At 43.0% G+C, this 144,179-nt stretch overlaps 2 protein-coding genes across 9 annotated transcripts in view; both read left to right on the forward strand.

Annotated features, from left to right (window-relative positions):
- The first annotated feature begins 15,052 nt into the window (after nucleotides 1–15,052).
- On the forward strand, nucleotides 15,053–90,488 carry nr1h3 (nuclear receptor subfamily 1, group H, member 3). 2 transcript variants are annotated; one of them, XM_060911133.1, is made up of 11 exons: nucleotides 15,053–15,132; nucleotides 54,003–54,259; nucleotides 61,824–61,897; nucleotides 64,896–65,075; nucleotides 70,822–71,088; nucleotides 72,133–72,338; nucleotides 74,749–74,928; nucleotides 75,145–75,247; nucleotides 77,838–77,951; nucleotides 79,381–79,475; nucleotides 88,837–90,488. In XM_060911133.1, the coding sequence occupies exons 3-11, from the start codon at nucleotides 61,852–61,854 to the stop codon at nucleotides 88,981–88,983; spliced, it is 1,338 nt and encodes a 445-aa protein (XP_060767116.1). In that variant the 5' UTR covers nucleotides 15,053–15,132; nucleotides 54,003–54,259; nucleotides 61,824–61,851; the 3' UTR covers nucleotides 88,984–90,488. The 2 variants fall into 2 exon arrangements, with proteins under 2 accessions (XP_060767116.1, XP_060767117.1); XM_060911134.1 differs by lacking the exon at nucleotides 77,838–77,951.
- Nucleotides 90,489–95,601: 5,113 nt separating this feature from the next.
- madd (MAP-kinase activating death domain) overlaps nucleotides 95,602–144,179 on the forward strand; it is a 178,246-nt gene continuing 129,668 nt past the window's right edge. For 5 of the 7 annotated variants that reach the window (XM_060911682.1, XM_060911686.1, XM_060911689.1 and 2 more), the window contains exon 1: nucleotides 95,602–95,834. The gene's annotated coding sequence lies outside the window, so the exon portion shown is untranslated. Of the gene's footprint in view, nucleotides 95,835–99,502; nucleotides 99,596–119,988; nucleotides 120,182–144,179 lie in introns of those variants that run through there. The other 2 variants (XM_060911684.1, XM_060911685.1) reach the window with 2 other exon arrangements.

The raw sequence follows: 144,179 nt of genomic DNA on the forward strand, positions 1-144,179 counted from the left end.
TCTGTTAGCCCTGTAACAGTTTGGCAACCTGCCCAAGGTGAACCTCACCTCTCACCTGAAGTCAGCTGGGACTGGCTCCAGCTTCCGCTGTGATGGATAAGCAGAATAGGTAATGGAGGGATGAATCGACTTCCACATTATAGAGTCTGTACAAAAACATTTTAGATTCCAAACATTACTTTTCCAGAACAAAATTAAATATTACAGAAAATTTTTGCATGTCAGTAAAGAAAGTTGCATATTGTATAAGAGACACTTTTCAGCCAAAAAAACATAATGAAGGCTGCTCGGGTTTTGCGAAAAAAAAAAAAAGAAGCAAGTGTGACAGTCAAAGTGTCCAGAAGAACTGTCTGGTTCTGTAAGATGTTAAGTAAAACTTACAGCTCATGTCCTTATAAAACTGCACTCATGGTACCTGAATACTATTTTAAATAAATAAATAAATAAATAAATAGGTCATCACACCAAATATTAACTTCCATCCATCCATCATCTGTAGCCGCTTTATCCTGTTCTACAGGGTCGCAGGCAAGCTGGAGCCTATCCCAGCTGACTACGGGCAAAAGGCGGGGTTCACCCTGGACAAGTCGCCAGGTCATCACAGGGCTGACACATAGACACAGACAACCATTCACACTCACATTCACACCTACGGTCAATTTAGAGTCACCAGTTAACCTAACCTGCATGTCTTTGGACTGTTGGGGAAACCGGAGCACCCGGAGGAAACCCATGCAGATAACATGCAAACTCAGAAACACAGAAAGGCCCTTGTCAGCCGCTGGGCTCAAACCCAGAACCTTCTTGCTGTGAGGCGACAGTGCTAACCACTACACCACCTTGCCGCCCCCAAATATTAACTTGGTTTAATGTATTACTGTTTACAGCTCTTTATAGGTTTTTTTTTAGTACAACCCCGATTCCAAAAAAGTTGGGACAAAGTGCAAATTGTAAATAAAAACGGAATGCAATAATTTACAAATCTCAAAAACTGATATTGTATTCACAATAGAACATAGACAACATATCAAATGTCGAAAGTGAGACATTTTGAAATTTCATACCAAATATTGGCTCAGCAACACATCTCAAAAAAGTTGGGACAGGGGCAATAAAAGGCTGGAAAAGTTAAAGGTCCAAAAAAGGAACAGCTGGAGGACCAAATTGCAACTCATTAGGTCAATTGGCAATAGGTCATTAACATGACTGGGTATAAAAAGAGCATCTTGGAGTGCCAGCAGCTCTCAGAAGTAAAGATGGGAAGAGGATCACCAATCCCCCTAATTCTGCGCCGACAAATAGTGGAGCAATATCAGAAAGGAGTTCGACAGTGTAAAATTGCAAAGAGTTTGAACATATCATCATCTACAGTGCATAATATCAAAAGATTCAGAGAATCTGGAAGAATCTCTGTGTGTAAGGGTCAAGGCCGGAAAACCATACTGGGTGCCCATGATCTTCGGGCCCTTAGACAGCACTGTATCACATACAGGCATGCTTCTGTATTGAAAATCACAAAATGGGCTCAGGAATATTTCCAGAGAACATTATCTGTGAACACAATTCACCGTGCCATCCGCCGTTGCCAGCTAAAACTCTATAGTTCAAAGAAGAAGCCGTATCTAAACATGATCCAGAAGTGCAGACGTCTTCTCTGGGCCAAGGCTCATTTAAAATGGACTGTGGCAAAGTGGAAAACTGTTCTGTGGTCAGACGAATCAAAATTTGAAGTTTTTTATGGAAATCAGGGACACCGTGTCATTCGGACTAAAGAGGAGAAGGACGACCCAAGTTGTTATCAGCGCTCAGTTCAGAAGCCTGCATCTCTGATGGTATGGGGTTGCATTAGTGCGTGTGGCATGGGCAGCTTACACATCTGGAAAGACACCATCAATGCTGAAAGGTATATCCAGGTTCTAGAGCAACATATGCTCCCATCCAGACGACGTCTCTTTCAGGGAAGACCTTGCATTTTCCAACATGACAATGCCAAACCACATACTGCATCAATTACAGCATCATGGCTGCGTAGAAGAAGGGTCCGGGTACTGAACTGGCCAGCCTGCAGTCCAGATCTTTCACCCATAGAAAACATTTGGCGCATCATAAAACGGAAGATACGACAAAAAAGACCTAAGACAGTTGAGCAACTAGAATCCTACATTAGACAAGAATGGGTTAACATTCCTATCCCTAAACTTGAGCAACTTGTCTCCTCAGTCCCCAGACGTTTACAGACTGTTGTAAAGAGAAAAGGGGATGTCTCACAGTGGTAAACATGGCCTTGTCCCAACTTTTTTGAGATGTGTTGTTGTCATGAAATTTAAAATCACCTAATTTTTCTCTTTAAATGATACATTTTCTCAGTTTAAACATTTGATATGTCATCTATGTTCTATTCTGAATAAAATATGGAATTTTGAAACTTCCACATCATTGCATTCCGTTTTTATTTACAATTTGTACTTTGTCCAACTTTTTTGGAATCAGGGTTGTAGTTTTGATGGCATCTTTGCTCTACAGCATTTCTTTACATGTGCCTTTTGCATAATACTATATGTTAATTTCTCTTAACATTTCTATTCAATGTAAGCTACAAATATGACCTCCTTTCACATGATGCATCTTCTGTGGTCAGAAAGTGGGGTTTCTTGATAGACTCCAATAGTACCTGACATGTTAAAGTCTGTCACTTACAACTTTCAGTTATATGTCCCTGTGCATGTCGCTCATATTGCACACATGCCTCCTATTCCAAGTCCTTGCAGTTGCATTTTACACCCTGCTACCCCAAATTCTTCATGATCAAATATCTACATGTTGCTAAATAATAATACATTTCAAGTGTTATGTCTAATCTATGCATCCTACCAGGTTATACTATTAAACTGCTTAAAATTACACAAAAACAAGCAGTACGGTGCAGTTTGTTCAATGAGTTTTCTGTTTCAGTTGTTTTCAACCAATTTCATTCAACACATCACTTAATTCCCAAGCTTAGTAAGTTAAAGTGTTGGAAATCAACAAACTGTACTGGATTCTGCCTCTCTAGGACAGGAAATGAGGACCTCTGCTGGAGCTATCTGTATCAAGTTTAAGTTCTTGATCTTTTCCTTCATCCCATAAAGATTTTCTTTAATTAATGTGATGATATGTATTATATCTTCTTCTTTTGGTTGTGTTTGTCCCAGTAAGTCTTTTTACTACAAACAGGTATTACATTTTGCAGACACTCTTATCTAGAGTGGACGTACAACATACAGTTTCAGTATGAGCCATTCCTGCTGGTCCAAGGAATCAAACCAGCAACCTTTTGGTGCCAAAGTTGCTTCTCTAACCATTTGGCCATGGCTTCCCCATGGGTTTCCCCATGGACCTGTATTAAAGTGAATGAACTAAAACACATCTAGCTTAAACTATTTGACCTTTTATAACTCACTGGCCAGGATAAAGTGATTGAGGGCAACAAGTCAACTTGTTTCTACACAACTGAAAGTCTTTAGCAACACCCTACTGCACCCAATAATAAAAATTCTTCATTCATTTTATTTAGAAAAAAATCCATGTTAACAAACATTAAGGTCAGTTATTCAATACTACTACTACTACTACTAATAATAATAATAATAATAATAATAATAATAATAATGTTGTTGATGATGATTTTTGTTATAATACTTGTTATAACATAGTTAACTGTTCCTGGGTCTTGTTTTGTTGTTTGTTTGGGGGGATTTGTTTGTTTGTTTGTTTGTTTGTTTGTTTGTTTGTTTGTTTGTTTGTTTGTTTGTTTGTTAGAACATGCATAAATAAACATCATGAAGATCAAGGAGCTATCAAGCTGTCAAAACAAGTCCAGGACAAAGTTCTGGAAAAGTTTCAGTAAGGGTTTGGTTAAAGAAAAATGTTTTTTGAACATCCCAGAGAAGGCCTCCACTAATAACCAGTGGGTGGCGAAGAATCAGATTAGACAAAGGCACAACCAAGAGGTCAAGTAACTCTGAATGAGCTCGGGAAATCCACAGCTCAGGTGAGAAAAGCTGTTCACAATACAAGGCATGTATACCCAAACACTTCACAAGCTGGACTTTACAGAACAGTGGCAAAAAAAAGAAAGTATTGTTGAAAAAACATATATGAAATGAAATGCCATTTTGGTTTTGCCAAAAGACATGTTACAGTCACTGCAAACCAGGTTTTGTGGTCAGTTGAGACCAAAACTGAACTTTTTGGCCTGGCTCAAAGTTTGGCAAAAACACAAAACTGTTCATCACGCTGTGAAGCACGCTGGTGGGAGCATTGTGTTATGGGGATCATTTTCATCAGCAGGGACTAGGAAACTGGTCAGTGTTGAGGGGAGCCAAATACAGGAGCCAAATTCATTTTGCGAATTCACATTTCTGTCTTTGGTAATGGCGTTAGGTTTTGTAAGTGTTGTGGCAATAATACAACAACGCATTGACAGAAAATGTACTTTTAATACTGAAGTATTTTTAAAAGCAAGTACTTTAACTTCAGTAAAAATTTGACTGTACAGCTTTCACTTGTACTGGAGTAACATTTGACCAGTGCGATCTGTACTTTGACTTAAGTCATGAAGTTGAGTATTTTGTCCACCTCTGAAGGAAACCCATACAGGCGCAAAGAGAACATACAAACACAGAAAGAGCCCAAACAAGCGGCAAGTTCAAACCAGAACCTCAAAGGTGTTAAACAAAAGGTATTAATTTTATTTAAAATGCAGAAAAGGACATGATGAGAATCACACACAAACAGTCACCAAAGTATATGAGAGTAAGTCAAAAAGTTCTAAGACAGATGTTATAATTTCAAAAGGAATTCAAAGAAGGAATTATCTGATGGAAACACCATTTGCAGAATAGTGATGCGGTATTTGTTTATATTTGGAGGCTACTTTGCAAAATTTGCCAAATCTTGTTTTTGGTAATATTACACAACCCCAATTCCAAAAAAGTTGGGACAAAGTACAAATTGTAAATAAAAACGGAATGCAATGATGTGGAAGTTTCAAAATTCCATATTTTATTCAGAATAGAACATAGATGACATATCAAATGTTTAAACTGAGAAAATGTATCATTTAAAGAGAAAAATTAGGTGATTTTAAATTTCATGACAACAACACATCTCAAAAAAGTTGGGACAAGGCCATGTTTACCACTGTGAGGCATCCCCTTTTCTCTTTACAACAGTCTGTAAACGTCTGGGGACTGAGGAGACAAGTTGCTCAAGTTTAGGGATAGGAATGTTAACCCATTCTTGTCTAATGTAGGATTCTAGTTGCTCAACTGTCTTAGGTCTTTTTTGTCGTATCTTCCATTTTATGATGCACCAAATGTTTTCTATGGGTGAAAGATCTGGACTGCAGGCTGGCCAGTTCAGTACCCGGACCCTTCTTCTACGCAGCCATGATGCTGTAATTGATGCAGTATGTGGTTTGGCATTGTCATGTTGGAAAATGCAAGGTCTTCCCTGAAAGAGACGTCGTCTGGATGGGAGCATATGTTGCTCTAGAACCTGGATATACCTTTCAGCATTGATGATGTCTTTCCAGATGTGTAAGCTGCCCATGCCACACGCACTAATGCAACCCCATACCATCAGAGATGCAGGCTTCTGAACTGAGCGCTGATAACAACTTGGGTCGTCCTTCTCCTCTTTAGTCTGAATGACACAGCGTCCCTGATTTCCATAAAGAACTTTAAATTTTGATTCGTCTGACCACAGAACAGTTTTCCACTTTGCCACAGTCCATTTTAAATGAGCCTTGGCCCAGAGAAGACATCTGCGCTTCTGGATCATGTTTAGATGCGGCTTCTTCTTTGAACTATAGAGTTTTAGCTGGCAACGGCAGATGGCATGGTGAATTGTGTTCACAGATAATGTTCTCTGGAAATATTCCTGAGCCCATTTTGTGATTTCCAATACAGAAGCATGCCTGTATGTGATGCAGTGCCGTCTAAGGGCCCGAAGATCACGGGCACCCAGTATGGTTTTTTGGCCTTGACCCTTACACACAGAGATTCTTCCAGATTCTCTGAATCTTTTGATGATATTATGCACTGTAGGTGATGATATGTTCAAACTCTTTGCACGTTTACACTGTCGAACTCCTTTCTGATATTGCTCCACCGTTTGTCGGCTCAGAATTAGGGGGATTGGTGATCCTCTTCCCATCTTTACTTCTGAGAGCCGCTGCCACTCCAAGATGCTCTTTTTATACCCAGTCATGTTAATGACCTATTGCCAATTGACCTAATGAGTTGCAATTTGGTCCTCCAGCTGTTCCTTTTTTGGACCTTTAACTTTTCCAGCCTCTTCTTGCCCCTGTCCCAACTTTTTTGAGATGTGTTGCTGTCATGAAATTTCAAATGAGCCAATATTTGGCATGAAATTTCAAAATGTCTCACTTTCGACATTTGATATGTTGTCTATGTTCTATTGTGAATACAATATCAGTTTTTGAGATTTGTAAATTATTGCATTCCGTTTTTATTTACAATTTGTACTTTGTCCCAACTTTTTTGGAATCGGGGTTGTACAAGTTCAGATATAAATTCATAAATCTGGACTTGTTGTAATGTTTGTAGGCTGCTGTTTCATAGTTAATTATGCAGGGGAACTTTGCACATAAAAAGAGCCCTGAAACCACGTATAGGAAATTGGGAGAAAAGTATTACATCATTAATATGCAATTATTATATCCATAATAGGTGTTATTTGTAGCACACAACCTTTTTACTCAGGTCAAAAGCATGGTTCATACGTTAGATACCCATTTAACCCTAAAAGGACCTAAACTACTGAGTGGGATCAGTTCGAACCTCAGAGGTGGTGTGGTGTGCTGCTCAGTCTATTCAACTGACATAACTTTTTGCTTTTAGGAGTTTGTTACTCTCTAGATTATTTCTCTAAAAGTATGTTTGTTTCAAGATTGATGAAAAAAAGTGTTTAACAAGGTGACTGATTTTCTGTTGGGGTCCCATAACTGTGAGATTTGTTGCAAAAATATTTCACCAAGTTAGTCGCTTCATTGTGTGTCTATCTTTGCCTATCTGTATGTTTGCATGCTTGTCTCAGATGTCTGCCATAATTAAGAATAGAACTCTTTCTTACAAACTGTAGATAACTAGTGAACCTGTTAGTTATAGAGTTACTGAAATGTCTGATGCTTATCTGTCCATGCACTCTCCATACACAACCACCCACTACAACAGATTCCTCATCCTTGCACCTCATCTCATTATCTCTAGCCGCTTTATCCTGTTCTACAGGGTCGCAGGCAAGCTGGAGCCTATCCCAGCTGACTACGGGCGAAAGGCGGGGTACACCCTGGACAAGTCGCCAGGTCATCACAGGGCTGACACATAGACACAGACAACCATTCACACTCACATTCACACCTACGGTCAATTTAGAGTCACCAGTTAACCTAACCTGCATGTCTTTGGACTGTGGGGGAAACCGGAGCACCCGGAGGAAACCCACGCGGACACGGGGAGAACATGCAAACTCCGCACAGAAAGACCCTCGTTGGCCACGGGGCTCAAACCCGGACCTTCTTGCTGTGAGGCGACAGCGCTAACCACTACACCACCGTGCCGCCCATCCTTGCACCTATCCTGTAAATATGCTTTGTGCTAATATGCTAATGCTTAAAAACAATGTGTCCACATACCAACTCTTCAATAAAAAGCTGGAACAAGTGATTCCTTATTTGAATAAAAGATTTTATAAGACAAAGTTTGAAACCTGCACATGTCAAATATAATATTTTGAATTAGAAGTATCATTCATTTTTTACTTGGTCATTAACATGAAATATCAAATGATGCAGAATTCATTGCATCATAAACATGTGGACCAGAGATGGACAGTAATGAAGTACATTTACTTGAGTACTGTACTTAAGTACACTTTTTGAGTATCTGTACTTTACTTGAGTATTACTTTTTTTGGAAACTTATGACTTTAACTTCACTACATTTGAAAGACAAATATCGTATTTTTCACTCCACTACATTTCTATCAAGGTCCTCGTTACTATGAAGCAGCTTTGAAAATGGATGTTTTTTTCTTTTCTTTTCTAAAATGTGATTGGTTTTTTCGCAAGTGACACTGAGAGTCTATCAGTAATCACTAGGGTCACGTCACATCCATAGACTGTATACAATCAAGTTCAATGATTTCTCAGCAGCGTTATTTAACACGATCAGTTGACGGCAGAATGGATGGAGGAGGTTCTTCTTGGGAACGCACACACCCAGGGCCATACCTAGAACCCATGTTTCAGTTTTCTGAAAGGATTAAAGATTAGTTTCATTTTAAATGTTTGCTTCGTTTGCCAAAAACGAACCAGAGCACGGCCTACAAAAACTTGCCATGCAACCTGCAGAAGCATATTGAGGTATATGAACATTTTATTCCAAGAGAAAGCTTGCAGTGAAGTTGTCTGTGCTTTTAGAGCTAGCGATAACGTTGCAATAGCTATGCAGTCTGGTTAGTCAAATGACTTTCTATGAATTTGCTCACCAAGTTGCCATCGCCTTGTCTACAGCTAACGTTTACACATAGCAAGTTAACTTGGACACTGTTAGTTAGCATGTAAAAATGGAGTTACGCTAACATGAATAACGTTAACTTATCTGAAGTCCTTTCAGAAATATGTTTTAGCATAATCTTGCCAAATAAACAGAATGTAGAAATCTTTCTTTTCTAGTAACCTTAGCTACCCAATATGATTTTGAGTTTGAAAAGCGTTTGCTAGCATGTCAGGTGGAGCTTCACTGACTAACTAGCTGAACATTAAACCACCATGATGGCACAGCATGCGTTCATTTTGTGAATTCACATTTCTGTCTTTGGTAGCAGAATTAGGTTTTGTAAGCGTTGTGGCAATAATACAACGATGCGTTGACAGAAAATGTACTTTTAATACTTAAGTATTTTTAAAAGCAAATCCTTCAGTACTTTAACTTAAGTAAAATTTTGACTGGACAACTTTCACTTGTATCGGAGTAACATTTGACCAGCGGGATCTGTACTTTCACTTAAGTAATGAAGTTGGGTACTTTGTCCACCTCTGATGTGGACACATCTGAAGGTAGTTTAATATGCATGCTCTTAGAAAATGCTCATTCTGCTTTACTTCTGGTCATAATATGTGCTTTTATCTTCATGTTTTGTGTTTGAATCCTTAAGCCCAGCGCACACCTTCCCGATTTCATCAGGGCTTCGTGTGTTGGGCGATCGGTTACAAGGAGATGGGCCTGATTTGATCGGTTCAAAATTGGGAATTTTGAACCGATCAAATCAGGCCCATCTCCTCGCACACATTTGCGAGCCCGAATAGATGGTCACGTGTTCAAGAGATCACGTCATATGGGTCTGTCTCAGAAACTGGGTACTGTGGGAGTACCCCACTAAATATACTCACAGTCAATAAACTATACGGTTTTGAATGGTGATGTTGGTTTTAATTTGAAATAAAATGATGAAAGAAATAATACAGATAAAACAAAATCTTTGATGTGAATACTCTATTCAGAATTTGGTAAAAATTCTGCAAATTTGTGGAAAAATGGCGGCTTGATCTGGGACATGATAAATGGTTGACTACATCGCATTCCCTTAAAAAGGTTGTAGTCCACTGAAAAGTCTACAGTTATCACTAATTGTATTTTAAGTTGTAACTTTATCCACCTAAGGATTGGTGCGCTCACAGAATAATCATAACCGTAATAAAACATCATGCAGAATATTTGATCACCGTTGTAACTCCATTTTCCGCAAAACCAATATGATCGTGTGTTTTGATCTAAATGGAAAGCCTCAAGGTCAAGGTCACTACCTCACCAAAAGTAGTAATTTAAAATCACTACACCATATAAAAATGTAGTTATAAATCTGTGATTTTGTTTTTGAAAATGAAAGCTGAAAAAGTTAGGTATAGAATATGTTTCTTACAGAATATGTTACGATGGTAGCTGGTCTTGTATGAATTTCTGAGCTATAAAATGAGTTGTGGTCTATTTTTTACCGTAGTGTGTTATCTGTGTGCGGGGAAGGACACACGTTAACAATTTGCATGTGTAGAATGGAATTTTCCACTCCAACAGTTAGAAGTCGATCATGCTTCCATTTGTGGTCTTTCTGTTACGCGAGTGATCTGTTCGGACGTTATCACTGAAAAGGTGAGTTTTGACAGTTTTGTTTTAGTCTTGCAGTATAAGGCAATAGAATGTTTCTTTTTCATCTAACTTTCATATTTTGTAGTGTTTGTGTATTTTTGGCCAATATTTTGCAGCCATGGTCAATTTAGATCGAACTTTTGATAGTATCTACGGCCAGTCATTTTGCCCCGCCTCCATCTCGCGCTCCGTCCGGTGCGGTAGCGATGTCCTGTTGCTCATGCGCCGCAGCAGAGACCCACGCGACCTTCAGCCGGTACAGTCGCTGTTCTTTTACCAGTGCCGTTATTCTCATCTTTCCAGTGTGTTCTTGATTTTTCAACTGTGTTCTATTTCGCCATATCAAATACCCAAAATGTATCATATTCTTCATATTTAAGTGAATAATCAATTCAGTCATCATAACTTTGTATTTTTAACCCAAGCAATCAAAAAGAGGAAATTTATTCAATATTTTCACTCCTCTGTGAAGGAGGGGCTTTAATTCTTCATGATGTAGTTATTTTATATGTAAATATAAAATATTTACATAAAGCTGCCCGACATGATTGAAACGGTGGGCAGAGCTGTCAGCACTCAGACTGTGGCTATTCAGAACTTGAACTGCAACATGGATGACCTCATGGAGAAGCTTTCGGCTTTGCAAAGGAAATGGATTGATTCGGAGACCAGAATGGACAGACAGAGTGGTCGTGTAAAAGAATGTGTCTACTCGCCTCAAGACCAAACAATCTTAATCTTACCTGCTTTTGGCTCCCTTAGACAGCATTGGCCTTGGTCAAGGCCATTGCTGGGACAACATCTCCCCCTGAAGGTCACTGCTGTGAGATGCTCTCGTATTCCTTCCCCCACATCCCGCGGTCGCCGCTTTTACCCCCAGTGTGACAAGCGGGTCCGTGACCAGCGCCATCATGGCTGCAGGAGTGGAAGGCTGCTTGCTTGCGCTGGGTTACCTCTACCTCCTTCCCTTCCATCCCCTTACCCCCCACCCCTGATCGCCCCCCTCCCCCCCAAGTCCCGAGTTTTCATGTTGTAAAGTGTACTTGTGTTATTTTGTGCTTATGTGCTGAGGTGTTTTTTTATGTTCCCACACTATACTCCTCATTGGAGCATAGTGTGGGGGTTGCTTTTTTTCTTCTCCCCTCTCCTCATGTTACTCTGTATTTTTTCTTTTCATCCCTGTCTTCCTGTCCTGTCTACTCCCCCTCTGTCAGCTGTGTGTATGTGTGTATGTAAGGACAGGTTGATGGTCAATTTCACTGGTACTTGTGACTAGTGATAATAAAGGGTTCATTCATTCATTCAAATCAATTTTACAAAAGCATTTGAATTGTAATCAAAAAAAATTTCCACAGTGGAGGCCAGATAAAGCAAGATACTATCTTTATTCTTATTAAACATGATAAAAAAACATTGAGTGTTAGGCAAATGCAAAAAAATAGGAAAATTAGAAAATTTATTTTTTGACCATAATGCCCCAAATGAGAGACCAGTTTCTGAGACGGACCCAAATATGTTTTTTTTTTTGGTGAAAGTGATGATTCCTGACAGTAAAAATAATTTGTTTGGGATGTAAATAAAGGGTTAATACTGAGAAACCAGACTTGCCAAACTTTGCAAAGTAGGCTGTGGGTGGTAAAAGAGAGCAACTGGACTTGCTTGAAGATTCTTGAAGACGTTTCACCTCTCATCCGAAAGGCTTCTTCAATTCTGTCTGACTAATGCTGTGTTCACACTTATACCAGTACAATAGTGGTATAACTGTATCGATACAAAGTATGCCGGTACAGTTTAGTGCATCTGTCCACACTAGCGAGAAATGTTTGCGGTTTTCTTTCACGGAAGTTGAAACGCGCGTGCGCGAAATGGTTCCGTGGTTACCGAGTAACTTCCTTCCGAGAATATGGCGGATGAAACAACGTGTGTGTGCTTTTTGTTGTCAATGTACAGTCTGTATTTCTGGTGGTCATTTATTCAGTCGAATCGTATAAAACACGCGAGGCAGTTGAGAAAGAAACAAAGAAAACGAATCTCCCTTTCTCCCCCCTCACTTTCTCCCTCTTCCCCTCCCTTTCTCCCTCTTTCCTTCTCTTCCCCTCCCTTTCTCTCCCTTTTCCCCTCTTCCTCCTTTCTTCCTCCCTCTTTCCCCCTCCCTCTCTCCCTCCCCCTTTCTCCCCCCCTTTCTTTGCTCCATGTAGCTCCACGGTCGTTTTGAGCCATTTTGACGTTTTATTTACAGCTGGAAAGCACGGGCGTATTGTATTGTATGAATAACCCGGAAGACGTAGGAATGGTTCATTGCGCTTGCGCATTATATTTGTATCGATACAGAGCCGCTTCATCTGTCCACACTACAGCGAAGTGCTACAGTACTGATACGAAACCCATACATTTGTGGGTTTCGTACCGATACAGTTATACCGCTACAGTACCGGTATAGTTGCTAGTGTGGACAGGTGTTGTGGTATGAAAGTAGTTTCGTATCGGTACAAAATCCCTAGTGTGGACAGGGTATAATAGGGAGTATCAGGTATTTATCCTCTCATGGATGAAAAGTAATCCTAAAGTGTCGTTAAGTCATCTTGTTGGTGTGGGTCACTGGGGGTTGGGTGTGCATGGTCAAGAGAGTTGTTGGGGTGATCAAAGGATCGTTGGTTCTCTCTGTCCTCCTGTGAGTCACTGAAAACAGCTGGGTTTTGGTGTGCATTCATTTGTCTGGGAAGTGTGCCAAGGACTGCATTGTAGGTGGCTGATAAATGATGTCTTATGCCGCTTTTCCACTACCAACGCGGCTGAGTTGGGCTGAGCCGTGCCATGCTGAGTTGGGCTGAGTCGAGCTGAGTGGGGCTGTTGGAGTTGCATTTCGATTACAACCGCGCTGGCTGGAAGTGGGTGGACACATTGGGTGGAGTTAGCGAAAGTGGGTGGACGTCACGTGATGTCGTTGGGCGGCGCAAACAGTGACATCAGTGATCTTTTAAGCGGTAGTCTCACGATCCGGATAGTAAACAATAAACATGGAGTCGTTAGTGTTGCTGGTCTTGGTGCTGTGGCTTGTTGTCACCGACAATGCCAACAGATACTGGCAAGAGCGTATAGATGAGGCGAGGCGCATAAGGCTTCAGAAATTCTCGTAATTTGTAATTCTTCTTCTTCCGGGTTTATGGTGTTTACAGATCCCAGCGTGCTCGCGGGGCGTGTTTGGACATGTAAGGACACTCCTCCTCACCAATCAGTGCACAGGGGAGTGTCTGCTCATGCCCCCAGCCCCACTCGGCTCGGTTTGGCTCGCTTCAGCCCCACTCCAAAACCGTGCGAGTTTTAGGGGCTAAGCAGGGCTGAAGCGAGCTGAGTCGTGCTGCTCTAAGGTAGTCGAAACGTGAGCCGTGTCGGGCTGAAGTGAGCTGAAGCGAGCTGAAGTGAGCTGAAAAAGGGTAGTGGAAAAGGGCCATTAGACCACCACCTCTGTTCAGTGATGGCCGTTCCAGGTTGACAAAAATGGCTTCTTTAACTCCTCGCTCATACCAACGATCCTCTCTGGCTAGAATGCGTACGTTGCAATCCTGAAAAGAGTGTCCTTTGTTGTTAAGATGACGATGGACAGCAGAGTCCTGGCCTGAGGAACTGGCTCTCCTGTGTTGAGCCATGCGCCTGTGAAGCGGTTGTTTTGTTTCCCCAATTTACGAGGCTGTGCATTCCTCACTGCACTGAATTGCATACACTACGTTGTCCTGTTTGTGTCTGGCTATTCTGTCCTTAGGGTGGACCAGTTTCTGCTTCAGGGTGTTACTGGGTCTGAAATGTGCCGGAATGTTGTGTTTGTGGTGGCACGGTGGTGTAGTGGTTAGCGCTGTCGCCTCACAGCAAGAAGGTCCGGGTTTGAGCCCCATGGCCGGCGAGGGCCTTTATGTGCGGAGTTTGCATGTTCTCCCCGTGTCCGCGTGGGTTTCCTCCGGGTGCTCCGGTTTCCCCCACAGTCCAAAGACATGCAGGTTAGGTTAACTGGTGACTCTAAATTGACCGTAGGTGTGAATGTGAGTGTGAATGGTTGTCTGTGTCTATGTGTCAGCCCTGTGATGATCTGGCAACTTGTCCAGGGTGTACCCCGCCTTTCGCCCGTAGTCAGCTGGGATAGGCTCCAGCTTGCCTGCGACCCTGTAGAACAGGATAAAGCGGCTAGAGATAATAAGATGAGATGTTGTGTTTGGAGAAGATCCTCCTGAGTTTCTCAGATAGACCAGAAATGTACGGAATGACAATGTTCTTGCATTTGTTCCTGTTATCCTCCTTGTCCGTTACGTTCCTTTTTCTGCTCTTGAAGAAGGCCCAGTTGGGATACCCGCAGTTCTGAAGTGCTTTCTTGATCACTTTCTTTGCAAAGTAGGTTACATATGCTCACTGACTAGATGAAGGATCTCATCTCATCTCATCTCATCTCTACACCCTGGACAAGTCGCCAGGTCATCACAGGCCTGACACACAGACACACAACCATTCACACTCACATTCACACCTATGGTCAATTTAGAGTCACCAGTTAACCTAACCTGCATGTCTTTAGACTGTAGGGGAAACCGGAGCACCCGGAGGAAACCCACGCGGACACGGGGAGAACATGCAAACTCCGCACAGAAAGGCTCGAACCCGGACCTTCTTGCTGTGAGGTGACAGCGCTAACCACTATACCACCGTGCCGCCCCGAAATGAAGGATATGGACAGAAATAGCTTTGTTATTTTCATTTGTCTTAGAACTTTTTGACTTTCCACTGTATGGTCTTATTCCATGTAGCTGTAAAACGAATAGAGACAGGAGACTTTTATTTTGGAAAGAGGAAAAAATAAAGGAAACACTCGTGAGATGAGCTGCTTCACCCGGGTGTTGGGAAAGTTCGCAGTGGATTTGTGCCTCCTAAAGTCCAGGTAAATATCCAGTATTTATGTCAGATAGTCACTCGTACTAGATAGTTTGTTCATGAAGACTGGACATGTCCTGATGATGTGATGAACAGTGAAGTTGTGAAAGCTGTTTTCATGCTAACAGCTTCACACATCCGTTTATACCGATTGAGCGTCGGTGGATTGATTAGCTTAGCTTAGCTTTAGCTTAGCTTAGCTATCCTTCAAGGTTTGACAGTTCCGGTAGACAAACTTGATTCCTCAGCAGGTTTTTATATCCAGTTTATTAGTTCAGTACTGAGTCGGAGACTATATTAATAACTTTAGTGCGGTTGTATACAAGGACGCAGCTCTCCTACTGGCTCTTGCATACTTGTACTAGCGCACTACGTAGTACGTCACCTCTGCAGATTGCGCATGCTCAAATGACGTATTGCTGAGTGTGGAAGTGCGCGTGGTTACATGCTGATGTTTTGAATATGCGTTTTTATTATTATTATTATTATTATTATTTTAAAGTTCATATACCATGCACAAACACTACACTTTTCAAACAGTGATTATTTTCTGATTCCTTGTCTGTCTTACAAAAAAAAAATCTAAATGAATATAATTGCATAGAATTATTAGATTTCCAGCTTTATTTTATGGATGCTGAGGCTGTTTTGTTTGTTTGTTTGTTTTTTGAATCAATGAGAATGGGGATGAGAGAAGAAGAAGAAACCTTTATTTGTTACATGCACACTTTAAGCACAGTTAAATTCATCGTCTGCATTTAACCCATCTGAAGCAGTGGGCAGCTAGCCTGGGCCTGCCCATCCTAAGTGTGACGCAACATGGGGGGCTGTTGTGAACTTAAGGCCAATTTATGCTGACAACGCAGTCCTCGCAGACGGTGTCGCAGATAGCGTCTGCGTAGCCCCCCCCCACCTTCGCAGACGCTCTGCGCGCACCTCCCAAAAATTGTGACCACCGCAGAAGCCTCGCAGACAAGAGGGCTCTGATTGGTCCACTCTACATCCGCTGTACACGCACTTCCGCTTCCCTGCTTTCCCGGTTTGTTTTGTTTTCACGACCGCCATTTTTAAAAACACGAGCGAAGATGGAGCAGCACGAAGAGCGGTTGATCGAGGAAGTACGTACATCTATACGACTCCAGTTCTAGTCATTATAAGTAACCGGAGGATAAACACTCCATTAACCACACCCACCAACTACTCCTAGCGATTTTGCGACTTCGCGCCCCCTTGCGTTGTGGCGGTGAATAACATCGCGCACGCCTATTACTCCCTGCTCAACGATAAATTACAACTGTCTGCGAAAAGCTGTCTGCGAAAGCCTTGTCGCAAGAGCATGCAGAGGCCTTTTGTCTGGCAAGGCAAGCTATCTCCAGCTCTTCCAAGCTCCCGAAAAATTGGGAGCCAATCAACTTTTGAGCATCTCCAACGGCCCTGGGTAGAGGCGTGTTCAAGGCAGTGACGTAGTAGAACTGCGACCGGAAGCCATAGATTGTTTACAGAATCTATGCCGGAAGTGCTTCATTCACTAGAAACATTACGAACATGGAGCAGCGGCAAGCCTTTGACACAGCGGTAGATGCTGTATTGAAAGCATTCAACGGGAAGTTCTCATTGAAAACGGAGCAAAGAGCAGCCCTGGAGGTATTTATTGAAAGGAAGGACGTTTTCGCCTTGCTCCCGACCGGCTTCGGTAAGAGTTTAATCTACCAGTTAGCCCCGCTGGTAGCCAAATCAATGGGGCTCAGCGAGAATCCTATCGTTGTGGTCATCTTGCCTTTGATCGCGCTATTATCATCCTCTTCCTCTTCAGCTCCTTCTTCCTGTTACTCAAGCAGTTTCCGTCGTGTCACATACATCAGAGGAAAGAGTGATGTGATTGGTTTAAGCTTCGTCATAGCCTTTTCTGGCTTCAACCAGTAGCAAACTGAGGCATTTCAGGGAGGCGGGTCAACCACGCACTTTGGGAAACGGTTAGGCTTAATATCTTTGCCAGACCAATGCTCGCAGAGCTTTGAAGTTGCGTTAGCCGGACTACCATACTACAGCACCCGGGGAGCAGTCAGGGGTTCGATACGTTGCTCAAGGGCACTTCAGCCCAAGGCCGCCCCACGTCAACCTAACTGCATGTCTTTGGTCTGTGGGGGAAACCAGAGCATCCGGAGGAAACACATGCAAACTCCACACAGAAAGGCCTCCGCCGGCCGCTGGGTTCGAATCCGGAACCTTCTTGCTGTGAGGCGACCGTGCTAGCCAGTACACCACTGTAGTGAAGATGCAAGGAGTAGATGTAAAGAAAGTTGGTGAATTCAAGTACCTGGGGTCAACTGTGCAGGAAATTGGGGGCTGCAATAGTGAGGTGAGAAAGCGAGTGCAGACAATGTGGAGCAGTTGGAGTAGGGTTTCGGGAGTCGTTTGTGATCAGAAAGTCCCAGCAAAAGTGAAAGGTAAGATGTATAAGACAGTAGTGAGACCAGCTGTGATGTACGGATTGGAGACCGTACCCTTAACGAAGTGGGAGGTGGCGGAGTTGGGGATGTTAAGGTTTACGATGGGAGGTTGGACAGGATAAGGAACAAACACATCAGAGGGACAGCGCATGGTGAGAGCTTGGGAATTAAGCGAAGAGAGATGAGACTGAGATGGTATGGGCACATCCTGAGAAGAGATGCAGAGCATGTTGTAAGGAGAATGTTGAGGATGGAGCTGCCAGGCTCACGAAAACGAGGAAGGCCAAAGAGGAGATACATGGATGTGGTGAGAGAGGACATGAAAGTGGTAGAGAAGGAGGCTGAAGACCGGGAGCAATGGAGATGAAAGATCTGCTGTGGCAACCCCTAATCGGGAGCAGCCAAAAGAAGAAAACCTATTATTAACCTTTTACCACTTCTGATATCACAAAACATATCAAAGATATTATTTTTACAATATGGCAAGACAGATGGGATAGTTGTCAAACTGGTAGATTCTTCTACCATCCATCCATCCATCCATCATCTGTAGCCGCTTATCCTGTTCTACAGGATCGCAGGCAAGCTGGAGCCTATCCCAGCTGACTATGGGTGAGAGGCGGGGTACACCCTGGACAAGTTGCCAGGTCTGACACATCGCAGGGCTGACACACTCACATTCACACCTACGGTCAATTTAGAGTCACCAATTAACCTAACCTGCATGACTGTGGGGGAAACCCACGCAGACATGGGGAGAACATGCAAACTCCACATAGAAAGGCCCTCACCGGCCGCTGGGCTCGAACCCAGGACCTTCTTGCTGTGAGGCGACAGCGCTAACCACTACACCACCGTGCTGCCCGATTCTTCTACCAACTTGAACCAAATATTACAACACACAGCACATATTCTGACAAAGTGTGTTTATTTGGCCATAAACGTACAATAAAAACGGTACAGGTGTGGCAGGGATGACACAAAAAAGCATAAAAACTTGTTTCCATTGTGGTCCCTTATCACAGACAAAAAATAGCTACACAAAATAAAAATGACAAAAAATAATAATAACAATTTGACAATACTGTATAACTGAATATCATGGGGAAGCATAGCAAAAATGTGAAAACTAATACCATAACAAATAATACTGAACAATATTGATAATGTTAATAATAGTAGAAAAACAAGAAAAGCAAGAGAAAAAAACCCACACAATATAATAATTATAATAATAATCTCATCTCATTATCTCTAGCCGCTTTATCCTTCTACAGGGTCGCAGGCAAGCTGGAGCCTATCCCAGCTGACTACGGGCAAAAGGCGGGGTACACCCTGGACAAGTCGCCAGGTCATCACAGGGCCGACACATAGACACAGACAACCATTCACACTCACATTCACACCTACGGTCAATTTAGAGTCACCAGTTAACCTAACCTGCATGTCTTTGGACTGTGGGGGAAACCGGAGCACCCGGAGGAAACCCACGCGGACACGGGGAGAACATGCAAACTCCACACAGAAAGGCCCTCGCCGGCCACGGGGCTCGAACCCAGGACCTTCTTGCTGTGAGGCGACAGCGCTAACCACTACACCACCGTGCCGCCTATAATAATAATATTAATAATAATAATAAAAATAATAAATAAAGAATAAAATTAAAGAATATAGAAACTAAAAATACACAATCTGCTGCTTCCTCATCAAATAGAATATTGAAAAAGTGCTGTTTTACCTTCTTCTTGAACAGGGGAAAATTTTCTACTGATTTTATTTCTGAAGGTAGTTCATTCCAAATTTTGGTTGCAGTGTACAGAAAAGAAGTTTTTCCAAAAGGACCACACCGGGGGAGCTGAAGAGAAGAGTGACTGGATCTTGTACTGTAGTTATGGGTAACATTTTGAATTGCAGAAGACAAGTATTGAGGCGCTGAGGAATTTTGAACATCATATGAGCTTTGAGTTGTTTGGATCTAAAATCAACTGGCAACATACCGACCCGTCTAAATTCATCAGCTCCTATGTGTGTTCTGAACGGTGCATTCAAAATAAACCTGATGATTTTATTCCGTGCACACTGGAGCCGTGACTTGCTCCTTTTAGTTGTGCCAGAATACCATGCTGTGCTGGCGTAGTCGTAGTGACTTTGTAGTAGGCCTGAAGTAAGAAGTTTCGTACAAAAACAAATGGCCCTTTTCCACTACCCTTTTTCAGCTCGCTTCAGCTCGCTTCAGCCCGACACGGCTCGCGTTTCGACTACCAAAAACCAGCACGACTCAGCTCGCTTCAGCCCTGCTTAGCACCCAAAACTCGCACCGTTTTGGGGTAGGGCTGAAGTGAGCCGAAGCGAGCCGAGTGAGGCTGGGGGCGTGAGCAGACACTCCCCTGTGCACTGATTGGTGAGGAGGAGTGTCCTCACATGCCCACACACGCCCCGCGAGCGCGCTGGGATCTGTAAACACCGCAAACCCGGAAGGAGAAGAATTACGAATTACGAGAATTTCTGAAGCCTTATGTGCCTCGCCTCATCTATACGCTCTTGCCAGTATCTGTCCGCGTTGTCGGTGACAACAAGCCACAGCACCAAGACCAGCAACACTAGCGACTCCATGTCCTCCATGTTTATTGTTTACTATCCGGGTCGTGAGACTACCGCTTAAAAGCTCACTGATGTCACTGTTTGCGCTGCTTAACGACATCACCTGACGTTCACCCACTTTCGCTAACTCCACCCAATGTGTCCACCCACTTCCAGCCAGCACGGTTCAGCGCGGTTGTAGTCGAAATGCAACTCCAACAGCCCCACTCAGCTCGACTCAGCACAGCACGGCTCAGCCCGACTCAGCCGCGTTGGTAGTGGAAAAGTGGCAAAAGAAAGGATAATTACAAGACTCAGATTTGGAAAATGTCTACTTGATACACGTTTTGTTTTGTTTTTTTTAAATAAATAACCTCCAATCAATGTACAAATTGTGGTGTGAAAGAAAGTGTCAAACACCTGCTTCTAGATTGTATCAAATATCCAAACTTTCATGGTAAAATTATTTAAAAAAAGAGAAATCAACAATTGTAAAATTTTACTATTAATTTTTACATCAAGAATTTTATGATGACAAGTTTATTATTGAAAAAGAAATAACATTTTAATTATTTAAAAAAAATAAACTCGTATTTAATGTGTGTATGCTTGGTTGCAATATGTGAACTTGGAGTTCCGATCCTTAGGCTATAGACCCCTTCGCATGTTTGTAAACAAACCGACCGTTGCCAGGATGCGCGCGCAGCCTGGACTCCGAAACAATGGCGCTGCCCATAGACCGGCATTATGAGCCGTCAGATTATGCCAAACAATTGTCGTTACAAGATCGAGAATGCTACATAAATAAGTTAACTCTAACAAGTGGACATCGCCTACCGGATCCGCATTTAATTAAAGAGTGGACGGACGATGTTAGTAAGTTCCCTGGTATACAATGGCCAGATATATACTCGTACCTTATTGACAAGACTTCAGCGTACACCCACGAAAAACTTCATGCCTACAAGTCTTTAGACGCATATGATTATGTGCGGGCATGTACAACTTGATTAACAATGGGACATTCATATTCATTTTGTTTTAATCAAATTATGCCAGTGATGTGATGGCAATGTGGCTTTAACTACAACAGCAAATACCAACACTGAACAGCAATTTGCAGGAGGTAATGGCATGAAAGGAATGATAGTGTAAAGAGTGCAGCTAAGAGAAATCAGAGCTGCGTAAAAAGCGAGAGGCAGAGAGCAGAAATGAAACTGAACGGGGCGGGAGCTAGGTTAGAGCAGTCAACGTAAGTTGGCATTTAGAGTGAGGGCACACAATTTTACCTTTCCATCCTTGCTTTAAAATTGTGATTTTCGGCATACACAAATAATGATGGCACAAAATCTGGACTGCTTGAGTCAAGCGAGACCTCTCCTACAAACAAAATTGCATGCAAAGCTAAGTTAACATGCTAACAATATTCATTACATTGTGTAACTATGACCCAGCTAATCAGACAAACGCTACCAAAGTATTTTGCTACATCAATAAACGAAGACTAGAAAGAATAAAAAAGAAAGATTTAATAAATAGCCTGATCTTACCTGTGATGAAGTGGGTGCTGCAAACCCGTGCATTTTTGATAGTGCTTTCATCCCAGTCTACACGTTTGATGGCTTGTAGCCATAGACGTTGGCGATTTTTTTGGAATGGGTGAGATCCTGCTGGAATTCTGTACATTTTAACCCCATCACTGCTACAATTCTGACACCCGACAACACAATAACTAGGCATTTCTGAGTCTTTTTTGGGTCCAGGCTGCACGCGCAATTTCCGCTTACGTATGAATGACGTTTACCGCGAAGGGGTCTATTGGACGCCAAATCACTGAGTGGGAGCGTCTCCAAAAGAAGCTCAAGCAACACCACGCTCAAATATCAACATAAACCTGATGGGTAGAGGGATAGAGAGCGAGAGATTAGAAACTAGGGCTGTCAATTGATTAAAATATTTAATCACGCTTAATCACATTATCGTTCATAGTTTGCTCACGATTAATGGCACACTTCGACGTGTTCTAAATGTACCTTAAAGGGATATTTGTTTAAGATTTTAGGGCGTGGGAGCGGACAAATATGCTTGCTTTATGCTAATGTATGTGGCCAGGAAAGATGGGGCTATTTTTGTGGGTATTTCATTCCCCCATTGCCTTTTTTTTTTTTTTTTTAAAGCAGCATTAACTTTATAATTTTGAGAGTTTGACACAATTCAGTGTGAACAAAATGATGTAATATTTTCCCCTAGTTCTGTCCTGAACTTTCAGCCTCAACTAAACAAACTCTGTGATGTTGACTCTGGACAACAGTAGTGGCGATGTTGAAATAAATAAAAATACAAAACCCAGATGCATGCGTTTGTTAAGCCACACAGCTCATAAAGATGTTTTCCAGTAAAATGCAATAACACACGTTCATGAGCAAAAACTGCATTTATAAACACTTGCATAGCTCGCAAATTTCTCAGAATAAAACAAACTCTCTCACTCCAATGTGCAGCCTGCACGCTTAGACACACACACACCCACACACCTTGACCTTAACACGTCGTCTTTTCTCCCCTCTGGACCGTATAAAAATACACACGTTTTATGTCAACAGTCAGAATGCAAGAATATAAGTTGATTTTGTACATAAGCACACTTTACCACGGTTTACGCCAACCGGCTACTCGCTACGTCACGTCCCAATTTCCCAAACTACAGGGGAGGGGCACAGAATGTGCATACGTTAATTGCACGTCAAAAAATTTGTTGCGATAAAAGGAATTTGCGTTAACATTATTATTGGTCCCTTTGGTGTAGTGGTTGGCGCTGTCACCTCACAGCAAGAAGGTTCTGGGTTTGAACCCAGTGGCCAATAGATTTTCTCATTGAGGGCGGCACAGTGGTGTGGTGGTTAGTACTGTCGCCCCACAGCAAGAAGGTCCGGGTTCGAGCCCAGAGGCCGGCGAGGGCCTTTCTGTGCGGAGTTTGCATGTTCTCCCCGTGTCCGCGTGGGTTTCCTCCGGGTGCTCCGGTTTCCCCCACAGTCCAAAGACATGCAGGTTAGGTTAACTGGTGACTCTAAATTGACCGTAGGTGTGAATGTGAGTGTGAATGGTTGTCTGTGTCTATGTGTCAGCCCTGTGATGACCTGGTGACTTGTCCAGGGTGTACCCCGCCTTTCGCCCATAGTCAGCTGGGATAGGCTCCAGCTTGCCTGCGACCCTGTAGGACAGGATAAGCGGCTACAGATGATGGATGGATGTTATTATTGCGTTAACTTCAACAGCCCGATTAGAAACTTAAGTTGGCTTGCGAGATGTTCCTTATGTTTGTCATTCTATTTAATTTAATGAATCACGCCGAAGCTTGACTTGTGCGTAAACCGAAATGGTTCACTGACCAGCCGGACAGATGTGAAGCTAAAAAGTCGTGAGCTAAAGCTGGATGTAGACAGGTGTGTTGTATAGTTTACTGGGGTAAGACGATATTCTTTGGAAATAATTTTTGTGGCTAAATGTCACTTCTATTAGCGTTTTTGTTTACTTTCACAAATATTCATGTAGCTGTTGTACAATCTGAGGCATGCTATTGTTCAATACAAACTTTTTTGTGATAGATTTTTATTTGATGACTTCTACATTAGCATCAGAATAAAAACATATATTTTACATTTCCAAGCGTTAGTTTTCTAGCGGGCGGCACGGTGGTGTAGTGGTTAGTGCTGTCGCCTCACAGCAAGAAGGTTCTGGGTTTGAGCCCAGCGGCCGACGAGGGCCTTTCTGTGCGGAGTTTACATGTTCTCACCGTATCTGCATGGGTTTCCTCCGGGTGCTCCAGTTTCCCCCACAGTCCAAAGACATGCAGGTTAGGTTAACTGGTGACTCTAAATCAGGGGTCACCAAACTTTTTTCTCTGGGGGCCACATTGTCGTTCCTGACTGTGATGGGGGGCCGGGGTCGGGCCAGCTATATAACATAGAATTGTATGACCCGGACAAATATGACCACCAGCAGGCCTCATTGTGTAGTAGAGATTACTAGCCTGGCACAGCCATCCACACTACTATATCCCCCCACTACTATATCCACCACTACTATATCAACACTTGATTCCTGGCACATATTTGTTTATCTTTACTAGTGGTTTGCAAAAGTAGTAATCGAGTCTTCACACTTTGTTTTAATTTGAAATACCACAGATATTCCATTTAGTTATTTTCTAATAAAAATAACATCAAAGCTGTCAAGGTAAGAAACATCTGCCTAGTTGAGGTGATTGACACTGGCAAAGGGGAGTGGAAAATTATAAATTGTAGGTAGGCCTGTTGATATTAATAATATTAATAATTGTGTGCAGCACTTAATAAAGGTCAAATAAATAGGCCTAGAAAATAAATACATTTTAAAAAACAGTGAAATTATAATAATATGAGCAATAGATCAACTAGCCAGCTCTTATGCCTATCCATTTGAGCATGTTCAGTAAACATTTTTTAGGTCAAGGTGAAAATGAAATGAGCAGTAGGCCATTTACAGGTCAAAACTAAAGCATAATACAGAATAATGGGAATCAAAATCAGTAGTATATGTAGGTGAGCCGGATTTGTACTTGTTGATTTGTACTTCTTGTCGGGACACACCTCCTCGGCCACAGCAAGCATGCATACTTTAACAAAGTCCCCATCAGTAAACGGCTTTCCATGGGTAGCTAGTAGGTGAGCTACCTTATAGCTAGCTCAGACAGCAGCCTGGTTGATCTGGGTTTGGCGAAGGAATGCATTCTGTTGTGCAGCCAGTCCGCATTTCATCCTCCGAATCCTGTCTTCTCTTGTTTGCCCTCGCAAACTAGCATACTCTTTGTGGCGGGTTTCGTAGTGACGACGCAGATTATATTCTTTGAAAACCGGCACACTTTCTTTACATACAAGACAAACTGCACGGTCCTTACACTGAACGAAAAAATAATCGGTGGTCCACTGTTCTTTAAAAACTCTGCACTCTGTCAGCTTTTCGCTGATCGCTAGCCATTTTGCTGTCCTGAACACTGACAGTTCTCTGCGCGTGCGCTGCCTGTCACTGCTTGATCGCGAGCATATGACGAAAATTCGGAAAATATGAATAGTTCGTTTTATAACTAAATATCAATTTTAATTGATAAAATCAACAAAATACAAGATGCAGACATGTTATTATTTGCCAAAAAGCAATTTAAAAAAATAGGCCATGACCACTTTTGGGGATTGCCTCATAGGGCCGGTTCAAGTGGTGGGGGGCAGAGGGGCTGGGGGGCCGGTCAAAGGGGGGTGGCGGGCCGGAGTCGGCCCGCGGGCCGTAGTTTGATGACCCCTGCTCTAAATTGACCGTCGGTGCGAATGAGAGTGTGAATGGTTGTTTGTCTCTATGTCAGCCCTGCTTTGATTTGGCGACTTGTCCAGGGTGTACCCCGTAGCCCATAGTCAGCTGGGATAGGCTCCAGTTTGCCTGCGACTCTGCACAGGATAAGCAGTTATGGACAATGGATGTATAGTTTTCTCGCACAAAATTAAATGCTACGGAAAATGAAAGCAGCTTGTATTACTTTACATAAAAGAGACTCTTTTCAGATAGAAACATATCGAAGGCTGCTGGGTTTTGTGAAAAAATAAGGAGCAAGGGTGACCAAGTGTCCAGAAAAACTGTATCTGGTTCTGTAAGATGCTCGGAAAAACTTACCAGATAAATTAATTTCCTTATAAAACTGCACACATTGTACCGGAGACTACTATTTTTATCAGCAAAGAATCATCACACCAAATATTGACTTTGTTTCGGTTGTTACTGTTTACTTTAGAATGGAGGAACGTTTTAATTTCCTGACTTTTGAGGACGTCTTTGTTCCACCGCATTGTTTTTGCATGTGCTGAAGACTTTTGCACAGTTTTCTCTCTCTCTCATATACACACACACACACACAGTGGCATGCAAAAGTTTGGGCACCCTTGCTGAAAATGTCTGTTACTGTGAATAGTTAAGTGAGCAGAAGATGAACTGATCACCAAAAGGCATAAAGGTAAAGACGAGACATTTCTCTAATATTTTCTGCAAGATTGCATTTTTATTTCCATCATTTACAGGTGTAAAATACCAAAAAATGAAAAGGACCTGAAGCAAAAGTTTGGGCACCCTGCATGGTCAGTACCTAGTAACACTGCCTTTGGCAAGTACCACAGCTTGTAAACACTTTTTGTAGCCAGCTAATAATCTTTCAGTTCTTGCCTGGGGGATTTTCACACATTCGTGCTTGCAAAAGGGTGCCAGTTCTACAAGTTTCTTGGGCTGTCTTGCACGCACTGCTCTTTTGAGATCTATCCACAGGCTTTCAATGATGTTTAGGTCAGGGGACTGTGAGGGCCAGGGCAAAACCTTCAGCTTGTGCCTCTTGAGGTATTCCATTGTAGATTTTGAGGTGTGTTTTGGATCATCGTCTTATTGTAGGACCCGTCCTCTTTTTAACTTCAACTTTTTTACAGATGGTGTGATGTTTGCTTCCAGAATTTGCTGGTATTTATTCGAATCCATGCTTCCCTCGACCAATGAAATGTGCCCTGTGCCACTGGCTGCAACACAACCCCAAAGCATGATCGATCCACACCCATGCTTCAGAGTTGGAGAGGTGTTCTTTTCCTGGAATTTGGCACCCTTTTTTCTCCAAACATACCTTTGCACATCGTGGCCAAAAAGCTCTATTTTGATTTCATTAGTCCACAGGACTTGTTTCCAAAATGCATCAGGATTATTTAGATGTTCATTTGCAAACTTCAGACACTGAATTTTGTGGCTAGGACGCAGGAACGGTTTTCTTCTGATGACTCTCTCATGAAAGTCATATTTGTTCAGGTGTTGCTGCATAGTAGAACAGTGCACCACCACTCCAGGGTCTGCTAAATCTTTCTGAAGGTCTTTTGCAGTCAAACAGGGGTTTTTATTTGCCTTTCTAGCAATCCAACGAGCAGTTCTTTCAGAAAGTTTTCTTCATCTTCCAGACCTCACCTTGATCTCCACTGTTTCTGTTAACTGCCGTTTCTTAATAACATTATGATCTGAGGAAACGGCTACCTGAAAACACTTTGCTACATTCTTGTAGCCTTCTCCTGCTTTGCGAGCATCAATTATTTTATTATTCAGAATGCGAGCGAGTTGCTTAGAGGAGCCCATGGCTGTTGATTTTAGGGACAAGTTTGAGGAGTCAGAGAATTTGAAATCTGCATCATCTGACCTTTCCTAACGAAGAATTTGAACAAGCCACAGCTCAATAAGCTAATTAAGATCTGGAACCTTGGTAAAAGTTACCTGAGAACTCAAATGTATTTGGGTGCCCAAACTTTTGCATGGTGTTCCTTTTCTTTTTTCACTCTCCAATTGTACAAAACAAAAATAATACACAAATCTTGCAGAAAACGCTGAAAAGAAATGTCTCGTCTTTACCTTTATGCCTTTTGGTGATCAGTTCATCTTCTGCTCACTTAACTATTCACAGTAACAGACATTTTCAGCAAGGGTGCCCAAACTTTTGCATGCCACTGTATATACGCACACGAGGGTAAGTAAAAAAGTTCGAAGACAAATTGAAAAAAATCTTTATTTATGAAAATAACAAAGCTATTTCTCTACTAGGGCTGTAACGATATGCGTATCAAAATCGCGATACGCAGAGCCACGATCCGTATCGCGATACAAGAAGGCAGAATCGCGGTACACCCTTTCAAACTTCTCCTCAGCCCAAAAACAGAGGCGCTTCCAAACTTCAATTTATGAATACTTTACTTTTTATTTAAATTACATTTTAAACTTACTTAAATTACTTTTATTTTTTATATCTATTAGTAAGTCGTTTTTTCGCCGACCTGCGACAATCTTCTGCGAGTCACGCAACGTCCACACTCGCCACTGGCAGAGCATTCATTTCTTTTAAGCGGTCGCCATTCTGGTTGCGACGCGGGGAGCGAATCTGTAAACAAGCAGCTCATTGGCTGGCTAGGTGTGCCACAAGCCAATCACAATCACTTGACCGGAAAGGCATGCAGTGTTGCCAGATTGGGCAGGTTTAGGTGCTTTTTCGCTGGTTTTGAACATATTTTGGGGTGGAAAACGTTAGCAATATCTGGCAACACTGAAGGCATGTCTGCTTGGGCGGAAGCCTTCTGCGGTAGTTACATTTTGACACGCGAGCAATGTTTCACCATAAAAATTCCGTAATTTCCATCAGTTTTCCGCGATCACAGAAAATCATTGGCCCTATGAGAGTGAGACAGTGAGAGAGCCGCCACCCCCCCCCCCCCCCCCCCCCCCAAAAAAAAATCTTAACGGATTTACACGATTTGGAAAAATGACTTTTTCAGAACCGAAAAAAACAGAGCTTCCGGCTCAACAGTATTATTTTGAGAAATAAAACAATCTTTGGATATACATTTGTTCATTTTTGCATACATATTACTCATTCTCTGCAGTGGTCTGAATTATTTGTTATTAAATAGTTAATGTAAGTAAGTAAATGTTAATAAGTCAAATTTACTACTTTAAAAAAACATTTTAAAAAAAATCGTGGGCGTATCGAATCATGGGTCAAAAATCGCGATATGAATCGAATCGTGAGTTGGGTGTATCGTTACAGCCCTAGTGTGTGCGAAATGTTTCCGTGGTTACCGAGTAACTTCCTTCCGAGAATATGGCGGACGAAACAACGTGTGTGCTTTTTGTTGTCAATGTACAGTCTGTATTTTTGGTGGTCATTTATTCAGTCGAATTGTATAAAACGCGCGAGGCAGTTGAGAAAGAAACATGAATCTCCGTTCTTCACTATTTTATTCAGCGAAGACATCGATTGACGTGTGACTTTGCGCATGCGCATTATATTTGTATCGATACAGAGCCACTTCATTTGTCCACACTACAGCGAAGCGCTACAGTACCGATACTGTACCGGTACGAAATCCATACATTTGTGAGTTTCGTATCGATATATATACTCAGCAAAAATAAAAACTTGACACTCATTATTTTTCAAATAGTGTTTAGAAACTTTTCTTGAAAGAGTTCTTGTTGTGATTATGGTTAAATGCATTGTCAAGGGCATTACGTCACACATTCATTCTACTGGTCGGGCCTACGTAGCACGTGCGAGAGCACTGCACGCTAAAATCACGTTTCCACGTGACACAAGTGACGTGACGTATTGATACACGTGCAATTGATCTCACGGTAGCAGAGTAGAGTGTCATCTCAGAAAAACAAGGTTTTATGGTTAATTTTTCGTTAATTTGCAATGCCACGACTGTCAAACATTCAGCGTGAACGTGCCATTGGCATGCTGAATACGGGAACATCCGTCACTGACGTTGCGAGGGTTATGGGATGCAGTCGACAGACCATCCATAATCTCCAGACACGTCTCCATCAAACTGGCACCATAGCCGACCGTAAGGAACCTTCCACAGAACTTGCAGGAGCTTGGTGCCATGTTGGTACAAATATGGCGGCGCATTCCCCAAGCTGTGTTCAGACGCATCATCCAATCCATGAGGAGACGTTGTATCGCAGTTGTGAACGCCCATGGAGGACACACCCGATATTGACATGATTTCATTAAGTTGTGACTCACAGTTTTTGATCATGGACATTGTCGTCGCATTTCCGGTGGAACCGATTCCATGACAAACATGATCTGTATGCTATAGCATCTTTAATGACAAGATAATTGAATACAATCGTTATTTCAAACCTATTTTCCAAAGTGTTCAAATTATTGACATTGAAACGAGTGTAAAGTTTTTATTTTTGTTGAGTTTAGTTATACTGCTACAGTACCGGTATAGTTGCTAGTGTGGACAGGTGTTGGGGTACAAAAGTAGTTTCGTATCGGTACAAAATCCCTAGTGTGGACAGGGTATAAAGTCAACCATGAACTCCTCTGTATACCAAAGTATTCTAGAGGCAAATGTGAGGCCATCTGTCCAACAGCTAAAGCTTGGCTGCAATTGGGTCATGCAACAGGTCAATGATCCCAAGCACACCAGCAAATCTACAGCAGAATGGCTGAAAAAGAAAAGAATCAAGGTATTGGAATGGCCAAGTCCAGACCTCAACCCAATTGAAATGCTGTGGCGAAACCTTAAAGCATATACAGGCCGCAGAGCCAGGGCCTCACTTTCGTTTATAAATGCCTTGAGACCTCAAGAATGGCACAAGAATAGTTTTAAGCGTTAACAATAAATCTAATATAGTAATTTTTACGATTAAAGTGATTTTATATAGGTCACGGTCTGAGTGAATGACCTTGACATCTGTAACGTCACAGCAGGAAGTCTATCGGTCTCATCGCCGTTTCCGTTATACTAAAACACAGACTTGATTGCAACTCCAATTCTCCATTTTGAGCTGATTTATCGCCATGCCACGTAGATCTGTTTTTGGCCGGTGTAGCAACACAACAGAAGGTGGATTTACGTTGCATTCACGGCCCAAGAATGTTCAAACTGCAAAGATTTAGATGCATTTTGCGAGAAGTTCACGGGCACATTGGGCGCCTATGAAGTGGTCTCTCCTCTGCACATTTTACTGAAGACTCGTACGAAACCTCTGATCTGTTGAGGAGCGTTGGCTGTAAACCCGTATTGAAAGAGGGTGCAGTACCAATAATTAAAGAAAACCACAAGAAAAGGAAAGTATTTATTTTATTTATTTAAAAAAAAATACTGGTGCAGTTAAAGTTAAAATTTTTAAGACTATGGTCATGAGCTTTGGGTAATGACAGAAAGAACAAGATCGCGGATACAAGCGGCTGAAATGAGTTTCCTTCGCAGGGTGGCTGGGCGCTCCCTTAGGGATAGGGTGAGAAGCACAGTCACTCGGGAGGAGCTCGGAGTAGAGCCGCTGCTCCTCCACATCGAGAGGAACCAGCTGAGGTGGCTCGGGCATCTTTTTCGGATGCCTCCTGGACGCCTCCCTGGGGAGGTGTTCCAGGCATGTCCCCCCGGGGGGAGGCCCCGGGGAAGACCCAGGACACGCTGGAGGGACTATGTCTCTCGGCTGGCCTGGGAACGCCTCGGTGTTCTTCCCGAGGAGCTGGCCAAGGTGTCTGGGGAAAGGGAAGTTTGGGCTTCCATGCTTAGACTGCTGCCTCCGCGACCCGGTCCCGGATAAGCGGAAGAAGACGAGACGAGATTTTTAAAAAAAGGAAAGCAAGTTTAGTTGCACCAGTCCTCCTGGAGTGAGCTGAGGGTTGTTGCTAAAACACGGAACGGAACGGGATGGGACATGTCGCTCGGGCAGTGACCTCCCCGCAGTTGTTGCTAAAACCGGTGACGTCCCGTTTCGTCCCGGGTTTTAGTAATTGCCTGAGCCGAGCAGTAATGGTGGATTACACAGTATTAAGAAACAGGGCTTTGAACCGGTTCAAGGAACGAAAACGAAAACCGGGAACTTTTTCTATTTCACATGGAACAGAAACGAAACCAGAAACTTTATTATTTTTTATGTTCCGGAACAGAAACGCTTATTAAAAATAATGGTAACCGGTTAATACCGGTTTTTATTTCGTTCCTCAAAGTTTCTGTAGCCTACAAATAAAAAAGTCATTCTTCTCCTGCGCAAGTTTCTATGACCCGCTGGGGTTCACTTCCTGTGTGACGTTCACTAGACGTTCGCTGACTGAATGGAGAGAGCAGGAGGGTGGACTACTATCACGTCTCCACATCTTAAATAAGAGGTGAATATTGCAGTCTATCGTTATTCAAAAACGTCAATTTCAAACACGATATCAATATATTTGTCCATGTTAATGAGAGGCTCGCGAACATTAAATGACGTTAACCTCTGTTAGCCTATCAATGCATAGGGCCTGACTAGCCTTTGGTAACACACTAAATGAATTATCTTTCATTTTTGGCACTTTTTCTGTTTGTGTAGATGGGAAGACATACTGAGAATCCAAATCGCCAACATTTGAAATAATTGTTTTGAATTATTTCTTGTCTTATTTAATGAAGGTTGTAATAGAATTAGCCTACATTTGGCTTAAGCTGGATGAGACAGAGACATAATTTTATAGCCATTTGTTAAACAGCTGACAGGGAACGTAATTAACCGTTCCGGGAACGAAATTTTTTTTTTTCTAACCGGTTCGGGAACGTCTATTTAATGGTGGAACCCAAAACCGGAAACGTTAAAATTCCGTTTCTGTTCGGAACGAACCAATAGGAAAAAAATTGGTTCAAAGCCCTGTTAAGAAAAGTGAATGAGTGGAGCAGTCCTCTGATTTCTAAACTGGATATTGCTGCTGTGAGAAAGATGCCTTCTCCACCCCCACCTCACGCCAGGATTGGTCACGAGAGGAAGAAAACTAAGGCTACTTAAAGTATAACGTAAAACGGGTGCGAGTTTATTTACAGTACAAACAGTGAATACAAAAATAGGAAAACAAAAACTGAGAAGAAACGCAAAACCAAAACCGGCCTCAATCAGGCAACACAAATATAATTACAACAAAAGACTTTTTAAAATGGGGCGGCACGGTGGTGTAGTGGTTAGCGCTGTCGCCTCACAGCAAGAAGGTCCGGGTTCGAGCCCCGTGACCGACGAGGGCCTTTCTGTGCGGAGTTTGCATGTTCTCCCCGTGTCCGCGTGGGTTTCCTCCGGGTGCTCCGGTTTCCCCCACAGTCCAAAGACATGCAGGTTAGGTTAACTGGTGACTCTAAATTGAGCGTAGGTGTGAATGTGAGTGTGAATGGTTGTCTGTGTCTATGTGTCAGCCCTGTGATGACCTGGCGACTTGTCCAGGGTGTACCCCGCCTTTCGCCCGTAGTCAGCTGGGATAGGCTCCAGCTCGCCTGCGACCCTGTAGAACAGGATAAAGCAGCTAGAGATAATGAGATGAGATGAGACTTTTTAAAATACAAAACTCAGTATGCACTTCTCTGCACCTACTTCCGTTACACAGCCTCACAGCAAGCGTGTCCTCCTGCGCCTCTCTCTCTACAATGAACACTCCTGCCCCTTTTAAAGGGTTCACAATCAAGAGTAACATGCTGATTGGACAATCAGCAACCAATAGAAGCATCCCATTACATTAACACTCAAACAGTTAAAAACACACATTTAGTTAAACCTACACAATACCACCATGACATATTAGAAAACATACACCACATTAAATTCAATACATATATAAAATAAAGCTACACAACAATAATTACAAAACATTACGTCACCATTTCAACCAAGTTCCCGCCACTGCGCCGGAACAGTGGTTAAAACATTGGTTCCGGAAGGGCTCCGGTTTCCCACCCCAGGTGCAATGGTGAATAAAAATGTTTGTTGTGTGGTAAAACTATTGTGTGGCGAGTGGAATATGACGCGAGACAACGGGTACCTACGCTATTCGCGATTATGGTAAATAACTATTAAACTGAGGAATGTGTCCATTGCGTGTGTGTGTAGCGTATGTGTGATCTCACGCTAGCCGCGCTAAAAATCAAATTCCAATACATGGAAGAAACGCCAACAGGTGCGCATCGGCCGTGCGTGTGTGTGCGCGTGCGTGTTAGATGTCTATGAGTGTCGGGAAGACACGTCTCTGGCGTTTCTATGAAAAATGCAACTACCACCCCTCATCATTTTTCACAGCTGCCATCTCGCCTTTACGTGGAAGAAGCGAATGAACGGAGAACTGAACAAACAACTGAAAGTCAGATTGTTTCAAAAACAGTCGGCCTTCAAGAAGCCATTTACCTGCATTTAGATTAATACATGTAACTTGTATTGTGTGTTTAAAGGTCCCATGGCATGAAATTTTCACTTTCTGAGGTTTTTTAACGTTAAAATGAGTTCCTCTGACCTTTTTAAGTCACCCCAGTGGCTAGAAATTTCATAATGTGTAAACCAAACTATGCCCAACATTTGAGAATGGCGCGTCAAAACGGCGCGTTGATGAGCTCTTCCCTTTACTACGTCAGCAAGGGAGATGATCCCCACGCCCCCCCCCCTGGATTCCCACCCACTGTATGAATTGCCCGCCCAGTTGTAGTGAGGAGACCATAGAGGACACAACAACATGGCATCACCTAAGCGACCGAAACATGGAAGTTGCGCTGTACATGGATGTGACAACACAGAAAAGAGTCTGTTTTTACTGCCGACGGGAGAGCCCCTGAAGACGCAGTGGCTTAATTTTATTTACTTCAGTAATACGCCGTCGAGTCTACCTAAGACGGTGTATGTTTGCCGGAAGCATTTTCCTGATGAATGTTTCCACAACTTGGGACAGTACAGGGCAGGTTTTGCACATCAACTGTCACTGAAGCCTGGGTCCGTACCAAGCATCCCTGCCGCATCAGCAACAAACACCAAACAAGTAAGTGTATAACTGTTAAGTCGTTTTGCCGTGTTTTAAAATCGGTGCCACGTTAGCCTTGCAATGGCTACATTAGCTGTGCAGCTAACCGCTTCCTGCAGTTAGCCAGGTACTCTGCGCTACAAAACCAAAAAGCATGCAGCATGCTCTGTTATAATAGCCAATCAAAACAGTTTTTACAAAGACACCCACATTCTTTTTTTTTTTTAAGTCACTCGTTCATTTTATTTGTTTGTTTGTTCAGTAAAAACCGAAACATTTGTTGAATTTATTTTATTTCCTCGCGTCGCACCTTAATGACGTCAGCGCGCGGTATTTTTCCCTTCGCGGTTTGTTCCTTCTCTCTCGCCATAGTAAGACACCCACATCCGCTTGTTCTGACCCACTGGAGGTAGCGTCACAGTGCTGTTAGCCAATCAGAGGTAACACGTTTACATGTCATGAATATTAATGATAAGACCCGCCCCCACCCTCTACCCTTCCCCGCCTCCTGCTTCTCATTAGCAAAACGACGCACTGGGAAAAGCACTGAAATGGGGCTTTCTCCCAGGAGGCTATATCTACGTGCCGAGGGTTCATTTCGAGAAAGGCTGCGGATATAACATCCGGAAACCTCCACGAGCCCGTTTAAAGCATCAACAAACCACCCTGCCATGGGACCTTTAAGTTACCAGTATAAGATTGATTTAATTTGCTTCAGAATGTGATCGTCTCAGTTCATCTGATTATTTAATTAGCATTTTACGTTTTATCAGTGAAAATGCATGCATGTACATGTATGTTGCATAAGTTATAACACCCATCCTGTTTTAATGAGAGTCAACCCACAATCAGTGAAGTCAAATCAGTTTTAGTTGAGCAAGTCGGTAATGGTATTCCTTACTTTCACCATAATTTTTTATTTATACGACTTTGTTCTATAGCTGTCAAAGACCTCGGCCTTAAAACCGGTTACCGCTGTGACGTCACGCACTCCGGGCTGGCTGGCTCAGCGGGGCGGCTCCAATGCCAACTTTGAGGTCGATTTTAACTCTCAAAAATATATTTTTTATTCCCATTTATACAGCATACAAGAGTCAAGGATGGAGATACTATCCACTCAGAAATGTATTCAAAAATAAAGGCTCTGCGTATCTCCTTTAAGAGAGCTGTGCATAATGAAAACGTGGACACTGTATACAAAAAGGGCCAGAGCCGTCTCTATTTCCTGAGACGGCTGAGGTCCTTCAACATCTGCCGAACGATGCTGCGGATGTTCTACGAGTCTGGTGGTCAGCGCCATCCTGTACGCTGTCGTCTGCTGGGGCAGCGGCTTGAAGGTGAAGGACACTAACAGACTCAATAAGATCATCAGGAAGGCCAGCCATGTTGTAGGCGTGGACTCTCTGACAGTGGTGTTGGAGAAGAGGACACTGTCCAAAATAAAAACAATCTTAGACTGTCCTTTCCACCCTCTACATGAGGAGCTGATCAGCCACAGGAGCACGGTCAGTAAACGGCTGATTCTTCCATGCTGCACAACTGAGAGACTCAGGAAATCATTCCTACCTGCTGCAGTCAAGCCGTACAATGCCACTGTATAACTGTGGTACACTGTCTTATAAGCATGCACCGATACCGATACTGGCATCGGCATCGGCCCCGATACTCCACTAATATACTCATACTCGTACTTGTCAAACAGTTGCCGATACCATGAACCGATACCAGTGCCGATCCCATGCGCCGATACCAATGTTCCCCGCAGCGCTTTTTGTTCCATTCGAGAGAGAAAAAAAAAACTGAAGCATTGTTGAGCTCAGGCTTGAGCATAATATGATAGGCTATACCATGCGCCGATAGTGTTCCATGAAGCGCCTTTTGCCAGCGTCCGTTCGAGGAAAAAAAGCCTCTCCCAGGAAAAAAAATTGTAAATCTCAAGCATTGAGCGTAGGCTAATTTCGTCAGAAGACAAAAAAAAATTGTTCGACAACAACCCATTTTTCCATGACGAAGATGTGTTTGCGTAGTCATGAAACAGTGCCGTCACAACATCTTTCCCCAACACTGTCATTTTAAACATCTCTCCACACTCCACTCCCTTTCGCTGCCATACGCAGATAGGCCTACGCTAAGATCCCCAACGTTGTCCTTTTTTAATGTTGGCTATTCGCCTAGGTAAGGGTTTTGTAGGACAGGCTACTCACTAACAAACAAATGAAAATCGGATTTTTGTATAGGTGAATCCAACCGGCAGAGTTTTTAAGTACGAGTCCAACCGGGAGAGTTTAAGAGTGAAGAGTGACAGAGAGAGCTTTAAGAAATGGCTGATTGAGTTTTCCAACTTGTTTCAGTTGAGGGCAACGCTAAGACCAAGGAAATTGACGTCCCATCTACAGGTATGGAGCTCCACGAGCACGGGACGCGATGTTGCGAATGGACAGCAACAGCGTCTGCCTAACAAGTTCTGCGACTGAACAAGAGCGTGCTCGAGGCATTCAACTCTCCTGCAGCACACAGCAGGATGTGCGCACATGCACATGAGAGGAGGGAGGGGGGGCATATTTTAGTCTGCATTACTGGCGATGGAAATTAAATAATACATCGTCGCCGGCCGCCACTGTTATCTTGTGCGCTCTCTGTGATGTTGCGATGGTCACTGCTCCTCCCTTTCACGCCCTTGTCTTGTTGCTAAATGTAATTGGAGTAGTTTAAGCGCACCACCAGAACAACCCTTAAGTCAACCAAGACCGCAATGTTGCGGAAGGCCGATGATAGAGGGGGTAAGTGACCAGCGGAGTGAAATGATCACGCTGCATGTGGTAACTCACTGCTCTCTCCTCCCTTCATCAACAATCGGTCTTACATGTTGCAAGAGTGCAAGTCTTTCTTGACTTCGAAAGTTGGACATTGTAATCTAATCCAAATAAATAGCAGCCTTTTTCAGAAATTGCAGCAGCTAAATATTTAATTCTTTGTGTAGGCTATTTGCAATGAGTGTAGTTTTCTGGGAGTGAATGTTGCGCGACAATCGAGAGAGGTTGCACACGGAAGCGCAGATAGCCTTGTAGTCCACGTTACACTGCCAGCAGACAGCGCCTCTTCATTTCACGGTAGCGCTTCTTTTGCAACATTATGTAGGCCTAGTAGGCCTAACGCAGCAGCGCTTAGGTTTTGCAACATTATTGTAACAATGTTGCAAAAGATAAGCGCTACCGTGAAGAGGCGCTGTGTGACGTGGACTCAAGGCTACTCTGCGCTTCTGGAGCAGCGGAGATTGTCAATGTGAACCCGTGTGCATGATCACTCCAGTTAGAAAACATCAACAGTATCGGTATCGGTAGTACTCGGTATCGGCAAGTACTGAAATGATAGTACTCATACTCGTATCGGTTTTCACAAATGTGGTATCGGTGCATCTCTACTGTCTTACCATGTATCCTTAGCTCAGGTGCAATATATGTACATAGGAATCATTGTATATAAAATCACTTCATTTTGCTTTTACTTAAGTTATTGAACTTATTGTTATTTATTCTTCTTTCAGACGATTTTATCTTCTATTTTTAGACACGTTTACTACTACTTCTTTGATTCAGGAGCTTGGTAGCAAATTTGAATTTCCCTACGGGGATTAATAAAGTAATTCTGATAAACAAATGCCCTTAAACACGAATGAACTGAAGCAATGTTGTAAAGAAGAGTGGGCCAAAATTCCTCCACAACAACGTGAGAGACTGATGAAAATCATACCGAAAACGATTGCTTCAAGTTATTGCTGCAAAAGGTGGTTCTACAAGCTATTGAATCATGAGGTGTACTTCCTTTTTCACACACAGATTCTTCATTTTCACTTAATTTTTGTTAAATAAATAATGACACGGGGCGGCATGGTGGTGTAGTGGTTAGCACTGTCGCCTCACAGCAAGAAAGTCCGGGTTCGAGCCCCGTGGCCGGCGAGGGCCTTTCTGTGCGGAGTTTGCATGTTCTCCCCGTGTCCGCGTGGGTTTCCTCCGGGTGCTCCGGTTTCCCCCACAGTCCAAAGACATGCAGGTTAGGTTAACTGGTGACTCTAAGGCCAAGTTTACATTAGACCGTATCTGTCTCGTTTTCTTCGCGGATGCACTGTCCGTTTACATTAAAACGCCTGGAAACGCGGGGAAACGGGAATCCGCCAGGGTCCACGTATTCAATCCAGATCGTGTCTGGTCCGGTGCTGTGTAAACATTGAGAATACGCGGATACGCTGTGCTGAGCTCTAGCTGGCGTCGTCATTGGACAACGTCACTGTGACATCCACCTTCCTGATTCGCTGGCGTTGGTCATGTGACGCGACTGCTGAAAAACGGCGCGGACTTCCGCCTTGTATCACCTTTCATTAAAGAGTATAAAAGTATGAAAATACTGCAAATACTGATGCAAATACTGCCCATTGTGTAGTTATGATGGTCTTTAGGCTTGCCATCCTTCCACTTGCAAGTGGTAAGTGACTTGCGCGCAGCGGCTCAGTCCCGAATCACTGCTCGTGCACTACACTCGCGCGCTCTGTGAGCTGCGCAGGGCCGGAGTGCGCACCCTCCAGAGGGCATTCGCTGTTCAGGGCGGAGTGATTTGGAGCGCAGCCGCTGAGGAGGAAGCGATGAGCCGCACTGACACATTTCAACTTGCGTGCCGAATTAGTCATGTGATTAGCGTATCCGTGTATTGGCGTTGCTGTGTGCACGCGAATCGTGTATTGGCGTTGCTGTGTGCACGCTAATTGTTTTTAAAAACGTTAATCTGATGATCCGCTGATGCGGTCTAATGTAAACCCCACCTAAATTGACCGTAGGTGTGAATGTGAGTGTGAATGGTTGTCTGTGTCTATGTGTCAGCCCTGTGATGACCTGGCGACTTGTCCAGGGTGTACCCCGCCTTTCGCCCGTAGTCAGCTGGGATAGGCTCCAGCTTGCCTGCGACCCTGTAGAACAGGATAAAGCGGCTACAGATAATGAGATGAGATGAGAAATAATGACACGGTGGAATCTGTTGTGTGTTGCTTTACACCTGGGGTTAGATTTGCATAATTTTAGGACCTCGTAAGGATCAGATGAATTTATTTATTTATTTATTTATTTATTTATTTATTTTTAATGTCTTGATTGGTAAAACCATGTAACTGGAAGAGGGTGTACTTTTTCACATGACTGTATATATGGTTTCTTCTTTGCATGGTAGAATTCTAACTTGCATTTGAGGATGCAGTGACTAAGTGTGTTCACAGAAGATGGATTTCAGGAGTGTTTCAGGACTCGTGTCTGTTTTTAATGCAGCATCACCTGCGGGCCTGAAGATCTCAGGCATCCAGCGTTTATTTTCAGCCTTCTTTCCTTTGCGTACAAAGATTCTCTGAATCTTTCAACAATATTATGTACCGTAGATGATGATGATCCCCAAATTCTTTGCAATTTTGCATTGAGTTTGCCCAGCGGTGAGCCTCTTTACGTCTGAGAGATTCCGCCTCTCCGGGATGCCCTTTTTTTTTTTTTTTTTAACACCCAGTCATGGTACTGACCTGTTACCAATTAGTTGTGAGGTGTTCAACCTTTTTTTTTTTTTTTAAAGCATTACACAACTTTTCCAGTCTTTTGTTGCCCCGTCCCAACTTTTTTTTTTTTTTTAATCGTGTTGCTGGCGTTAAATTCAAAAGGAGCATAGTATATTTGTCAGACAACAATAGAATTTCTCAGTTTCAACATTTGATATGCTGTGTTTGTACTATTTTCAATGAAATATAGTTTTTCCATGATTTGCAGATTTTCACATGCTGTTTTTTTTTTTTTTTTTATTTGTTTTACACAGTGTCCCAACTTTTTTGGAATTGGGGTTATATATAAAAGATAAGTCTTTATTGTCATTGTCACTTTTCCAAAGGTACAACGAAATTGAAGGTGCTGTTGACTCATTATGAGTTATAGAAAGAAAGAGAGAGGAAAAAAGGGGGTGGAGAACAAATAAAGTATAAAATTTAAATAGTAAACTATACAGAGTTGCACTGGTAAAATGGTATAAACAGAAAACCATTGTATGGTTCTATATGTACACGGATTGCACTTAAAATCGTATGAACGGAATTGTTTTGGTTCTGTATGTGCACAGGTTGCACTGATAAGAAGAAATATACACCCATGTATTGCACATTGGCCAAGAATAGTTCTATTGCACATTTGAGTTTAAAGCCATGATTGCTTTGGGATAAAAGCTGTTTTTTATGCGGTGTGTCCTGGTTTTCATTGCTCTGTATCTCGCCTGATAAGCTGGAAGAGACAGTGACCGGGGTGTGAAGAGTCTTTTGAAATATCCATTGCTTTCCTGTGGCATCTGGAGGTGTAAATCTGTTCCAGGGTGGGGAGGGGGCAGCCTATTGTTTTCTCTGCTGCCCTAACGACCCTGTGGAGCGCCTTCTTCTCTGAGGATGTGCAGCTGCCGTACCAGGCACACAGTCCGTGCGTGAGCACACACTCTACGGAGCAGTGATAGAAGGCCCGGAGCAGATTTTGGGGGAGACAGTTCTACAGTCTCTGCTGCGCCTTCTTCAGTAGCTCCTTGGTGTTGGCACTCCAGGTTAGGTCGTTCTCCAATATGACCAATGGAGAGTGCATGTTCATCGTTTACATTCTGTGACTTAATACATTACAGGTTGTACCAGCTACCTTAGGGGACACTAATGCCGCTTTTCCACTACCAACGCGGCTGAGCGGGGCTGTTGGAGTTGCATTTTGACTACAACCGTGCTGAACCGTGCTGGCTGGAAGTGGGTGGACACATTGGGTGGAGTTAGCGAAAGTGGGTGGACGTCACGTGATGTCGTTAGGCGGCGTAAACCGTGACATCAGTGACCTTTTAAGCGGTAGTCTCATGACCCGGATAGTAAACAATAAACATGGAGGACATGGAGTCGTTAGTGTTGCTGGTCTTGGTGCTGTGGCTTGTGGTCACCGACAACGCCAACAGATACTGGCAAGAGCGTATAGATGAGGCGAGGCGCATAAGGCTTCAGAAATTCTCGTAATTCTTCTTCTTCCGGGTTTACGGTGTTTACAGATCCCAGCGTGCTCGCGGGGCGTGTGTGGGCATGTGAGGACACTCCTCCTCACCAATCAGTGCACAGGGGAGTGTCTCCTCACGCCCCTAGCCCCACTCGGCTCGGTTTGGCTCGCTTCAGCCCCACTCCAAAACCGTGCGAGTTTTGGGTGCTGAGTAGGGCTGAAGCGAGCTGAGTCGTGCTGCTCTGAGGTAGTCGAAACGCGAGCCGTGTCGGGCTGAAGTGAGCTGAAAAAGGGTAGTGGAAAAGGGCCATAATTTGCACTAATACCGGACTTTTTTCTTTTTGGCTTTGCCTTTGGCTGAAGTCTATAGAGGCTATATCTCTTGATATTATGCACTGTAGATGACAATATGTTCAAACTCTTTGCAATTTTACACTGTCGAACTCCATTCTGATATTGCTCCGCTATTTGTCGGCACAGAATTAGGGGGATTGGTGATCCTCTTCCCATCTTTACTTCTGAGAGCCGCTGCCACTCCAAGATGCTCTTTTTATACCCAGTCATGTTAATGACCTATTCTTAAAGTCCTATAGAGGCTATTCTTATTCGTATGCAAGTGTATGTTTAACCGAGTTCAAGCGTGTTTTAAGAATGTAAGATGGTCATTGGCGTGCCAGCCTCAGGTAGCAATTCCACAGTCGCGATGTGGCGCCACTGTGAAATATTCCTGAGCCCATTTTGTGATTTCCAATACAGAAGCATGCCTGTATGTGATGCAGTGCCGTCTAAGGGCCCGAAGATCACGAGCACCCAGTATGGTTTTCCGGCCTTGACCCTTATGCACAGAGATTCTTCCAGATTCTCTGAATCTCTTGATATTATGCACTGTAGATGACAATATGTTCAAACTCTTTGCAATTTTACACTGTCGAACTCCTTTCTGATATTGCTCCGCTATTTGTCGGCGCAGAATTAGGGGGATTGGTGATCCTCTTCCCATCTTTACTTCTGAGAGCCGCTGCCACTCCAAGATGCTCTTTTTATACCCAGTCATGTTAATGACCTATTGCCAATTGACCTAATGAGTTGCAATTTGGTCCTCCAGCTGTTCCTTTTTTGTACCTTTAACTTTTCCAGCCTCTTATTGCCCCTGTCCCAACTTTTTTGAGATGTGTTGCTGTCATGAAATTTCAAATGAGCCAATATTTGGCATGAAATTTCAAAATGTCTCACTTTCGACATTTGATATGTTGTCTATGTTCTATTGTGAATACAATATCAGTTTTTGAGATTTGTAAATTATTGCATTCCGTTTTTATTTACAATTTGTACTTTGTCCCAACTTTTTTGGAATCGGGGTTGTATTATTTTTTTGTGTAAAAAAAAAAAAAAATCCCCCTGTCTGATATTGTAATGGTACATTCCATTTACTGTTTGTGGATGAATATTGTTTTAATGGCAAGAAGATGGTCGGGTTAGGAGTAATGTGGTTTTCTGACCTGAAATTTTAATGAACAAGCAGCCAAGGGAAACAGAAGAGTTGGCTCTTCTCTTCTTTTCTGTATTCTGTGAAATGAATCCTTAACTTGGTTGTCTTCCTGGACAGAGCCAGCTATTTCATCTTGTCTTTTAGTCATAAAATATTGTCAATGAATACTTGTTGACCAAATGAACACCGGCACAGTTCACATTTTCGATGGGGTTGAGGTCAGGACTTGTTTTAAGCTTAATGTTTGCTTTATTCATTACACAACCAGCTTTGATGTGTATTTTGGGTCATTGTCCTGTTGAAACGCTCAATTGTGTCCACGTTTCCTTTGGTTTGAGATTATACTGGAAAATTCAGAGTTGGTCCTACTCCTCCTCCATTTTTCCATCCACTTTGTGCATGGTGCAAGCTCCACTGGCAGCAAAACAGCCCCAGACCATGATACTACCAGCCCCATGCTTCACAGTTAGTACTGTGCCTTGGCGGTTCTTGGGTTGTTCATGTCCATCCAAACCAGGTTCCTCTCAGCTAAGGGTGACCAGTTTCTTCCAGCAGAGTGGCTTGGCAAAGTGGCTACGCCTCCTAACAACTCATACTTGCATACAGTAGTATGAACTGGTGACCTTGGAATCTGCAGTTGTTTAGAAATGGCTCCAAGAGACATTCCTGAGTTGTGTAAATCTGTAATCCTCTTTCTCAGATCTGCACTGAGCTCCTTGGACTTTCCCATTGCACTGTGGTGTTGGCCAATCCAATGAGCGCTGCCAAACAAATGCTTTTTTATGTTGGCTTCGAGAAGCTCCCAGCTGTAATCAGTCATGATCACTAACGGGAAGTTAAGAGTTCTTGGCAAGTTAAGAGACGTTTGACCCTGGAGGTATAATTTTGATCATGTGTTTGATTTTTAGAAAGCCCAAAATAAATTAAAACTTGATGTGTGTGTGTCTACCCCGAACTTTCAGTAAACAAAACTGGAACTTTTTGTCAGTAAAGAAGTGGATATTCTGAATAGAAGGCATTCAACGACAGTGTTTTGGGATGTGAAATGAGTTAATGAGCTAACTGGTTACTGACATCCTCTTCGTAACCAAACCATCTCTCTCTCTCTCTCTCTCTCTCTCTCTCTCTCTCTCTCTCTCTCTCTCCCTCATTCTCATTCTGTTCTGTGCCATGTGACGTCAGTCAGCATGAGGCACGCATTCATGCCATTTAAATACAATGGATTATGTCACAAAATACTTTGTCTGATTCAATTCATGGATGTCAGCCAGTATTGCTATAAACATGGGTGTAGCTTTGTTTTGTTGGGGACGAGGATGATTGATTGGGGGGGACGACGACTTTAAATTACACCACCTGAAAAGTAGCTCGATTCAGACTGAGAATATTTGTGAAATGTTTTCACTCGTCAGTATTAAACATGCCTCTCGGTAAAAGATTCTTGAACTCTCAAGCAATAAAAATGACGACATGCTTTTAAATTTTGTAGTTTACAGGGTTCGAGAGAGATTTGTTACAAAGATCCCAGAAACAATCTGTGAATACGATATGAACTGATGCGTTCAACAGTTTATGGATCCATCGGTTCATCTGCCTTGAACCATACATGTCGACCTATACGGAATGTCCGTATTTTATACGGATTTGATTCAATAAACGTAGTATACGGGCGTATAAATAAAGTTATACGGATTGTTTAAAAAAAAACCTTCAATATTTATTTAGTGCTATAATCAATTCCCACGATGATAAAAGAACGCATAACATTTACAAACGTACTGTACACCACAGACAGCCAGTAAAGAGTCTTATGAAATCACGCGTTATCTTGTGGTAGCGAGACTTCGTTCCACTTTTGATCATGCGCACACCGCATTGCGAGAATCCCGCCAACCGTGAAGTCATAGATATATAAAGATAGACGCCGCCTTCTGCGTAGAATCATACGTCATCCTCGCCGCCATATTGGATGTGGCAAAGTGGAGATTCTTCAACCGTCTCTGGTATAGCGTCTAGACAGTAGCCGAGAATAAAGATGCCTCATTCATGTGCTGCGTTTAACTGTACCAACAGGTTTACCGTCCAAACGAGATCACATGGGATTACCTTTCACAGGTGAGACTGGAAAAATACTTTTCATTGTATTTGGTCATTATAACGTAATTTTACGAACAGATTTTCCTGACTTTGTGGCTAACATGAAGTCTCGCGCATAATAGCCGCTCGGTGAAACCTGTCTCCAAACAACGAAGTATTTCCTTCGTAACTACGCTGATAACACTTTGTGTTTTTGTCAAACATTGGAGCTTTGTATTCATTCTGAAGGTTTATTGTTATTAATATTGAATAAAAAGTAACTGGGATACATCATTGTTAATTATCATTCAAATTTTAGGTAAATTATTTTAATTTGCATCTTATACGGATTTTATAAGGGAAATACGGATTTTGGAGGTTGGTTATACAGGTTTGATTGACCAAAGGTTGACATGTATGTTGAACTGGTATAAAATATTTTTAATTCTTACACCCATAAACAAAGATGTAGTGTCCACCCTAAATATACACCTTTCTATAATAGATACCCAGACAGTATATACATGAGCAGGAACCAAATAGGAACAAGTGGTCCGTAAATACTACTGTTCAATGGGGAACAACATAACGTTCAGTAATTCATGAAGTCCCATTCGGCAAAAAAAAAGGATGTTTAGCTTTGAATTATGTTGTCTGCGATAGTGAGTTGAATAAACCACCCTTCCTCTTTATTCTCATGACTGAGGGTTCTGGATAGAGAATAGGAAAAACCCATTTCTGAAAATATCCTGTTAGAACAACTTTCACCAACATTTTGTGCTGACTATGGGCTTCATTGGAATTGTTGTATAAATGTGTATATCGTTCACTGTGATTCTTTCAACAGTAAATATACAGGATAGTGCTCTTTTGTGTGACGGGTGATGTTGGGATCACACATCACTTTAAGGCCCACTTTACACGGGGACGGTCTGAAACAAAAACGCAAAAGTCCGTTTTCGTTCTCACTTTTTTCCGCGTCTACACGACCGTTTTCAAGGAGGAAATCTGCGTCTATACGGTGACGCATAAATGTGTGGAATTCAATTGGATGTGCATGCCAGGCGGCTAGGTGGTGCTGTGAAAGACCTCCGCTATGTTTGCACGCATGCGCAACGTCTTCCGTCTTGTCTGATCTGCACATCTGCGCCGCGAAAACTTTGACTACTCTGGCTGTGGTAAGTAAGAAAGTAAGTAAAAAAGCAAGAGCATACTATACCCGCCTCTGTTCATTAACGGTATATGTGCAGATTCGGTATAGATGTTCGAAGGACTCCTGGACGTTTATTAAAGCTGCCAGAGCAGCTTGAAGGTCCGTTGGATCGATGTAATCAGACATGCTCTTACTTTTTTACTTACTGTCTTACTTCCCGGGCTGGGATGTACAGTATATGACATATGTATGACATAAACGCGTACCTGACGTGAGCAGATCCGAGCAGAGTTTCGCGTATTGGGTAGTTTAGACGGATATGCACCGGGGGCTGTTTTTAACTTATCCACTCTGGAAGGCGTTTTCAATTTTTTCCGTTTTTCAGCCTCGGAAACGCCGTCCCCGTGTAGACGAAAGGCACTTCCGATAAAATATTTAGTCGTTTTTACCCGAAAGCGTCCTCGTGTAAACGGGCCCTAAAACTCCTAGAGTATTGCTGGGTTTCAGTCACGTGACTTTTCTTAGCGGTTTTACCAGAGCTGGTGGTCTAAACGGCTGCTGTAGTGCAAACAAGCATACTAGTGATAAGTTATCAGAGTACGCTCGTAATCTAGACGCCACTGCTGGCTTTAGATCTATACAGAAGATTGCTATGTGCAACGGTATCGACCCCTACAGTCTAGGAAAGAAGGATTTGTCATACGATCTTGAAAACGACCCTTCAGTCGAGTTCCCCGACATCTCGAACTATCTGGCGTTGCAGACGTCCTTCTACACCGCAAAACAGATGAAAACGTGGAACAGTACGGAGGCTTACAACTTTTTTGTATGTGGCTGGGTAAAGGACCTCGGGATCAAGTCGCTGATGAATGAATCCTGTATTGATTTGATTTTGCCCGTGTAAGTATTTTTTTAGCTTTTCGTTCGCGTCTTTACAACGAAGCGCTGCAAGTTGAAGTGTAAACAAACAGTTCACTTGATTCTCGCTTGTGTTGGTTCTTATCTCTCAGGTAAATCATTCACAAAGATCATCAGAAACCCCTTTAAAGACCTGGATCTTAGGGCGTATTCACACCTACGTTGTTTGGTCCGGACCAAACGAACCAAATTTCCCTTGGTCCGGACCTTTTGGGTTGGTCTGAATATAAACCACCGAACTCTGGTCCGGACCAAACAAGCGGACCGAGACCGAGCTGCAAGGTCGGACTCGGTCCGGACCAAAGGAACCCTGGTGCGGACCTTTTGGAGGTGTGAAAGCAGACCGGACCTAATCCGACAGTTTTGCTTTTTTGTACCTCGGGAGCTTCCGTCGTTTGTCGAGCATTATGGGAAACAGAGTCTTGACACTCCACCGCAAAGTGCAAACACTGTTTCGGTTGTCAAGGGAACCTTACAACAGTCGTTCAGTCATTCAGACCAGTGGTAGGCTAGACTACAGAGTACAAAAAATGAGTAGGGGGCAAACGTGGGCCGAGGAAGAAACGCGTACCCTTGTGGATATCTGGGCAGATGTCCACATATCTGAGCTTTCGGAGAGAACACACAAAAATGCCGACGTGTTTGCTGTATTCAGTGAGAAAATGAAGGAGAAGGGGTTCACGCGCTCCCCAGAACAATGTCGGCTAAAAGTGAAGAAACTCCATCAGACCTACATTAAAATCAGGGACATTCTTTCAAAAAGTGGCGGTACTAGCGACTTGCGTGAAGAGCCAGAACTGTCACAACATGATGTGCGCTCATCAGCGCTATCCTCCGTGACTACTTTTGAACTTAACGCTTTGTGCGCGTGTCGTCTCTGACCAATAGCTGAACGACCTCAGGGCGCGTGGCTTCGTTGACAGATTTTGGTCCGCTTACTAAAATGTACAGTGTGAAAGCGAACCGCACCAAAATGAAAAAATAAAACATTTGGTTCGGACCAAAGCAAGTGAACTATCGAACTATCCTGGTCTGAATACACCCTTAGTTAAACAAGACGGAGAAGTGATCACAGCGCATTGAAGAATTTTGTCGCCACCTTCACGCATAAGGACTTTGTGAAGAGTAAACAAAGAAACAGCTGGGGACTTTAGCACTTCGTGACTAAAAAAAAGTACCGTAAAATAGCAACACATAGCAAGAAAAGTACTTGGAAAACACTAAGGACAGAACTGAGAGGGAAATACAAACCTTTCGCCAAGTGATCACTGCAAACTCGAGCAGGCTTCGACTCGACTCCCTTCGATTTCAGTGAGAGGTTCAAAAGCCGCCTTTCTCCACGTCTTTTTATGAAATTCTGTGTTCGTTCACCCTTTTTTATTAGTTCACGGGGAACCCTGAAGAAACTTTTATCAGTTTCACGGTTTGATCAATTCAAACAACCTAAAACAACACAAGCGTAAGGCGTTTTTCATGCGAGCGATGCACCTTTTCCGTACAAACGCTTTGTCAACTGAGCTTTGGTAGACCACCAGCTAAAGTTTTGAATAACTAATGAGGCGGATGTGACGTCACATGAAACCCAGCAATAGGCTTGTAGATCAGTAGATGCTGCTCTAGTCAGCTTGATGGAATTGGTGGTAAATAGTAATGTACGTATGAAGTGAAATGGAATAAAAAGTTGTTAAAGGGGAACTGAATGCAAAATTTTTTTATCATCAAAATTCTGTTTCTCATGTTATTAAATATCGGAATGCATTTTTGATCGCTATTTTGTCACTGCTATAGCAAGTTATGAGTGTTTGAAATACGCTATGTAATACATCTGTCCATATGTCAAAGCGATGGCCGTAAACGAGATTCGTCGAGACCTGTGCGAGACATCGTAGGACGGAAGTAAAACGTACAACGGAAATCAAAGTGACCGACATCTGCCAACGTTGTCAAAAGACGCGCGCCCTCTTTCGAATGCTGACGTAATCAAGCCGGAAGTTTTGTTTGTGTTGATAGCAATCAGGAAAGTTTGAAAAAAGTAGGCAGTAATCGTCATTTAAACTCGTTTTTGTGCAATACTTCGTTTGAAGAACAATTTTCAAAATGGCGGCACTGACACCTGGCTGACACTTGAGGTTTCGAAGTCTCGCACAAGTCTCGTGAAGATCACACGGATAAGCGACGCCTGCCGTGGACCGAACGAACTAAATTCAACATGGCTAAAAACCGAATAGGCCGATGAGTATAATATTTAATTGCGATTAGTTGCCAATACGAGTCACGATATAAGGTTACTAAAACTGAAAACGTAATTGAATAACACGTTAATTAAGAAATAAATCAAGTTTAAAAATGACTTCCGTTCTCCTTTAAGTGGCTGCTGTTACGTAATTGGATTATGGCATTTTCAGGTCCTGAATGCAGAAATAAATATTGCTGTCTGTTTTATCCAAATTAAAATCCTCTGCTCGTTCTGAATGATAGAGTAGCCGTTCTTCCTAAATTACTTGCGTTTAAGAACTTTATTTTTTTTCCCTCTCTTGCAAGGCAAGTGTAATATGAACTTATAATCATGCTCTGTCAAATCAGGGTTCCTACGCAGTATGGAATTTTGATTTTAGTCATTTCCAGGTCTGAAGAAGTATGGAAAAATATTTCCGTTTCCAGATTATTGCCCCTACTTTTTTTTCTTTTTATGCCTCCGCCACCTTAAGGTGCAGGAGGCATTATGTTTTCGGGTTGTCCGTCCGTGCGTCCCGAAACCTTGTGAACACGGTATCTCAAAGGCTAATGAAAGGAATTTCACCAAACTTTCACCATTTGTGCGCTTTGGGACAAACATGAACTGATTAGATTTTGAGGTTAAAAGGTCACAGGTCAAGATTACTGCGAGGTCAAATGTCCATCCCCAAATCACAACTTAATAAGGCGTGTGGTCTACCAGGCGGAGGCATCCCCATCGACGCCGTTGGCGTTGCGTTCTATCTAGTCTAAAATATAAAATTAAGCCAAAATGTTCAAACCAGTGTGAGTTTGTGGTTGAATTTAAGCAAGGCAAGACAAGTGTGCGGTATGTCCGAGGTGATTGATGGCAAACGCCACAGAACTGAACTCTCTGACGTTAGCACATTGGTCTACGTCATACTTATGCAGAACTTAAAAAATCGGTACAAACACATGTTTGCTTCAAATTTTCAATTTTCTTCAAATATGGTAGGAGAATAGCCTAGTAAACTAGACCCACCCGCCTAGCGGCCAAAAATATTTTTGCCTAGCGAATGGGTCTAGCCTCGCACCATATAAACAAAAACACCCCGGGCATCAAATCGTGCCCGCCAATCACAACGCAAGGTTTTTGTTTGGATTCTTTGGGCGGGCTTTTGCAGGAGTGACGACAAAGCTGCGCGACGCTGGAGAAAGCACAACAGGAAAGATGGCTACGGCTAGTGAACAGCGCGCGTTTGACTCCGCTTTGGAATCAGTTTTAGAAGAATTAGACTTGGAGTTTTCGTTGAAACATGAGCAGGAAGAGGCTCTCCGCTCATTCCTTTTCAAGAAGGACGTTTTCGCTGTTTTGCCGACCGGCTATGGCAAAAGTCTGATCTACCAGCTGGCTCCGCTCGTAGCCAAAAGGATGGGGCTAGTTTGTGCAGTATGAAGAATTAATAAACAGCTTTGAAACATTACTTTTTGATTGTTTCTTATTTTCCCGTTATTTTAACAGGGATGTGATTTTTCCGCGAATTCGCGGAATTCCGCTTTTTTCACCTCAAAACTTGAAAAAAAAATGTTTCCGATTTTTCCCTCAAATCCACATTTGTATCCTATTCGTTCCGACTTTGTTTGAAAGATGGCAGCCTCGGACTTGCATCTTTATGCCTCGATCACGGAGGCTGCCATCTTTCAACTCTTTGTTTGAAGCGAGCGCGTTCATTGGTTGTTACAGAGCGATGGGCCAATCACGTACCTCGTTTCATCTCATTGACGTAATTACGTCATTTACGCAATTACGTCATTGAGATGAAACGAGGTACGTGATTGGCCCATCGCTCTGTAACAACCAATGAACATGCTTGTTAGCTGTACGTAAGCTCGCTTCAGACAAAGAGTTGAAAGATGGCAGCCTCCGTGATCGAGCGTAAAGATGCAAATCGAGTTAAAGAAATCAACAGATAGAAACAGAAAAACAAGTTCTGCTGGGAATGGTTGGAGAAGGAGGTTGCTACAGACGTTGGACATAAGACTGTGAGACATTTGTTCAGCGATTTCGTTCTTTGGGGAGAGGGCAGAGGTCTCTGGCTGTCAAGTTTGGGGATACTGGGACCTCCCCTGCCCGAGCTACGAGCGTCCAAAGTTGGGCTGGAGCCCGGGATAGAAACGAAACCTAAGCGGAGCGCTGCGGCTCGCCTCGGGGCGAATTACGTCCCAAGGCGCGGGGCTAGCGGGCCCTGCTCGCGCTGGTTCTTTGGGGTGAGTGTGAGAGTGAGTGTGTGAGAGAGTGTGTGAGAGAGAGAGAGTGAGCGTGTGTGTCAGAGTTGCATGTTGACCATTAAATTGGCTTGAATTTGTTAATCATGACAAGTTTTTTCTTGTGTGTTTTGCTTGCCATTTTAGTACAATTTTTAAGTCAGAAAACCCCAAAACCCAGGAGCTTCGGGGGGCTTCCCCCCTTGTCCCCCCACCAGGGCACTGCCCTGGACCAGCTGGGGGCCTATGGCCCCCAGACCCGCGCCTAAAATTTTCAGATAATTTCACCAGCCCCAGATCACATCCCTGTTTTAAATTTAAGGGAAATTATTTCACCAAACACCACTAAATAAAAACTCTCAAAAACAGTTTAAGCAAACCCTTGAAAAACACTTGAAAAAAAATAAGAGTGTATGTTAAGTATGTGGTACAGACTCCAAACTTGTGGTCATTATCTCCAAACTTCTTAATATCTAGAACCTGTTTATTAATTAATACGCATTTTGAAAAATTATTTATTTCAAGGCCTCCCCCACTGCTTTCTGTCGCTCTGACTACGTCACAGTCACTGTTGCACTGATTGGTCAGAGCGTTGGCCTATACGCACAGAGACAGTTTGAAAGACAGCGGGTTGTCCCTACCCACCCCCGTCGGAAATGTCTACGAGCGAGGCCAGACTAAATATTCACATTTAGTCTGGCTTGCCAGGCTAGTAGGAGAATGTACCATTTTACATTTTTTTTTTTTCCTATCAGCATGACCGAGTAATTAATTCTAAGTCTAGGATTATCACCATGTCTTGGGTCTAATGTAAAATGGTGGTGTTTGTGTTAAATAAAAAAATGCTTAATTAGAAATCTCAGTAATACGGTGCATGCGTTTCACTCCTGTAATGAAGTACACTTAATATGTACACTAAAGAATGCAAGGAAGGGTTTACCTTTTTCGATAATCAAAGCTGTTGTGTTGACATTTTGTTTTTTTTGGGTGAACTGTTGCTTGCAGTGATAATGGATGACGACGTGTCTTTTGATCATGATGTAGTTTATTGGGCAAAGGTAACAAAGCAATAAAGTTGTACAGAACGTTGGACTTGGAGTGTGTCATGGGGTTATTTAAGGTTAATTTATGCCAGTTTAGTTTTTTACTGCAAGAACTTTTTTTGTTGGTTTTATTATTATTATTATTATTATTATTATTACTTAATCCATTTTGAGTTTGTTCATCTCTTGTGCGTCTCAACATATTTTGAAACAAGGGTTTTGCGTCTCCAGTGGCCAACATCTTTCAATACCTGACATGGAAGCATAGCCAAGTTATTCACGTGTCCAGTTTTTAAGTTTCAAAGCATCTCATGTTGATCAAATTCAGTTTAAACTATAATTAATACTGTTAAATCTATTTGTCATCTGCCTTAATGAAGAACTTGGCTTGACTTCAGACACTCGGTACGTTTACATGCACATCCAAATCGAGCTGCTGTCGGTAATCAAGCAAAGGGTCCCAGCAGGGGTGCCAGAGAAATCCAATCCTACATGCACACAAGGAAATCGAGCTATTGTGTGAGGTACATTGTGCACCCGAGCCACAGGTGGCGCTACACGCCCCATCGTGTTGGTACACTTCCGGTTGTCGTCATGAAGAAGAGCTATTCAAGAGTGTAAACAAAGTTATCAGTTCCGTGTTCTCCATTGCGCATTTTTCTCCCGTCCATGAATTTTAATATATTCAACTCCTTAAGCTGAATGAGCATGAACTCTGTCTCCTCATTGCTCCAGAAGTGCACGTTTCTGCTCGCCATTTTCTCTTCTTCGTTTGTTCCTCCTGACCTCTTAGGCTGCTCGCTACTACTGTTGTCATGCCGACCGAGGCTGTCGTGTTTCCCGCTTGTGGTCTCGTCACTTCCGGAAGGGGCAGTGCTGAAGTAAGTAGCTCGATAGGGTTTACATGCACTAAGTAGCTCGGCAAAAATCGCATAATCTAGGTCGTATAGCTCGATTACGAGAAATCAAGTTCGGTTCAATTTCAGCCGAGCTAAGGTGTATCCATGGCATTTAGAACTTCGATTTCAGTCGAGCAACGGCAGAAATTCGATTTTCTCTATGTGCATGTAAACGCACTCAGTGATGTAACCTGGACTTTAACCTGGTTGAGTAGGTGTGATTTCAATACTCGGTTAGAGGTGTGTGTGTGTGTGTGTGTGTGTGTGTGTGTGCTTGCTGTCTCAGTCATTGAGGAAGAAGCAGGACCCACAGGGATTCACAGCCATGTAAACGACCGATAGTAGCCTCTTGTTCTTGTCTCCCTCCCTGCCTCACACTTTCATCTGTTTTGTTTTTCTCTCTCTTTTTTTTTTTCCCCTCTCTCAGTAGAAGATCTCCTGAAGCTCTATTTGGCTGCCTGACACCCTTATCCCAAAAAAGAAGAATAAAAGAAGACGACAACAAAAAAAAATCCTCGTTTCCCTTCTCTCTCTCTCTCTCTCTCTCTCTCTCTCTCTCTCTCTCTCTCTCAGCAGTGGAGTTTGTCCCGACAGTGTCCAAAGTGGTTAAGAAGATAAACATCATGACCTGCTAGCAGCACACAGCACAACATGGACAGGCAATAACAAAGAGTGACACCAGGGGTATGTAACACGCCTGACAGATTTACGTCATTTCTATTTTTGTGGCACTTTACATTAAGACCCTTAACTTTAATCCTAATCTCATATCCAATAAAGAAAGCGAGCGGTTTGTTTATTAGGTGTATCAGCATGCTCATTGTATTCTAGAAGCCTCTCCAATGTGCTTCCCATAATTACGGCACCATCTGCTCGAAAGAAATAGTAATTTCCCACTCAGCAAAACCCAGTTGATCTAAACTGCTTTCTGGCTTTCATTTCCCCTTTACCCACAGAAGTAAGGATTGGTACTCTGAGATTGTGGAAAATGTGCTGTCTCACTGATGTCTTTAAATACTTAGGGTGGTTTTGCTTACTCCAGTGTAGCACTACATACATTCCCACGGTCCAAAAAAAGAATGACGGTGCAACATGGGTCTTTTCGTCGATTTAAAAAAGTTACTCATGTTTACTGACCCTTGTTGGTCGTCTTCGGCTTGTGTTAAGAAGTTATGATAACTTAGGCGTTTAGTGAAGAGCACAGCCACTGCTTTGAATCTCTGCGACAAAAATATACGATCACAATGTCGGCAAAGCTGAGAATGTTCAATTTACAATTACAAAATGTACAGTTTGCAAAGTTTTATGATATTTAATATACCACGATGTATAAACAGTAACCAACGTTGACCAGTTATCTAATGAGCTGTGCAGGCGGTGTGGGATTTATCTTCGTGCGCCTGGTGGGACGCCATTGGAATTACATCCTGACCCTCTTTAGGTGGTCTTCCCCCCCAATTGTAAAGCAACCTTGGGTGTGAGAAAGGCGCTGTATAAATTGAACTGGTTGTTGTTTTTAAAATTAAGGATTAATTTCACGAGTGATTTCGAAGTTGAGGGCAATTTCAAAACTTTGAAATCACGAGTCCGTGGAAAAACAACCCAGTTCTTAGAAGGTTTGCAAGTTGAACCAACTCCGAGTCAACGCTAGCACCTAACTCACGTTGGTGGAAAAGGAGTAACGGACATTCAACTGCTTAGAAGCCAAGTTATTTAAGAATTATTAGCCAAAGGTGAAGTGAATAATGATGAATAATAACCGAGACAAAGTCGAGGTTAATATTTAAATAATATTAGCTGGCGTTGAGTAGGGATGTTAACCGATGACCGGTTGACCGAATCAACGTCAACCGGTTAATTTTTTTTGGTTGTCGGTGGAAAAAAAAAAAATCAATCGTTTTGAAGCTGCCGATTTTGGAGCAGAGAACCTGGAATTCTTTGTTTGTAAACGCTTGGGGCGTGCCATGCGGTGTAAGGACGACAGCTGACAAATCAGAAACACCCATTCAGTCATGTCCCGCCCCAGTTAAAGACAGCTGACAAATCAGAAACGCCCATTCAGTTATGTCCCGCCCCAGTTGAACACAGCTGCCACTTGGCGAAAGAAAAGTGTAGACACAGGCTTTTTAGCTTACAAATTACTATTCTTTTTTTTTTTATTATTATTAGAAGGCACATGGAGTTTAGTCCTGCCTTGGCCAGTGCATTCTGAAAGTATGTTTCGGTCTGTAGCCAACAATGCATGTTATTGCAGATCATATCTCTCCACACAAACTAAAGGCGCAGATGCCGACTTTTTCATGGACTGTAACGGCATTTGCTTATGTGGTAATTTTAATACAGAATTTACTTTGATGAAATTATTCAGACATTCCAACGTCCCCCCTAAAAAAAAAATCGGATCTGCACGAGCTGTGAAAAAGGCGCGCCATTTGCATCCCTGTTTAAACTCATAGGTTAACCGACTTTAACCGGCTAATGAGGCTCGGTGGTCGGTCAAGATTTTTTTTAGTTTTCGCCATTCCTAGCGTTGAGTGGTATATCAGATATATTCCATTCAGCTAGCATGATGCTGAATGAGTCGAAGAGGAGTTCAGTATCATGCTAGCTGAATGGACTATATCTGAAATACCACACCAAAAAAAAAAAAATAAAGAGCCAATATTGAGTATAGGTAATCGTATGGGGCCGAGTAAGATTAAGGATTAATTTCACGAGTGATTTTGAAGTTTTGAAAATTTCGCGACGAGGGCAATTTCAAAACTTTAAAATCACGAGTGAAATTGATCCTTAATTTTACGAGGAACCATACGATTACTTGTTTTATAATATATAGGGCCAAATTCATACTTCGGAAGCCATTCAAGTTCACAACATTGGTTCAGAAAACGTGAATGACCAATCAGGGCGCAAGACTATGGCCGAAATCCCATTTCACCCCTTGGACCAACCCCTTGGCCCTTCCCCTCCATTTTGCGCGTTCACGTGAAGGGGTAGGGGTATCCCAATCCCAGTTAACGCGGAGGGGTAGGGGAAGGGGTAGGGCTTCTGTACCCCTCCAAACGGAGATTTTCCTGGAGCTGACTCCGAACGAAGGGGTTTGAGTGATTTCCCACAATGCCATGCGGATTTCAGCGAGATTTCATGCGGATTTCAGAAAGATGGCGGTTCCCGCGGCGAAAGATTGTCATAAATGTATTTTCTCCATTATTTACATGTTTTAAGTTGTTATCCAGAGGAAACACGCCGCTTGATTCGCTTTCGAGCTGAGAATGAGCAGCGATTTCTGAAATCCAAGCTGCTGCTAAAAAGCTTTGGGAGTGAGTATTGTTTTCGGTTGCTTGACTGCGTACGTTTTGTTCTGTTATTCTCGCTTTTATTGTTTACATGAGTGTTCTGACACCTCATTCTGTCGGATGTGGTGCACGAAGCGCCAAAGATATCCCATTCAGTGGTGTTAGTTAACAAATCACACCCTGCCAGCAGAGATTTCTGGTTCTGCCTCTGGCTCTGACTGTAGCGGCTGGTCGCAGCCAATGACGCATTTGGTCGCGTTTTGCTAACGTAAACGCTGACGGAGGTACGCGATGACGTATACGATCGTTGAAGGGCTATCCCAATACGTAAGGGTTGAATTTCAAGCCCTATCCCTTGTAGCTCAGTTTCAAGGGGAAGGGCCAAGGGGAAGGGGAAGGGGTAGGGGTAGAAATTAGAATTGGGATTGGGCCTATCTTGCACGTTTGAATCAGTTTCTAAAGCGTCTTTCATCATGACACGGCGACACAACACAAAGACCGCATTTCCACAGAATATAATCTTGTTTCGTCAGGGTTTTGGACTTGTTTGGCTTTTTACCCATTCCAACGAACTAGCCAATAGCATACATGTCAACCTTTGGTCAATCAAACCTGTATAACCAACCTCCAAAATCCGTATTTCCCTTATAAAATCCGTATAAGATGCAAATTAAAATAATTTACCTAAAATTTGAATGATAATTAACAATGATATATCCCAGTTACTTTTTATTCAATATTAATAACAATAAACCTTCAGAATGAATACAAAGCTCCAATGTTCGACAAAAACACAAAGTGTTATCAGCGTAGTTACGAAGGAAATACTTCGTTGTTTGGAGACAGGTTTCACCGAGCGGCTATTATGCGCGAGACTTCATGTTAGCCACAAAGTCAGGAAAATCTGTTCGTAAAATTACGTTATAATGACCAAATACAATGAAAAGTATTTTTCCAGTCTCACCTGTGAAAGGTAATCCCATGTGATCTCGTTTGGACGGTAAACCTGTTGGTACAGTTAAACGCAGCACATGAATGAGGCATCTTTATTCTCGGCTACTGTCTAGACGCTATACCAGAGACGGTTGAAGAATCTCCACTTTGCCCCATCCAATATGGCGGCAAGGATGACGTATGATTCTACGCAGAAGGCGGCGTCTATCTTTATATGTCTATGACTTCACGGTTGGCGGGATTCTCGCAATGCGGTGTGCGCATGATCAAAAGTGGAACGAAGTCTCGCTACCACAAGATAACGCGCGATTTCATAAGACTCTTTACTGGCTGTCTGTGGTGTACAGTACGTTTATCATCGTGGGAATTGATTATAGCTCTAAATAAATATTGAAGTTTTTTTTTAAAGAATCCGTATAACTTTATTTATATGCCCGTATACTACGTTTATTGAATCAAATCCGTATAAAATACGGACATTCCGTATAGGTTGACATGCATGCAATAGCATTTCAGAAATAAAGCCTCGTGTTAAGGAAAAAAGCCCTCCTTGATTGACCAATCAGAATTGAGTAATTTGGCTGTGTGTTATAATTTAGCAAAGTCACAGTAATACCAGGCAACCAACTTCAACAAAGGAAGCCAAGATTAAAGTTTTTAAGATTAAAATATGGCTAATATTGCAGTGGGCGGCACGGTGGTGTAGTGGTTAGCGCTGTCGCCTCACAGCAAGAAGGTCCTGGGTTCGAGCCCCGGGGCCGGCGAGGGCCTTTCTGTGTGGAGTTTGCATGTTCTCCCCGTGTCCGCGTGGGTTTCCTCCGGGTGCTCCGGTTTCCCCCACAGTCCAAAGACATGCAGGTTAGGTTAACTGGTGACTCTAAATTGACCGTAGGTGTGAATGTGAGTGTGAATGGTTGTCTGTGTCTATGTGTCAGCCCTGTGATGACCTGGCGACTTGTCCAGGGTGTACCCCGCCTTTCGCCCGTAGTCAGCTGGGATAGGCTCCAGCTTGCCTGCGACCCTGTAGAAGGATAAAGCGGCTAGAGATAATGAGATGAGATAATATTGCAGTCCTGACTTTCTATAAACCTACACCGTCTGAGACGATTCAGCAATCAGCAGTATTATACGGCACAAGCTGCTTCCGGTAAAATCGTGTGCTCTGATTTGTTCCTTGGCAGGCTGTGTTTTCCCATAATGCCCGTGGGCGATTACGGACTTTCTTTCTAAGGCGCCGACTTTCAGGCTTTCGATGTTGCAAAAAACAAAACGACCGAAAAGATTAACTGGAAATCCATTTTGTTGAAAAATTGAATTCTATTTTTATCTTTCTCAAAACATTTGGTCCTGCGTTACTCGAGTGGAGAAATAAATTCCGTTTTGAAACCGCTAGCCGTTTATTCTGCATGTGTGACTCAACCATGTCATAAATATGACGTGACTGAAAGCAGCATCACGCCTCATGATAACGACCATTTATTTTAATCTTAGAGATAAAAAAAATCAATATAATAAACTCCTTATGAACCTCGCTTGTTTGTTTTTTCCCCATAAAGACCTTGCGTTCAGTTAATAAGTAGTTAGTAAAGGCTGCTTTACGCTACGTGATAACAAGAGGCTTAAGCTGGTTTGTGTAATTTCTTTTAAGATTATTACTTGTCACACTGTATGGGATGATCCAAATAAAATCTGAGCTGAATTCTATAACTGACCGTGTGATAACACGTAATCCGACATGGAGAACATGATGAAGGTTCTCTAATGATAGTTTGATACGACGAATGAAAATTACTGTGTTCTGCTTATAGCATGAATCGGCACAATCTGGAAAAATGGGGAAATAAAGCATAAACACAGCATTTGTTCAGAGTGAACTTGAGGTAATAAGGAGGTTTCTTCTGTCCATTAGCTTGTTTCTTTTCACTTTCACCATTTATAGCTTCCCTGTGAGGTTCTTTTATTGGTAGGGGCTTTCAGTTGAGCATCATCGTGGAGGTCATGCTGTGAAATTTTCGTCAAAAATTTCAGGCACTGCCAGAAGTTTGTTGTTGACCGTCTTTGGTTATATTATGTATTCAAAGGCTGCTCACCAAACACTGATGAGCTACAGTTCTGACACTTTACAATATCAGTTTGATATGTTCTTGTTCAGATTATATTATATATGATGAAGATTCTCTGACGATAGACGTACAATGCAATAAATGGATGATACGGAGCCTCTAAAGGGACATTTAAAAAAAAAAAGGTTCTTGTGCACATGCAGAAGTATCTGAGAGAAGCATCCATCCATCTATCTATTATCTGTAGCCGCTTATCCTGTCCTACAGGGTCGTAGGCAAGCTGGAGCCTATCCCAGCTGACTATGGGTGAGAGGCGGGGTACACCCTGGACACATCGCCAGATTATCGCAGGGCTGCACATAGAGACAAAAAAACCATTCACGCTCACATTCACACTTGGGGTCAATTTAGAATCACCAATTAGCCTAACCTGCATGTCTTTGGACTGTGGGGGAAACCGGAGCACCCGGAGGAAACCCACACGGACACTGGGAGAACATGCAAACTCCACACGGAAAGGCCCTTGCTGGCCACTGGGCTCAAACCCAGGACCTTCTTGCTGTGAGGCGACAGTGCTAACCACTACACCACCGTGCCGCCCCTGAGAGAAGCATGAACTCCATAAATATATATCTATGTTATTTACCAGCTGGGAGGTCCATATCGTGAAATACCATGACTGAGTTCTTGAAAGTACTGAGTTAGGCCCTCTGGGCCGAGGTTACGGTGTTTCACCATACGGACCGACCTTAAGCTGGTAAATAATATATATATATAATATATATATATTTTTTTTCTTTACCAAATTCTAACAGAAAACGAGAGCGCCCGAAAGGGAAAGCCGAGCCGCCATTTTGAATCCTCATTCACGGCTGTAATGCAAATGGCTTCCTCCTCGGTATACAAGTGCACTTCCATGGCGGGAAAAAAAAACTACATTTTGCTGCCTACAGTAAGTAGTCCCCTATTTATACAAATGGGAGTCATTCAGGATTCAGCCATGTTTTTGCTCGGCGTTAGCAAGTTACAGGTTTTTAGCTTTCTCCTGAAATGTTTTCTTTTATTTCTTCTTCCTCAGGGCAGTAAAACTCGCTTTCGCTGTGAACACTGTCGTTATCGCTATCCATGCTGTAAAATTAATGCTATTCTCCTGAGAAATGCGAAAATAAACGTTGACAAAAATTGCTACTATGTTTGTTGTGAACGAGCGAGTCGGCAGAGGTCTGTAACAAAGGTCTGTAACTGGGGTCTGGACCGTAGGATATGGACCCGCTCGCCAGCCAATCAGAGCGCAGGATTTGGACCGCAAAAAAAATAAGATGAAATATTTCTGACAGGAGAATGGCCGTACCGAGGGATATATAAGCGAGAATGTGAAATGTACCAGAAGAAATCGTAAATCAGCTAACGGATGATCTGTGCGCCAGATACTTTCTCGTGCACGTGAGAAACTTCCAAAAAAATTTTTTTTACACATGTCCCTTTAGGGGCTCCGTAGCATGACAGCTATTGCTGATTCCCCCTCAAAAAAAAAAAGGCAGAAAGCTCATCCTTTTATCTGTCATATTAAGCAATCGGCTGCCATTAATTTTAACTCCGGACCAAGGAAGTCGTTCAGTATTTTCTGTGTTTTGTCTGTGATGAAGTTATCATGACAGGTCACAGAAAGTAAAGTGGCCTAAAGTTTTTTGTTGTTGTCCCCCCCCCCCCCCCCCCCCGAGTTATGATGTTAAAATGCTGTGAAAGCCGTCTTTACTCCCGTTTTGTATTTTTAAAAATTGCCTGAAAATGTACGATAGATCTCACTTGTTTAAACTTTTACTTTATGTATCATGTATAGGTCCAGGTCCTAAAGATGTACGTGTTTAAAGCTCGAGTCTTGGAGGTTAATTTGTTTAAAACATAAAACAAAATGGGACTTTGTGTGCTTCTCAGGAGGACCGTTGGCCGTTATGACAAGCTCATGATGACCACCCTTTCTGCGACTGATATTGCTGATGTTGGTCATGGTAAGTTTCAGGAAGATGAAAGAGCGATCGAGCCATGTAGTGACAGCTTCTCACGAAATTTAATAAGAGGGCTAAAAATCAAGTATATATCCAGTAATGCTCTGTTACTGTTAGGAAACCATTAGGGTTTAGCATTATAGTATGGGTTCTCATCATCTGTGCATGCATGAAACTACACTGTTCTTTTTTTCTTTACCAAATTCTAACAGAAAACGAGAGCACCCGAAAGGGAAACCATATTTAGAACAAACCTGCTATAAGCTCGTCAAAAACACCCCCTGGCTGCTTGTGGACAGTTTCCCTTCGCGAAAACCACGACCAACTGCCGTTTACAGGCCACAAGGACTTCTCTTGACTTGTGGAACTCAGGGTCCGTGAAGATATTTAGTTTCGAGCCCGACTGATTCAGATAGCGCTGGATACTTCTCTGGAAAGACATGCGCGAGGACGGCTCGTACACGACGCCATTTTTCTTTGTTGCGGACATGAAAAAGTTGCACAGCAACACGTTGGCTTTCAAGACCTCGGTCACGGTATTTCATGATACGGATCTCCCAGCTGGTAAATTATTTATATATAAAGTGATGTGCTATGGATGTGTCAGTGGGCTTAAATAAAGCCCAGATTGACAACAAATATAGGGGGTGATTAGTATGATTTTTCAACCATAGACTGCATGAATATAAAGCCTGGGTTAGAAAGAAATCAGCCCTAGCTGAAAAATAATAAATGATGCATTTGTTGTCGGCAAGACAAAAACAAAACATTTTATTCTTGGGGGATTCTGTCTGTCTACCGGTACTTCTGACTGCAACTACACACACACACACACACACATCGAAACCGCTTCCATTTTCAGGGATGAGAGTTTTCGGCGGATTTCCACTTTTTCTGAGTAAAAATCGACCTTTTTATATTATACCAAATCTGTTGAGATTTTTTTTTTCCATTTATTGATGGGGGTTGGGGTACGTTCCTTCGTGATACTCAAGCGTAATTCATTCCTACGATGTTACATGTTTACATTTTCACCATCTTTAGTCTTGCTAAGTCTCGCGGTAGAATACGTGTTATCTACAACGTAATTGGCCAAAACATTGATGGCGAGAGCATGATAGCCAATCATAACAGTTCTTACAAGAGTGTGGGAGAGAACAAAAGCCAATCATAACAGTTCTTACAAAAGTACCCGCATCTGTTCTATTTTATCGAAACTTGCACATGTTCATCGTCGCTGCGCTTCAAAAATACGTTTCTCTTTCGTATTGGCTTTTTTTACTCAAAATGCCGAATACAATTGACAAGCGAGACGAAGCAAAGGTACATGTCTGTGAAGATTCTCAATCATCCAGGTCATAGTAAACTGTGGGTGGTAGAAATGGGCAACTGGACTTGCTTGAAGATGCTTAGAATCTTCAAACAAGTCCAGTTGCCCATTTCTACCACCCACAGAAGCAAAGGTACGTGAAATCAATGCTGGTATAAAAAACAGAGAGGACTGACCAGCTCTTGTCTTCGGCCAAAAAGCTGAAGAAGTCGTCGAAATGATAAAATGAAAATGAGAAGTGACTGTGAAGTATAAATAATTGTATCAAGTGTACATGGACATTATCCCATAAACTTAGCATTCGTTTGATTTAATACATTGAACATGTATATGATAGTCAGGAAATCTGAATTAATGCTGACAGTGTTGAAAACTTAAATATTTCAAAAGACTTTTTGAAGAAATCATATGCAACTAATGAGGACATAGGGAGAAAAGGTCAGTGACCCTAAGAAATTTTATTTAATATATGAACATTTTGATAATTAATAAAACTTAAATTTAATGTGAATTTAGTTTGTCGTTTTTGTTGATCATGAATCATAACCATACCCTTGAATGTAGAATGTGATTTTATCTTGAATTCAAACAATACTCCTATTGATTTGAAACATATTTTCATGTAAATATATAAAAAAGACAACAGATATATATATTTTTTTTATCTACTCCAGCTCAGATTGCAGGACAAGTGGTTTGTAAGGCCTTATTTTTCAAAATTTTCCAGGGGGGGCATCTTGTTTTCTGATTTTTTGATGACCACCCACTGTCATCCCTGATTTTGCATTCTTTTCTAATTTAATAAAAATTTCATTCCTGAAATTATGAAAATTTTATTCTTGGGCGGCACGGTGGTGTAGTGGTTAGCGCTGTCGCCTCACAGCAAGAAGGTCCGGGTTCGAGCCCCGTGGCCGGCGAGGGCCTTTCTGTGTGGAGTTTGCATGTTCTCCCCGTGTCCGTGTGGGTTTCCTCCGGGTGCTCCGGTTTCCCCCACAGTCCAAAGACATGCAGGTTAGGCTAACTGGTGACTCTAAATTGACCGTAGGTGTGAATGTGAGTGTGAATGGTTGTCTGTGTCTATATGTCAGCCCTGCGATGACCTGGCGACTTGTCCAGGGTGTACCCCGCCTTTCGCCCGTAGTCAGCTGGGATAGGCTCCAGCTTGCCTGCGACCCTGTAGAACAGGATAAAGCGGCTAGAGATAATGAGATGAGAATTTTATTCTTGATGATAACTTGAGTGAAAAGTATAATATTTGATATATTTAGGTGACTTTCTGAATTTCTTTGTCTCCTTTTTGCTTTAATGTCAGTGTGCCCTTGAGCTTATGATTCATTTTAGATCAAATCTATCGGAGTGTCGTCTGAACATATTCTTCTTCACGAGAAGAGATTAGGCATGATGAAAATCTGACCTGCTTTTCACAAGGCAGTGAACATGGACCAGATGCTTACATTTAAAAATAGTGCCGAATCTTGAATATTAAATATTCCAGATATTGAACGTTTACTTCTTTATTCGTTCAGATTTCTAACTTTTTTTTTTTTTTTATCGGTGAAAACAAGAACATCCCGGATTTTCAGTGCAGATCCTGCTGTTATGTTTGTGCGAGTACACAAGTATGTAACTGTATTTAAGTGTGCGTGTCTGTCTTTCTTCCCCCCCACCCAGGGGCGAATCTGGGGTGTGTCACTGAAGAGGACTCCTCAGCAGCAGAAGTGAAACATGAGTTACACACTTCTCCCAGTCAACCAGTTTCATTCACCAGTTCTCCTAAAGAGCTGAACGACACACTGCACATGGATCCCAGCGACGTAAAACTAGATCCTTCTGCAGACACACCTGCACCAGGTATGTTGGGGTGTTCGTGGATTTGTTTATCTGTATACAAGACGTGTAAAGGCTTCAGTACTGTTCATATGGTCAGTTGTCAAATCAATTTAGTAACGGCATTCAGATCTTAATTTACAGGAAAATACGGATGTTTAGTGGAATGTAGAGTAACGTGGCTATGGATAAGGAGGATCAAACCGCAGTGTGGTGTGTGTGCAGCCCAGGGGTGTGTGTTTGTTTATTTATTTATTTATTTATTCCCCCCCCCCACCGCCTCCAAGGCCCAGGCTGAGATAATGGGGTTACAACAGCATAGCAAATGAAGCATTTTTTACACTGACATTCCTGTTTACCACAGAGTTAATAAGCGCCGCTCCTTTATTTCTCAGTCCTACGGCGACGCTCTGCTGGATAGACAGTCTCACACCCTTCAGAAACCCCCAGGCTGCTGTGCCAGATATTCCTCTCCGTTTTAGCAGTGTAAACGGTGGCGCGTGACAAACGGAAATTACGCGCACGCACTGACTAAGTAAGGATGCCCATCGATAATGCAAGCTTCAGTGGAAAAGGACCTTTCTGCTATTGCTTTGGAAAGATGTATGAAATTCTTGCTGAAACCTTCAGGGTCGGTTTTAGAACTAAACTTGTAATTGCTATCTGTTTTTAAGACAAAAAATTGAAGAAGTATGCTAGTATAGGCTGTTATGAGAACGAATAGTTGTATTGAGAAGTCTATCTGGGACGGAAAGTATATTCAGGGAAATTATAAGGGAGGAGACAAGCCACTCCGAGAATCCTGAATAGAAATCGACGGGGAAAAGTCCGTAATGCTACAGATGGCGGTCGTATGTACGTATTATCCCTCCCTCAAAAACCCAGTTGTCTGCTTTATAGAGGATGTGCAGTCATGTGACCCGTCCGTGTTCACTCCGCCATACTGGACGGCTTCAGGATTGTTTACCTTGCGCTAGCGTAACGGATCCAGGCAGTAATCCACAAGAAAATTCGGAAAATACCCCATCTACATCGCGCGATTACTTGTCTAAGTTTGTTCAGCATCTTGAAGGTGACGTGAGGCAGCGTTACGTGGAAAAGCGTTCCAGGTTGGGGATTGCAGATCCGTACAACTTGCCGCAATCCTTGTTCAGGGAAATTCGGAGCCGCGGTGCCGGCGATTTGCCCGATCTGGCCTACCACGACATTTACAATTTTCTCGTTAATCGTGAATCTTGTTACACTGGCAAAGCCCTCAAAGCTTACAAGAGCCTGGAAGCTTATAAATATTTTGTTGCGGGATGGGTATCCCAACTATACCTCTGGAAGGTTCCGAAGAAGAATGTCTACTTGATAACCTCACGGGTAAGTGGCATTAAGACGTTTATCATAAAGAGACTATGCAGGACGTTTTATCGTAAGAATGTTCGAAATCTAAACTCAGTTCCAGATAATGACAGGGTTGTAAATGTGTATGTGAGAGATCAAGCGGACTGACGGCCACAAACACTGTACTGTCTAGTTTCTAAAGGCCTCTGCATGCTCTTGCGACAAGGCTTTCGCAGATAGCTTTTCGCAGACAGTTGTAATTTATCGTTGAGCGGGGAGTAATAGGCGTGCGCGATGTTATTCACCGCCACAACGCAAGGGGGCGCGAAGTCGCTAGGAGTAGTTGGTGGGTGTGGTTAGTGGAGTGTTTATCCTCCGGTTACTTATAATGACTAGAACTTTTTTTTTTATAATGACTAGAACTGGAGTCGTATAGATGTACGTACTTCCTCAATCAACCGCTCTTCATGCTGCTCCATCTTCGCTCGTGTTTTTTTTTTTTAAGATATTTTTTGGGCTTTTTTTCACCTTTATTGGATAGGACAGTGTAGAGACAGGACAGGAAATGAGTGGGAGAGAGAGACGGGGAGGGATCGGGAAATGACCTCGGGACGGAATCGAACCCGGGTCCCCGGATTTATGGTATGGCGCCTTAGCCACCTGAGCCATGATGCCCCCTTCGCTCGTGTTTTTAAAAATGCCGGTCGTGAAAACAAACCAAACCGGGAAAGTAGGGAAGCGGAAGTGCGTGTACAGCGGATGTAGAGTGGACCAATCAGAGCCCTCTTGTCTGCGAGGCTTCTGCGGTGGTCACAATTTTTGGGAGGTGCGCGCAGAGCGTCTGCGAAGGTGGGGGGGCTACGCAGACACTGTCTGCGACGCTATCTGTGAGGACTGGGTTGTCAGCATAAATTGGCCTTAAGTATGCAGTTATCATTCAATCCGAAAATCAACTTAACAGATATACTAGGAGTATTGAATTGGAAGATTACACCTACCTGATATGAAGTGTTCACTACAAATTCGGCTGGTAGAACTGGGGTACCAGTTTTCTCTTCGCACAGCGGACACCCATTTTGCGCGTCTCTCCTCGTCTGCGGGGAATCTATAAAATGACAGGCCCTCCTTTTGGCCCTGTCTATTGGTACAACCAAATGCTGAACAAGATATAACCATTCTCGAAAGATCTGCTCCCACACACTTGATAATTAGAACGGGTTCGTCTAAATCCTATGCGTGGCCTTGCCGTCCAAGATGGCAGATAAACAAATATCACATGACCTCGTGACATCACGTGCACGCTCTCTATAACAGTAGAACTGGGAAACATGTTAAGCTAATTGTGTTGTTGCACTGATGCCAGTGCGCAGTTGAGTTTCGCATCAGTTTGAACTGTCATGGTGGCAGGAAGGAGCAGGTGCGACAGAGCTATTTGACGGCATTCTGGATTGGAGCCGTAAATGAAGTCGGTGTTGTGAAACCTTGCACATGTGTAGTAGAAGTATAACCTGTGGAAAACGGGGCTTTTTAAACTTTATTTTGGGACAGTCACCAAACTTTGTGTTTTTAATCTGATCCTATGTCTCATGCCATGTACACACGTAGCCGGGTATTTTTAAAACCGAACATTTTCCCCCCCTCCGTTTATAAAAATGTTTTATCCACACCACCTCGTCTTCGAAAAAAATCCCTTCCACACATAACCGAACATCTGCGTTTTCAATCACATTCATAAGCATTCCAAACCTGTAGATGGCATTATTTCCCCAAATCCGACCCCCTAATCACATCGCCTGTGCTCTTGGAGCAGTAGTTGGGCTTCTAAAATTAAACATGTAAATAGCACCTGCACAATAATTAACGCTTTCAAGGCACTACTCCGATCCATTACTCTTTAGCTAGCCGCACACTACGCCGATTTTCAGCGTACCGAGCCAACTGAAGTCGCGAGTCAGGCGTAAAGACTAGTTTTCGATGGTACCGACTCATCTCACAGCCGATTCGAAAAACTAATCGGGAGCCAGACTGATCGGCGAGAGTCGCTAGCAATAGCCAATCATATCTTTCGCATATAACACGTGACATCATTAAACACAATTTCTAGCGCGAGAAATACGTGTTGGTAGCACCTAATGCAGGTATATACTGTAATTCCATAGACTGAAGCTTTATCCATAGACACAGTGGGCTGGAAAGCCACTCTGCTCAAGTTGTGTGGCTGAATTCCAAATCGCTTTAACTCCCCTATATAAGTGCACTATTTAAGGTTGGGAATAATAGCTCATGCAGCCTAGATAGTGCGCTACATATTCCGTGTTGTCATTTGTAATTCAGCCTGTAGCATCTTCAAGTGTTGGATTTAACAGTAACTATATCCAATAGCCAATCACAAAGCTATTAAGTTGTCACATGTCGCTTCAATCGCGACTGCACTCGTCAACAGTCGGGGGATATGTGCGTGCCCTGTCGGGAGTCGGCTCTGAAATGGGTCGGTTCGGTACCGCGTGGATCGCCGTGGTGCGCGGCTAGCTTAAGTCCATGCTTAATCTGGCTTCTGCAGTAAACAAAGGTTGCACGTTTGACGTCAGGGCAGATTTGTTGTCATTTTTTTGGCGCAGATTGTGACGTTCTAAAACGCAAACCTCCGGTTATCTCTGTCTACACGAAAAGGCATACACGGAGTTTTCAAAAATCTTCACTTTGCCCGGAGTTTTTTTAAATATTCGTTTTTGATGTGTTTTCATGTGGATGACAGGCCAAAACGTAGAAAAATATCTTCGATTTAGCAGATACCCGGCTACGTGTGGACGGGGTCTCAGTGACCACTGAAAGTGCATTTATAGCTCTCGCCCTATTCGTTTAGATAGGGGCCTGATCATATTAGCCCGAAATAACAGCCCAGGGGTGTCACCAAGATGGCTGCCAAGTAAAAAGACTTGCCTCTAAGGACCTTGGTATAATTCTGTGGAATCAATTTTGTGCCAAAATGTTCATACAATACTTTTGAAATATCAAACAAAAACAACAAATCAAAAAACAAAAAAAAAAAGTTCAAATTTTTTTAGACTGGCAAACAAATTATTCGTGTAATCGTGCAAAATATCAGTCTGTTACTCTTCAGAAACCTTTTATTTTTGTTCCGCGTCTTTCTCAGCTTTGTTTGACGCAATTTATTTTGGTTGCGATTCCAGCTTTCTCGTTTGCGCTCCCTGACTTTTTGCTTGCAGTTTTGGCACAAACTTCACGTGTGGGCGGGCTGTCCAGGAATGCATTCCCATTGGCTAACTTGTGTTTGACTGACAGCTACGCTTAGCCATTCCCTACTCGGATTCTGGCGGACTGTTTGACGAGTGACCGATCCATTGACGGTAAACAAGGATCGAGTGGACTTCAGTGGCGACTATGATATTGAATTAATTCAACAAAGTGTAAGTGCGGGACAAATGCACTTACTTATGTGTTGCAGTCGTACAAAATCCGAGTAGGAAATGGCCGCAACAGCCTCCGGGGGAATCACTGAGCGTAGCTGTCAGTCAAACACAAGTTAGCCAATGGGAATGCATTCCTGGACAGCCCACCCACACGTGAAGTTTGTGCCAAAACTGCAAGCAAAAAGTCAGGGAGCACAAACGAGAAAGCTGGAATCGCAACCGAAATAAATTACGTCAAACAAAACTGAGAAAGACGCGGAACAAAAATAAAAGGTTTCTGAAGAGTAATAGACTGATATTTTGCACGATTACACGAATAATTTGTTTGCCAGTCTAAAAAAAAATTAGCTTTTTTTTTTTTTTTTGTATTTTGATTTGTCGTTTTTGTTTGATATTTCAAAAGTGAACATTTTGGCACAAAACTGATTCCATATATTTCCCGGAATAGTTCTGTAAAATATAGTAGTACAGTATGAAAGTTAAAGCCACCAAAATGGTTGAATAAAATTATATTTCCGATACAGCACAGCAGCAAAAGCCAAAGAAGAACACTTTGAGTAACAAAATACTTTGAATAACATTGGTGCTTGATCTACAATGTCCCAGGGCCCAACAGTGGCCGCTTGGCAGTGTGGAAATTTGAATTCGTGACCTTCCGATCAGTCGGCCAACGTCTCAACCACTGTGCTACCATTACATATGTTTTGTATTAAATTTTTTCCCCAGTTTATTTTTCCTTACCCTCTTTTGAATCGGTTGTGAAATCCAAGTTTAAAATTCACTGACGGAACAAGCACTGAAAAGTTTAGCCAGGCATGGTGTGGTTAGACCACAAGCAGGATGTATTTGAATAACCACGCGACTGAATAAAGTAACGATGACACACAAAAGTTCCCCACAAACCACTGGCTCCAGCAAGGCATTGCTTCTATATACTTTATACACCTGTGTTAATAAGCATCCGCTCTGTGTGTGTGTGTGTGTGTGTGTGTGTGTGTGTGCGTGCACAGAAGGCCAGCCAGTGAAGAGAAAGAAGGGTCCAGCTCCCAAAATGCTGGGGAATGAGGTGTGTAGTGTGTGTGGAGACAAGGCCTCCGGTTTCCACTACAATGTACTGAGCTGTGAGGGCTGCAAGGGCTTCTTCAGGCGTAGCGTGATCAAAGGAGCGCAGTACGTCTGCAAGAACTCGGGCCGCTGTGAGATGGACATGTACATGCGCCGAAAGTGTCAGCAGTGTCGGCTGCGCAAGTGTCGGGAGGCGGGCATGCTCGAGCAGTGTAAGTGGCTTCTCTTCTTTTCCTGAAATGAAACTGAAGCTGTTCAGTGAGGTAGCAAAGAGCTACAGCATGTTTTTCTTTTCTTTTCTTTTCTTTAAGCAGAAAATTGAAGGTTGGCCCACCTTTACTGTGTGAGGAAAATGAAATTCTGGAAAGATAACGCAATTATTAAATCTGAATATATTGCCTGCCAATCTCAAGATCCATTTCTTTCTAAGACATCTTGGAAATTACAGTATGATTATAATTTCCAAGATGTTAGAATCCCTGTTAAAGTGCACATCACGGGTAAATTCAGGAGCGAGATCAATGTAATTCTCCTATTTTATATTAAACTTTGGTCAAATATCTGTAACATTTCTGCATTTTGTGCAATTTATTATTTTTTTTTTTACCTTGCGCAATGCCAGAAAAATTCAGTTGAAATTAAGCCATTTGAGGCGAATTGGTCCGCCTCTGAAAAAACTTGGCGTTTGGATTTCCCGGCAAACACCGATTTTCGTGACGTCGCGTGCGGGACGCCTCCTTCTGAATCCTACGTCAGCGCTGGTTTGTTTGAGAAAACGACCTGGTGGTTTTCTGCAAATTTCTTCAACGTTATCGCGTAATTATTAAAATGGTTAACAGATGTATCGTAGGAGGGTGTAGCAACACCAATCTTGATGGGATTAGTACTCATCGTTTCCCAAAAGACCGGACAATGAGAGAGAAATGGGAGCGCTCGGTCTACACAGGCTGTGCACTGAAACCGTGCAAAGCTCGCGCAGCCTGCTGGCGCTTCCGCAGGTGACGTGACGAATCTGGCTCCAGACTCGGTTGGGATTTTTCCAGACACGTTTTGTTATTTTATTTTTTTCTGCTGTAGACAGATGACCTTGTGCAAAATTACCCTTCTGGATGAGCGTGTAAAGGGACATACTTTCATATAAAAAAAACCCCCACTAGCTTAAATTAAACACTTGCTCTGTCTCTGTTACACACACTGACTTAAATATTGTGTTTAGATATCCCTTTCGGGTTTTTTTTTTTTTAAACGTACATCAGGTGTGCTTTCGGAGGAGCAGATCCGGTTGAAGAAAATGAAGAAGCAGCATGAGGAAGAGGCAGCTCGTAGCTCAACCGTGGCTGCACCGAGCCCAGCAGCTGACATACCCCCTTTGGCTCCAGAACAGCAGGAAATGATTGAGAAGTTAGTCGCCATGCAGAAACAATGCAACAAACGTTCCTTCATCGACCGGCGCAAAGTCACTGTAAGTGAACCCAGTCTTTTTTACACTGTGTCCTCATGTTTGGCCTATTGTACAGAACAGATCTGTTTTTACGATGTAGGACCACTAAAATATATCTGTTCATATAAATAATGAATTTTTAGCTTTGCGCTAAGGCTTATCTAGTATGGAAGTCTGCGAGTGGTCTAAATTTGCAGCTTTAGTGCGCACATCCAAGTTCTTTTCTTTCCTTGTCTGAATTTTTCCTTCATTTTTTTTACAGTTTACATTTCACGGCCTTTGTGATTTGTGTAAAGATATGTTGTTGGTTAGAAATTCCCTTTATTGAGGTATTTCACCTGACGTCACAGGGTCACGTGACGCCCCGGTGTCCGCCATTTTGAAGGTCAAGCTAGCTAATGTCAACATCATAATAGCTGGTATGTTACTGTAGCAATGTTTACGTTCAGTCATTTGGATGACTGTTAAAACCTTTGTCTCAAGTTTTTCCTTTACTGTATTTATTAGTTTACTGTAATTATGATCCGGCAGCTATTTACACCGGATCCAGTGTAAATAGCTGCCGGAGCGCGCTCCGGCTTGCTCCCCCTCAAATTAAGCAGCGCGCTCCGGCTTGCTCCCGGAGCACTCCGGCCGAGGTTCCGGAGCGCGCTCCGGCTTGCTCCCCCTCAAATTAAGCAGCGTGCTCCGGGAGCAAGCCGGAGCGCGCTGCTTAATTTGAGGGGGAGCAAGCCGGAACGCGCTCCGGCAGCTATTTACACTGGATCCGGTGTAAATAGCTGCTGGATCATAATTACAATAAACTAGTAAATACAGTAAAGGAAAAACTTGAGACTGAAAGGTTTTAACAGTCATCCAAATGACTGAACGTAAACATTGCTACAGTAACATACTAGCTACTATGTTGTTGACATTAGCTAGTGCTAACAGCTAGCTGCTAGTACACTGCTACAACACAGACACCGACCCTAATAATACAGTTCTTGGTCATTGCCTGGTAACAGCAAATTTATAACGGGCCATGTCTCAACAGACTAAGCAGTTATTTCAATGACATTTAATAACATTTTGTTTATCCTGAGGACCGAAAGTAAATGAAAATGTGAACAAACCTTAGCTGTAATAAGATGGCGACCACCGGCTCCAGGGACAACCCGCTGATCTAGGCATGTTACCCAGCCTGACACAAAATATTTGTAGGCATCCAAACTCTAATACGCTTTCAGATCAATACCTGTGTATGGCGATGGGTTTTTAACGACATAGGTATACAGATCATGTGGGCCGAAGTCAGGTAAAGACGAGGGCTTCGTGTACTTCCGTACGTCAGTGAACAATCCTGGTGGAAGCAGGTAAACGTCGTTCTCTAAGCCTGCTAACCTCAATTTTTGCAAATACCTCTCCCTCTGCTCGCCCTGTAAATGCCCTACGTCGCTGGATAGTGAAGGTGTTTTCTGCATCTCGCTCCTTTTTCTTTTATGTTTTTCGTTTGTCGCCTTCCTCGCATTCAAACTGATTCGAGCCGTGACGTCCAAAATGGCAGCCTCACATGACTTGGTCACGTGGGTGAAATACCTCAATTGCAGCAATATGGCTACATTCACACTGCAGGCTGAAGTGACTCAAATCCGATCTTTTCGCCCATATGTGACCTGTATCCGATCTTTTATTGACAATATGAACGACACAGATCCGATTTTTTCAAATCCGACCCAGGCCGTTTGGATACGTGGTCCTAATTCCGATTCCTATCCGCTCTTTTCATATGCGACTTCAGTCTGAACCGCCAGGTCGCATTCATCCGACTTGCACGTCATCAACAAGCCACAAACATCACTATTCTGTGCTGAAGTAGGCGGCGGGTCTCTCAAAAAAAGTTACAACAACATGGCGCATGACATCAATGCGAGGGACACTTCGGGCTGTGAAGGTTCTGAATCTTCTCAATGGAAGGACGCAGAGGTTAGGGAGCTGATTTCCATTTGGGGGGATACAGCTATTCAAGCTAGATTGGATGGGTCATACCGCAACCGGGCGGTTTTACTTCCGTAAACACTGGCCATGCTCACTGCGTGTGACGTCGTCGTATCCTGCAATGCGCATGCGGAACACTTTTAGGTCGCTTTTCGTTCATACTGAGGATCACATACAAGTCGCATATATTTGTTAATGTGAACGACCTCACAAAAAAATCGGATTTCACAAAAAAATCGGAATTGAGCATTAAGCCTTGCAGTGTGAACGTAGCGTATGTCTTCGTAGCAGTGCAGATGTATAACAGATTCCTTTTTCTCTTCTAAATTTGCAAACCTCTGAATTCTTTACACATTTGCACTTTGGCGGCTCTATTCCAGTTTGCTTCATTCAACTGTTTCTACTTATTTTGGGGAGTTTATTATTATTTTTTTACTCCCTTCCGTCTCTCCCACAGCCATGGCCGCAGAGCCAGGACCTGATGAACCGGGAGGTGCGACAGCAGCGCTTTGCTCATTTCACCGAGCTGGCCATCATGTCAGTGCAAGAGATTGTGGACTTTGCTAAACAGCTGCCTGGTTTCCTGGAGCTCACCCGTGAGGACCAGATTGCCCTGCTCAAGACCTCGACTATTGAGGTCAGTCTGCCTTCAGGTCATTTTGAATGGTTTTGTGATCATATTTCTGTGTTCCACGTTATGCAAACATACACAGATGGACTAATGCTGGATCTGCCTCTGCTGTGCCAGTCTGTAAATAATGTACGACTTTTAACTGATCACTTTCTGCCTCCTAGTGGTAATGAAGGGCTTCCGCACTGTTCTCAGCTGTATGCATACATGTTTGTACTGTAGATCATGCTGCTAGAGACGTCTCGCCGCTACAATCCAGCGATCGAGAGCATCACTTTCCTCACGCCAGACTTCAGTTACAACAAGGACGACTTTGCCAAAGCAGGTGTGGTTACACATAAATAATTTGTCAGTTGGCTTCATACTTCTTTTAGGTGATGGGGACCTGACACCTGACACGCCAAGGTCGCTGTTAACCGTTGGATGCTGTTCAACTTTAGCCCTGATGAAATCAACTGAATGACATTTAAGACAGATCAGGGGATCTTTTTTTTTTCTCTTTAATTTCTGCTAATTGGCTCTACACTTCAACATCTACAGTGGTGCTTGAAAGTTTGTGAACCCTTTAGAATTTTCTATATTTCTGCATAAATATGACCTAAAACATCATCGGATTTTCACACAAGTCCTAAAAGTAGATAAAGAGAACCCAGTTAAACAAATGAGACAAAAATATTATACTTGGTCATTTATTTATTGAGGAAAAGCATCCAATATTACATATCTGTGAGTGGCAAAAGTATGTGAACCTTTGCTTTCAGTATCTGGTGTGACCCCCTTGTGCAGCAATAACTGCAACTAAACGTTTCCGGTAACTGTTGATCAGTCCTGCACATTGGCTTGGAGGAATTTTAGCCCGTTCCGCCGTACAGAACAGCTTCAACTCTGGGATGTTGGTGGGTTTCTTCACATGAACTGCTCGCTTCAGGTCCTTCCACAACATTTTGATTGGATTAAGGTCAGGACTTTGACTTGGCCATTCCAAAACATTCACTTTATTCTTCTTTAATCATTCTTTGGTAGAACGACTTGTGTGCTTAGGGTCGTTGTCTTGCTGCATGACCCACCTTCTCTTGAGATTCAGTTCATGGACAGATATCCTGACATTTTCCTTTAGAATTCGCTGGTATAATTCAGAATTCATTGTTCCATTAATGATGGCAAGCCGTCCTGGCCCAGATGCAGCAAAACAGGCCCAAACCATGATACTACCACCACCATGTTTCACAGATGGGATAAGGTTCTTATGCTGGAATGCAGTGTTTTCCTTTCTCCAAACATAACGCTTCTCATTTAAACCAAAAAGTTCTATTTTGGTCTCATCCGTCCACAAAACATTTTTCCAATAGCCTTCTGGCTTGTCCATGTGATCTTTAGCAAACTGCAGACGAGCAGCAATGTTCTTTTTGGAGAGCAGTGGCTTTCTCCTTGCAACCCTGCCATGCACACCATTGTTGTTCAGTGTTCTCCTGATGGTGGACTCATGAACATTAACATTAGCCAATGTGAGAGAGGCCTTCAGTTGCTTAGAAGTTACCGTGGGCTCCTTTGTGACCTCGCTGACTATTACACGCCTTGCTCTTGGAGTGATCTTTGTTGGTCGACCACTCCTGGGAAGGGTAACAATGGTCTTGAATTTCCTCCATTTGTACACAATCTGTCTGACTGTGGATTGGTGGAGTCCAAACTCTTTAGAGATGGCTTTGTAACCTTTTCCAGCCTGATGAGCATCAACAACGCTTTTTCTGAGGTCCTCAGAAATCTCCTTTGTTCATGCCATGATACACTTCCACAAACGTGTTGAGGTTCACATACATTTGCCACTCACAGATATGTAATATTGGATCATTTTCCTCAATAAATAAATGACCAAGTATAATATTTTTGTCTCATTTGTTTAACTGGGTTCTCTTTATCTACTTTTAGGACTTGTGTGAACATCTGATGATGTTTTAGGTCATATTTATGCAGAAATATAGAATATTCTCACAAACTTTCAAGCACCACTGTATATGAAGATAAAATCTGTACTATACAGTCTATACTGTAGGTGCTGATGTATAGTAAAGATTGCACGTGATGCACATAAATCCATACTATTATGGCAAATGAGACATGGGTATTTTTTATGTAATACTGGGTTTTAAATATGTCAAAATCCTTACTATGTATCTAGGTACTGATACTACTGGGAAGTATACAGGTTTGCCATACTGTCTAGTATAGTTATTAGAATTTGGGACGTTTAACTTGCATTATATAGAGAGTAATACTTAAATTGCAAATACAGTCTAATGGCACCTCAGTTGTAGTCTATGGATGTCTGAATGCAATGGATGAAGTCAATGCTCAGTACATCTTGGTTAGCAGTAGTTCTTTAATATTGGCATGGTGTGTCAGCATGCTGTAGGGTGGCATGGTGGTGTAGTGGTTAGCATCGTCACCTCACAGCAAGAAGGTCCGGGTTCGAGCCCAGTGGCCGATGAGGGCCTTTCTGTGTGGAGTTTGCATGTTCTCCCCGTGTCTGCGTGGGTTTCCCCAACAGTTCAAAGACGTGCGGTTAGGTTAGCATGGGGCAGCCATGGCCTGAGGTTGGGTTGGGCTGAAGTGCCCCTGAGCAAGGTACCTAACCTACAACTGCTCTGGGTATGCGTGTTTGTACTCATTTACTCGCTTGTGTGTGCATGTGTGTGTTCACTGCTTGAGATGGGTTAAATTTCACTCTGTGCTCGAGTGTACGTGTGACAAACAAAAGCTTCTTGGCTATTTCTTCTTCTAACCATGTCCAAGTCATCTACACGCACATCCAGACTGCATTAAAAACGATACATGTTTATTGCTTTTCATTCTGTTAGAGCAGTTTCCAACCTGCCCATGTCCTAAAACGACCTCTCTTCCACCTGGCTTCTCTGCAGGGCTGCAGATCGAGTTCATTAACCCCATCTTTGAATTCTCTAAGGGCATGAACGACTTGCACCTGGATGAGGCAGAGTATGCGCTGCTTATCGCTATAAACATCTTTTCAGCAGGTCAGTCTGTTGCGCGCACACGCACATGACATGCAGGACATTTATACAATAGATTAGAGAACAGTGGTACCTTGAATTTGATTTTTTTTCGTGTGTGTGTTTTAAAAACTGCTTAATATGGAATCAATTTTGTGCCAAAATGTTCATACAATACTTTTGAAATATCAAACAAAAACGACAAATCAAAATAGTCAATTTTTTTAGACTGGCAAACAAATTATTCGTGTAATTGTGCAAAATATCAGTCTATTACTCTTCAGAAACCTTTTATTTTTGTTCCGCGTCTTTCTCAGTTTCGTTTGACGTAATTTATTTCGGTTGCGATTCCAGCTTTCTCGTTTGAGCTCCCTGACTTTTTGCTTGCAGTTTTGGCACAAACTTCACGTGTGGGTGGGCTGTCCAGGAATGCATTCCCATTGGGTAACTTGTGTTTGACTGACAGCTACGCTCAGCCATTCCCCCGGAGGCTGTTGCGGCCATTCCCTACTCGGATTTTGGCGGACTGTTTTTGACGAGTGACCGATCCATTGACGGTACACAAGGATCGAGTGGACTTCAGTAGCGACTATGATATTGAATCATATCGCCACTGAATATCATAGTCTAGTCATATCTATTGAATATCATCGTCGCCACTGAAGTCCACTCGATCCTTGTTTACCGTCAATGGATCGGTCACTCGTCAAACAGTCCGCCAGAATCCGAGTAGGGAATGGCTGAGCGTAGCTGTCAGTCAGACACAAGTTACCCAATGGGAATGCATTCCTGGACAGCCCGCCCACACGTGAAGTTTGTGCCAAAACTGCAAGCAAAAAGTCAGAGAGCGCAAACGAGAAAGCTGGAATCGCAACCAAAATAAATTACGTCAAGCGGAACAAAAATAAAAGGTTTCTGAAGAGTAATAGACTGATATTTTGCACGATTACACGAATAATTTGTTTGCCAGTCTAAAAAAAATTGACTTTTTTTTTTTTTGTATTTTGATGTGTCGTTTTTGTTTGATATTTCAAAAGTATTGTATGAACATTTTGGCACAAAATTGATTCCATAGATTAAGAGCATGCCTGTGGGTGTCGTACACTACACTTCATTAAACTAAGCTGACACAATGGGAGGGAAGATGAATAAATCAGTTTTAACTCAGGATGCCAGCTGGAAAGTGACAAACTGTTCTTCTTTACTGTAATACAGCACTGTATTAGGTGCTATATTTCCGTTCAGTGGCGGTTTATGGATGGTGACTTTGAATAATCCCAAAGCCGTCTTTAGTGCTCGCTCGAGGAGGTTTGCCTTCCTACTGACAGACTGCAGGATATTTTTATGAGCCTGGCTGACCTTCCTCCAAGACACTTCTGCACCCTCTAAAGGAAATACTAGGACATTATAGTGTCAATCATCCCCATTCCTGTTTTTGTCTGGCTGTCCTTAGACCGACCCAACGTGCAGGATCATGATTTGGTGGAGAAGCTCCAACAGCCGTATGTGGATGCTCTGCATTCGTACATCAGGATCAAGAGACCAAATGTAAGTCATGATGGAATAAAAGGGTTCCAGGCCAAAAAAAAAATGATTGCATGCATGCAAATTTGTACATGCAAAACAAACTAGTTATTCTTTTTTTTTTTATTATATGGTACAAGCTAATTCCGGTGAAATCGTGTGCTCTGATTGGTTCCTTGGCATGCAGTATTCGCCCATAATGCCCGTACGGACTTTCTTTCCAAGGCACCCAATTTCGATGTTGCAAAAAAACCAAACAAAATGACAAAAAAAAAAAGATTAATTGGAAATCAAAAACGGCCAAAAGACAAACAAGAGTCCTAGAGTTATTCAAGAAATGAGCAAAGAGCATTCAGCAACCGCTAACAGAAATTCAGTTTTAAAACCGTTAGCTGTTTATTCTGCATGCGTGACTCAAACATGACTGGAAGCAGCATTACGCCTTGTTATAATGACCATCTATTTTACTCTTAGAAATAAAAAAAGCCATATAATAAACTCCTTATTAACCTCGCTTGCTCGGTCTTTTCAGGAAGCTATCGGACCTTGGTCTTTTTGTACGGACCGCACTGTCAGGACCTCGATCGGATATTTTCCTGTAAAGACCTCGCGCTCAGTTAATCAAAGTCAAAGTCCTTCCCACGCCATGTGGCGGCGCCGATCTCCGTTTCCGTAGCCCTCAGCCTCTCGCCTGTTACATAGCTAGGGTAACAGTGGGGGGGGGCTAGTCCTCTGGTAACCGCGAGAGTTTGACTCCCCACTCGCATCTACAGTTGTGTTCAAAATTATTCAACCCCCAGTGCTGTAAAGGGTTTTAGGGAATTCAGTGTACATTTGTAATTGTGTTCATAATGACATCTTACAAGGACTTGTTAAAGAACCAAATGCAACTAAAATGACATCAGTTGCTTTTGTAATAAAGTATTAAATGGCCTTTTTGTGATTTCTTCATTGACACAATTAGGCCAAGTTTACATTAGACCGTATCTGTCTCGTTTTCTTCGCGGATGCACTGTCCGTTTACATTAAACCGCCTGGAAACGCCGGGAAACGGGAATCCGCCAGCGTCCACGTATTCAATCCAGATCGTGTCTGGTCCGGTGCTGTGTAAACATTGAGAATACGCGGATACGCTGTGCTGAGCTCTAGCTGGCATCGTCATTGGACAACGTCACTGTGACATCCACCTTCCTGATTCGCTGGCATTGGTCATGTGACGCAACTGCTGAAAAACGGCGCGGACTTCCGCCTTGTATCACCTTTCATTAAAGAGTATAAAAGTATGAAAATACTGCAAATACTGATGCAAATACTGCCCATTGTGTAGTTATGATTGTCTTTAGGCTTGCCATCCTTCCACTTGCAAGTGGCAAGTGATATGCGCTGGGATCACACACACAGCGGCTCAGTCCCGAATCACTGCTTGTGCACTTCACTCGCGCGCTCTGTGAGCTGCGCAGGGCCGGAGTGCGCACCCTCCAGAGGGCACTCGCTGTTCAGGGCGGAGTGATTTGGAGCGCAGGATGCCTGCGGAGCCGAGCGTATCCGTGTATTGGTGTTGCTGTGTGCACGCGAATCGTGTATTGGTGTTGCTGTGTGCACACTAATCGTTTTAAAAACGTTAATCTGATGATCCGCTGATACGGTCTAATGTAAACATGGGCTTATTCAACCCCTTTAAGACTACCACTCTTAAGAACAGAGGTTCATTCAAGTGTTTTCAATCAGGTATTGAAAACACCTGTGAATGTCAACGAGCATCAATCAAGCATAATAAGCACCAATTAGGCAGATTTAAAAGGACTGTGATACTCCGCTCCTTCTAGACATTTACTGGTGTGTTGACCAACATGGTGAAGACAAGAGAATGGTCCCAGAAGACGAGAAGAGGTTATTTCTCTTCACAAGAATGGCAATGGATATAAGAAGATTTCCAAAACGTTAAACATTCCAAGAGATACTATCGGAAGCATCATCTGTAAATTCAAGGCAAAGGGCACAGTGGAAACGCTACCTGGTCGTGGCAGAAAGAAGATCCTGACGGCGACTGCTGTGCGCTACCTGAAGCGCCAGGTGGATAAAAATCCCCGTGTGACTGGTGAGGAACTGAAAAAAGATCTGTCAGATGTGGGCATTGAGGTTTCAGCACAGACAATAAGGCTCACACTGCGTAATGACGGCCTCTATGCCAGAACTCCCAGGCGCACCCCCTTGCTGACTCCAAAGAATAAGAAAAGTCGACTGCAGTATGCCAAAAGTCATGTGGACAAGCCACAAAAGTTTTGGGAAAGTGTTCTGTGGACTGATGAAACTAAATCAGAACTGTTTGGGCCCATGGACCAGCGCTATGTTTGGAGGAGGAAGAACCAGGCCTATGAAGAAAAGAACACCTTGCCTACTGTGAAGCATGGCGGGGGGTCAATTATGCTTTGGGGCTGTTTTACTTCTAATGGTACAGGGAAGCTTCATCGTGTGTAGGGTACCATGAATTCTCTTCAGTACCAGGAAATCTTGGAAGAAAATGTGATGGAGTCTGTCACAAACCTGCAGCTTGGGAGACGTTGGACCTTTCAACAGGACAATGATCCTAAGCACACATCCAAGTCCACTAGAGCATGGTTGAAGATGAAGGGCTGGAACATTCTGGAGTGGCCATCGCAGTCACCAGACTTAAATCCGATTGAGAACCTCTGGTGGGACCTAAAGAAGGCAGTTGCAGCAAGCAAGCCTAAGAATGTGACTGAACTGGAGGCTTTTGCCCATGAAGAATGGGCTAAGATACCCGTTGGTCGCTGCAAGACACTTGTGTCAAGCTATGATTCACGCTTGAAAGATGTTATAACTGGAAAAGGATGTTGTACTAAGTACTAAGAATGAATGTCACTTGGGGGTTGAATAAAACTGATAATGATGTGAGCACAGAAAAGACATTTGTTTGTCATTTTATTATAAATGTTATGTTATATTTGTCTAATTTACAAGTGCCTCTCTGATTTAATTGTAAATAAGATGACTGAAATGATCAAAATCAATGTCAAACTGGCCAAAACACTTAATTTCAGTGGGGGTTGAATAATTGTGAACACAACTGTATATTACAGCGTGCCTTGCCAGACGGCAGTAGGTACCATTTTTATGATGGTCTTTGGTATGACTCGACCGTGAGTAGAACTCGCGATCTCCCGATCGAGAGGCGGACACGCTAACCACTAGGCCAACTCGCGGCAGTGCTCAGTTAACAAGTAGTTATTAATATGTTTACAAGTAGAGCTTGGATACATTTTAATAAAATCTAACTAGCTACATAAACTACATAGCAGCTACAGGAGCAGTCAAAAATTTGGACACGCTCACTTACTCATCCATAGTAATGAAGTGTGTGGCCAAACTTTTGACTGCTGTTTGGCAAGTTCTCCCTTTAACATGACTGTTGCCCCTTTTCCACCAAAGCAGTTCCAGGGCTGGTTCGGGGCCAGTGCTTAGTTTGGAACCGGGTTTTCTGTTTCCACTGACAAAGAACTGGCTCTGGGGCCAGAAAAACCGGTTCCAGGCTAGCACCAACTCTCTGCTGGGCCAGAGGAAAGAACCGCTTACGTCAGCGGGGGGGCGGAGTTGTTAAGACCAACAAGAATAACAAGACCGCGAAAGATCGCCATTTTTAAGCAACAAGAAGCAGCAGCTGTACAAACGCAAAGTCATGCATTATTATTGTTGTTGCTGCTTCTTCCGTGTTGTTTTTGCTTCAATATTCGCACCAAGGTTTATGCAAACGTAGCGACGTAACTGGCGTATACAGCGACGTAATGACGTGGCTTCCCTTAGCACCGCGAGCTATGGAAAAGCAAACTGGTTCTCAGCTGGCTCGCAAGTTGAACGAGTTGTGAACCAGCACCAGCCCCGAACCAGCCCTGGAACTGATTTGGTAGAAAAGGGGTATTAGACTCAACCTTCGAAGAGAAAAGTGCTAGTGCACATCCAACAGTTTCATAAAATTTGACGGGGAGATGATGTGGCCGTACTGGTCTTCCTCCAACATGACACTAGAATAGAATTGAGTTGAAAACTTGACTTGGAACTGACCTAACCTAGAACTGGATAACCTAGCCTGGCAAGGCCACAAATTCATTTGCATTCGTCTTATTTTATTTTTTTCTCCAAGTGGGCATCACCTACACCTATAGGGACAATGTGGCATCGCCAATCCACTCACTGGCATGGGAGAAATCCACAAGAACAGTACAGTCAAGCTCAGATTTGAACCCTGTCACACCCTGCTTCCACCCCAACCAAAAATAGCTTAAATTAAAACAATATTTAAGTTTTTCCACGGTGTGTAGCACTGAGTTGGCTATAAGCCATGTACAACAAGATTGAGTGGAATAACTGTTTTATTCTATCCATATTCACTGGATTCTGAGAAACGGAGCATTGCAAATTCGATAAATAACTTTTTATACAAAACGTCCGGCAAAATAATTTCCGCTTAGAATGTAAACAAACTGGCGGAACGACAGGAGCAATTTTTGAAAAATGCTATAATGATTCTTGGGAAAGGAAAAAAATGATGGTAAGAACGCATCTAATACTTTTTTATTCCATATTTTGTTGCCTTTTTGGGATTTTGTTTTCGAGTAGTTTTTATTTAATCCTCGGTTGGTTCAGCAACACGCTCCGCCATTTTGTTTTCCTCTACTCACGGTATACGAGCTGATAGCCTAGTAGTAGAGTAGCCAATCGGAGCACGCGATTGCTCATATCCAGTGAATGCAGTGTTAAGGCCTCTGCATGCTCTTGCGACAAGGCTTTCGCAGATAGCTTTTCGCAGACAGTTGTAATTTATCGTTGAGCGGGGAGTAATAGGCGTGCGCGATGTTATTCACCGGCACAACGCAAGGGGGCGCGAAGTCGCTAGGAGTAGTTGGTGGGTGTGGTTAGTGGAGTGTTTATCCTCCGGTTACTTATAATGACTAGAACTGGAGTCGTATAGATGTCCGTACTTCCTCAATCAACCGCTCTTCGTGCTGCTCCATCTTCGCTCGTGTTTTTTAAAAATGGCGGTCGTGAAAACAAACCAAACCGGGAAAGTAGGGAAGCGGAAGTGCGTGTACAGCGGATGTAGAGTGGACCAATCAGAGCCCTCTTGTCTGCGACGCTGTCTGCGAGGCTTCTGCGGTGGTCACAATTTTTGGGAGGTGCGCGCAGAGCGTCTGCGAAGGTGGGGGGGCTACGCAGACACTGCCTGCGACGCTATCTGCGAGGACTGGGTTGTCAGCATAAATTGGCCTTTACACCTGCTGGCTCAAGGCAAGTGCAACATAAAGGGAGACCACACCAAGTAGTACGTTCGATATATCGATATTTATTTAAATAATGAAAGAATGTCAGTAATATGTCAAATAAAAGTGTAATGTGTTATGGTCTGTGTACAAATGAGTTTAACCAAACCAAAATGAAGGAGGAAGCTCCCTCTTGCCTTCTCGGGAGACCTTTTATAGGCCAAGCCCCCATTATCTACAATCCTCCACACCTGGACCAGTCACCTGTTGATTACACATTAAGCAACACACGGACCAGGGTGGCGCTAAAGACACCCCAAAACAGACAAGGTCGTGACACCCCCCTCCTTAAAACAGAGACACACCTCGGTGAGTCTCTGCACAATTTAACTAAACAAAAAGCTAAATACTAAAAACTCTCACCTATGGTCATGAGCTTTGGGTAATGACCGAAAGAACAAGATCGCGGATACAAGCGGCCGAAATGAGTTTCCTTCGCAGGGTGGCTGGGCGCTCCCTTATGGCCCTTTTCCACTACCCTTTTTCAGCTCACTTCAGCTCACTTCAGCCCGACACGGCTCGCGTTTCGACTACCAAAAACCAGCACGACTCAGCTCGCTTCAGCCCTGCTTAGCCCCTAAAACTCGCACCGTTTTGGAGTGGGGCTGAAGCGAGCCAAACCAAGCCGAGTGAGGCTGGGGGCGTGAGCAGACACTCCCCTGTGCACTGATTGGCGAGGAGGAGTGTCCTCACATGCCCACACACTCCCCGCCAGCACGCTGGGATCTGTAAACACCGTAAACCTGGAAGAAGAATAATTACGAATTACGAGAATTTCTGAAGCCTTATGCGCCTCGCCTCATCTATACGCGCTTGCCAGTATCTGTTGGCGTTGTCGGTGACAACAAGCCACAGCACCGAGACCAGCAACACTAACGACTCCATGTCCTCCATGTTTATTGTTTACTATTCGGGTCGTGAGACTACCGCTTAAAAGCTCACTGATGTCACTGTTTGCGCCGCCTAACGACATCACCTGACGTCCACCCACTTTCGCTAACTCCACCCAATGTGTCCACCCACTTCCAGCCAGCACGGTTCAGCGCGGTTGTAGTCGAAATGCAACTCCAACAGCCCCGCTCAGCCCAACTCAGCACGGCACGGCTCAGCCCAACTCAGCCGCGTTTGTAGTGGAAAAGCGGCATTAGAGATAGGGTGAGAAGCACAGTCACTCGGGAGGAGCTCGGAGTAGAGCCGCTGCTCCTCCACATCGAGAGGAACCAGCTGAGGTGGCTCGGGCATCTTTTTCGGATGCCTCCTGGACGCCTCCCTGGGGAGGTGTTCCAGGCATGTCCCCCCGGGAGGAGGCCCCGGGGAAGACCCAGGACACGCTGGAGGGACTATGTCTCTCGGCTGGCCTGGGAACGCCTCGGTGTTCTTCCCGAGGAGCTGACCGGGGTGTCTGGGGAGAGGGAAGTTTGGGCTTCCATGCTTAGACTGCTGCCTCCGTGACCCGGTCCCAGATAAAGCGGAAGAAGACGAGACAAGAAAAAGCTAAATATCCATATACAGAACATGTACAACAGGGCACAGTGAAAACACCAGAAAAACTTAAATCAGTCATACTACAGTGACTGTGAAATACCCATCCATTTTCCACTGTCCTGCAGCTCCCCATCCCAACCAATCAGCACACCTTGGCGCCAGGCAGCAATTTAAGATGGGCTGAAATAAGAGAAACACAGAACACACTGGATTATGACCGAGCAATCACACATCACAAGGGGACCGCAACAAAGCGTCAGCCATAATGTTCTCCATCCCCCTAATATGACGGATATCCAAATTATACGGCTGTAGAAACAACGCCCAACGCATAAGGCGCTGGTTGGGATTCTGCAACGAATGAAGGAACGTTAGCGGGTTGTGGTCAGAATAGACCACCACGGGCCGTACTCCTCCCCCCACATAAACGTCGAAATGTTGCAATGCCCAAACCAAAGCTAACGCTTCCTTTTCTATAACCGAATAATTTACTTGATGCTTATTGAATTTTCTGGAAAAGTAACAAACTGGACGACTATGGAATCAATTTTGTGCCAAAATGTTCATACAATACTTTTGAAATATCAAACAAAAACGACAAATCGAAATACAAAAAAAACAAAAAAAAGTCAATTTTTTTAGACTGACAAATTATTCGTGTAATCGTGCAAAATATCAGTCTATGACTCTTCAGAAACCTTTTATTTTTGTTCCGCGTCTTTCTCAGTTTTGTTTGACGTAATTTATTTCGGTTGCGATTCCAGCTCTCTCGTTTGCGCTGCCTGACTTTTTGCTTGCAGTTTTGGCACAAACTTCACGTGTGGGTGGGCTGTCCAGGAATGCATTCCCATTGGCTAACTTGTGTTTGACTGACAGCTCCGCTCAGCCATTCCCCCGGAGTCTGTTGCGGCCATTCCCTACTCGGATTTTGTACGACTGCAACACATACAACACATTTGTCCCGCACTTACACTTTGTTGAATTAATTCAATATCATAGTCGCCACTGAAGTCCACTCGATCCTTGTTTACCGTCAATGGATCGGTCACTCGTCAAACAGTCCGCCAGAATCCGAGTAGGGAATGGCTGAGCGTAGCTGTCAGTCAAACACAAGTTAGCCAATGGGAATGCGTTCCTGGACAGCCCGCCCACACGTGAAGTTTGTGCCAAAACTGCAAGCAAAAAGTCAGGGAGCGCAAACGAGAAAGCTGGAATCGCAACCAAAATAAATTACGTCAAACAAAACTGAGAAAGACGCGGAACAAAAATAAAAGGTTTCTGAAGAGTAATAGACTGATATTTTGCACGATTACACGAATAACTTGTTTGCCAGTCTAAAAAAAAATTGACTTTTTTTTGTTGTATTTTGATTTGTCGTTTTTGTTTGATATTTCAAAAGTATTGTATGAACATCGTCTCGTCTTCTTCCGCTTATCCGGGGCCGGGTCGCGGAGGCAGCAGTCTAAGCATGGAAGCCCAAACTTCCCTTTCCCCAGACACCTCGGCCAGCTCCTCGGGAAGAACACCGAGGCGTTCCCAGGCCAGCCGAGAGACATAGTCCCTCCAGCGTGTCCTGGGTCTTCCCCGGGGCCTCCTCCCGGGGGGACATGCCTGGAACACCTCCCCAGGGAGGCGTCCAGGAGGCATCCGAGAAAGATGCCCGAGCCACCTCAGCTGGTTCCTCTCGATGTGGAGGAGCAGCGGCTCTACTCCGAGCTCCTCCCGAGTGACTGTGCTTCTCACCCTATCTCTAAGGGAGCGCCCAGCCACCCTGCGAAGGAAACTCATTTCAGCCGCTTCTATCCGCGATCTTGTTCTTTCTGTCATTACCCAAAGCTCATGACCATAGGTATGAACATTTTGGCACAAAATTGATTCCATAGACGACGAACGCCACTGTCGTCAGACTGTAACAAAACCGCTCCCGCGCCCACTTGACTTGCATCCACTTGCAACTCGAAAGGCATATCAAGCCGGGGGGCAGCAAGAACAGGCGCGGTGCTCAAGAGCAACTTCGAATTCTCAAATGCAGACTGACATTCCGACGTCCACTCAAACTTAACCTCTTTCCTAAGCAGTGCAGTCAACGGAGCAACGATAGTGGAAGAGTTCGAACAAAAACTGCGGTAATAACCCACCATCCCCAAAAACCTCATCAACTCTTTCTTTGTGGTAGGTGGGGGATAGAATAAATACACTATATGGCCAAAGGTCATGGACACCTGACCATCATACCCATATGTTGACCTTCCACGAACTGTTGTCTAAGAATTGTATGCTGTAGCTTTTAACGATTTCCCTTTCACGGGAACGACGGGGCCCAAACATGTTCATAACAGTGCCCTTGTGCGCGATATCGGCGCCAAAGTTGGAGTGGAAGAACTTGAGCGTTCCGTAAACATAAGCGTGGTTATGGAATGCGATGTTCACCAAGAACATGTGGGTGTGATGGTAAGGTGTCCACATACTTTTGGCAATGTTACTGATTTGATAGTTATTGTGTACCTGCTTAACTGATTTAATTTCTGTGTGCATGACCATGCCATGTCCAATCTACATTCCAGGACCATCTGATGTTCCCACGTATGCTGATGAAGCTGGTCAGTCTGCGCACCCTGAGTAGTGTTCACTCTGAGCAGGTCTTCGCTCTGCGACTGCAGGACAAGAAACTTCCCCCTCTGCTGTCTGAAATCTGGGATGTCCACGAATGAAAATTACAAATGGCCAGCCCCAAGGACGTAGTCATGCAAGGATTTATGGCTGAAGGGTGTGGGATCGTACGGTTCTTCAGGCCCAGTAACTGCCCTAGCTTTGAGGAGCTTGTTTTATCTTCCTCTGGACTAATGGTTGTACTCTCCTGTGCAGGATACAGTGGTTTGTGGTCGGCCGTCTCGAGACATTATCAGCACGCTAAAGACTGTCTAGACCATCCAGAAATGGTTAGAGAATGAGTATAGACATTTTGGATCCAGATTCTTGCTTACTGGAATGACTGACTGTACATTTAAGGCAGTTGATTTATATTTCTTTTTACGATGCCTATTCCACTGGCAAAACCTACAGCTCAAATCCAGAAGGATGCCTTCCAGAAGCAGATGAATGCAGTACATTAGTTAGCAAGCAGGACGTTTGGCTGTAGACTGTCTGGGCAACATTTCTCCCTGCACTTTGGGGCCAAAACCCTGTAATTTCACACATGGTCATGGAGCAGTGCTCCTACAAGTGACCTTTTTGAGAAACGATTGATGAGCCCCTCTCATACTGTACGTCATGATTTTTGCTTTGATACGAATTCGTATTTATGCCTCTTCAGGGACAGTACGGGAATAAATTGCGATAGATATCTGCAGATTATTTCAGAACAATGCGTCAATCACATGGTCTGAAAGCTATGTACTGTACAAGGAATTTAGAGCTTGTGTAATATGAAAGAGGCATTATAGAATTTTCCATATCGATCATGTGTCAGGATTCTGAACCGATTCAGCGGTGGAGGATGACGTTAGCTCATCGACTGGCTTGACGAAGTCCTACGTTTTGCTATTCCTTTATTAATTTCCAGAAAGATTGGGCATGGCTCATGTTAAGGCTACATACAATCTTATGTTCACTGTCTAGAAACGGTGATGGTGAAGAGAACGTAATCTCCGCTTCATCTAAAAATACAAATCCAGCACGTTACTCACAGGGATTGTCAGGCATCGGTAGACCTGTCAACATAAACCAGTATGCTGCTTATAAAATCTACTGTAAAGTCGGGTAGAGAAATTTCATGTGCAAAATCTATAACATTGAACGTGGATATGGGTTTGTAACTTTTGTTTTATGTCAGCCATTGTCATTTAGTAACTGCTAATAACGGTTAACAGACAGTAAACCGTTCATGTTTTGTCCTTGTGGCCTTCTTGCCAGTAGTTCCATGGCTTAAAGTGCCATTCCACCATTGGATGTATTCTTTGGCATAAAATACAATATATTTTGACAACATATATAAATGGTATCACTAGATAGGGAAATCTTTTAGCTTCAAAATGATATATCAAACCTAATTTTTTGACGACAAGTATATTAATTTTGCAACCAAAGTCACCTACCCTTTTAATTTCCACGCGTGATGTCATCGGCAGGTCCCCCTTCTTGTGTACCGTGTGACGTGGCACATACAGGGGTGATAGCGTTCCGGCGCCGCGCCGGATTTCTGGCGTACCGTGGCTGGGGGGGAAAAAAAAAAATCTAGTTCGCCCATTGTCCTGTGTCATTCTGAGATGCGCAGATAGACAGTAAAGGGAATTCGGAATTCCCTTTACTGTCTATCTGCGCATCTCAGAATGACACAGGACAATGGGCGAACTAGATTTTTTTTTTTTCTCCAGCCACGGTACGCCGGAAATCCGGCGCGGCACTGGAACGCTATCACCCCTGCACATATCAGCAATGGCGGATAGAACGCGATAAAAATAATACCAATAAATCTAGCTAATACCAATAATTCTAGCTAACTGAAAGATTAACTCAAAATTTTTCGCTATTTTTTTGGCCCCCATATACGAGGAGAAATGACTCTCTCACTTTGGGGGTTTCCTGGTCTAAAAATAGACCGACACGTGGTACACAAGAAGGGGAACCTGCCGATGACGACATGTTTCACTACCGCGCGGAAATTAAAAGGGTAGGTGACTTTGGTCGCAAAATTAATATACTTGTCGTCAAAAAAATTGTTTGATATATCATTTTGAAGGGGCGGCACGGTGGTGTAGTGGTTAGCGCTGTCGCCTCACAGCAAGAAGGTCCTGGGTTCGAGCCCCGGGGCCGGCGAAGGGCCTTTCTGTGCGGAGTTTGCATGTTCTCCCCGTGTCCGCGTGGGTTTCCTCCAGGTGCTCCGGTTTCCCCCACAGTCCAAAGACATGCAGGTTAGGTTAACTGGTGACTCTAAATTGACCGTAGGTGTGAATGAGAGTGTGAATGGTTGTCTGTGTCTATGTGTCAGCCCTGTGATGACCTGGCGACTTGTCCAGGGTGTACCCCGCCTTTCGCCCGTAGTCAGCTGGGATAGGCTCCAGCTTGCCTGCGACCCTGTAGAAGGATAAAGCGGCTAGAGATAATGAGATGAGATAGATATCATTTTGAAGCTAAAAGATTTCTCTGTCTAGTCATGTTGTCATAAAATATATTGTATTTTATGCCAAAGAATACATCCAATGGTGGAATGGCACTTTAAGGGCGCAAAAAGCAAAAGAACAGTACAATGTAATTAACGGGTCTTCCGAAATAGGGATTAAATATACATAGGTTATTAATTATCAGTGGTACTTCTTTTTCTGAAGCCATGCTCTGGCAGCATTCTCATCTCTTGACCACCAATTAAAACTACTACAGGGTCGTTTTGCACCACCCACTTTATCTCATTCTGACTGGATTTTTTTTTTTCCCGCCCATTAATCAGCCCCGTTTGTTAGAACCTCATTGTTTTGCTTTGCAGCTTGGTAGGGAATATCCTACTCTGTATCCAATTAGTCAGATGAAGTGCATTTCCACCAGCAATATGAACCTGTAATATTGATGAAAGTAGCTCTTGTGCGACTGTAGCTCTAATAAGCATCGGGATTATGAAGAGCCTTTTGTAGTTTGAAGGATTTGAGCTTTGACTAAATCCGGTGACTATTCTCTAAAATGTTTCCAAGTTATTATCCAAGATTCTTTTTTTTGTCCCCATTTGCACCTGCTCAGCTTGTGTATCTTGATTGTATCCGGATATGATTTTTAACCACCTTGAAGTGTGTCGTTGCCACTCACAGATTAGACAGTTATTAATATGCAAATTTTTTTCGCGGTCCGGTTTCCATCAAATCCCGCACTCTCATTGGCTGGTGAGCGGGTCCGTATCCTACGGTACGGATTTTTTGTCAACATTTATCTTTTTTTTTTTTTTTTTTATAAGATTTATTTATAAGGTTATCAAAAATCTTATAAATTTTTGCCAGCATTTCTCAGGAGAACAGCATTAATTTTACAGCATGGATAGCGATAACAACAGTGTTCACGGCGAAAGCAAGTTTTACTACCCTGAGGAAGAAGAAATAAAAGAAAACATATTTCAGGAGAAAGCTAAAAACCTGTAATTTGCTAACGCCGAGCAAAAACATGGCTGAATCCTGAATGACTCCTATTTGTATAAATAGGGGACTACATAGGTGGCAAAATGTAGTTTTTTTCCTGCCATGGAAGTGCACTTGTATACCGAGGAGGAAGCAATTTGCATTACAGCTGTGAATGAGGATTCAAAATGGCGGCTCGGCTCGGTTTTCCCTTTCGGGCGCTCTCGTTTTCTGTTAGAATTTGGTAAAGAAAAAAATAAATATATTATTTACCAGCTTAAGGTCGGTCCGTATGGTGAAATACCGTGACCTTGGCCTTGAATACTGACCTCGGCCCAGAGGGCCTCGCTCAGTACTTTCAAGACCTCGGTTATGGTATTTCACGATGTCCTAGGAGTGATCGTATATAAATCTGATTGCTCAGATCACCTTATAAAATATAGTTTAAATGCATCCCTTTCATTTTTATGCACGTAATCTCAATCCGGATTTACTCCAGATGAATAAAATGTTCATGTGTAAATGGGGACTTTGATTCATATAATTTACCTTGAGCTATTCTTTATATTTTGGCCTTAGTGACAAACTAACTTGCGTTGAACTCACATGCTTTTCTTCTTAGTGTGCACTAGAATACATACATTAATTTTCTTCCTAAGCACTGTCTGAAAAGATTAGAAGGATAACGATGCAATTAAATCATGGAATTTTTTTTCTTTTTTTGGAAACAGTTTCAGGATAGCACAAATATAACTGGCCATGTTTGACATCTGAAAATAGTTATTTGAAATCAGATTTGGATAAAATTGTGTGTACTCAGATGTGATCGAATCAATTGTTTATTGAATTTCTATGACATGTTGGTCTGTCAGAACTATGGTGTTGAGTTTCTTCGCCTTCGAGAAAGCGTGATCATCAGTGTGAAATTTGAGGCCACGTGTCAATTTTTCACCATTTCATATACATGTGTGTGGGTGAGCGTGCATGTGAATACTTGCCTTTTCTCAATCTATGTTAAAATAAATGTGTTGGCTTTTAACACAGGCATTTAATTCAGATCTAATTTTAATGATTGTTTTATGTGCCCTTGTGGGTGAACATTTTCCTTTCGATTCCTCCAACCTTCTGTGGTGTGGTATCAAACAATGGTGGCATACAAATGCAAACTTGGTTTTTACGCCTTAAGTCTAAGGGTAAATTGCTTTTTACACAAGTTAAAAGCTGACATTTTATTGTTCTGTGTGTGTGTGTTGGGGGGGTTGTTAAATGAATAAATAAATATTCTATCTATAATGTTTGCTGAAAATGTAGATGACTAAACACCTCGATTATTCTTTATACTGAAATACATTGACCTGAAACATGGGACTGCTGATTGCCTTTTTATTCTTCTGCAGTTTTTAACAGAATAAGTTTACTTTGTTAAAGTAGTTTATTGCAAGTCACAACATTGCCTTTTTCCATTATGGGGTGAAGATGTATGGTATAAGCTTATCAGACATTATTACATTTAAATAGATTTAAAAAATGTATAGGAGTATGGGGCACGGTAGTGTAGTGGTTAGCGCTGTCGCCTCACAGCAAGAAGGTCCAGGTTCGAGGGCGACGAGGGCCTTTCTGTGTGGAGTTTGCATGTTCTCCCCATGTCCGCGTGGGTTTCCTCCGGTTTCCCCCACAGTCCAAAGACATGCAGGTCAGGTTAACTGGTGACTCTAAATTGACCGTAGGTGTGAATGGTTGTCTGTGTCTATGTGTCGGCCCTGCGATGACCTGGCGACTTGTCCAGGGTGTACCCCGCCTTTCGCCCGTAGTCAGCTGGGATAGGCTCCAGCTTGCCTGCGACCCTGTAGAACAGGATAAAGCGGCTAGAGATAATGAGATGAGTATGAGGCACTAATTCCTTTCCGTCATCGTCTTCTTTTTTGCTGCTCCCGATTAGGTGTCGCCACAACTGATCTTTCATCTCCATTGCTCGTTGTCTTCCGCATCCTTCTCAACCACATCCATGTATCTCCTCTTTGGCCTTCCTCGTTTTCGTGTGCCTGGCAGCTCCATCCTCAACATTCTCCTTCCCACATGCTCTGCATCTCTTCTCAGGATGTGCCCATACCATCTCAGTCTCATCTCTCTTCGCTGAACTCCCAAGCTCTTGACATGCGCTGTCCCTCTGATGTGCTCGTTCCTTATCCTGTCCAACCTCCCATCGCAAACCTTAACATCCTCAACTCTGCCTCCTGTCTCTCCGTTAAGGGTACGGTCTCCAATCCGTACATCACTGCTGGTCTCACTACTGTCTTATACCGTACATCTTGCCTTTCACTTTTGCCAGGACTTTCCTGCCACAAATGACTCCTGCAATGCTCTACCCTGCCTGCGCTCTCTCTCTCTCTCTCTCTCACACACACCTCACTATCGCAGCCCCCATTTTCCTACACAGTTGACCCCAGGTACTTGAATTCACCAACTTTCTTTACGTCTACTCCTTCACTACACTCTCATCCCTATTCTCGTTGATGCACTCCTCTTCGTTCCAATGCATCCCTCCAAACCCAACTCAACCTCCTTTCACCACATATCACCTGCAACCATCATGTTCCATGGTGACTCCTGCCTCACTTCATCTGTCCATCACTACGGCAAACAAGAAAGGACTCAAAGCAGATCCTTGATGGAGTCCCACCTTCACCTTGAACCATTCAGTCATCCCAACTCCTCTTTCACTGTTCTCATACATGTCTTGCACCACTCTAATATACTTCTCATTCACTCCACACTTTCTCATCCAATAGAAACTCCTTCCTGTCTGTCAGTGTGAAAATCTTAAAGTAAATACTGGCCGTACCAGTGCAAAAGCTATGGGTGTGACAAAAAAAACAGTACACCCTTCTTGTTTTTTCATTGTCCTCATAAATCGACTTTGTGTCAACCAGGATGACGAAATAACATCAAGTTTGCCTTTATAATCTGTAATATGTGTCACGATTTAAGAATGCACAAGTTTATCGTGAAAGCGTCTGTGTATTTCTACCTCTCGGCTAAATGGTACAGTCCACTCGGGTACGCTTCTAATGCGGAACTAGTCATGAAGGCTGCATCTCAAATGGATTTTCATTCACTACCTAGGCACGCTGTGTAGGGCTTATAAGGCATAATTAATAGAACGGGTAGTGCACTTCTCTGAGGCGAGAACGGAGCGATTTGGAATGCGGCCTGGTGTACAGTGAAAATGAGTGGTTTACGTAGCCATGCTGCATCACTTACTGACCAAGAGACGGCGTCTTTTTATATCTGCTGCACGGTCATGTTGTCTTCATGCATCAACTGACACTGGCCGGAGGATATACGCTGAATTTCCTGAGGGGAAAGCGGGCATATTTGCAAAAAAAAAAAAGGACCAACAGCGACGTTATTAAAGCTAGCTAGTTAGCTAGCCAGCCAGGCGCGCGCACGCTCATCAACTGCTTGAGGTCAGTAGTAGTGACTGTGTGTTTTATTTATTTTCCATATAGTCTGAATTAGTCCTTAATCTGATATGACAGCTGGCATTACGGATATACATAAATAAATAAATGGATGACCTTTGTAAATTATCGCACCATATCTGCGTCCGGATGGATGTTAATAAAATTACTGCTGCTATTTGATCCGAGCTCATGCTAATGTTCATTAGCTTAGCTTAGCTCGGTGCTGCTGATTGAATTGAATGGACTCTTATTATCTGACGCACACGTACAAGCAGCTGTTTTTGCACGACTGAGTTTGCAACTACCACGAAGGAAGAATAAAATACGAGTGGAAATTTTAGAGATAAATGAATCCGATTAGACCGTCAGGGAAGCTTCTCGTTTTTTTTTTTTTTTTTGCACGTCGTCACTTGATAAACTATCACACCTCCAGCTAGGCTCTGGCCAAAACCGTGTGTACAGAGTTATATCGAAATAATACTCCACACATGAAAGGTGCGGGTTTGAAACGCAGCCGCTTTCTTTAAATCAATGACCTGGCTGTAATTTGTGGTGAAAAAGCGCCTGGATGTCATCAGTGTGTTTGAGAAAAGCTGCTTCTGCCTGGAGGCTGAATGTGAATATCAAACAGCATTTTTTTATACCGTGTTAAAGGTCCAGCAGTCAGTATTTTTCATTTTAATGTGAAAAGTATGTAGAAATGGTTTAAAATACATTACACAGGTTTGTGTTTGGACTGTCCGCCTGTCAATCATTTTATAGACACGCCCCAAAGCCTCTTCACATCCCCATGAGGAGGAGGAGCATGTTTATAGTGTCCGAATTAGTAAAATAAAAACGCGCTTGGATACTACTCCGTCGCGCTGGTATTTACGTCATTACTGTCTCACAATTCAAACGTACCAGATCAGTTGGCTGGTGGGTTTTCAAAATAATAAATTTTTTTTTCACGGTCTGATCGTGCGCTGGTATAAATTTACCACGCGCATGCGCAGACCGATTTTTTTTTCCCCTGGTCAACTTCCGGGAAGTCTAATGCCGCTTTTCTACTACCCACGCGGCTGAGCGGGGCTGTTGGAGTTGCATTTCGACTACAACTGCGCTGAACCGTGCTGGCTGGAAGTGGGTGGACACATTGGGTGGAGTTAGCGAAAGTGGGCGGACGTCACGTGATGTCGTTAGGCGGCGCAAACAGTGACATCAGTGACCTTTTAAGCGGTAGTCTCACGACCCGGATAGTAAACAATAAACATGGAGGACATGGAGTCGTTAGTGTTGCTGGTCTTGGTGCTGTGGCTTGTTGTCGCCGACAACGCCAACAGATACTGGCAAGAGTGTATAGATGAGGCGAGGCGCACAAGGCTTCAGAAATTCTCGCAATTCTTCTTCTTCCGGGTTTACGGTGTTTACAGATCCCAGCGCGCTTGCGGGGCGTGTGTGGGCATGTGAGGACACTCCTCCTCACCAATCAGTGCACAGGGGAGTGTCTGCTCACGCCCCCAACCTCACTCGGCTCGCTTTGGCTCGCTTCAGCCCCACTCTAAAACCGTGCGAGTTTTGGGTGCTAAGCAGGGCTGAAGCGAGCCGAATCGTGCTGTTTTGAGATAGTCGAAACGTGAGCCGTGTCGGGCTGAAGTGAGCTGAAAAAGGGTAGTGGAAAAGGGCCATAAATTTACCATTTCTTGCTGCGATTTTGTACCGAGCATTTCAACACATTTGTGGACTCAAAAACTCTCACTCAAACAAATCAATATTCGTCAAGATAAAGTGAAAATTTTATTTGTGGATCAAGTATGATCATAAATCTATCATATTAGGCTGGTAAATTTCTGACTAGGCCCAAAGACAGCAGTCTAATTATACCAAGTTGGTAAATTTGAGAGAATGACTGACTAAATTATTATAATCATGAGGAGTCTTACTTAAACAAATCAATATTCTTCAAGATAAAGTGTAAATAATTCAAGTATGAACATGAACATAAATCTCATATTACGCTGGTAAATTCAGACTAGGCCCAATTATACCAAGTTGGTAAATTTGATTTGCTGGCGAGTGGGTCCGTATCCTACGGTACGAACCCCAGTTACGGACCTCTGGCGACTCGCTTGTTCACAACAGCAACAAACATAGTAGCAATTTTTGTCAACATTTATTTTCACATTTCTCAGGAGAATAGCATTAATTTTACAGCATGGATAGCGATAACGACAGTGTTCAGTGAAAGCAAGTTTTACTACCCTGAGGAAGAAGAAATAAGAGAGTGTTTCAGGAGAAAGCTAAAAACCTCTAACTTGCTAACGCCGAGCAAAAACATGGCTGAATCCTGAATGATTCCTATTTGTATAAATAGGGGACTACATAGGTGGCAAAATGTAGTTTTTTCCTGCCATGGAAGTGCACTTGTATACTGAGGAGGAAGCCATTTGCATTACAGCCGTGAATGAGGATTCAAAATGGCAGCTCGGCTCGGTTTTCCCTTTCGGGCGCTCTCGTTTTCTGTTAGAATTTGGTAAAGAAAAAATATATTATTTACCAGCTTAAGGTCGGTCCGTATGGTGAAATACCGTGAGCTCGGCCTTGAATACTGACCTCGGCCCAGAGGGCCTCGCTCAGTACTTTCAAGACCTCGGTCACGGTATTTCACGATACGGACCTCCCAGCTGGTAAATAACATTTTTTTTGCGGTCCAACAAACAACATAGTAGAATTTTTTTTTTTTTGTCAACATTTATCTTTTTTTTAAATAAGATTTATAAGATTTTTGACAGCATTTCTCAGGAGAACAGCATTAATTTTACATCATGGATAGCGATAACGACAGTGTTGACAGCAAAAGCGAGTTTTACTACCCTGAGGAAGAAGAAATAAAAGAAAACATATTTCAGGAGAAAGCTAAAAACCTGTAACTTGCTAACGCCGAGCAAAAACATGGCTGAATCCTGAATGACTCCTATTTGTATAAATAGGGGACTACATAGGCGGCAAAATGTAGTTTTTTTTCCTGCCATGGAAGTGCATTTGTATACTGAGGAGGAAGCAATTTGCATTACAGCCGTGAATGAGGATTCAAAATGGCGGCTCGGCTCGGTTTTCCCTTTCGGGCGCTCTCGTTTTCTGTTAGAATTTGGTAAAGAAAAAAATAAATATATTATTTACCAGCTTAAGGTCGGTCCGTATGGTGAAATACCGTGACCTCGGCCTTGAATACTGACCTCGGCCCAGAGGGCCTCGCGCAGTACTTTCAAGACCTCGGTCATGATATTTCACGATACGGACCTCCCAGCTGGTAAATAACATGCATGTATCATGAAAAGGAGCTGTGTTTTGCTGGAATATTTGGTCAAAAAGCTGACAGTATGACTGTAGAGCTTTCACACTCTAGGCAATCTTACCATGACAACATGTAGCGCTTGAGTCCAGTCAGTCCAGTTCAGCAGTTTTTTTTTTTTTTTTTTTCTAGACTTTTTTAAAAAAAAAACCTGATTATTAAAGAACATTAACAGTTTGTCCATTTGATCATTGTATTTTCATGGAACAGAAATGAAGAGACCAATTTTGTTTTTATCAGAAATTACTAATTTAAAAACAAACTGTGTCAAAAAAAGAAAGTTAACAAAATTTAAAAGAGAAGTTTGGTTTTTTTTTCCCCTTAACCTTGTCACTGGTAGATAACGTGTGATTCACTGAGCAGTGCAAGACGAGCAGATTCCAGCGTGACCTGAAATCTCATCTCCTACTGGAGATCATTTTTGTGCCCACAGGTAATGCTGGCCCTTTCCCCAGCTATCACCACAAGTATATTTCAGACCTGAGGGAAACACTGAACAGTCATAGCAGACGACAGGATTAGGCAGACGAGACACAACACTGGCTGTGGGTTGTTGTTGGGGGGGTAAATAAATGGCAGTCATGATGACCCTGCCTCCACTCTCTGATGTAAGAGGTTCTTGTTTTCAAGCCCAGCAAATTCTCAGTGACTACGTTTACATGCACGTCCAAATCGAGCTGCTGTTGGTAATCGAGCAAAGGGTCCCAGCAGGGGTGCCAGAGAAATCCAATCCTACATGCACAAGTGAAATCGGGCTATTGTGCACCCAAACCACACGTGGCGCTACACGCCCCATCGTGTTGGTACACTTCCGGTTGTCGTCATGAAGAGCTATAGTGTTGCCAGATACTGCTGACGTTTTCCAGCCCAAAACATGTTCAAATCCGCTAAAATGCACTTAAAACCCCCAATCTGGCAACACTAGCAGTTCCGTGTTCAAGCTGTTAGGCTTGCTCTAACAGACTATGGCTACAAACTGTCCGGCGCAGACCACTGTTTTGTAAGACAACTTATTTTGCACAATAATATTTTTCTAAAGTCCATTTTTTGCTTACAAAATTTTTTTTTTGCTTACAATTTAACTTATGTCTTAATAAACACAAAGTTCAATTGTTTTGTTTTTATTGACATTCTTCAGATGTTGGACATATATACACACACACAAATACAATGACTTGTTTATGTACACAATTCACAGCTATGCAACAGCTGTACAGATGTATTTGGTGATACAGTAAGTGAGCTAAATTTTAACAGTGCAAACAATGCCACAAAAAGATAAGATTCATGCCGTTGTCATGATTCGTTGTCATGCTGACCGAGGCTGTTGTGTTTCCCGCTTGTGGTCTCGTCACTCGTCACTTCCGGAAGTAGCTCGACAACTAGCTCGATAGGGTTTACATGCACAAAGTAGCTCGGCAGAAATCGCATAAACTAGGTCGTGTAGCTCGATTCCGAGAAATCAAGTTCGGTTCAATTTCAGCCGAATTAAGGTGTATACATGGCATTTTGAACTTCGATTTCACTCGAGCAACGGCAGAAATTCGATTCTCTCTATGTGCATGTAAACGTAGTGAGTGCTGCCTTCAAACCAGTTTTCCTGGCCGAGAGCTGGTTCTTTGCCTGTCAAAACATGATTAACTGGTTCAACGTTAAGCACCAGCTCTGAACCGGCTCTCAAACCGCCTTAGTGGAAAAGAGGTACAAGTGTGCTTGAAGTGACATCATGACCGTCCTTGCTAATGTTAACTCTAGTTAGCATGCTAACTTGAGTTGAACCATAATAAGTTTTGGGGGTGGAGCTTTGTGAACATGGGTGGAAATGGAGGTTGGCTTAATGAGTTAAAAAAAAAAAAAATCTGCCGAAGCAGGTTATCTCAACCCGTGAATAGCTGAAAATGTGGATGATCAAATGGATGATCAAAACAGTCTGGTTTTCTTGTATGGATGTACAGACCTGTCACATACCCCTTTTCCACGGTCTGATGTAAACCCCACCTGAGAATACTGACTACGTTATCAGTATTTGTGTGCTGGGGAAATCCGCACTGGAATCAATAACGTAGAAAGCAAAGACCAAAACGCGACACATGAGTAGCCACCTCAGGCCGCTAGCGGTAGGCAGAAACAATACAAGCGCTATGCAGGTCATTGTAGCGTAACTATCAGTGTAGCAATAAATGGTTAAACACAATATCTCATCTCCTCTCGTTGTCTGTAGCCGCTTTATCCTTCTACAGGATCGCAGGCAGGCTGGAGCCTATCCCAGCTGACTACGGGCGAAAGGCGGGGTACACCCTGGACAAGTCGCCAGGTGAACACAATATGAAATTCATAAATAAATTAAAAAGTAATTGTTGGTAAGTCACTGTGTGATCAGAGGAATGAAACACTTCAGGACAAGCTACTATAAGAAAAATGATCCGGTTCATGGTGGCAATCGTGACTTCATTTTGTGTCAGGCGGCATCACGCTACACTCATCCGTCTGGGATGTTTTGTTACTTGAAGCATGCTGCTGTGTCATGGTTAGCACTGGCCAATATGTGGACATCTATCAGATTGGTGCATCCTGAGGACGATTTAAACCATTTTGAATGTTTATATCAGTAAAATTAGATAATTCACCACATGGTGCGTCCTTAAAGAAGAATTCTTGCTGAGATGGTGTTTTAAAGTGTACGGTTGTGTTTTTTTTTTTTTTTTTTTTCTTCAGTCATTAGCTCGATCATTATGAATTCGATAACTGATCTTTGTCTGTACGTATCCATTATTGTGAATTTCCCATCATCTGAAATGGAGAGTAAACGCTATAAGTGTGGCCTGCTATACCTCATCCTGTGGTATGGACTGACGAGCAGCTTCTTTCCTTCCCTGCCTCTTCATTTTCCCGACAGAGGACACTCGATGAGATAAGGTTCCCATGACACATAATCAGATCACGTGCAGAATGGCCAACATGGCACCTCTGCTGGTCTCTGTGAGTCAAAACAAGAGATTTAGGATTGTGCTTGTGATTACAGTAACACATCACGCAATAAAATAATCCTTTCAGATCCAGTGCACATGTGATGCAGTGTGACCCCATGACTGGCATTAGTGATGGGAATAACGGCTCTTTGAAGGGAGCCAGAGCTTATGGCTCAATTTCTTTCAGAGAACCGTTCAAAAGCCGGTTATGAGGTTTATCTGCGAAATAATCACTGGGATAATGATGGGGTGAAGAGTTGAATCGGATGCAAGCTTGGATATCCCACCAGTACAATTTAATTTTGCACATGTGGACTAGGCAGCACTAAATTATTGCCAAATTTAATGTCTGTGATCGCCATTCTAAATGTTATACAAGGTGACGTTACATCTCTCTGCTTTGCTCAATCACCCTTCTCTCTCTCTCTCTCTCTCTCTCTCTCTCTCTCGAGCTGGGAAGGACGGGCCAAATTTGAAGGGTGCGTTTACAAACAGTAACAGACAAATCCTACTTTTGGGAACCTAACACAACAATATTCCCGTCTTGTGACTGGCTGGTTCTCACTATAAACTTAGGGTGTATTCAGACCAGGATAGTTCACTTGCTTTGGTCCGAACCAAATGGTTTTTTTTGGTTTTTTTTCATTTTGGTGCGGTTCGCTTTCACACTGTACATTTTATAGTAAGCGGACCAAAATCTGTCAACAAAGCCACGCGCCCTGAGGTCGTTCAGCTATTGGTCAGAGACGACACGCGCACAAAGCGTTAAGTTCAAAAGTAGTCACGGAGGATAGCGCTGATGAGCGCACATCATGTTGTGACAGTTCTGGCTCTTCACGCAAGTCGCTAGTACCGCCACTTTTTGAAAGAATGTCCCTGATTTTAATGTAGGTCTGACGGAGTTTCTTCACTTTTAGCCGACATTGTTCTGGGGAGCGCGTGAACCCCTTCTCCTTCATTTTCTCACTGAATACAGCAAACACGTCGGCATTTTTGTGTGTTCTCTCCAAAAGCTCAGATATGTGGACATCTGCCCATATATCCACAAGGGTACGCGTTTCTTCCTCGGCCCACGTTTGGCCCCTACTCATTTTTTGTACTCTGTAGTCTAGCCTACCACTGGTCTGAATGACTGCTGTAAGGTTCCCTTGACAACCGAAACAGTGTTTGCACTTTGCGGTGGAGTGTCAAGACTCTGTTTCCCATAATGCTCGACAAACGACGGAAGCTCCCGAGGTACAAAAAAGCAAAACTGTCGGATTAGGTCCGGTCTGCTTTCACACCTCCAAAAGGTCCGCACCAGGGTTCCTTTGGTCCGGACCGAGTCCGACCTTGCAGCTCGGTCTCGGTCCGCTTGTTTGGTCCGGACCAGAGTTCGGTGGTTTGTATTCAGACCAACCCAAAAGGTCCGGACCAAGGGAAATTTGGTTCGTTTGGTCCGGACCAAACAACATAGATGTGAATACGCTCTTAAAGTGCATATCCTGGACCAGTTTCTTTTTTTTTTAATATATGAAAGTATGTCCCTTTACACGCTCATCCAGAAGGGTAATTTTGCACAAGGTCATCTGTCTACAGCAGAAAAAAATAAAATAACAAAACGCGTCTGGAAAAATCCCAGTGGAGTCTGGAACCAGATTCGTGATGTTATCTGCGGAAGCGCCAGCAGGCTGCGCGAGCTTTGCACGGTTTCAGTGCACAGCCTGTGTAGACCAAGCGCTCCCATTTCTCTCTCATTGTCCAGTCTTTTGGGAAACGATGAGTACTAATCCCATCATGATTGGTGTTGCTACACCCTCCTACGATACATCTGTTAACCATTTTAATAATTACGCAATAACGTTGAAGAAATTTGCAGAAAACCACCAGGTCGTTTTCTCGTAAACAAACCAGCGCTGACGTAGGATTCAGAAGGAGGCGTCCCGCACGCGACGTCACGAAGATCAGTGTTTCCTGGGAAATCCAAACGCCAAGTTTTTTCAGAGGCGGACCAATTCGCTTCAAATGGCTTGATTTCAACTGAATTTTTCTGGTATTGCGCAAGGTAAAAAAAAATTGCACAAAATGTGACAGATATTTGACCAAAGTTTAATATAAAATAGGAGAATTACATTGATCTCGCTCCTGAATTTACCCGTGATATGCACTTTAAAGTGGACTGGAGTGGATTTAGGGCAGGCGGTGAAATGTGGGAACATCTCATCTCATTATCTGTAGCCGCTTTATCCTGTTCTACAGGGTCGCAGGCAAGCTGGAGCCTATCCCAGCTGACTACGGGCGAAAGGCGGGGTACACCCTGGACAAGTCGCCAGGTCATCACAGGGCTGACACATAGACACAGACAACCATTCACACTCACATTCACACCTACGCTCAATTTAGAGTCACCAGTTAACCTAACCTGCATGTCTTTGGACTGTGGGGGAAACCGGAGCACCCGGAGGAAACCCACGCGGACACGGGGAGAACATGCAAACTCCGCACAGAAAGGCCCTCGCCGGCCACGGGGCTCGACCCCGGACCTTCTTGCTGTGAGGCGACAGCGCTAACCACTACACCACCGTGCCACCATGTGGGAACATCAATTTATTAAAAAAAATATCTCACAGATATGAAGCTGTTCCCTTTGTTCATAAGGTTTTACCTTACATTTTGCTTTTTAAAACATATATGCAGGGCCATGGCCTCACGTTCGTTTATAAATGCCTTGAGACCTGAGTGAATGACCTTGACGTCCGTAACGTCACAGCAGGAAGTCTATCGGTCTCATCGCCATTTCCGCTATACTAAAACACAGAGCTGACTGCAACTCCGATCCTCCATTTTGAGCTAATTTTTTGCCATGCCACGTAGATGTGTTGCTGGCCGGTACAGCAAAATGACAAAAGGTGGATTTACGTTGCATTCATGGCCCAAGAATGTTCAAACTACAAAGATTTGGCCGCGTTTTGCAAGAAGGTCACAGGCACATTGGGGGCCTACGAAGTGGTCTCTCCTCTGCTCTGCACATTTTACTCGTATGAGACCTCTGATCTGTTGAGGAGCGTTGGCTATAAGCCCATATTGAAAGGGGGTGCAGTATCAACAATTAAAGAAAAGGAAAGTATTTAATTTTTTTTTAAAGCAAGTTCAGTTGCACCAGTCGTCCCGGAGAGCGAGCCGAGGGTTGTTGCTAAAACCCGGGACGGAACGGAATGGGACATATCGCTCAGGCAGTGACCTCCCCGTGGTTGTTGCTAAAACCGGTGATATTCCATTCCGTCCCAGGTTTTAGGAATTGCCTGAGCCAAGCAGTAATGGCGGAGTACTCCATATGGACGAAATGGAAAAAGAGTGGAGCAGCCGTCTGATGTCTAAACTGGATATTGCTGCCGTCTCGCCCTGACGTTCGAAGAAGTGAATGAACGGAGAACTGAACAAACAACTGAAAGTGAGATTGTTTGTTTCAAAATGCTCGACCTTCAAGAAACGAGAACATGCTTGGATTAAAATAAATTTAAAAAAAAAACGCATTTTTTACTTGTATTTGGATTAATACATGTAACTTGTATTGTGTGTTTAAGTTACTGGTATAAGATTATTTAATTTGCTTCAGAATGTGATCGTCTCAGTTCATCTGATTATTTAATTAGCCTTTTACGTTTTATCAGTGAAAATGCATGCATGTACATGTATGTTGCGTAAGTTATAGCACCTGTCCTGTTTTAATGAGAGTCGACCCACAATCAATGAAGTCAAGTCAGTCTTAGTTGAGCAAGTCGGTAATGGTATTCCTTACTTTCACCATAAATTTATATTTATATGACTTTGGTCTATAGCTGTCAAAGACCTCGGCCTTAAAACCGGTTACCGCTGTGACGTCACGCACTCAGGGCTGGCTGGCTCAGCGGGGCAGCTCGAATGCCAACTTTGCGGTCAATTTCCCATTTATGCAGCATACTGAAGTCAAGGATGGAGATACTATCCACTCAGAAATGTATTTAAAAATAAAGGTTCTGTATATCTGCTTTAAAGGGGTACCAAATATATACAGTTGCTGATGTGACAAAGTAACGTATTCTATCAAATTTATATACTAGAAAACAACGAAATATCTTGGTAATTGTAAATATAATACTTTTATACGCTAAACCGCACAAGAGTCGCCATTTTTAAAAGACCGTGACGTCAGCGCTACCCACTGCACTAGCGGAACTCTCCGAAATAGAGGAGATAAGCGTGTAATCATGGCGTCGGGCGCATCAAGTGAAAGCGACAGCTCTGTCGAATCATACGAAGAGATCCCGCAAGACACACTGCAAGCAGGCTATGGCTTAGAAGGGTACCAGTTTGAACCTAGGAGAGGTACTCTCGACTCCGGTGATGAAATAAGAGAAGAAAGCTCGGATGACGGCGAGGATGAGACTGATGCTGACCATGGGCATGGCGAGCGTGGGGCAGAGCGTCTGCGTGCAGGTGACACGGCGTGGTGCTCGTGCGGAAAATGTAACGTGGAGTTGCTCACGAGTCCAGCAGAATTTATTTGCTGCAATGAGATAGGCGCCACCCGTGGACTTGCGAAATCGTCGCAAGAGGCAGAAACAGGTATTTCACACGTGCTAGTCCCAACCTCAATGAGCCAACACATCTGGGCACATACACACGTCATGAGTGTTACGCAGAGAAAATGAACGTGCATTCTGATTGGATAAAATTAATATCATGGCGGGCTGTTCAAACTGCGGAAATAGTTTGCTCGAGCTACTTTCAAAACACTATAACTTTCCAACCTTAGAACAAAAAACTTTTGTAAGTCTTGAATAAGGTTCGTTAATGTGTGTTTTATTGTTATATTTACTCTATATATTGCCCTCTGTTCCCCTTTAAGCATTTATCCCATATCCCACCATAATTTTGTAGAATGTTTGTGAGGTAAACTAGTTCCTGTCGTCATTTATGGTATTACAGCTATAAATAGTCACACACCACCTCCAAACAAATAAATAGATAGAAGATTGATATGTTGCCAGCAAACCAGAAAGCTTTGACTCGGGAGGCTTTTTCATAAATGTTAAATAAACGTCTCTTTACTGAAAACATTGTATTAATAAGTATATATTTTCTTTAAAAAAAAAAAAAACACATTCTGTTTATTGCTAACTTTTGATGATTATGTGAAGTCTGCCATACAAGTCCCGATGAAGGAGTTGTTACGACAGAAGCGACAACGAATTAGGAGCGTATTGTGAACCTGTGATTTTGCTTTACGTTAGGCAGCTGGGCCATAGAAGGTTCACGCTGCACGCTACACGTTCACGTGAAGAACCGGACCCTGGGCCATTAAACTTCATGCTTGGATGTTCACGTGTTGCGTCTGTTCAGCCGAAATTACGTTTATCACCAAATTATGCCATGCTTTATACTGCTGGAAAGATCGCTTCAAGACTAAAACAATGATATCAAAATCAAAACGATAGCCCAGTGCTTTTTGACGGCACACGCCCGAAGACTATAATACATACCTGTCGGTGATTTCACACGCTCATTCAAGTCCTCCCAAACTTGTGCCTTCTGGTCCCTGTCTTTATAATCCACCACACGCGGATCCCATAGCAGGGGCCTTTCTCGAACAAACTCGATCAACTTTTCTCGGTAGTCGTCCATTTTATCTCCCTAGACCCGTTCTGATTGGCTGGCGCAGCGGTGACCTTGGGGTCGTGCATGCATTGACTGGAATTTCCATCTTCACGCCTAGAAAAAAGTGTGCATGTTCATTTCTCGCTTCACGCGTGAAGTGTGCAGCGTGCAACGTGAACGCCGTTCTATGGCCCAGAGCAAGTCATGCTACGTTTGTCCACTTTTCTTTACACACGTGCAGCGTGAACCTTCTATGGCCCAGCTGCCTTACTCTCGGAGGTGTGCTGTGAAAGAAATAACGCCGCCGCCGCCACCTTCTGACCAATCATATTCCGCTGCACAGTGGTATAAGAGAACTTTATTATAGCTGTATGCGTCCTATTAAGAGTCAAGCCGTGATTTGCCTCGCACTAAGTTAAGCACAACAGTGGTGAAGTTGGTGAGAAAGCTTCATCATTAGTTCAGCTTGTAGCTTTGTGGGCTTTCTTTACTTCAGGGGTCTGCAGGGAGGCCATTAGATGGAGCGAGCAGGGAAATTAGGGCTTGAATCTGCCTTGAGAGCAGTAATTGTGGCCATGCGAGTGCCATTATTTGGAACGCTGCATGGGATCATTTTCTCGAGCTGAGGCGAAGAGTAGTTTCCATCTGTTCGAGTCTTACATTATATGCAGCAAAGACGGGTCTTTGGGTATATGGGCAGCTGGGTTACTTAATATAAGTGCTGCAAACGCAGTTGGAAGCTATTTCAAGCTCGGATGATAAGGAAAGGGGTGTGTGTGTGAGATGATTCTTTAAAAAAAAAAACGAGAGAGAGAAATGCGAAGTGACTCCAGTGTAATGCGTCGATCGATTTGTTACAAGCTGTTTGTTTTATCGGAAAGCTTGCTTCCTACGTCGTTAACGATTCATGAGGCAGTCACCTGAACGTATTATGTTGATTCAGTGGAACCGTTATAAGGACCGAGCTGCTTTAAATAGTATGGAAGACGTTAAAGAGGCCTGCTCATCGTCATGCCCTGGCATACAACCAATGGTTACCAAAATAATCAGTTAATTTTTTTTTTTTTTTAAACACAGCTTATAAATTGGCCAGAATTTACAATCCTATTCAAACATCCAAGTATGCTGTGGTATAATGAGATTTATCAGGCAGTCTGGCATGGCCCGAGTATATTATCCAGTGCTTAACTTGTGTCTGCCTTTTTTTCCCCAAAATTAGACAGTCAAACGAATGCATGGTGTCCTGGATGTTTTTTTTCATTAGTTCCAAAAACTGTTTTGCTGATTTATATGGGTCTGTGTCAGAAACTGGGTACTGTGGGAGTACCCCACTAAATATACTCAGTCAATAAACTATACAGTTTTGAATGGTGATGTTGGTCTTAATTTGAAATAAAATGATGAAAGAAATAATACAGATAAAACAATCTTTGATGTGAATACTCTATTCAGAATTTGGTAAAAATTCTGCAAATTTGTGGAAAAATGGCGGCTTGATCTGGGACATGATAAACGGTCGACTACATCGCATTCCCTTAAAAAGGTTGTAGTCCACTGAAAAGTCTACAGTTTTCACTAATTGCATTTTAAGTTGTAACTTTATCCACCTAAGGATTGGTGCGCTCACAGAATAATCATAACCGTAATAAAACATCATGCAGAATATTTGATCACCGTTGTAACTCCATTTTCCGCAAACCCAAAACCAATACGATCGTGTGTTTTGGTCTAAACGGAAAGCCTCAGGGTCAAGGTCACTACCTCACCAAAAGTAGCAACTTAAAATCACTACTGCATCTAAAAATTTAGTTATAAATCTGTGATTTTTTTTTTAAAACAAAAGCTAAAAGTTAGGTATAGAATATGTGTCAGAAAACAGAATCCAGGGACACATGTCCGCCCGGGGGCATTTTGAGTTATTGACAGATTCAGAAAGTACAGTTTCTAAGCTTTCCAATGATGCCTTCCATGTGGAGATCTGACAATATTTGAAGAATGTGTGGCCTTTTGAAAGTGTATACTTCTTAAAACAGGAAAGGGAGGAAATCGCCCTGAAAGTTTTCCATCTCAGCTACTCTGGGTGTAGGGCGGGCACATAATGGTGCTCATTTGCATGACATTAAGGAAAGCCCCACCCCCTATGAGCTAGCACGATACTACTTTCATGTAAACAAAGATCACCACGTCAATTTTCCTTCCATGAAAAGTATGCCCAAAACAATTATGAAGTACAAAAATAAGTCCTAAAGTATACTTTAACGTTTTGTGGTTGAAAAATTACTCACACCGTAAGAAAGAAAGATAGCACGATGATGACACAACTAACACAATGCTAGTTTCATGTAAAGCCTCGGTCACAACCGGCCGTATGTGCTCCTACAGCCGGTCTACATGCAAAAAAACGCACGAGAGCGCGCGTGAGATGTGCTGATTTTCGAGCCGCAGACCGGCCGCAGAGGTTCGTTGTCATGTCAAACAAACTCTACGGGCGCTTACGTTTTTGTTTTTTTTGTTTTTTTCAGGTTGCAAGACAAACGGCCAACGCGCGTCTTTCTCCGTGAACAAAAAAAAAACCCGCAGCGATTTGGGAAACGCCAAAAATCGCACGGCCAAAAAATCGTACGTCCGGTTGTGACCTAGGCTTAACCAAACCACAACACTCTTCGTTACATGCAAAAATAACCACACAGCCTTAGATTAATAAACTTACCCCATCAGAAAGAGAAACGGCGCCTTGCACACACCAATGCCTCCGATGGAATGTAATCCTAGAACGGTCCGTGTATCATCCGATCATTCAAGTATTCCATTCAATCTGGAAAACGAGGTTGCGGTTTTTTTGCTAGAAATGGTTATCTCCGATGTAACTACCGTGTGTCTGTTTGCTTCGCGGTGTTTCAGCTCCTCTGTGCTCTGTTTAGTAACTCATTCCATAGTGAAATTACATGCCTGTATGCAGGTTAAGTAGCCATGCGCTCAGCTCCTATCATACAGCTGATTCGCGAAAAAAAAAACCAAAAGACTTAAATCATCATGTGAATGGCCCATATGGTAATTTACCCACACCCCCCAGCAGGCTACAGTCCTGACAAAAACGAGACAATTTGCAACAAAAATTTGTATGCTTTTCCAACAAAACAATCTATTATCTGAAATACTGATTGCATTCTTCAATATCTCAACTTGCACATGATGGAAAAAAACAAAAATCACAAATTTCGAAAAAAAAAATGCTTCTTTTGCGATTATCTCGGATTCGTTTAGGCCGACGTGTCCCTGGATTCGGTGAGGGGTCACATATGTTTCTTACAGAATATGTTACGATGGTAGCTGGTCTTGTATGAATTTCTGAGCTATAAAACGAGTTGTGGTCTATTTTTTACCGTAGCGTGTTATTTGTGTGCAGGGAAGGACACACATTAACAATTTGCATGTGTAGAATGGAATTTTCCACCCCCAACAGTTAGAAGTTGATTGTGCTTGCATTTGCGGTCTTTCTGTTACACGGGTGATCTGTTCGGACGTTATCACTGAAAAGGTGAGTTTTGACAGTTTTATTTTGTTTTAGTCTTGCAGTATAAGGCAATAGAATGTTTTTCATCTTGCTTTCATATTTTGTAGTGTTTGCGTATTTTTGGCCAATATTTTGCAGCCATGGTCAATTTAGATCGAACTTTTGATAGAATCTACGGCCAGTCATTTTGCCCCGCCCTCCATCTCGCGCCCCGTCCGGTGCGGTAGTGATGTCCCGTTGCTCGCACGCCGCAGCAGAGACCCGCGCGACCTTCAGCCGGTACAGTCGCTGTTCTTTTACCAGCGCCGTTATTCTCATCTTTCTGGCGTGTTCTTGATTTTTCGATTGTGTCCTATTTCGCCATATCAAATACCCAAAATGTATCATATTATTCATATTTAAGTGAATAATCAATTCAGTCATCGTAACTTTTTTGCATTTTTAACCCAAGCAATCAAAAAGAGGAAATTTATTCAATATTTTCACTCCTCTGTGAAGGAGGGGCTTTAATTCTTCATGATGGAGTTATTTTATATGTAAATCAATTTTACAAAAGCATTTGAATTGTAATCAAAAAAAAATTTCCACAGTGGAGGCCAGATAAAGCAAGATGCTATCTTTATTCTTATTAAACATGACAAAAGAAACACTGAGTGTTAGGTAAATGCAAAAAAAAAAAAAAGTAAAATTAGAAAATGTATTTTTTGACCATAATGTCCCAAACGAGAGAGCAGTTTCTGAGACGGACCCGTATACAGTTGATATTGAAGTAAGCTGCAGATCATCATGCTTTAACCTTACTGTTTCCTGCATGTACATGGTGTCTCAGTGTAATTTCTATTCTGAACCTTGATTACTCGCTGCAGTGTGATATTTTCATATCTCAGTCAGGGTTTTGCTTCGCTGGTACCGAACGCTACGTGCTGTTTTTCTTTCACTTCTCCTCCACATTTGCGTAAGAGTGTAGATATGAGGAGAGCGTGTACTGTAATAGGAAATCCTTTGCAGCGAACAGGTCGACGAGGACGAGTGGATCTGGGCAAATCTGCATTTCTTCTGCCGTCTCTCTGCTTAATTATGGTTTGCCGTTACTCTCTCATCTTGGCTTTTTCTTTAATGTTGCTGTGTATCTCTGAGAAGTACTGCTTTTATAGAGAGAGAAAGGATTCATTTTAAATGCTGTCGTTCAATGCAAGGTTTCTGATTGTTGATGCAGAGGTCTGATCTTACTCTTTAACCTCAGAAACACAAATATAATTCCTCTCGGACCTTTCCTCCTTTCAGCGGAGAATATCAGGAGAATTTCTGTAAAAGGCAAGAAGCCTTCAGTGTAAAGATTGAGTGCATGCTGGTAAATCGGTGCTATTTTTTCATAGATATCCAGGGATGAGAATTTTCCGCCGATCGGCGGATTTCCGACTTTTTCAGACCAAAATGATCGTTTTTGAGATCGATGTAAATCCGTTGAGAAATTTTTTTTGGGGGGGGGGCATGAGTAATGATCTGTGGTCACCTTATAACGCAGACATCCCAAGTCTCCCAGAACTTCCGGGAGTCTCCTGCATATTGATAGAAGCGAGCAAGAGCGTGCGCGCGCAACATTAAGGTCTGCATCACGCATCTTATGCCGCTTTTCCACTACAAACGCGGCTGAGTCGAGCTGAGTGGGGCTGTTGGAGTTGCATTTCGACGACAACCACGCTGAACCGTGCTGGCTGGAAGTGGGTGGACACATTGGGTGGAGTTAGCGAAAGTGGGTGGACGTCAGGTGATGTCGCTAAGCAGCGCAAACAGTGACATCAGTGATCTTTTAAGCGGTAGTCTCACGACCCGGATAGTAAACAATAAACATGGAGGACATGGAGTCGTTAGTGTTGCTGGTCTTGGTGCTGTGGCTTGTTGTCACCGACAACGCCAACAGATACTGGCAAGAGCGTATAGATGAGGCGAGGCGCATAAGGCTTCATAATTCTCGTAATTCGTAATTATTCTTCTTCCGGGTTTACGGTGTTTACAGATCCCAGCGTGCTCGCGGGGCGTGTGTGGACATGTGAGGACACGCCTCCTCACCAATCAGTGCACAAGGGAGTGTCTGCTCACGCCCCCAGCCTCACTCGGCTCGGTTTGGCTCGCTTCAGCCCCACTCCAAAACCGTGCGAGTTTTAGGGGCTAAGCAGGGCTGAAGCGAGCCGAGTCGTGCCGTTCTTTGGTAGTTGAAACGCGAGCCGTGTCGGGCTGAAGCGAGCTGAAAAAGGGTAGTGAAAAAGGGCCGTTAGAATGTGCGCGCGCAAGGGAGACTGTGTGCAGTGTTGCCAGATATTGCTGACGTTTTCCATCCCAAAATATGTTCAAAACCTGCCAAAATGCACTTAAAACCACCCAATGTGGCAACACTGCCTGTGTGCCTGTTCATGTAGCGCATGCCAGACAAAGAGCATCCTGATTGGGTTACTCAGCAAAATAAGCCAATCAGCTTTCAGTGTGGGCGGGCTTTTATCCCTTTCCTCGAGGACCGACCGGCATAGCAGAGAGAGAGCGCGCGCCCCAAAAAACGAAAGTACAAAACCCACTTCAGCTCAGATTACACAAAAGAATCTCCCTGTCTAATAAGGGTAAAAAATACTGACAGTTTTGCGCGATGTACTGTTTGCAGCAGTGGTTTCAGCATTGCCCATGGTGGCTTAAAGGATTGTAAAGAACATGTTGAGGTGAGGAGTGTCAGTTCATGTGCATTATAGGTCTACAACAGGCTGGCATGAAAAGACCAAACTTATTGAAGATTTCCGTAAAGTAACAATGTATGAATATACATCATATATATATATCAAATACACGTCATATATAAGTGTGTATCTTTTTATAAATGAGGTTAGCTTGTCTAATGTAGCATGTTGGGGAGAATCATAGTATCATATCTATATTTCTGATAAAATGTTAGGTATGATACCGTGTATAACTCTCCTACTTATTGCTCATTTCATGGGGGGGATTGCTGGGATGTGCCGCGCGGGAGCGTCTGCCCACATTTTTTTTAGGCCGAGATGAACTTATAGTTTTTGATTTAAATTTTTTTCCAATTTGTAATGCCCATTGTACATGCCTGTTCTTTAACTCAAAATCACCATCTCGATCTTCAAATTGACCGCATGGTATCTGTATTACATTACACAACATCCTGTCCAGATAAAATCTGGTTAGTCCACACAACAGTTGAAAGGGAAGTGATGAGTGATGTTGAATGTTGCCTGCTTAATATGCAAGAGCTCCTGCTACCACGATAACATCAGAAGAAAGCTTCAGAGAATTATATGATAGAACTTTTTTCTGGTTTGCACTTCATTGTAAAGGATTAGAGTATTCAAAGACATGAATAGCAAAAATGCAGAACTATAATACTGTAGAGCTCGTTTATATTAAAAGGTGCATTGATTTTTTGAAATCATCAAATGTGAATTGATTAAAAACAAGTCTCTTGTACCATATTAATCATTTTCACCTGGGAGTCCACCAAGAAGGGGAATTTATTTCCAAATACATTGCAACTTTTTGCTGATAAAATTAATGGTTTTGGGGTAAAAAAAAATAAATAAAAAATAGCCAAAAATCATTAGCCCATGGGCCCCGCCCCCCTGGGCCCCACCCTGGTTTTTTCAGACTTTTTAAATATTTTTCATTCTCATCCGTGGATATCGTATTTATTACATTTACATGTGTAAAAAAAAAAAAATTCAATTTTTTTGACCTCATTCCAAAAAAGACAGAGTAAGCTGTGTATATGGACCCTTTTCACTCACGTGACCTTTGTAAACGCGACCGCCATTTTGGACATGAAGAAATAACGGTTTATGGCACAGACCCTTTCGGTTCTCGCTCATCTAGCTGCTACAGTGACTGCTTAGACTGCAACAGTAATACCTAACACACATTTAAGTATCCGTCGTAAAGACGTGAAACTCGTCGAGTGACGAGTGTGTTCATTGATAAGCTAACACAATCTAAAAGTAGACATACCATCACACTGCCCTGGCGCTGTGTACAGTTTACCTTCTATGGTTTGTGCACTCACTATTTGCATTACTTTCTCCAACCCAGTGTTCGAACTATGCCGATATTTTCGGGGGGGTCCCTTTTTTTTTCCCTTGGGGGGGGGGGGGGGGTGCGCTTGTCTCAGAGCGCGGATCTCCAAACACATGAGAAGCCTATCTTACGCACATATCATGCGGACTCCACACACGCATCGCATCTGAAGTCATAACTCATCAGGGGAAATCGTGTCCGCATTGGGACGTTCAAAAAACAACCTCGCGTCAACAATGATACCACACGCAAGAAAAAAAAAACAGTCAGGCTACTCAACACATCTGATCCACAGCAGCACCAAAGCATCACTGGAAATCATGTCAACAACCAATCTTCCATTTCAACACGCGTCAACAAACAAATGGCACCACAAACATGAACGAATCGGTCAGGCTACCGATTCCAAACCCACAGCAGACGAATAATTAAATGCAGCTTACCTTAAAGCGAATCGACCACAAAGGAAGTGTGTTGGCACTGTTGGCACACTTCCTTTCTACTAGTTTGTGTCCCCAACCTGGCAGCAGCAGTCGTCGTCATATCGGTTTATTTTATCTTTGATGTAAACACAACACTTCGGATATGCAAATGCTTCCCGTTACACACGATTGCTATGTCAATAAACATCATTTTGCCAATATTTTAGAGACCATCCGTCTTCTCCGTCGGTCAGCATCTGTCGGGATCCGATAAAATGATAAATCTTGCCTTGTGTGTTGATGGTTACTACATCCAGGTGCACAACAATATAATGGCATGATGGAAGTCTTGCTGAAAGTAAAAACTTTCTTTGATGGCTATATTCCTTTCGATGCTTCGCCGTCGTTCCTCGTTGTTGGCTGTGGTAGACTACTGGTAGTTCATGTCCAAAATGGCGGCCGCGTTTGTCGTGACGTCATGTGAAAAGGGTCCATAGCTAATGAAAATTAATATTCCTGTTTATATTCAGCCACGTGTAATTCCAGCCTTGCCAACTGTTATCGGGTCGGTTCGTGTCGTACGCACTGAGCTGACTGTAAACGGGCAAGACGCTGTGTGTTGTAAACTGCTGTAAAAGCCCCAGTTGAGACGTGTATTCCGAGTGTTCTGTATTAGGGGTGTAACAGTATGCAAAAAATCACGGTTCGGTACGGACCTCTTTTTCAGTACAGTAAAAGGGGAAAAAATGCACAACATAAAATTACAGCTTGTTTATTATGAGCTTTTGGAAACGCCAAGAGTTTATAATTTAAAAAAAAATTCAAGGAAACATCCTAAAAATAAAATGGAATACTGCTGCAAACCACCGATAACTTCTCCGATTAAATAAAGATTCTCAAATCGGGGTTCTTCAGAAAATCTGAAATGGCTGGTTAAAAAAGGTAGCAGGTGGCTTTGGAATTTGCGGCGACAAAGCCACACGAATGCAAAAGGGGTCTGGGGGCGTGGCCCTTCCGGAAAATTTTTAAATTTACATGCCTTCTGGCGCGCTCTCAGCTAATAAATTACTCACCATTGCTCTGTAAAATACTTCCATTTTTTTCTTCAGAAAAATTAACTTGTCCACATGGCCAGCGGATCTGTCCTTTGAGAGGACAATTACGGTACGAGTGATAAAGTTCGCCACGTTGCCAGAAGCATACCTGATTACTACTCAACAGTGTCGGCACACTGCTTTCGTCTTATCCGCTTGTCTTTGTCCGTCTGTGTTTTTCACCGCGAGACCAAAGTGTTCCCAAACAGGAGACCTTAATGATGAGGGCGGGTCTTCAAGCTCTGGCTTCTTGTTCACATTACCCATGACGTTTGCTAGCTTGGCTGTGCATGACGTGTGAGGCAGCGACTTAAAGGGATAGTTCGGGATTTTTGACATGAATCTGTATGGCATCCCCATCAATAGTGTCGTGCAAACACACTGACTTACCCCCGACAGCATCCTGCGAGTCCAGTTTTGGTCCAGACGAAAGTAGTCCGGCAAGTTTGTTGGGGTCACGAAAGTAAAACGTTTTTCGTTTCAAAACAGTATGTGTTCAAAAGAGTGATGTATTTGCATCACAAAACCGTTGCCAAATAAAAAGTCAGACCTCGAAATCGCTCGGCACTATTTTCTCTCCCTTCTTATCACTGCGCGCTGCCGCCAGGTGACAGCCACGGCTGTTTCATTCATTGTTTACTGCTAGCAAAGTTAGCGACAACGTCTGACTACGACAGCGACGTTGAAAACATTGGCTTCATCTCACAGCCAAAGGGATATCTTTATGAACCCGAATATACAGATGAAGAAATTCGCCAGATGGAGTTAGAACGGGCAGAGAGAGAAAGGGTGGACAGAGAAGTGGAAGAAGGTGAAGCTGGAGCTCTCAAATTAGCTTGTTAGCGCCGCTGATCTGAACTCCTAATCACTGCCAAACAATGGGAAAGGTGTTGATTCCTGCGCAGATGTCAACATGACAGCGCGCAGTGATACCGAGGGAGACAAAATATAGCGCCAAATAATTGCGAGGTCTGACTTTTTATTTGGCAACGGTTTTGTGATGCAAATATATCACTCTTTTGAACACGTACTGTTTTGAGAAGAAAAACGTTTTACTTTCGTGACCCCAACAAACTTGCCGGACTACTTTCGTCTGGACCAAAACTAGACAAGAACTGGACTCACAGGATGCTGTCGGGGGTAAGTCAGTGTATTTGCACTAGGGTTGGGCGGTATCCAAATTTTGATACCTTTAAACTGTCTGTGTTTTCCCGGGGTATACGGTATTACCGAGAAAAAAATATTTTGTTTCGGCCTACTGTGTAACGTGCGCCTATACCGGCGGACCTTGTCCAGACCTGCGCCTATGCCTCAAATGTACTATTTAAAAGCAGCATAGCGAATTGTGTGCATTGTGGTATGGATTAAGCAGCAAAGCGAATTTTGTGCATTGATGAATGGATTAAGAGATATTTCAAAGCATCACGCAACTCTTCCTTCATCTTGAAAATAGCATTCAACTGTCGTTTACACATGTCTGCGTTGAAACGCCATTTGCAGCACTATTTCACCTACTCCATCAAAAAAAAGTACACGATGAGCAGGATCATACCCTTTCAAGCATGGGAAATAAAAAAAAAGAAAAAGAATCAACCAACACCCAAGTCCGTTTAGACTGCGCGATAAACCATATTCTTCAGCGCAAATGAGGCGAACCGAATTCAAATGCGTGATAGCTGCACAAGGCAAAATCATATGGGCCCACGTCATGCCATGGCGGGGAAATTAATAATCAAATGGCCTTACCTTGCTTAAAACGTTGTCTTGATCACATAACTCCTTACAATTATTCCACTTAAATCCATACGGTTTAACACACCCAACAAAGATAGCAAGCGCATTGCTAATTCCCACCAGAAACCTAACAGTTTACGCTACGATGTTTTCTTCCGTTTCTTCAGTAGATGACATTTCAAACGTTTATTACCCACATCCCAAATGTCATACGTTATATTATTTTACCTTGTTGTTACTCATGTAACCTACTCAAAACACAACTCATTGGAGAGATCTCGTGGAAGTGGAGTACCCCAGGCTATGGTCTGCCTTAGGGGACATATATTAGATTTTTTTCGATTTTGCGCGGTCATTTGCATTATTGCTGGCTCTTCCTTTTCGTTTGGTTTGAAACCAAAATACTGCCACACTGCTGATGTTGTTTTTTTTTTTTTTTTTGCCACTAACTCGTTATCTTGACTTGCCATCTTTCAACCCCGGTCTCAGTCTCTTGCGAAGCTGTCTGTCTCCAAATGTCACGCAGGGTTGCCATGGTAACGACATAAACAACCCTGCACGCGATGAGAACTTCTTTAGGAAATTGATAGAATTAGTGAAAATACGATCACACAGTTATTCGGGATGATCTTCAATTTATTATTTTATATTATGACCTCATGTACTCCATATTTATTTAGATATTATATATATTTTTAAAATGACGGTAATGAGACCGATACCGTTGGTACTTTTGGATACCTCGGGATACCTTCTTACCGTAATACCGCCCAACCCTAATTTGCACGACACTGTTGACGAGGATGCCATACAGATTCATGTCAAAAATCCCGAACTATTGCTTTAACAAACCTACGGTTCGCCACTTTTAATATGTTGGTATGGGAACTCTGATTTGAAGTACGTTCGGCACACAGAAATTCTCGCACTCTGTTAATTACTCTTCCAGATTGCATTTGGTACACATCTGCACCGTACCAAAACGGTCCGGTACCAATGCATGTACTGTTAGACCCTTATTCTGTATCCATGTGCAAATTATGCTCCTAAAACCCAGATAATGTCCGCATATCCCACAAGTCTTAATCAGAAAATGCTAAATTTGGAATAAAGCCAAATTTGGTCCATCCAAACAGAATATTGTTTTCATATCCTGTATCAAATTCAGAATAATAGCGGAATATTAGGAGCAGGTAAACATCCTGAGCGATTGATGATAAGAGCCTTGATTTTGTGCCGCTTCGGAGTTTTGGGATTTGTTTCACAATTGTTGGTTTTAGTCAGGAATCAGCGATTTATTTATTTATTTATTTTTTTTTTAAATTTTTTATTTTTTATTGTTTTTTAATCTGTTATTAACTATATTTCCACTAAGGAGCACTGAGATGTTGGTCGTCGTCATCATCGTTCCCCTGTGGCATCGGGAACAGCCTTGGGGTGCTTCTGCTGGAATCGTGCATCCAGTAGTCGCAGGAAGCCAGTCTTGACCACCATCGTTTTCCTTGCCTGCTGTACGTCGACGGCAAGCAGCTTCTCCACTCTATTCCACACTTTCCTTGGAGCCAGAGCATCAAATAGCACCTGTTTCTGGAGGTGGTTGTTATCCAGTCTACACACATGTACAAGATATTTCATACGCTGCATCACACACAAATCACGGATGGGTGGAGTGTCTGTGAGGGAACGTAATCTCTCATTTGATATTCTGAAACTCCAATCAACTTCCGTTCCTTCTTCACGTTCTGCCTGATCCGGTGCGTTTTTTTTTTTTCTTCTTCTTCCCCCATTCGTATCCTCCCCAAACCATTTTTCTCAAGAAGCAATGCCAGATGGCTTCAACCTTGTTCAGCTCATTCTCTGTAAGGTCCCATGCTTTGTACGCTGTACAAAAGCCTTGATCGTATACAGGTGGTTAGGAATTTCATTCTAGTTGCTAGCCGTATCCGTCTGTCTGTCTGTCAGTCAGAATATGTTTTAGTTCATTCCGTTTCTGGTATGCTGCGTCGATTCTAGTGTGTAAAGCAGGGCTGAGAGTTTTCCGCTTTTCGGCGGATTTCCGCTTTTTCTGAGTAAAAATCGACCTTTTTATCTTATGCCAAATCCGTTGAGATTTTTTAATTTTTTTTTTTCATTTATTGATGGATGGGGGTTGGGGTACGTTCCTTCGTGATACTCAAGCGTAATTCATTCCTACGACGATGTTACATGTTTACATTTTCGCCGTCTTTAGTCTCGCTAAGGCCCTGTTTACATTATTTCGAATCAGCGGATCATCAGATTAACGTTTTTAAAATGATTCGCGTACACACGCAATTTCTGTAACCACAACAAAACCGTTCCCCGTGCACACAGCAACGCCAATACACGGATACGCTAATCACATGACTAATTAGACGGCACGTCACATGATCCCAGTGCATATCGGGCATGCGCAAGTCACTCACCACTTGCAAGCACATAGTGTGTGAGAGATTGAGTGAGCGAGTGAGAGCGAGAGAGACAGCGAGAGAGTGAGAGAGCATAAGAATCAAAATTTGAAGTTCTTTATGGAAATCAGGGACGCCGTGTCATTGGGACTAAAGAGAAGGTTTTTCAGCAGTCGCGTCACATGACCAACGTGGCATGACCAACGCCAGCGAATCAGGAAGGTGGATGTCACAGTGACGTTGTCCAATGACGACGTCAGCTAGAGCTCAGCACAGCGTATCCTCGTTCCTCAATGTTTACACAGCACCGGATCAGATGCGTACTGGGTTGAATACGTGGGCCCTGGCGGTAGGGCTGGGCGATATGGAGAAAAAAAAAATCTCGATATATTTTTGCTATATCTCGATATACGATATATATCTCAATATCTATGCAGGAAAAACAACCCCCAAAAAACAGACACACCAAATTCAGCAAGGGTTTTTTTTTTTTTTATTGAAGTGCAAACAGGTAGGCAGCCAAGTGCCTAGAGGTAGACAGGTACTAGTAACAAAGTGCTTGTGCACCATTTTTAACATGAATTATCAAACCAAGGAAGTAGTATATTGCCTTATTTTAATTACAAACATAAAACCTGAGGGTAGGCAGTTCTTATAAAGTGCGTCTTAAACATTTAAGATGATAAAAAAAAACCCCTCATTTCGTAAATAATAATTTAACTTATAGAAATAATACATATTGCCTTCCTTTTCCTTAAAAACAAAACTCAAACTCATCTCACTGCATTCACTCTCAGCCTGGTACACTCCTCGTACAAAAGTTTGTGGCGTACCTGTAAATGGTTGTACAGGTTCGTGGTGCTCGACGCTTTGGTTGCCACCAATCTCTTGCATTTCCGGCAGTAGACCTCTTTCTGTTGTTCGTCCGACAGTTTAAAACCAAAATATCTCCATATAATGGAGCCATTTGTCCTTTTTTTTGGTACGAGTTCTGCCGCCTCCGGGCTTTCTGTGGGCGCCGCCATGTTGAATGAGTTAACACGCCGCCTACACGCGAGGGGAGGGGGTACAAACACATGAAGGAGGCGGGGCGGGCAGCACCATAGCACAATGAAGGAAATTAAGCACAGTGGCGAAATCATATTAATTTAAAGCATTATCTCGATATATACGATATGCCAAAATCTTTTTCGTGTTCATAAAACATAACGATATATTGCAAATCTCGATATATCGCCCACCCCTACCTGGCGGATTCAAACTGTTCCGCCTGTGGAGTCGTTTCCCGGCGTTTTAATGTGCACGGACAGTGCATCCGCAACGACAACGATACGGATACGGTCTAATGTAAACACCACCTAAGTCTCGTGGCAGAATACGTGTTATCTACAATGTAATTGGCCAAAACATCAATGACGAGAGCATGATAGCCAATCCTAACAGTTCTTACAAAAGTACCCACATCCGTTCTATTTTATCGAAACTTGCACATGTTCCTCGTCGCTGCTCTTCAAAAATACGTTTCTCTTTCGTATCGGCTTTTTTACTCAAAATGCCGAAGAGAATTGACAAGCGAGACGAAGCGAAGGCACGTGAAATCGATAGAAAGAGAGCCAGATTAGACCACGTAAAATCTGGAGCAGGAGCAGCTTGCCAATGAAAGAAAAAGGAAAAAAGAGAGGACTGACCAGCTTTTGTCTTCGGCCAAAAAGCTGAAGAAATCGTCGAAATGATAAAATGAAAATGAGAAGCGACTGTGAAGTATAAATAATTGTATCAAGTGTACATGGACATTATCCCATAAACTTAGCATTCGTTTGATTTAATACATTGAACATGTATATGATAGTCAGTGAATTAATGCTGACAGTTTTGAAAACTTAAATATTTCAAAAGACTTTTTGAAGAAATCATAGGCAACTAATGAGGACGTAGGGAGAAAAGGTCAGTCACCCTAAGAAATTTTATTTAATATATGAACATTTTGATAATTAATAAAACTTAAGTTTAATGTGAATTTAGTTTGTCGTTTTTGTTGATCATGAATCATAACCATACCCTTGAATGTAGAATGTGATTTATTTTTTTATTTTTTTTATTTTGAATTCAAACAATACTCCTATTGATTTGAAACATTTTCGTGTAAATATATAAAAAAAGACAACAAATTATTTTTTTTTTATCATCTACTACAGCTCAGATTGCAGGAAAAGTGGTTTGTAAGGCCTTGTTTTTCAAAATTTTCCAGGGGGGGTATCCCCCGGTGGCTTCGGGTGCCATCTTGTTTTCTGCTTTTTTGATGACCACCCACTCTTATCCCTGGTAAAGATTGTATGGTACATTCAGAGTTGGTAATGGTGTATCCTAAATACTTGGAACTCCTGACGTTCTTTAGCTTGTTTGAGCCGATGTTAACCAGACTCGGCAGCTCCATCAGATGTTCGTCCACATTGAAGACCATTGTTAGCCTGGCAAGCCAGACTAAATGTGAAGATTTAGTCTGGTCTCGGTCGTAGACATTTCCGAAGGGTGTGGGTAGGAGCAACCCGTTGTCTTTCAAACTGTCTCTGTGCATATGGAGCACTTGCATGTGACGTCACAGCCGATCCAGATTGTGACAGACGCCATCTTGTCGGTCAAACGCCATATTCCGCCTTCTACTTCTGCTTCTACTTCTACCTTTTCTTCTGGAAAACCCTACTATATACAATTCTACTACAACGGCTGCGGCTACAAGCTCTCCCTACCTGTGCACGTTTTTTATGTTTTTTGTGTGTATTTTTGCGTGTTGTTCGTCTGTACCGGACTTCAATATCCACTACAACTGAATGGACTTGCTGGACATTGGTTTCCAGCAGAAAATGACGGTTTGTAGTGATTTCCATCGCATGCACAACATTCCGGACGAGATAGCGAGACCAGCGGGGTCTCCGTGGATTGTTATCGGAAGCAAAGCGAAGGAGGCGGCGCCGGGAGCGGAAGCAAAAGCGAGGCTGCAGGCAGAGCCGGCCTGTTGACTAAGCTCAGAAAACAGCCACTCAAACCTCCACTGCCAAGCCTCTACCTCTCCAACGCCAGACCCATGTAAACAAGACGGACGATTTGGAATTACAGCTGGAATTACCTTATTCTATTCTATAATCGGCTGGTCAGTGCATCTAGTATCAGTACTAGTAATACTTAAGTGACTTACCCATCCAATGAGGATTCTTGTTTACAAGATGCCACATCTGAGTCGCTGACACATCCTGAATTTCTGTAAAAATAACTGTCCAGAGATTTATAAGCACGCAGTGCTTCACCACTGAACAGCGAGGGAAAGTTAATGAGGTAATTATACACGTCTGGGTATTCCGCTGGCAGTTCAAAATCCGGTCGTGAAAACTCCGTCCGGTAAGCCATAAGGGTCACAAATCTGTAGATCGTTTATTTTAGACATATATCTAGTTATCTGTTCATTAGAAAAATGAGCAGTGTAGTCCATCGGTTGAAATTGATCCATTCTGTACACGAGTGCAGCAGTATTCAGAGGTGTTTTTGACCGACAAGATGGCGGTTGTGTACTTTCCGGTCACGTGACTGCAAGATCTCTATAGGCCAACGCTCTGACCAATCAGCGCAACAGTGACTGTGACGTAGTCAGAGCGACAGAAAGCAGTGGGGGAGCCAGCTGGTAGATCAGACTTTTGCCATAGCCGGTCGGCAAAACAGCAAAAACGTCCTTCTTGAAAAGGAATGAGCGGAGAGCCTCTTCCTGCTCATGTTTCAACGAAAACTCCAAGTCTAATTCTTCTAAAACTGATTCCAAAGCGGAGTCAAACGAGCGCTGTTCAATAGCCGTAGCCATCTTTCCTGTTGTGCTTTCTCCAGCGTCGCGCAGCCTTGTCAGTCCTGCAAAATCCCGCCCAAAGAATCCAAACAAAAACCTTGCGTTGTGATTGGCGGGCATGATTTGATGCCCGGGGTGTGTTGTTGATGTGGTCCGAGGCTAGACCCACTCGTAGGCAAAAATATTTTTGGCCGCTAGGCGGGTGGGTCTAGTTTACTAGGCTAGACCATTGTTTCAGTTTTGGTTTATGAGATCTGCATCCCAAACCGTCTAAAGGTGTCGTCATAGATAGTGAGCATGTTCTCTAACTCCTCTTGTGAATTGGCAAATATAACCTGATCGTCAGCATACAGTAGCTCGGTGACTTGTACATGTCCATATGCCAGAGCTTTCTTTCGAAGTTCTCGAGGAGACACTTCATTGGGTACACAGTAGGTAATCTTGAAACCTGCTTTAGGGTTTGATTTCAATATTTAATTTCTGGCCACTCTTTCTTACAACAAAGTCCATGTAGACATTGAACATCGTAGGGGACTCCAGGGCACCCTGTCGGCATCCTACAAGAGTTTCAAATAAGTTGCTCGATCCTTTAACGTATGCTTTTGTACCAGTATATAAGGCACGCAAAATTGCTATGAGGTGCGGACATCTTAATCGAATGTCAAAGAATTGGAATAAAGCATTTCTTAGTCAGTGACGCTTTTCTGGAAAAAAAAAAAGCTGCAGAAAGAGCACTTCAGTTCAAAAGGAGTGAAACTGCCAGCTGACGTTTGATTGTACGTTGTTCAGAATGAATAGAAATATGCCATATGTTTAAAAAAAATCACATTTAATGTTTTCATAATGCACAGTTAGTGTAATACCAGCAACATGTACCATAGTAACATTTTTTTTGATAAATTATTTTATTAACCATACAGTGGTGCTTGAAAGTTTGTGAACCCTTTAGAATTTTCTTTATTTCTGCATAAATATGACCTAAAACATCAGATTTTCACACAAGTCCTAAAAGTAGATAAAGAGAACCCAGTTAAACAAATGAGACACACATTATACTTGGTCATTTATTTATTGAGGAAAATGATCCAATATTACATATCTGTGAGTGGCAAAAGTATGTGAACCTCTAGGATTAGCAGTTAATTTGAAGGTGAAATTAGAGTCAGGTGTTTTCAATCAATGGGATGACAATCAGGTGTGAGTGGGCACCCTGTTTTATTTAAAGAACAGGGATCTATCAAAGTCTGATCTAAACAAATTTGTGGAAGTGTATCATGGCACGAACAAAGGAGATTTTTGAGGAGCTCAGAAAAAGCGTTGTTGATGCTCATCAGGCTGGAAAGGGTTACAAAACCATCTCGAAAGAGTTTGGACTCCACCAATCCACAGTCAGACAGATTGTGTACAAATGGAGGAAATTCAAGACCATTGTTACCCTCCCCAGGAGTGGTCGACCAACAAAGATCACTCCAAGAGCAAGGCGTGTAATAGTCGGTGAGGTCACAAAGGAGCCCAGGATAACTTCTAAGCAACTGAAGGCCTCTCTCACATTGGCTAATGTTCATGAGTCCACCATCAGGAGAACACTGAACAACAATGGTGTGCATGGCAGGGTTGCAAGGAGAAAGCTGCTGCTCTCCAAAAAGAACATTGCTGCTCGTCAACAGTTTGCTAAAAATCATGTAGACAAGCCAGAAGGCTATTGGAAAAGTGTTTTGTGGATGGATGAGACCAAAATGGAACTTTTTGGTTTAAATGAGAAGCGTTATGTTTGGAGAAAGGAAAACACTGCATTCCAGCATAAGAACCTTATCTCATCTGTGAAACATGGTGGTGGTAGTATCATGGTTTGGGCCTGTTTTGCTGCATCTGGGCCAGGACGGCTTGCCTTCATTGATGGAACAATGAATTCTGAATTATACCAGCGAATTCTAAAGGAAAATGTCAGGACATCTGTCCATGAACTGAATCTCAAGAGAAGGTGGGTCATGCAGCAAGACAACGACCCTAAGCACACAAGTCGTTCTACCAAAGAATGGTTAAAGAAGAATAAAGTTAATGTTTTGGAATGGCCAAGTCAAAGTCCTGACCTTAATCCAATGGAAATGTTGTGGAAGGACCTGAAGCGAGCAGTTCATGTGAAGAAACCCACCAACATCCCAGAGTTGAAGCTGTTCTGTACGGACGAATGGGCTAAAATTCCTCCAAGCCGGTGTGCAGGACTGATCAACAGTTACCGCAAACGTTTAGTTGCAGTTATTGCTGCACAAGGGGGACACACCAGATACTGAAAGCAAAGGTTCACATACTTTTGCCACTCACAGATATGTAATATTGGATCATTTTCCTCAATAAATAAATGACCAAGTATCATATTTTTGTCTCATTTGTTTAACTGAGTTCTCTTTATCTGCTTTTAGGACTTGTGTGAAAATCTGATGATGTTTTAGGTCATATTTATGCAGAAATGTAGAACATTCTAAAGGGTTCACAAACTTTCAAGCACCACTGTACATAGCATTATTTGAAAACCCTTATACAAAGTGGAACAGTTAATAATGCTGAATTGTAATGAGAATTATAAACAGCCACAGCGATCCCGTGCCCTCGGGGTAGTCACCTGATCCGCATCCTAAATTACCCAGTTTACGTCATCGCATGATCCGTTTCCCTGCGTCATCATCAGGTCTGTGTTTTCACCATCGTGATCCGATCAGCATTTATTCTGCTTCCTATGAAATTAGTGAGTGGTGCTTTTCATTGTGCTGTAGAATAAAGAAGCAACCGACACGGTCAAAATGGTAAGTTGTTAATAAAGTAAAATAATAACGCTCTTGTTTTCAAGTCTGGTGTGAAATTCACAGTTCAGTGTTGATGTTGGCTGATTTTTTTTTTTTTTTTTTTAAATTGTTATTTAGAAAATGCTGTGCTTCCATTATTAAATTTGTTTTAATTGACTGAAACCAGAAATTTTCACTTTCAGGTTTTTGTGTGAAATTATTTTTTGCTTTACGTTAATTGAGTGTTTGGATGGAAACCGTGGCTGCTGCTGCTGTTCCTGTTTGTGAACGCACATCGGAGAGAACAGAGCCCAGAGGTTTTCCCTGAGCATATGTGCTGCCGGTGGGCGGGACGCTTGATGATGGCAGCCATGTATTTACTTGCCACATGAATTACCCTATGCAATGAATGATTGATTAAAAGCCTTCAGGGAACAGTTCCACTGTGGTTTTAGTTAAAGACGGGACGCTGAGGCTTTTATATTGGATTTGTGAAGCTGAAAAAGCTGAATCCATGACCCAGTGCACACGTTAAGGCTCATTTTATGCTTCCTTAACGTATAAAAATAAATACATCCATTTCCAATGATGTAACGGTCACTGCCCATATACTTCCATCCATCCTTGCTTTACGCTGGCGCGGATGTTGAGCAGCTCGGAGTCTGACGTTTCTGACGACAAACATGGCGACAGTGCAGGAGGTCGTAATAATGCACCCGAAAAGGACAAATGCAAGAGCGGAAGCAGCGTTGTAGATGGTGTTGTGTTATGTTAGATGTTTTAAAATTTCTTACTGAATTGCATAACTTGAACTCCGCCATTTTAAAAGTACTTAGTCGTGTCTTGTATGAACTGTTGGCTACTCCGGACCCCCATGATTTCCAGTACTCCTCCGTTTTGTCGGTATCTACTAGCTTTCAGAAAACACACACAATGAACGGAGGCTATGGACGGAACACGCCATCTGTATCCGTATTTAAAGTGCTGATGACACGTTTTTGACATCTTTGGCGATGTTTTATTACAAAAGTAATTCCCGATGATCCATATATTAATTCACGAAGGCGCCTATTTTACAAGTTATGATAAACGCGGCTATTTGGGTAAATTTGACGGGGCTGCAGCACCCAGGAGACGAAAGAGGAGGAGGAGGAGCTATATGACGTCAGCGAAAGAACCTTCCTCCTAACTTACTAGTTTATTGTTGATGCGACAGGTGTTCAGTTTGTCATTGTTTAGTATTTTTTTTATATATATATATATATATTATTATGCCTTCGCGTTGTGTTGCCGGCTTTTGCTCCAAAACCCACAAGGATGGGGTAAGTTTATTCAAGTTTCCCAGAGATCCCGAGCTGCATGCGAAGTGGGTGAAGCAAGGGTTAGGGTTAACCCTAACCCTCACCAATATCCGTCCTGTGCTCTGAACACTTCGATTTGGATTGTTTTGACACCCTTCCCAGCTTAAAAGAATCTCTTGGGTGTTCAGTTCAGCACAAACGTGTGTTACGACCACTGTTGCCAGATACTGCTGAAGTTTTCCAGCCCAAAATGTGTTCAAAACCCACCAAAATGCACTTGAAACCGCTCAACTGGGCGGGAAAAATCCCAATCTGGCAACACTGCCAGTATTCCGGAGGGGGTCTACTAATAGCTATGCCGGATCCAAAGACAGTCCTCCTGTCAGAACATGTGTTGAGAAACGACATAAGATAAAGGTACGTAGAGCTATAGAGTCTACATGATAATCATAAATGTAATCATAAAGTCGGCGTGATATCAGTCATGTATTTGCTTGTGAAAGCTTGCGGCTTTCATGTAACTGCCGCCTAGCAACGAGAGGCAAAGGATAAAGAGGGTAGGCTATCATAGATTCTATTCGGAAGAGATCAACACAATTCTAGACTCCCAGAAGAGGAAGAGCTAGCACTAGAGAGTTCACCGGCGTTTTCATGCGCCATTTCCATTGAGTAGAATCAGAGTAGAACAGCCACTGAACCGCAGCGTGTTCTCCCGCTGACGTCGCAACATGGCCGCGAGCCACGGACCCAGTTTTCTTGCGCTGTGCAATTAAAAGTTGGATATTCGCGTAACAGCTTCTATTCACATAATTATAACAGAAATCTAACATGTTTGCCATGTTGTATAGTTTATTTAAGAAATTGCATAGAGTCATGTTTGTGTCATCAGCCCTTTAACGATGAGCATAAACAAGCCATTAGACTGGATGTAAATGTAATTTCCGTAGCTTTTTTTTTTTAAATTTGCTTCCTGAAAAAGAAAGTCCTTAAGTAATGTATGATCACGCTCCCCACCCCATTGCTTGCAGGCTATTTCAGGACAGGGTTTCTTCATTTTTATTCAGAAATGAAGACTGTATGTAAGGAATAAAGCACAACTGGGCATACTGGGATGACTTATTACTTTCCTGATGTTGATTATATTCATTTATTATATGGCACGAGCTACTTGTGGTAAAATTGTGCGCGCTCATTGGTTCTTTGGTGGGCAGAATTTTCCCATAACGCCCATGGGCGATTACGGGCTTTCTTTCCAAGGTGTCTTTTCTCAAAAAACTGTTCGTTATCTAGCATCATTTTGTTGAAAAATAAACCACGATGATCGATTATATTTTTATCTTTCTCAGAACATTTATGTGTTATTTGAGTGGGGAAATCAATTCAGTTTTGAAATCGCGAGCCGTGACTCAACTACGTTACAAATATGACATGACTGAAAGCAGCGTCACACCAGGGTTCTAACTAGGCCTTTTCAGTGTATCGGGCCGATACACAATGTTTCCTTACCGCTACCCCAACGATGTTGCCTGTAAAAGTGGCCGCTACACTTGAAAATGTCGTCTTTTTGTTGAATTTTCTCTTATCCCGACACGGCAGCGCACTGCCATGTGAATGTTCTACATCCAGACATGCTTCACTCCCCGTCTATATAAGCACCCAGCGCATAGCTGCCCGAGTAGTTCTGTGCGGAGCAGCGTTTCTGCTAGAAAAAAATTCTGCCGGTCAAAGTGACCGGCAGAGGTTTCACCTTCCGGACATTTTGATAACATGCCGGTCAAATATTCCATCGTTCCTAATTAGCCTAGTGCAGAAAAATTGGAAGTAGACTAGTAGCTTAACCCATTGACGCTGGATGCTGTGTCGCGCAACATTGCCCCCAGCGCCGGTTGTTGCATAACGCAACATTGCCCCAAATGCTGGTTGCTGCATAACGCAGCATTGTTGATTTGTCATTATTTTCAAGACGCATGCCATTTTTTTTTTTTTTAATAAAAATGTGTTGGTGTTAATGCTGAATGAGCATGATAATAACAATAAAAGCAGAGAATTTTATCTTTTAAATGCAACTTATTTCATGTCTTTATGTGCTTCAGAGGCTGAGATATTGAATTTTTCATAGGTGTTTTCAATTAATTATTTTTATTTCAGAAAACCCTCAGGCAGATGGGGACCTTTTCTAAAAACTGGCTTAGGCATTTTCAGGCGTTTCAGGCGTCAATGGGTTAAAGAATGACAATTAGACCGTATAAAAATAATGCAACATGTTTATTGGCCTTACTTTCAAATAATTCCATGAACACTCGTTGCGCAAACGACCCCATGCGTCATTCGCACGAGGTGCCAGAGTTATTCTTAAGAAACGTATCATTAATGATGAACCAGCAATCATCCTTCCCCATATCAAACAAATCAGAAAAAAATACAGGTTCTTCCTTGTGGTTTAGTAAACTAATCCCCCTTCCCCACATCAAACAAATAAGACTGAATAACAGCCTAATAATAACACTGTGTCTTGACGTGCACCTGAATGGTGCAGGACCAATTACCTCACATCTCAGGCCAAGTTTACATTAGACCGTATCTGTCTCGTTTTCTTCGCGGATGCACTGTCCGTTTACATTAAACCGCCTGGAAACGGGAATCCGCCAGGGTCCACGTATTCAATCCAGATCGTGTCTGATCCGGTGCTGTGTAAACATTGAGAATACGCGGATACGCTGTGCTGAGCTCTAGCTGGCGTCGTCATTGGACAACGTCACTGTGACATCCACCTTCCTGATTCGCTGGCGTTGGTCATGTGACGCGACTGCTGAAAAACGGCGCGGACTTCCGCCTTGTATCACCTTTCATTAAAGAGTATAAAAGTATGAAAATACTGCAAATACTGATGCAAATACTGCCCATTGTGTAGTTATGATTGTCTTTAGGCTTGCCAGCCTTCCACTTGCAAGTAGTAAGTGATATGCGCTGGGATCACACACACAGCGGCTCAGTCCCGAATCACTGCTCGTGCGCTTCACTCGCGCGCTCTGTGAGCTGCACAAGGCCGGAGTGCGCACCCTCCAGAGGTCACCCGCTGTTCAGGGCGGAGTGATTTGGAGCGCAGGATGCTTGCGGAGCCGAGCGTATCCGTGTATTGGCGTTGCTGTGTGCACGCGAATCGTGTATTGGGGTTGCTGTGTGCACACTAATCGTTTTAAAAACGTTAATCTGATGATCTGCTGATACGGTCTAATGTAAACATGGGCTCAGCCATGGGAACTTTTCACTCCATTCCGAACGAAACCCCCGACACTTTTTTGCTTTTTCTCCGGAGGTGGAGCTGTCGGCACATCTGGGACAGAGCGTTGATCATGGGATTCACCATCACCTCTCTTGTGAGTCGCATCTGGCCTCTGAAAAAAAACTTTTAAGGCTAGTCTGCCTGGGACCGGCCATATTTTAACTCAGCCTAGGTATTTGTTTGTCAGCAGAAGACGTTAGCCGCGTTCACTAAACAAAGTGGTTGTCATGGTTGTTTTTTTTACGCAGATTACACTGTAGAATCTTTGCTGCAAACAAACGCTGGTCGGCCAATCACACACGTTCCTTCCGATGTGTTTTTATTAGGTTAAATTATTTTATTTTAATATTGTGTTACTACATTAGACCTAAATGGTAGTATTATTCTGAAATTCAAATTGTGTTAGAGAGACGGGATTATTAGTCAATTTCATTCGGACAATTTGACCGGTGAGATTTCATTTTCTTGGACTTTTTTTTTTTTTTCCGGCCAATGTCCGGTAATTACCGTACAACGGAATGTGTGGTGCGGAGATGGTCACTGATCATGCTAGTCCGGTTTACCGCCTTTCTTTTGCTGCTTTGGTGGCAAAGTGCCGTCTGTGTTGAGAGGCGCTTACGTGCCGGTCACTGCGTTAGATCTGGATAGTCGTGTATTGTAATTGAATGGGTGAAGCTGAAAATAAAGCTGACTCTTGGTGAACATCAACTAGTTGTTTTATTCTTATTCCATAAATGTGTCACTTGAAGGTTAATTAGAATTAAGTCTTCAGTCAAAAACAATCACAGCAACTTTTGGCAAAAAAAAAAATCTTCATATTACCAAAAACGAGTGACTTTCAGGGAGGCCTGCAAGTGCCAGGAAATGCACTAGAATGCATCTCTGAGCATGTAGAATGCGTGAGCTTTCGGGGGCCACCTTAGGCCCCCAAACCCCCAGCCATTATGACTGGTACCACTATGCTGATATTTTGGTCTAGTCAGAACTCTGCGCGCCTAGTTATAATGACCATCTATTTTAATCTTGGAAATAAAATTAAAAAAAAGCCATATAGTAAGCTCCTTATTAACCTCGCTTGCTCGGTGTTTACGGGAAAGTATCAGATCTCCGTCTTTTTGTATGGACCGAGCCTGTCAAAACCGCAGTCTGATATTTTCCTGTAAAGACCTCGCGCTCTCTTAATAAGTAGTTAATAATATTTATTTTTTTCGCGGTCCAAATCCTGCGCTCTGATTGGCTGGCGAACGGGTCCGAATCCTACGGTACGGACCCCGGTTATGGACCTCTGGCGACTCGCTCGTTCACAACAACAAATGACATAGTAGCAATTTTTGTCAACGTTTATTTTCGCATTTCTCAGGAGAATAGCATTAATTTTACATCATGGATAGCGATAACGACAGTGTTCACAGCGAAAGCGAGTTTTACTACCCTGAGGAAGAAGAAATAAAAGAAAACATTTCAGGAGAAAGCTAAAAACCTGTAACTGTTGCTAACGCTGAGCAAAAACATGGCTGAATCCTGCCATGAAAGTGCACTTGTATACCGAGGAGGAAGCAATTTGCGTTACAGCCGTGAATGAGGATTCAAAATGGCGGCTCGGCTCGGTTTTCCCTTTCGGGCGCTCTCGTTTTCTGTTAGAATTTGGTAAAGAAAAAAATAAATATATTATTTACCAGCTTAAGGTCGGGCCGTATGGTGAAATACCGTGAGCTCGGCCTTAAATACTGACCTCGGCCCTCAAGACCTCGGTCACGGTATTTCAGGATATGGACCTCCCAACTGGTAAATAACATGCATGTCCTGAAACCTTTTTATTCCTCTTATACCAGAGCATTTGCAAACAACACTAATTTAATTTTTGTATTAATTTATTCAAGAATGACGCGTCACCATGGTAATTTCAACTTCTGTAGCGCCTTTCACAATCCCAAGGTCGCTTTACGGAAGTATTTTATCCTTATCTCTGTTACTGTTACAAAACGCTGACACCGGAGACTACTTCCAGAAATGATCAGTAAACATTTCCTCACAGAAAACTTCACAAAATCAACACTTGCGTACTTTTATTTAATCTGTTGACGTGGACCGTTCACCCATATGTGTGAATATAGAAAGAGCACGTTTCTTTTAACCTGTGATTTACCGCTCAGCCTGAAGTACAGTCACAGAGAGCGAGGAAAATGACTCGGTGCCTTCTGACTAATCAGGAGTTGAGAAATCAGCAGTGCTGTGGTCAAAGGGGTTGGAATAATATGCCAGCGTATATGTTTCGATCACCGCTGAATGCTAGTTTGTAAGACTGCAGGGTTTCAGAAGCACAGCCTTCCTCTCTCTGCTGCCTGGATTTCAGAGATCTGAAAGTCGACGTTCTGTCAGCAGTCATCCTTTTCGAGTGGGAAGCACTGAAGAATGTTTTCGCTCCACACCCTTGCTTTAGCAGTAAGCTAGAAACCTGCCGTGTTGACCTTTTGAGCCCGACACCTCCGAATGCCTGCAGAGGACTGGAGGGCCAGGGTGTGAAAGCATTCGCCATGTTTCAGCTGTAGACATGAAGCCTCACGGAGCTCTTTGTTCTTGACATTTGCTGCGTTTTTGTAGCAGGTCTCCCTGACACGGAACAGGGCACAATAGTCTTAACAGCTTCGGAGGTCTCAATCTCAAGAGGGTCATTCTGAGACGAATCACCGCAGCCTGACGCCATCTGTCAGAGATCTTTGGGATCGCACACCCCGCAGTGAGTTAGATAATGGAGTGGGATGTTTGGCACCATTTCAGCCTTTTTTTTTTTTTTTTATAAGTAATAACCCAATTAAAGTATGTTGCTTGGATACTTATTGAAAAATCATCTTTGCTGAAAGTATTTTCCGTCATGGTGGTGTAGTGGTTAGCGCTGTCGCCTCACAGCAAGAAGGTCCGGGTTCGAGCCCCGTGGCCGGCGAGGGCCTTTCTGTGTGGAGTTTGCATGTTCTCCCCGTGTCCGCGTGGGTTTCCTCCGGGTGCTCCGGTTTCCCCCACAGTCCAAAGACATGCAGGTTAAGGCCAATTTATGCTGACAACCCAGTCCTCGCAGACGGTGTCGCAGATAGCGTCTGCGTAGCCCCCCCACCTTCGCAGACGCTCTGCGCGCACCTCCAAAAAATTGTGACCACCGCAGAAGCCTCGCAGACAAGAGGGCTCTGATTGGTCCACTCTACATCCGCTGTACACGCACTTGCGCTTCCCTACTTTCCCGGTTTGGTTTGTTTTCACGACCGCCATTTTTAAAAACACGAGCGAAGATGGAGCAGCATGAAGAGCGGTTGATCGAGGAAGTGAGGAAGTACGTACATCTATACGACTCCAGTTCTAGTCATTATAAGTAACCAGAGAATAAACACTCCACTAACCACACCCACCAACTACTCCTAGCGACTTCGCGACTTCGCGCCCCCTTGCGTTGTGGCGGTGAATAACATCGCGCACGCCTGTTACTCCCCGCTCAACGATAAATTACAACTGTCTGCGAAAAGCTATCTGCGAAAGCCTTGTCGCAAGAGCATGCAGAGGCCTTTAGGTTAACTGGTGACTCTAAATTGACCGTAGGTGTGAATGGTTGTCTGTGTCTATGTGTCAGCCCTGTGATGACCTGGCGACTTGTCCAGGGTGTACCCCGCCTTTCGCCCGTAGTCAGCTGGGATAGGCTCCAGCTTGCCTGCGACCCTGTAGAAGGATAAAGCGGCTAGAGATGAGGTGAGATGAGATTTTCCATCATGCAAAGCAGATTTCATAACCGGCGAGTGGCTCCGCCTCTCGGTCAGGTCATACCAGAGACCATCATAAAAATGGTGCTTACTGCCATCTGGCAAGGCACGGTGCAATAGAGATGCGAGTGGGGAGTCAGACTCTCATGGTTACCAGAGGACTAGCCCTCTAGCTATGTAATATAGGCGAGAGGCCGAGGGCTACGAAACAGAGATCGGCGCTGCCAAACGCGCCATGAATGGTGCAGGAAGGACTTGGATTTGACATAATTTCTGGCAAAAACCTACAAGAATTAACGTGTTATTTGGGATAAAATTGGTTGTGTAGTTTCCTTACTGTTTTAACATTCTTGCTCTACTCTATTTTTCAGTGAATTTCTTATAAAGTTTGGCTGTGAAACGTCTCTGCTGAGGAGTTTGCGTGAGGCAGAAAGCTGTTTGCTTTTCTGGGTGGAGAAGCAGCTGTCGGTTAGTTTAGTTAGCACGTTGGTTTTGTGAACAATTGATAGTCATCTGTCCATGAAGGTGAGAGTCTGTTGCAGTGCAAAGCAGATTTCATTATTGTGTAATACCAGTTAGGCTTAGCGCGACATAACGACATCATCCCTACACGCTGTTACTGCCAGTGAATTTTATTTCAGTTATTTTCCGTTACCAGATCTGCTAACTTTTTTTTTTTTTTTTTTTACACAGGGCCACAAGTTAACATCAGAGGATGCTAGTATGTTATCACTCAAAAACAGGCCAAAAGAACAGCCTTTTGCTCCCCAGTAAAGTGTGCAGATGAATCTGGAACGATTTATACTGGGGTGTCGAACTCTAATATTAACCAGCAACCTTCCTGAAAGACGTGCGCTCGCCGTCGGCTCACGTGGCTCTACTCACGCGCACGTTCTGTGCTGGGAAATGGAGAATGATTTGAGTTCATTAATCTGAAATAAAAATCAATGTAAAGTGGTGTTCTTGGCTAGCTATAGACAAGTATACGTATATTTAACATTGGTTATGTACCTGGATGTTTATTAGGAAGGACACTGAAAGAGGGGAAAAACGCACGAAGATTTTGGTTAAACAGGCTTAGAACAAAGTGTCAGTGTTTTGTTTTTGTTTGTTTATTGGGACTAGAGCCCCCCCCCCCCCCCCGCACCCCCCCGCACCAGTCACAGCAAGACATGTCGTGCAACAATTAATCGCAATTTCAAACGGCCAGAAATTTGTATCGATGAAAAAAGTGAACCGCGATGATAAAGCTGTGTAATCTGTTTTTCCTTGCTGTAATTTGCATTGGTTAGACAGTAGAGGGCGCAATACCGCACAATTACAGGAATACATGTGACTTCACCCTAGACGGAAGTAACACAGTGCTAAGGCCATGGAAAACACACCAAAAAAACCAGACTAATATTGGGAAGGAATCGGTGTGTGATTTGACTGTACAAATAGATTGAACAAGAAATCAGAGCTCTCTTTTTACAGACTGCTAGAAGATAAAGAAAAGAAAAATGGAGATAGTGAACATTCATAAGTTTATTAAGAAAAGGCTTATTTGTTATTAACTTTTTAATAAAATGGATATTTTTCTAGATTGTTTTAGTCCAACTTTTACAAATGTGTGCGTAAAATATTGTTGAAGATTAAAATAAAACAAAAGGATTTTGTAATTTAACAAACGGAATATTTTAAGGGTTTTTGATATATCTCTTTTTTTTTTTTTTTTTTTTCCAAAAAATGTCATAGGAGTGAATTGTGTGAATGGTTGCATGCCTAGTCACTGCAGATGCTCAAAAATGGCATCAGTAGTGAAATGCGAAAGTGTCTGCCCTGTGGACTTGAGACGGATGATTTGTAACAGGATTACGTTGAATTTTTTTTTTTTTTTTAATCTGTTTACTGTACATTTACTAAAGAATCGCCTAAAAATTTACCATCCAGATGAGTTTTTGCGATTGCCACAGTTGATAACCGTATTACACTCTCCTGCATTCTCCTTAAATCTGAAATGGTGAATATGCTCGTCTTCCTGTGGGGTTATTTTTTTTTGAGGGGTTGATGTTGCTTCTGGATAATTACATGCTTTGTCAATATATTCCAATGGAAATTTGTGAGCAGGGAAAAATCAATAATATACAGTACACATCCATTTGAAAGCTTCGGCTGTAGCTTGGTCTTTTCTGTTTGTGATTTCAGCAGTTCAACATTAATGATTGGTTTTCTGTTCTTTAACAACACAACGCACACAGATGGAAAGCTCTGGGTCTTTTAAAAAAAAAAACGTTTGGGATACAGATGTATAACAAGCCTTTCAGTCATGGAGGGATTTTTTTTTTAATGGTTTGCTCTCTGCAGGAGGCACAAGTGAATGTGAAATGATAGATTAAACACGTGAGGTTTTTTTTAATTATTTTTTATTTTTGCATTTTTATTACCTGAATTACATTAAATTCACACTTTTTCAGTATTTTCCCCATGCCGGGATAAGGATTTTGTTATCCGAGTATAGATTATCTTACTTAGTCCTCGCATGTCTCAGTGTCTACAGGACAAGCCTAGAGTTTTTGTTTGTTTTTTTTCCCCCTTTTTGGCTGCAGATGAACAATGAATGCTTTGTCTGATGGGAACTCAGCATTATTACCAGTCACAAAAATAATCGGTGCCCTTAATTGTCAAAAATGCCCATTGTTTTTATTTGTTTGTTCGAAATCGGGTCAGGGTGAAAAAATGTACTGATGGAGGTGGCTTCCTTAAAATGCTCAAACATGAAATCATTAAACGAACGGCAGCATTGAGTGCATTAGACGCTGCGCTGGATGAATCCAGAATAAACCTTCTGCCATATAACTATTTTTAGAACTCATTATATGCTTCTTTAATACTGTAGTACGCTGATCATAAATTATTTGATAGCCATAAACCTGAAAAATGATTAATTTTCTGTCTTCCAATTCCCAAGTCTTGTGGGGTTCTCCACCCCCCCCCCCCTTATGTATTCCACCCTGCAACATTTCTCCTCATGGATTGTCTGCTCACAAATGTATTCACAGCTGCACCAGAGGAAACAAAACCAGGTCGGGTTTGAATCTCATTACGCTGGAGTTGATTGCAGTGAGTGAGGTTTGGGCACACAAGGAGGCACATGGGAGCGAAATTGTGTGACGTCAAGGACTCGCGGAGTCTCTGGGGTCTCGGGACTTGTTCCACACTCCACAATTGAGCAAGCTGTTGAATCAAACACGAGACCTACACACAAACACCTGTGTATTTTCAGTGTCCATTTGTAGAGGTGTCTCACAAAGAGGCTCAGGACATCATTCACTTTGTTGGGTGCGACAAATTAATTTACAGATTTGGTACATTTATGCATGAGCTACACAGCCAGAAGCTGATTTTCTCTTTTACGTTATTGCGCATATATGCTTATAATTTCAGCATTATGAGAAGATTGAAGGTGAGAACCAAGCTGAGTGAAAAGTTTCCCAAACTGTTTGAAGCCTCACTGGACACTGACAGTGGTGCTTGAAAGTTTGTGAACCCTTTAAAATTTTCTATATTTCTGCGTAAATACGACCTAAAACAACATCAGATTTTCACACAAGTCCTAAAAGTAGATAAAGAGAACCCAGTTAAACAAATGAGACAAAAATATTATACTTTGTCACTTATTTATTGAGAAAAAGGATCCAATATTACATATCTGTGAGTGGCAAAAGTATGTGAACCTCTAGGATTAGCAGTTAATTTGAAGGTGAAATTAGAGTCAGGTGTTTTCAATGGGATGACAATCAGGTGTGAGTGGGCACCCTGTTTTATTTAAAGAACAGGGATCTATCAAAGTCTGATCTTCACAACATGTTTGTGGAAGTGTATCATGGCACAAACAAAGGTGATTTCTGAGGACCTCAGGAAATGCGTTGTTGATGCTCATCAGGCTGGGAAAGGTTACAAAACCATCTCTAAAGAGTTTGGACTCCACCAATCCACAGTCAGACAGATTGTGTACAAATGGTGGAAATTCAAGACCATTGTTACCCTTCCCAGGAGTGGTTGACCAACAAAGATCACTCCACGAGCAAGGCGTGTAATAGTCGGTGAGGTCACAGAGGACCCCAGGGTAACTTCTAAGCAACTGAAGGCCTCTCTCACATTGGCTAATGTTCATGAGTCCACCATCAGGAGAACACTGAACAACAATGGTGTGCATGGCAGGGTTGCAAGGAGAAAGCCACTGCTCTCCAAAAAGAACATTGCTGCTCGTCTACAGTTTGCTAAAGATCACGTGGACAAGCCAGAAGGCTATTGGAAAAATGTTTTGTGGACGGATGAGACCAAAATAGAGCTTTTTGGTTTAAATGAGAAGCGTTATGTTTGGAGAAAGGAAAACACTGCATTCCAGCATAAGAACCTTATCCCATCTGTGAAACATGGTGGTGGTATGGTTTGGGCCTGTTTTGCTGCAACTGGGCCAGGACGGCTTGCCATCATTGATGGAACAATGAATTCTGAATTATACCAGTGAATTCTAAAGGAAAATGTCAGGACATCTGTCCATGAACTGAATCTCAAGAGAAGGTGGGTCATGCAGCAAGACAACGACCCTAAGCACACAAGTCGTTCTACCAAAGAATGGTTAAAGAAGAATAAAGTTCATGTTTTGGAATGGCCAAGTCAAAGTCCTGCCCTTAATCCAATGGAAATGTTGTGGAAGGACCTGAAGCGAGCAGTTCATGTGAGGAAACCCACCAACATCCCAGAGTTGAAGCTGTTCTGTACGGAGGGATACAGTGTGCGAAATTACCACGTGCCCGGTAGCCCGACGCTATCAACTTTTTTGTCGGGCCATAAACTATAAAAAGTAGCGAGTCAGTCATGCCACAAACATTGGCCGCCCGTGAACGTACATTTTGACGATTTCATGCTTGTATTACCATTTCCCCAACATGACACGTCCACCTTTTGCAAGGATTTTCATTGGTTATTTTGTCAGATGCGTCACAAATCTGTAAAACAAAAGCGAATCAGCTGCTATCTCTTAAATGAGCAGTTTATCACATCCCATTTTGCCGACATTGTGGCGCGAGATTCTACAGGAGTGCGCTTTTTCGCCTTTTCGTGACGATCATGTGGAAGTTTCTGGGTTTGCCTGAGAAAAAAGTGAAGCAGAAGAAAACAGAAGAAGAAATCAAAGCTACTAAGAAGCGATATGAGGAAGAAAAGCGGGAGAGGACATTTAAACCAGGTTGGCTGCAGACATACAATCGGTTGTTGTACTCAAATACACAAAAACGGATGTTTTGCCAACCTTGCCGTTCAATTTATGGTCCGTACGCTGTTAGAAAACCCGGACTAAAAACTGACAAATATCACAAGTATGTAAATGCTCCTCTTGTGTTGGGCTCGCAGAACTTCAAAAAACACAGACTAGATGTGCATCAGGCATCCGAGGGTCAGACATTCACACTGGCCATCAGCTTTTAATGCTGGCCATGAACGTTTGAAAAGTTAAGAGCCCTGTTGGCCATTTCTGATTTTCAAGATATTTCACACACTGGAGGAATGGGCTAAAATTCCTCCAAGCCGGTGTGCAGGACTGATCAACAGTTACCGGAAACGTTTAGTTGCAGTTATTGCTGCACAAGGGGGACACACCAGATACTGAAAGCAAAGGTTCACATACTTTTGCCAGTCACAGATATGTAATATTGGGTAATTTTCCTCAATAAATAAATGACCAAGTATAATATTTTTGTCTCATTTGTTTAACTGGGTTCTCTTTATCTACTTTTAGGACTTGTGTGAAAATCTGATGATGTTTTAGGTCATATTTATGCAGAAATATAGAAAATTCGAAAGGGTTCACAAACTTTTAAGCACCACTGTATTTATTTATAATTATTACTTAAGACATGATCTCATCTCATTATCTCTAGCCGCTTTATCCTTCTACAGGGTCGCAGGCAAGCTGGAGCCTATCCCAGCTGACTACGGGCGAAAGGCGGGGTACACCCTGGACAAGTCGCCAGGTCATCGCAGGGCTGACATATAGACACAGACAACCATTCACACTCACATTCACACCTACGCTCAATTTAGAGTCACCAGTTAACCTAACCTGCATGTCTTTGGACTGTGGGGGGAAACCGGAGCACCCGGAGGAAACCCACGGGGAGAACATGCAAACTCCGCACAGAAGGGCCCTCGCCGGCCCCGGGGCTCGAACCCAGGACCTTCTTGCTGTGAGGCGACAGCGCTAACCACTACACCACCGTGCCGCCCCCTTAAGACATGATGTTTTGGAGTTTTTCTATTTCAGCAGCCCCCTTTCTGAAGATGCATTGAGGAGCTGCCACAATTTAAAAGTAATATGGAGGCTCTGGTACTAGAAGTTGGATTGGCTTTATTGATGCATTACAAATCATCCCTGAGGCCAGTGTGTATGCCTCTATTTCTCCTCCTCTTCCGCTGTGATATTTTTGGCGTGGTAGGTGGAATGGGAAAGTAGGATTCGCCTTCACAGCAGAAGAGTTTGCCGATTAATCACTAAGTAAAGGCCTGCGGCAGCGTGTGACATTCGCAGAGCTGAATTGATGTGTTCTGCTGGACAAGCGGGAAGAAGACTCGCTGACTGCGCTGTACGCTGACTATGCCGGTCTTCCAGTGGTTGTTGGATTTAGATTTTCTGGGACGACCTAGAGTGCTTGCTGAATGTTTTTGACATCAGCACTGTCCTACCAGAGGGTCAAGTCATTAAAATAGAGCATGCATTCAGTTAAATGTGGTGAACCAGAATGTGTACCACAACCAAAACGTGTATGTCCAAATTTTTTATTTTTTTCATGTCGTATGAAAAAATAGAGGGCGTTTTTAGTTTCTGCAGACCCAAACATGCGCACGGTTCTTCACATACCCCTTTTCCATCAAATCAGTTCCAGGGCTGGTTCGGAGCCAGTGCTGGTTCACAACTTGTTCAACTTGCGAGCCAGCTGAGAACCAGTTTGCTTTTTCCATAGCTCGCGGTGCTAAGGGAAGCCACGTCATTTACGTCGCTGTATATGTCAGTTACGTCGTTGTATACGTCATTACGTCGCTGTATACGTCAGTTATGTCGCTACGTTTGCATAAACCTTGGCGTGAATATCGAAGCAAAAACAACACGGAAGAAGCAGCAGCAACAACAATAATAATAATAATGGATGACTTCGCGTTTGTACAGCTGCTGCTTCTCGTCGCTTAAAAATGGCAATCTTTCGTGGTCTTGTTGTTGTTGTTGGTCTTAAGAACTCCGCCCCCCCTGCTGACGTAAGCGGTTCTTTCCTCTGGCCCAGCAGAGAGTTGGTGCTAGCCTGGAACCGGTTTTTCTGGCCCCAGAGCCAGTTCTTTGTCAGTGGAAACAGAAAACCCGGTTCCAAACTAAGCACTGACCCCGAACCAGCCCTGGAACTGCTTTGGTGGAAAAGGGGCAACAGTAAGAAGGTTATCAAGTGCAACCGATTTGAAAATCTGGGAGCAATTACGTTCACACATGGTGTGGTTCACACCCAGTTTTCTATTAGAAACAAACCCCTAGACCACTTGGTACAAACAGACTGGAAAATGGCGGTGGTTATGACATTGCTCTCCTGATCTGTAGGTTGTGAGTTTGAACCCTGGTACTGCTAATCTGCCACTGTTGGGTGGGTGGCACTGAGCAAGGCCAACCTTCAACTACTCCCTTATATCCGGACTCAAAAGCATGAGCCAAACGCAGATGTAAATAGCACTAGTCTGCAAAATAAGCTGCTTTTGCAAAATTGAATAGCACTTCTGTTTCCACATGTTGCTGAAAGATCATTGGGTTTGAGTCACCACTGTAAAATCTCTTGCGTTACCTTCTTTCACAATCTGTAATGTGTGTCCGAGGTGTTGAAACAGACTTGCTGTAAGAGCTTAAGACCTCCAATCACACGGCTCTTAAACCTTAGGAAATGAATATGTTCAAGAAGTTAAGAACAGCCTGGATATTCTCGAAGTTATGCACCTTGCATGAAGAAGAAGAAGCCTTTATTCGTCACAGACATTACAACACAGTGCAGTTCTTTTATCCTGGTCTGAGTGCAGGCTCAGCCATGATACAGCACCCCTGGAGCGGAGAGGGTTAAGGGCCTTGCTCAAGGGCCCAAACAGTGGCAGCTTGGTGGTGCAGGGGCTTGAACCCTGATCAGTAACCCAGAGCCTTAACCATTGAGCAACCACGGC

This window comes from Neoarius graeffei, chromosome 27 (genome assembly GCF_027579695.1).
Source record: "Neoarius graeffei isolate fNeoGra1 chromosome 27, fNeoGra1.pri, whole genome shotgun sequence".
NCBI classification, from domain to species: domain Eukaryota; kingdom Metazoa; phylum Chordata; class Actinopteri; order Siluriformes; family Ariidae; genus Neoarius; species Neoarius graeffei.

Bases quoted from the DNA above. Each gene is read 5' to 3' on its own strand.
- nr1h3 (XM_060911133.1), top strand. From the start codon at position 61,852: ATGATGACCACCCTTTCTGCGACTGATATTGCTGATGTTGGTCATG. The intron at 72,339-74,748 runs GTAAGTGAACCC...TCTCTCCCACAG, and splicing joins TCGACCGGCGCAAAGTCACT to CCATGGCCGCAGAGCCAGGA. The intron at 74,929-75,144 runs GTCAGTCTGCCT...TTTGTACTGTAG, and splicing joins TCAAGACCTCGACTATTGAG to ATCATGCTGCTAGAGACGTC.